Raw genomic sequence first — 144,179 nt, 5'->3', positions numbered from 1 at the left:
AACAATGCAAAGCTATCAGTAACATTAAAAAGCAAAGAAATATTCTGGCTATTGTAAATAGAGCTGCAATGAACATTGTGGTACATGACTCTATTTGAATTATGGGTGACCACCTAGAGGGGTGGGATAGGGAGGGTGGGAGGGAGGGAGACACAAGAGGGAACAGATATGGGGATATATGTATATGTATAGCTGATTCACTTTGTTATAAAGCAGAAACTAACACACCATTGGAAAGCAATTATACTCCAATAAAGATGTTAAAAAAAAAAGCAAAGAAATAGTACACCAATAAAAGAATTCTCCACTAACTGACCCCCAAAGAAATAGACTCCTGAGTTATCTGATATTTTAAGAAGGCTCAGTCAAAGTCAAGAGTCAAAACTCAGTGAACTCAGGAAAATAATACATGAACAAAATGAGAAATTCAACAAAGAGAAATCATAAAATAGAATGAAAAAAATACTGAGCTGAAGAATTTAATGAATGAGATGAAAAATACAACAGAAAACTTCAAGAGCTGGCCCAATCAGGCAGAAGAAAGAACCTGTGAATTTGAAGACAGATCTCTTGATATTATCCAGTTAGATAAGAAAGCTAGAATAAAAATAATGAAGAAGTCTATATGAATTATATGATACCATCAAGCAAAACAATATCATATTATTGATACAGCAGAAGGAGAAAAGAGGGAGAAAGAGACAGAAAACTTGTTCAAAGAAATAATAGCTGAAAACTTCCTAAACCTGGAGAGAAATATGGCATTCATATACATGAACTTCAAATATCCCTGAACAGATTTAACCTCATGAGATCTTCAATGAGATGCCTTACAATCAATCTCTCAAAAATCAAAGCCAAAGAGAATTTTGAGATCAGCAAGAGAAAAAAGACTCATTACATACAATAAAATTCCATTAAGGCTATCAGCAGATTTCTCAGTGGAAAACTTACAGGCCCAGAGAGTGTATAATGATATATTCAAAGTGCTAAAAGAAAAAAAAAAAAGGCCAACCAAGAACACTTTACTCAGCAACGTTGCCCTTCAGAAGTGATGACTAGATAGATTTTCCCAGATAAACAAAAGCTGAGGGAGTTAATCACATCATAATGCTACAACTGCTTTAAAAGAAATGGTAAAGGGAGTTCTTCAATCTGAAATGAAAGGACACTAAGTAATAACATGAAAAGATATGAAACTATAAAATTCACTGGTGAAGGTAAATACACAGTAAAATCAAAATAACACTGCAGTGTCACTGTGTAAATCCCTGAACTCTAGCATATAGGTTAAGAGACAAAAGTGTTGATAATAACTATAGCTACAATATTATATCAATGGATACACAATATAAAAAGGTGTAAATTAGGACATCAACATAAGTTGTGGGGGTGGCAAGTAAATAGGGAGAACTTCATATGCAATTGAAGCTAGGTTATGAGCTTCACACAGTTATAGCTTTAAGATTTACTATGAAAGCCACATGGTAACCACAAAGTGAAAACCTTAAATAGATAAATGACAAAGAGAAAAAAATTCAAAGTATACCAGCACAAAAGAAACCACAAATAAAGCAAGAGAGAAAGAACACAACAAAGGAACTACAAAACTATCAGAAAGCAATTCTTTAAAATAGTGATAGTAAGTCCTACCTCTCTATTCTAAATGTAAAGGGCTTAAATTCTCCAGTTAAAAAACATAATAGCTAAATGGATAAAAAAGCAAAATCCAACTATATGCTGCCGACAAATGACTCACTTAAGCTTTAAGGACACTCATAGGATGAAAGTGAAGGAATGGAAAAAGATACTCCATACAAATGGAAACCAAGAGGGTAGAGGTTGCTATACTTATGTGAGACAAACAGACTAAGTCAAAAACTATAATTAGAAAAAAAGAAGGTCATTACATAATGATAAAGGGCTCAAGTCATCAGGAAGACATAACAACTATAAACATATGAACACATAATATTGGAACACCTAAATATATTAAATAATTATTAACAGATCTGAAGGGAGAAACAGACAACAATACAATAAGAGAAAAGGACTTCAATATCTCACTTTCAACAGTGTATAGATCATCCAGCTGGCAAAATCAACAAGGAGATAAGAGACTAGAATTACACTATGGATAAAATGGACCTAACAGATACATACAGAATATTTCATCCACCAGCAGCAGAATACACACTCTTCAAGTACACACAAAACATTTTCCAGTTCAGATCACATGATAGGTCACAAAACAAATCTTAGCAAATTTAAGAAGATTAAAATCATGAGTATTTTTTGTGATCACAATGCTATAAAACTAGAAATTAATAACAGGAAGAAAGCTAGGAAGTTCACAAATATGTGAAAATTAAACAACATACTCCTAAATAATCATTGAGTCAAAGAAGAAAAAAGGAAGTAAAGAAGTATCTAGAAAAAAAAATAGAAGCGCACATGAAAACCTATGGCAGCAGTCCCCAACCTTTTTGGCAACAGGGACCGGTTTTGTGGAAGACAATTTTTCCACAGACCAGGGGGTGTGATGGTTCAGGCTGTAATGCAAGCAATGGGAGGGATGGTTCAAGGCTGTAATGCAAGCGATGGGGAGCAGCAGATGATGTTTTGCTCACCCGCCGCTCACCTCCTGCTATGCGGCCTGGTTCCTAACAGGTCACAGACCAGCAACAGTCTGCGGCCTAGGGGTTGGGGACCCCTGACCTAAGGGATGCTGTAAAAGCAGATCTAAGAGGGAAGTTTATAGCAATAAGTGCCTACATTAAAAAATAAGAATGTTCTCAAATAAACAACCTCACTTTACACCTCAATGAACAAGGAAAAGAAGAACAAACTAAGCCTAAAGTGAGCAGAAGAAATGAAATAACGAAAAACAGGAGAGAACTAAATAAAACAGAGACCAGTAAAACAGTAGAAAAGATCATTGAAACTAAGAGGTAATTTTTTTAAAAAACACAAATAAAATAATTTTAAAAATGAGGATTCAAATTCAGAAATGAAGAGGACATGTTACAACTCATCCCACAGAAATACAAAGGATTATGAAAGACTACTATGAAAAATTATATGCCAACAAACTGAATAACCTAGAAGAACTGGATAAATTCCTCAAAACATACAACCTATGAAGACTGAGTCAGGAAGAAATAGAAAATCTGAATAGACCAGTAATGAATAAAAGTATTGAATCAGTAATCAAAACCTCCCAACACAGAAAATCCCAGGACCAGATGGTTCCACTTTTGAATTCTACCAAATATTTAAAGAATAAGTAATGTTAATCATTTTCAAACACTCCAAAAAATTGAAACAGAAGGCATACTCTCAAACTGATTTTACAAGTCCAACATTACAATGATAACAAAGCCAGATAAGGACACTACAAGAAAAGAAAAGTACACACCAATATCACTGATGAATATAAATGCAAAAATCTTCAATATTAGCTAACTGAATTCACCAGTACATTAAAAGGATAATTCATCATAATCAAGTGGCACTTATCACTGGCATAAAAGCATGGTTCAACTTACCCAAATCAATAAATACGAATATCACATTTACAGTATGAAAGGTAAGAATTATATGATCAACTTAATACATGCAGAGAAAGCATTTGACAACATACAACATCCTTTCATAATAAAAAACACTCAACAAATTGGGTATAGAAGGATTGTTCCTTAGCATAATAAAGACCATATAAGACAAGCCCACAGGTAACATGATACTCAATGGTGAAAAGTTAGAAGCATTTCCTCTAAGATCCGGAATAAGGTAGGAATGTCCACTTTCACCATTTCTACTAAACATAGTACTGGAAGTCCTATCTGTAGCAATTAGGCAAGAAAAAGAAATACAATGTATGCATATTGGAAAGGAAGAAGTAAAATTATGTCTGTTTGCAGATGTCATAATCTTTATACAGAAACCCTGAAGACTGCACCAAAGAACTGTTAGAACTAATAAATGAATTCAGTGAAATTGCAGGATATAGCATCAACATACAGAAATAAGTTGTATTTGTATACACAACACATAATTAATGGATCAAAATCCATTATTATGCTCAACATAACTAATCAATGTAATGAAACCACAAGGAGATATTATCTCACGCCTGTGAAGATGGTTATGATAAGAAGAGATAACAGATGTTGGCAAAGATGTAGTGAAAAGGAAACCCTTATATGTTGTTGGTGGGAATGTTAAACAGTACAACCATTATGGAAAACAATATGGTGGTTCCTTAAAAAATTAAAAATAGCACTACCATATGATCTAGCAATCCTACCCCTGGGTATGTATGAAGGAAATGAAATCAGTATCTCTAAGAGATATCTGCACACCCATGTTCATTACAGCATTATTTACAATAGCCAAGATATGGAAACAATCTAAATGTCCTTTATCAGGCAAATGGACAAAAAAATGTGATTTTATATGTACGTATGTGTATACACACACATACACACACACAATGAAAAATTATTAAGCCATGAGAAAGAAGGAAATCCTGCCTGTGTGACAACATGGATGAATCTGCAGGGCATTAGGCTAAATGAAATAAGTAAAAAAGAGAAAGACAGGGGCTTCCCTGGTGGCGCAGTGGTTGAGAGTCCGCCTGCCGATGCACGGGACACGGGTTCGTGCCCCGGTCTGGGAAGATCCCACATACCGCGGAGAGGCTGGGCCCGTGAGCCATGGCCACCGAGCCTGCATGTCCGGAGCCTGTGCTCCGCAACGGGAGAGGCCACAACAGTGAGAGGTCCGCGTACCACACAAAAAAAAAAAAAAAAAGAGAAAGACAAATACTGTATGGTATTACATGTGGAAGCTAAAAAAAGAAAAAAAACAGATTTAATAGAGACAGAGAATAGAATAGTGGTTGTCAGGGGCTGAGGGTAGGGGAAATGGGGTGAGGTAGATCAAAGGATACAAATTTGAATTATAAAAAGAATAAGTTCTGAGGATCTGATGTATAGCATGGTAACAATGGTTAATAATATGGCATTGTATACTTAAAGGTTGTTGAGAGTAGATCTTAAGCATTCTCACCGTTAAGGAAGTTACCTATGTTAACAATGTGATATAATGGATATATTAATTTCTTGACCTTGGTAATCATTCTACAATGTGTGTGTGTGTGTGTGTGTGTGTCTATAAAATCACTCTGTAGTTTAAAATTATATAATTATATTTGTCAATTATCCCTCAATAAAGTTAAAAAATTAAAAAAAAACATTATGAATATCAACCAGAATTTCAAGCTAAGAAAGCCAACCTATGCAGATCATGGTAAATTACTGAGAATTAAAGACAAAGAGAAAAATCCTTAAAAATAGAAAGCAGATATTTTACCTGCAAAAGATCAATGATAAGATCAAGAGTTCATTCTCAAAGAAATAATGGAAGCCTTCAAATATCTACGAAGTACTTTATAAATTACCTGCCAATCTAGATTATATGCCCAGTAAAAATATTTAAAATTGAAAGTAAAATACAGATATTTTTTCTAGCAAATAAACACTAAGATCATCAGCTAACTTACATTAAAGGGAATTCCAAAAGCTGTTCTTTAGGCAGTTCTTTAGGCAGATGGAAAATAATTCCAAATGGAATCATGGAGATATATGAAGGAATGAAGAACAATGCAAGGGATTAATGTTTGGCTAGATATAAGTAACTATGAACTACATAAAACAATAAAAAAGAAATGCATTCTATACAATGATAATTTTAGTGTACAGTGGCCTCCAGACTGTTCCCACTCTAATCTATTCACAGAACTGTAAACCATGTTGGTTTATGTCACTTTGTTTAAGTTATTCCAGTGGACCCTGATGTCCACAAGTCTTAGTTGGCCACGAAGAAGAATCTGCCTTGTGCTTACCTCTCTGGTGTTTTCTCTTACTACTCCCTTCTCTCAAGTTATGAATTCTATTTCAAAGCACCCACCGTTCCTCAAAAGAGCGATGATATCTTAAGCCCTCTCTCATTTTCACAGGCTACAACTTTGCCTGTCTGTATAACTTCTCATTCTTTAAAACTCAGCTTTGATATTTATTCCAGTAAAACTGCCTTGGCCCAACTCCTGTCTATCGGTGATTTGTAAGTAGTTAGGGATAAGTGTGGGCCAGGCGAACATTCTATGCGTTTACAACATGACCCTCTATACTTAGCTCTATCCACTGACATCACATAATGAAGTGTTGTAATGTCTTCCTTCCTGTTATACTGTGAGAATTCTTGACTGCAAGGACTCAATGCTCTGTGGTGACCTAAATGGGAAGGAAATCCAAAAAAGTGGGGATATATGTATACATATAGCTGATTCACTTTGCTGTAGAGTAGAAACTAACACAACATGCAAAGCAATTATACTCCAATAAAAATTAATTTAAAAAAAGATTAACTGATTTCCTAAACTGTACCAACTAATGTGATTGGCATAAATCCTAACCTCTCAAGGGTAACAGTTTACAAAGGTGTCATTAAAAGGTACAAGTTAAATGCTATGTGTGCTTACAAGATAGAAAAGTCAAATTTTGGACAGGATAAGGGGCACGTCAATCTTGATCAGAAAAATATCACAAAAGAACATAATTAAAGATTTTTTTCCCTTAAAGAATAGATAGGATTTCATAAGGCAAGGTGTTTGAAGAAGTTATTCTAAACTGAAGAATTAATGAGTGCAAAGGAATGAAAGTGGAAAGCATGAAAGTTGTTTGGGAGCAATTGGTTGTGCTAAACAACTACAATATTACATATATGTGCAGCAGAAGTGGGTAACAGACTGGAAAGGTCTGTTGAGGCCATTTTGTGGAATTATTTGAAAATCAGGCACATGGATTTGTGTTTGACACTTGGATGTCAATTAAGGTGGTTGAACAGGATAAGGATTAAATCAGTATTTTGCTTAAGGAACATTGATCAACCATAGGATGAGTCAGAGTGTGGATGAGCCAGAGACAGGAACACCAATTAAGTAAAAGGCAACAGGCAGTAGGCTTGTGAGAGGATTAGGTCTCATTAAAATTGGAATGGAGTAATGAGGATGGAAAGGACAAGGTGGATTTGAGAGTTAGAGGATACTGGCAGAGACAAAATAGTTGATGTTGAAGCATATTCCATATTTACTCCAATACAGAAATTTAGATAAAACACAGAAAACGAAGAGGTGAAAATTAGAATTACCTAATGGGAATTCACAGTGATGATTTTACAACAGGTCCCCACCCCAATTTTATTGAGATATAATTAACATATACATTGTATTATTTTAAGGTACACAACAAGTATTTTTGAAGCAAAGTGGTTTTGTTTTGTTTTGTTTACAAATTTGCTGGGAGTTTTCTTTAACAAAGTATTACAGATTAAGTTGAATTCCCTTATGTTGCCCTCCCTTGTAATATTGCATTGTTATTATATAAATTAAGTATAAATTAAGTGTACATTCTGCTCACGATTTTTAAATTTTTCTACATATATATGAATATAGAAGATAAATATGTAATTTTTTAGCATTTTCTTAATTTAAATTAAATCTTTGTTGTTCTGTAATTGTTTCCCAAAACTATATGTCATGTGCTCTATCTATATTGACATATATAAATTTAGTTAATTTATTGTTAAATTTTGTATAGTCTAAGTATATAACCATGTATTTTTTACTTCCTTACAAATAAATGTTTAGATTGATTTTTCTTTTTGTATTATTTAAAGAAACTTTTTATTTTGGAATAAATTTAGATTTACAGTAAAGTTGTAAAGATAGTTCAGAGTGTCACTGAATATCCCTCACCCCTGAATACTCCTTATTCGTTTAAATTTCACCTAATGTTATTCTGTTATGTTACAGTGGTACATTTATTAAATCTTAGGAAACAACACTACTATTGTAAATTTAATTTTGAAAGCAAAATTATGTATATAGATATATAGAGAGAGATAGATTTATGACCCAACAATTCCATCTCTGATAGACAATCTATAGCCATCAAGCAGATGATAGCCGGTAGATAGGTGGGTAGCTAGGTATATGGAGGGATGGACAGATAAACAGATATATGTACACTTAACATTTTTTAAGACTGAATAATTGAAAATACAATGTACTAATATATCCCCTACAGAACCATTCCAATTGACTTTGGGAATAATGGGGAGTTTTGTTCTGTTCTTCAGAGAATATTCTTGTAAAATTACATATTAAAAGCCTATGAACCAGAGTGGTCATTTTCGCAAGGATATTGAAAATAATTTCTTTGTCTTTAACTGATATGGCCATGTCCTAGTCTAGGCATAATTAGATGTTTTTAATTGCATGACAATTGCCAGTTAAGATAAATATTGTTAATTGCTTTTAACAAAGAAAACAATGGATAGTGGGGATTTTGTTACACACACACACATACACACACACAAATGTTAGAAGAAACCCTAAAATTTTAAAAAGAGTTGGAAGAAACCTTGAGATCTACTCAATTCCACACTGTCTTTGCACAGAGAGGCAAACAAAGTACTAGTGATGGGAAGAGATTTTCCTCAGACCAAGCAGCTGATTAAGTGTATCAGCAGGGAGCTAAACCCACTTCCTCTGATTTTCAGTCCAAACCTTTTATTTCCACTGAAGGGTTTTGATTTGGGGTGGGTCATAGGGCTGAAATGAGGATGGAAATATAAAATAAATTAAGTTGAAATTAATTGAATTTCATTTATAAACAAAGATGTTGTTTTGACTTACTCTTATCAAAAAGGGACAGTTATTATCACTCTTAAAATTTAGGGAAAAAGATATAAAAGTTTGTCCATGAACTTAAAAAGAGCCTCATATTAAATTACAGAAATAGAACATCTGTGAAACTCCCACTCAAAATGAATAAAAATGCATATTTTAAAGTCCCTTGAAACTTGTGGTAGATTGAAAATATGACCTTAATTCTTCACTTTTTCCTACATCTATACCCTTTGTAATGTGACTTTGCAGCTACTCATGTCAGAGAGAACCTATTTCCTCTCACCTTGCATGTGCTTTATGACTTCTTTTAGTCACAGAACACAATGCAAGTAGTGTTACCAGTTCCAATTCTGTGCCACAAAAGAAGCTTTGTGTACTTCTTCCCTTTCTCTTGAAATCCTACCCAGAGACTGTTTTACAAGAGGTTGGGAGAGGATTCACCTCGGCTGAGACTATCCCAGACCAGCCAGTCCCCAGCTGACCCAGCAGGTGATCTGGCAACTGACCACATATGCAGGAGTGAGATTAGCAGAGGGTAACTACATTTGGACCAGATCACCAGAACCATCTTGATGACACACTGACTTATGAGATAAATATTGTTTGAAGCCATTGATCTTTGATTAGTATTTTTAAGACAACAGCTAAGTGATATTCCTTAATTGATAAAGTCAATGTTTACACAAAAGCATGGAAATTAGATTATGTGTTACTTATGAGATATGTGAAAGCTCTTTGAAAACAAGTAATATTTGATTCCACAATAAAATACATTACAAAATAACACTCCATCAGAAGGCATAAATCTGGGCTGGATCACTAGGTTAAAATATTCCTCATCAATTTTTCAAAAATGATATACCTTGCTCTGGTTATGATTACTTAATAATAGTATCATAATGTTTTTAAGATTGGATTTTATAGTCTCATCTAATTTGTGTTTATTTTGAGCTTTTAAAATATTTTAAGTTCTTTCATTATTTAAATTACGTTATGTATCAAAATCAGTGCCAAGAAAATAGAAACAAAAAGTCTCAATTTTAATAACTATGCTTGGTTTAAAAATGACTTCTGCCACAGTCAAACAGAAATAGAGAAGTAGAATCTTGGCTGTCAGAGACTGGAGGGAGGGAGAAATGGGGAGTCATTATTCAACAAGTATAAATTTTCAGTTAGATGATTAAACCCTAGAAATCAGCTATACTACAATATTGTACCTATAGTTAACAATACTGTATTGTGCACATAAAAATTATGTAGATCTCATGTTAAATGTTCTTATAACAATAAAAAAATTTGTAAAAGAATTGTAAAGCAAACAGTACCAATGAATAGGATGGGGTGACAATTCTGTAGCTTTAAATCATTTGGCATTCAGTTTACAAAAAATGAATTAGTAATAATTGCATATTAAAGCATGCTTCTTAAATTATATCTATTAGCTAAGTGTAATATTTGTATGTGGCCACTAGATAGAGCTAGTATAATATCCTGAGAGAATAACAGAAGTATATGAAACATTATCTTATACTTAGCATGTGAATAGACTGCTTTTCTTTATATCGCTTCCTATATGATCCCATGCAGCTCTGAATTTGTTAACTTTAAACTGATAAAACTCAATTCAGCTCTAATTTTCCCTAAAATACATTCAACCACCAATTTTATTAGTTTCACAATAGTGATCTGCGTATAATACATCATGAAATTTAATAGTGGTCATAGTTCTAAAACCATAACATAATATTTTAGGCTGTTTTAGTATGAAAATTGTCCTAACTCCACCAAAAATCATTTTTGATGAACTAATATGTTTTTTGATTTTTTGATACTTGCATACATTATTGTACTTATCATGTATGGGGAAAATCAGACTTTCTACTTTCAGATAACGATTAAATGTAAATTAAGGAATATACAAAAATAAAGGTTCACACTAATGATGAGATCCTTAATACAGAATAAATTAGACAAACTTATATAGAACATTTTTTCTCCTCTCTTTTTATTAGGAGAGAGAAGACTTCCATTATAGAGCCAGCAATAAACAATACAATTTATAAGAAGCTTGAAGGCAGAGATCATGGCTTAGCCTTCTTTTCTACCTCCTATAAACACCCATCATTATCATCATCATCATAAAATAAGAACATAATATGTCCTTGGAGACTCATTCTTAAAGATCACTTATTTATTTGTTAGCTATATTAGTATACTATTTATAAATATCCAGAAATTAATTTGACCATTATTCAGTGTAATATATGTAGCTTATTACAATTTCAAATTAATAACATTTTTAACACTTAATCTGTAAAATGATTTTAATGTTATGTGATTTCAGAATGAAGTTAAGAGTGATTGACTTTGCTAGTCAATAAAGCAAAGTTTTTCAGATTTTGCTGAAAAATCAGAATCCCCTAGGAACATGTTAAAATGAACATCCTAGACCCTATCACCAGAGAGCCTGGCTTAATTATGTGGTGGGTCCTAGAAATGTGTATTTTACCAGGTGCCCCTGCTAGTTCTAATGCAAGAGTTCATATACTGTAATTTCAGGTTGGCCCTAAACTGAACGTTGGCCCTAAACTAAAATCTAAACCACAGTTTCTAAGCTGCTAGAATTAAGCAATAATGCCTAACACAAGAAGTTGCAGGGATTAAATCAGCTAACACACGTAAAAGGGTAACAATGCCTGGCAGACGGTAGCAAGTCTATAAATGGCGCTCATTATATTACTTTCCTCACTTATGTCTAGTGTGATTATTCTCTGACAAGATAGTCAAGGTAGTAACTGATGATAGTGATGTGTATTTTTGTTATGGTTATGTGATTTTATTTTTCCTTGCTATTTATTATATTATGCAGCTCCTGTTAATCACATGCTCACCTGAGTAGCAATATCACTTTATCTATTGATAATTACTTAGAGCCTTGTTCATTTTTTTAAAAACTATGTTTAGCAGCAGATTACATTGCCACAAGGTATGTCCGCCTTGTTTAGCACAAATGTAAGTTGTCAAGAAAAATATACAACACGCCTTTTCTTACAAAGAGCTCTCAAGCAGGAACTTCAGTACTCCCCCCTGAAGAAAATAATTCAATTGAGTGTTGTCATCTAGTACTTTAATTTTTTTTCTTCTCATAGGGCTGTTCATAAAATTGTTAATGCATGACCCTTAGCATCATCCATTGAACTAAGCTGCTTTTATAGTCCTGAATTTACATAATCCTTCTTGCTGGCATTATTCTATTATCTGAAGAAAAATATGTGATGTGTATAAAATACACTGAACCCTCTCTTAACAGTTATCTTTTCTTTGTGAAGTGATCACTCTGAAAAGATGTACATTGATATAATGTATTTATATGGATTTTGAATAAAAGAGCTGCTCCTCACTCACATATTGAAAAATATTCTGAATTAAATAAACAATGATAATAAGATAGGCTACATGATAAGTCTACATGATAATGTACTTGTCCAAATACTGAGCTGTATATATTAAAAGATAAAAGCATTTCAAATGTTTTCATCATGCATTTTTCTATCCACACTCATAATTAAACTTAAGGGAGTTAGAAACAATATTAATTAACATTTATTGAGCACTTCTTAACTTCTGAGTATTCTCCTAAGTGCTCTGTATTTAATACCGCACTTAACCCTCATAAACTGATAAGGTAGATAGTGTTTTTTTTCCTGCCTTTATTGATGAAGAAACTGAGACACAGAAGAGTATAAGTAATGGGCCATGGAAGATTCAAGATTTAAATCTAAGCTGTCTAATTCCAGAGCCTCTGCACTGGAATCACTTCAGAACCTCCTCTCACTTTTCATTTTCACAGCCCCATCGCTAGTTGAGGCTCCTGTTACCTCAAGCAGGTCTGTAAGAGGGACATGGGGTGTCAGCAAACACCAACAGAAGTTTGGTTTTAATCTTCTTTTCCAATCTACTTTCTAGTAATTCAGTTTCCCATCGCTTCCTTTTCTGTTACAGCTGGTATTTTGAATTTGCCCACCTCTATTGTAACAGGCCAATATCATAGTCATCATTCTACATTCCAATCAAATCCTTCATACTTCGTAAATTTTTGTACAGGTCTCTCTGGTGCAAAGTAATTCTTTTTTTTTTTTTTTCTGATCCTGGTAGGAGAAACTTGAGAGCTTAATCTGACAAGATCTTAAAGATGACAAGATCTTTAGGTGACTAAACTCCAAAACCCTCTCTCCTCCAATATACATTTATTTCCCAGAAATAACCTCATGCTTTGGGATATTGAGTGAGATCCACTTCCTCATGTGCACTGAATTTACAGTATTTAGAGGTGACCTACATTATGATTCATAACTCTCAGTGTGACTATTGCAAAGGAGAATAAATCATTAGCTCTACTGGTCAAGTGACACACCTAATGAAGAGCCTCAATCCCACAGGAGAACTTATCTTGAAAAATCTCTAGATGTGAGGTTACAAATGAAGGTGCAGGGTACAATGCTTAGGTTTTCACTTTGAAACTCCCAATATATCTTTATTAAACATTGTCTTTATCAGTGGTCCCCACTTTTTCTTTGCTAATGTGAAAAACTGTTTATAGATCGAAACATGGTAATCATTATATATCCAATATTGTTTTAACACAACACACAAGTTGTTTTAACACAAAAGCATAACGGTCTCAGTAACACATTTAAAGTAATTTGAATTTTGTTCATTGCAGATGTATACGATCACAAAAACACATGAGATAAAATTTTTATTCACTCAGAAGATAATGTGTGGAAACTGAATTTGAGAATTTCCTATAGTAAATCTGTTGCCTGTCATGACCTGCGAACCACAAGTTGTAAACCTCTTATTAGGAGAGCTTACTTGGAATTTTTTCCATTTACTGCATTGTAATATAACTCTGCTTCCTCCTCTTTCTTCTCTCTCTTCCTCTTCTCCTTTTTCTCTTTCTTCCTCCACTTTCTCTTTTCTTCCTTGTCCTTTACCTCTTTGTCATGTTAGCATCTCTCTTTCTTCTCCTTATGATGATTATGCAGATACACATTTTGATCACCGAAATCTGACTGCATGGTTTGGACAAAATTTAGAGCCAGCCTCTGAAGTCTCACTCATGGGCAACCACCATTCTCCCCTGTATGCCGGCTAAGAATTCCAAGTATTATCCAGGTATGGGAGCCTGACCCGCCTCTCCCCAGCCACAGATCATCCCGTTATGCGTCATTTTAGTAATGCTACTTTCTCATTAGTTATGTTTCAAAGAAAAGTATGATGAAGGTCTATTCTAACTGTACTGATACTATATAAAACATTTTTTGTTACATTAAAGTAATCTGTAAGTTCTCTGAAGAATCCAGGAGACAGCACAATATGAATTTACCTTTTTGTTTCAAATAGCTTGTTAAAATCAACACAAGAGAAAATGAAAACTAATAATGATTAGGAAAGTTAATTTCTCTGAGATTTTTAACCTTCCATAATAATTTAGATAGTGTTATAGGACTGGCTGAGACATATACAAAATTATATTAATGCAACAAATGTGTTTTTATTACTTTGGGGAAGCACATAGATTTTTTTATGGGTTTTATAGTTTATTATTATCACTTAGCAACATTTTTCATAAATCTTTATTTTAAATTGAAGCTTCAATATATTCATTTATTTCTAATGTTTTATAAATCTGACTTTTACTAGATAGGTGATAATTATCTGGCCCTGGCTTTATTTTGGAAGAGTAAGGATTAATATCAGTATACATTTTAAAGTTTATAATATTTTTTACTGTGTAACATAATGGTTATAAAAGGAGTTATGTCATTATTAGGATTTATGTTTTATGTTTTTCATTTTATAATAGAGAAAACTAATTTCAGAGCCCTCACATCACTTACTCAGGACAATAGGGTAGACAAACATACTCTTATTCCCATTATATATAATTATTCTATGTGTGGGTTAGTACAAAATCTGTTAGGCACTCCATGGTTATTTGACTCAGTATAGTTACAAAGAAAAATTACAAGGAATAGTTAAGGAGGGAAGGATCACTGAGAGGTGTAACAAAGAAGCATAAACAAAAGCTACCAGAAGAGTTTATGTTTCTGAAATCAGGAACTTGGTCAATTTTTCTTAACAAGACTGGCAGAGTCAAGAAATAACATTCTGGAAACTTTAGGTAGTCCAGTATTACTAGAGTATCGGGTTGATCAAACACTATGAAACTACTAATATTTAACCATTTCTAACTATAAAAATGATAATTTCGTCTAGTTAGATATAAAAAAAAGGATGCACAGGAATTAAAAATGGAGAGATGAGTAACATTAGAAAGGTACCAGGTCATGGAAGGTATTGTGTGCTATGATAACAAGCTAAAGTTGATGTTCTAAATCATTCAGAAGCACTGAAAACGTTTTAAGCACAGGAATATCACAATCATATTTTCATTTAAAATAAACCCCTCTGGATGTTTAGAAAAAAACCTACTTAAGGGCAGGGTCAAGGAGATTGCATAACTACAGGACAAGAAATTAATTACAGTTAGTTGCAATTACTCAAGGAATAATGAGGACCCGGAGCTGGCATTTGTGAAAGGATTGGGTAGATCAGATAAATATTTATGTGATAAAACTGGTAATATTATTGAACTATTGACTGTAGTATTGATACAGACAAAATAGTAGATTACTCTCAAGTTTCTGGCTTGCATGACTAGGTGGACATACTTGAATTCAAGTGGCAAAACTGTAATCAGGTAGAAAATTATGGAGAAAAAAATATATACATATAGATAGGGCAGGAGCCTGTGTATAAATCAAACTCAAAGGACAAGCCAAGAAAGAAGGGGCAACAATTTAGGCTGATAAGGAATAGTCAAGGGTATTAGTAGGGTTCAGAAGAATGATTCAAATGACAAGAGAAAAGAGAGGGTAAAAAGAAATACCAACATTATTGTAACCAGAAGCAATATCAAGAAAATCAAAGCCTGTAAAACATGCGTTGTATTTAACAACTCATAAGTTATCCTCTAGGAGAGGAATAGAGTTCTCTGAAATCCTGACAGTCACAAAATTAAATATGAAAAATATAAATCTTTTGTGGGCTTGTTATAGTTCTTTTTTTTCACCCTTTTATTTTGAAAGATAATTATTTTTTGTGATTTTGTTGCTGCTGTTCTATTTGCTCTATAGACTGCTACCTCAATAAGTGAGGTCTTTGGAAACAGTCAGGCTAACATTCTAATATGGTGTGTACTCAAGATAGAACACCTAAGAGAGGTTGCTCCCACTACCCTACCCTTGTTATGCCATTGGTTACAGAAAGAAATTTGGGCTAACAGATTGGGGATTAACAGCATAATTATGTTTTGACGATTTTAAGTTTGAGATGCATTTTGGACATCCAAATGAAGTTTATGAGTAGGCAATTGGGCGTATACTCTAGCACTAAGGAGACATTCCTTTTGGAGATAATAATTTCTAAATTATAAGCTAACGGATAGTACGTGATATCAAGGGAGAGTGTAGTGCAGAAAGGAAAGCCAGTGACAGATCCCATAAACACAAATAGGCCTTGTAAACAAGAAGCAGCCAGCAAAAACAAAACAAAAAACTGTGAAGAGTGGTAACTGAGGTGAAAAATATAATTCAAACGGTGACTTGAAATTAAAAAAGATGTTAGGAAATTGCTTCAAGAAGGAGAGGATGGTTAATTGTGACAAATATTGCTGACACTTTGTTCAAGATGAAGTCAAAGAGTTGGTTATGGGCTTCCCTGGTGGCACAGTGGTTGAGAGTCCGCCTGCCGATTCAGGGGACACGGGTTCGTGCCCCGGTCCGGGAAGATCCCACATGCCGCGGAGCAGCTGGGCTCGTGAGCCATGGCGGCTGAGCCTGCGCGTCCGGAGCCTGTGCTCCGCAACGGGAGAGGTCACAACAGTGAGAGGCCCGCGTACCACACACACAAAAAAAGTGTTGGTCATTATCTTTGGCAGGGTGAAGTTAATTAATGTCTTTGATTAGCACAGCTTCTATTGAATGGTGAGAGAGGTAGACTGACTAGGTTGAGGAGAAAAAGGGAGACAGAGGGGTTGAGTGAGTAAAACACTTTTAAGCAATTTTGCTGTGTAGAGAAAGGTAAATAGCAGTAGTAGGATGTGATATCACAGTATTTTTAATAGGGGATACAAAAGTTTTGGTGTCAGTTGAGTCAAATTCCCAGTGAAACACTAATGTGTTTTCCTTTCTCTAGAGTAAATACTTTGAGGTGGAATGGCTGGATCAACTTAAAGGTATATGTTTACCTTTTTTTTTTTTTTTTTTTTGCGGTACGCAGGCCTCTCACTGTTGTGGCCTCTCCCGTTGTGGAGCACAGGCTCCGGACGCACAGGCTCAGCGGCCATGGCTCATGGGCCCAGCCGCTCCGCGGCATGTGGGATCCCCCCGGAGCAGGGCTCGAACCCGTGTCCCCTGCATTGGCAGGCGGACTCTCAACCACTGTGCCACCAGGGAAGCCCCCCCTTTTTTTTTTTAAATGACTAGTTTCCAAAGAGTTAAACCATGTTACATTTGCAACAGCAGTGTATGAGAGTTCTAGTTACAGCATTTCCATGCCCACAATTGATATTATCAGTCTTTCTAATTTAATTATTCCAATGTATGTATAGCAGGTTTATTTTATATTTCTCTGGTAACTAATGATGTTGGGTATCATTTTATATGCTCATTTGCTATTAGTAGCAACCTGGTCAGGTTCAAAGGTTACAATGGCAATAAATATTGATGTGAGTTTGAAACCCTAACGAGAATTAAGTAGTTGTTTTGAAATAGAACCACAATAATAGGGCATTAGCCATACTTGGTATATAGCTTGGTTCAGATATTGAAGATGAAGTAAAAGATAATTCAAGTATGATTTTTGAAATCTGTTTGTCCTAAACAACTGGAGAAAGTATCTTTCTAAAATTTTGATAATATATATAATACAAAAAATAACTAAAATGGAAAAATTTAAGCATAAACATCAATGCCTTTCATTAAATTTACAATGTTGTGCAGCCATCCCTACTATTTCCAAACTTTTTCATCGCCCTAAACAGAAATTCAGTAACCTTTAAGCAGTAATTTCTCATTCTCTATTCCCCTCAGCACCCAGTAACCTCTAACCTACTTTGTCTCTATGAATTTTCACATTCTAGATATTTTATATAAATCAAATCATACAATATTTGTCCTTTTTTGTCAGGCTTATTTCACTTAGCATAGTGTTATCAAGGTTAATCCATGCTGTAGCAGGTATGAGAACTTCATTTCTTTTTATGGCTAAATAATATTCTATTGTATTTAGATACCATGTTTGTTTATCCCATTCCTCTGCTGATGGATGCCGTGTTATTTCTACCTTATAGCTATTATAAATAATGCTGCAATGATCAGTGGTGTACAAGTATCTGTTTGAGTCCTTATTTTCAATTCTTTTGGCTATATAACTAAAAGTAAAACTGCTGGGTCACATAACTTTATGTTTAATTTTCTGAAGAGTCACCATACTATTTTCCACAACAGCTGCACCATTATACATTTGCATCATCGATATATGGGGGTTCCCATTTGTCTACATTTTCACTAACACTTATTATATTCCCCCCTTTGTTTTTTTGAATACTTCAATCCTAGTTGGTAGGAAGTGGCAGCTCACTATGGTTTTGATTCGCATTCCCCTAATGTCTAATGAAGTTGAGCATATTTTCATATATATATTGACTATTTGTATATCTTCTCTGGATAAATGCCTAGTCAAGTGATTTGCCCAGTTTTTATTCATGAGTTTTAGGATATATTATTTGCAAATATTTTCTCCCATTTTGCAGGGTATCTTTTCACTTTCTTGATAATGTCCTTTAATGCAAAAAAAAAATTAATTTGATGAAGTCCAATTTATCTGTTTTTTTTTCTTCACAAGCAACAAGCTTGTGTTTTCGGTGGCATGTAAAAGAATTTATTGCCAAACCCAAATTCATGAAAATTTACCTCTGAGTGTTATTCCTAAGTATTTTATGGTTTTAGCTAATATTTCTTTATCCATTTAATTTAATTTTTATATATGGTGTGAGGTAGGAGTCCACCTTTATTCTTTTGAATATGGAAATCCAGTTGTCTGTCCCAGCAACACTGGTTGAAAAGACTTTTTTCCCCATTGAGTAGACTTGACATTCCTGTCATAAATCAATTGTCCATAGATGTATATGTTTATGTCTGGACTCTCAATTCTATTCCATTGGTCTATATGTCTGTCTTTATACTAGTACCATGCTGCTTTGATTACTACAGTTTTGCAATAAGTTTTGAAAGTACAAGTCCTCCAACTTTGTTCTTTTTCAAAATTGTTTTGGCTATGTGAGAACACTTGCAATTCCATATAAATTTAAGGATCAACTTTTTCATTTATGAATAAAAGTCTGTTGGAATTTTGATAGGGATTGCATTCAATCCTTACATTATCTTGGGTAGTATATTTCTACATCTGTGTGTTGAGGCCTATATTAAATGACATTTTCTTTAAAAAAGAGTCATAGTTTATCTACTGGAGGAGCATGAAATGTTATGTTCCATTCCTTGGATCCAGACAGAAATTCTAATGTGCCAATAGTAACTAAAAATACATTGAACAAATCTATTTGTGGGAGAAAAAAACATTTTTTTGTTTTTTTGATTTATATTCTGTCATAGCTTAGCAATTTTAGATTTAAACTTTCAGTGGCCATTTTAAAAGCCATACATAGTTCTTTTATTCTCTCTGGAAATTCCATGCTTTATATAAAAGGGCCTCAATATTTGTTTTTGCGTGTGACTGCCAGAACCACTTCAAACTACTATAAAGGACATATATATCTTCAAACTACTATAAAGGACATGTATATCTACACAGGGAGAGAGTACTGGTGATTTTTATATACAAGGTAAATTCTTATTTTAACCAAACATTTGCATAGTATAAAGAGAGGGAGTATAACATAATGACGAAAGCATAGGCTCTTGAGTCAAACTTCCTGTATTTGAATCCCAGCTTCACCATTCATCAGCTATACATTAGGCAATTTAGTTAAGATCTCTCTACTTCAGTATTCTCGTCTACAAAATGGAATTATAATAGTTCCATCAAAGTGTTATCATAAAAGTTCAGTTATTTTATGTTTGCAATGCACATAGCAAGTGTTCAGTAAAGGTTACCTATTATTATTATAACTTACAAAGGATATTTTTAACATATTCTGTTATCTAATCCCCAGAGTAACATTGTGAAATAGAATATCATTAGCCCCATTTAACAGATAAAGGAACTAAAATTCACAGAGATTGTGACATGCCAAAAGCATATTGAAATCAAAACCTAGAAAGTTTTAGTTATGCAAGGTGAATAAGTTCTAGAGAATTTAAGAGGGTAGAGTTCATGTTATCTGTTCTTACATTTTTTTTTAAAAAAGCAAAACCTATAAAATCAGATGATATTAAAACCAAATAATTGATTCTCAGACCTACAGCCTTTCTACCAGAGTAAACTGCTTCTACTTGCTATTTAAATTGAACAATTTAATTGAACAATTGAATAATATAAAATGAAATTATGTAATATAACAGAAGAGAAAATGAAATAATGAATTTTCACAACAATTTACAGAAAGATAATTCCCTTTTCCTTTCATTTATATTTGTTTTTTTCTGGTTTCAGAAGAGAGAAAGTGAATAAGTGGTTGTGAAATTTATGTAGTGGTTAGCAATCTACCGAATGTGGAATCATATTTAAAATTTGTACTACTCTGATTTCATAATAAATAATCACATTTTATCCCAAGTCCCATAAATCTGGATGCAAACACAGCAACAGTGAGATATGCTTGCATATGGGCCTTTTATTTGAGTAATTCTTGATCATTGACTCATATTTTAAGACAATTTACCTTGTTCATTTTTGGAACCTCATAAACATAAGTAAAAATAAAAGACTGCACTGACCTTTTTTTCTTTTAAAGATTCAACTGTACAACTTAGAGCAATATAAAATATTTTAATAAACCTATTAATTTAATTTAATGAATCAATTATCTAGTTAGTTAATATATGTCTATGTATGAATTTTACTATTATCATCCACTACTATAATCAGAGGCAGTTAAAATATTTTGATTGTTGTCATGGCTTTGAATTAGATGTAGAAGAGATTATAGAGTTTGGGGGAGTGACTTCCATTGCCTTCATACAGATGTCAGTTGAAAGACAGCAGAACAAGTACCATGTAATCAGAATATTAAACATAGAGGCATACAACACATGCACATAGAACTCACAGCTTAATAAAAAGCTTCTTTTGTAATAACGGCATTATTACAAAATAATATAATCTTATGAATAATATGCAGAAGTGTATATGATATCTGAGATTATACCTACTCTGAAAGAAGAATTATTGGTTTTCCTGGACTCTAGTTAGTTAAGATAATGATGTTTAGATTTGTCAGTAGTCTCTTAAAAGGTAGTAAATGTAAATTATAATTTACATTTAAATTATAATTAAAAACTTCAGCAATTTAGTAAATAGTTATTGAATGTGCATTCTACTTGAGACAATATACTGAATATTAAAATGCAAATACTTAGAATAAGACTACAGAATAATATCCTGAGACTAAGGATATTACACTCAATAGGACAATCAAAAAAAGAAATAAAATTAGTTTAATGTAACGTGTTCTAGGAAAGTCATCCTAGGTACTATTGATCAATTCATTTTAGAAATTCAGCAGAATCATTGTCAAACATTTTTAATAGGCTTTATCTTTTAGAGCAGTTTTAGGTTCCAGAAACACTGAGCAGAAGGTAGAGAGAATTGTTAGACTTTTCGGTCTATGTTGTAAATTGTTTTATTTTCATGTTTTGAAAATCATTTATCTGCAGAATTTAATTATTTTCCTGTGCTACAAAATTATTCTTTAAACTGTAAGATAAATTAATTCATATTTAGTTTCAGTGAAGTTATATGATGGCTTATTATTTTAATAAGTAGTTAACACTAAAACCTCTAGATTTCTTTTTCAGTGAGTAAATGATACACAATTCAATAGACAACATTTGGACAACTGCATAACAATAAGGATGGGAAAATCAAGTCATAAGTATCATCAGCCCAAATAAATTTCCAGTTGACTGAAGATTTACAAATAAAGAGCAAAACTATAAAAACACTAGAAGGATGCTATACTACATTAGAAAAATAGTCTAGTGATAGGGAATTTATTTGTAGGCAAGATACAAAATGAAGAAGCTATGAAAGAAAAATAAATACATTTATTATGTAATATTTGAAAATTATATATGTCTAAAGATGCCATAAACAAAATTGTATATTTCAAGTACATACTACTAAAAACTAAATAGAAATTATTTGTAATTCTCTCTAGCAAGAAGACATGATATTTTAAAATAAGCCCAGAAAGAGGAAGATGAATAGAGACTATAGGCCAAACTATTTAAAAGATAATCCAGAAAATATACAAAATTCAAAGGAAATCAAGATGAACAGTTAAAATGCAATGACAGAATTGAGACACATAGGAGACAATAAAGAATATAAGTGATAAAGTATGAATTTACATAATGATATGAAAAATTCTCCTAGGATGAAAATGAAGAGAAAAAGGAATGAAAAATATAAGAGAATGAAACATGGAAAACAACTAACCTGCCTAAAAATTATGTGTTCCAAAAGATAAAAGAACTATCTGAAAGGAGGCACTGGCCAGACTGAACTGAAAACAGCTTAACCAAAAAAGGAGAAAAAAGCCTCAGTGTTCAGATAAAAGGGTTTCACCATGTTTAGCACAGGGATTCCAGGGAAAAGAGTATGACTGATGTCCACAGATTGGGTCATCTCCCCCCCCCCCCAGTCATTAAGGTCCTCCTCTGCTGTGGTTGCTTTTTGATGAGCATTCAGGTGAGATACAAATATCTTCACACACTGTGTTCATTCAGAAGTCTATCCATATACCTCTTCTCCCAATCTCTTTGTCATCAGTTTGTGAATTGTGGAAATAAAAAAGACCAACCAAGTGAGAGGAGCAAAAGCTATTTTTTCTGAGCTTGCTATAGCAAGGGAGTCAGCCATGATAACTTGCATTTTAGCAAAGACTAAAAGGCAGGCAAAAGCGTGGAAAAGGTTGACAGTGAGGAAAGAAGGCTTCAGGTATGTACTGATTGGAGGTGGTTGGTATAGGGAAGCTGTAGGTAGGCTAAATAGAAGGGGGGCATCTTATGTGATTGGTTAGGGGTGCATATTTGGTTTTATATGGTTGGTAGTAAGTTGGATGCAGGGACAAAAATTAGGGAAGCTGTCAATTATTAATCAAGTCCTGGGCATGTTGGGTCAATTGCTATCAAAAAAAATAACTTGCTGAATGGTTACCAAGGATAAGAATCTGGCTTCCTATAAGTCTGAATTGTAGCAGACTGTTTTCCCAGGCTATTTATTGTAGACAATGGGGCTGGTTTCTTGGGCAGTTTACTTCAGATTGTGGATCTGAGTTCTACTTTTATACATAGTCTGGCCATTGTCCATTTGTATATTTAGTCTCTTGGTATTGGGTTTGTCCTAAGTACTGGATCATTATGCCAAACCACTGACTACTATGACTGAATCAGTGCAGATCGTATCTCTGGCTACAACTACTCTCAAGCAAAATGTATACCAGGTGCACTACTCAAAGTTCTCTCCAGTGAGGAGAGACCCAATTTACTTATGTCCTTCAGACCCACCCTGGAATACAACTACAGTAGTACTGAATTCATCCAGTTGTGGGTATTGCCTGCATATTGTGTAGAACTATCTGTAAAAACACACCTATCTTTTTTGTTCCTCAGTCATTTGGTCATTAAGAACTTGCCATGAGGCCCTAAGTATGGTTATGAGAGAAAAAGCAATTTGTCAGGAATAGGCATTTAGGCCACTTGCTCATCCAACTTACTTGTGCTATCAAGGCTTCTTTGAGCCCAATCTTGAATGCACCACTCCCACTTGACATTAGAGTGCTGCTGTGTACACACAAATTTATGGCTTGGTGTGTCATAAAATACCCAGCTCATTATCATCAAGTTTCCATTGCTATTAGGCCCAGTAGGAAGCTAGAAGCTGTCTATCTCAAAAAACAGTAGTTGTCTGCAGAGTATGGCGTGGGCTTGCCTTGAAAACTCAAAGTACTGTGGTATGATTCACCTATAAGTGCTTGTCAAAAGTTCCACTTAGCATTCCTAACTGCTACAGACTCTCCAAGCACCAGTAGAGATGCTGATCATTTGACCCAGTGACAGAATTGCTTGTACGGGATCCTGTATCTGTTGCAGTCTTTTCTTACTCTGGATCTCACTCAAAATAGGCAACCTTTTATATTACTTGGTAAGTGGTTTGGAGTGTTATACTCAAATGAGGAAATACGTTGCTTCCAAAATTCAAAAAGATACATTAAGCACTGTGACCTCTTTCTTAGTGGTAGGGAAGCAGATGCAGCAAATTGTCCTTTCCCTGAAATGGATAATTCAACCTTCCCAAGATAGCTGGGCACCTAGAAATTTCACTGAGGTATCAGACCCCTAGATTTTTGTGGGATTTGTTTCCTACTCTCTGACACGTTTGTTTCTTACCAATGTATCTGAAGTAGTCCCAGCTTTCTACTCTCCAGATCCAAATAATACATTATCATCGATGTGATTGACTAGAATGATGTCTGGAAAAGATTCCTAAATACTACATTATGACTTAGAGCTGGTGCATTGGTACTGTCCTAAGGTGATACAGTGAATGTGTGTTTCTGGCCCTGCTGAAAGAAAACTGGTCTTCACTGTCTTTTTTAACAGGTATAAAGAAACTGTTCATGAAATTGATAACTGCATAACTCATACTAGGTATTAGGGGATGTATTGATTTGCTCCAGTGACAAAGCCATATCTGGAGCAGCAGCTGCAACTGGAGTCAACAGCTGGATACATTTATGATAATTTACTGTCATTCTCCACCTTTCTTCACCAAAGGTCAAATACGTGAGGTAAAGGGGAATATGGTGGGGGCTATCATTCTTTCATCGTTTTTGTCCTTGATGGTAATATTAATTTCCATAGTGCCTCCTGGAATGCAATATTCAGTTTATTTTATTATTTTGATAGGTAGAGGCAGTGCTGATAGTTTCCACTTGGTTTTTTTTTTTGTTATTATAACCCACACTCCATGGGTCAGGGAACCAATGTAAGGATTTTACCTACATTGTGTCTGAATGTGTTTATTTAAACTATATATTCTGGAATTGAGGAAATAACCAAAGGTTATGTGAAATAGACTTGAGCCAAATCTCTATTCATTTCCTATGCTTCATATTTATCATCTGAAAAATGAGGTATGACAATAACATTTACTTTATACTGTTGTGAGACATAAATAACCCTAAATGACATGCTTATAAAGGTTCTGGCGTCTAATAAGCCTCAAAAATATTAGTTTTTTTTTTAAATTAAGGTTCATGTAAAGTATTTTTACTCTGTTGACAATTCTATATCACAGTACAAACTTGATTAAATAGAAAAAAAATAAAGAAATCAAACTAAAGCAACTAAAGACATTGTAGCTAGATAGCTGCTGAGAATAACTGGTGGTCTGAATTCTCTCTACCACTGAGGCAGAAATAGCACCATCCTTTGCAGATGGGAAGTCAAGAGAATAGAAAGATTTCATCCATGAACATGAAAGAGATATAATGAACTTCACAACTGGCATTCTACCAACCCACAGGACAGAGTTTTGGCTCCTCCCATGCTTCATAAGACTGTCACCTGTTAAGGATCTCCAGGGCTGGACCAAAATTCCAAGAGTAGTATCTAAGTAGGCAAAGAAACATAATCTAAGAGGTCCCAGCAAACAAAAGGAAGGGGGGTTGGAAAAGAAAGCACTCACAGTATAGTGAGCTGGAACTGCTGTAAGAGAGAATAACTTAAAATAAATATGAGCACTTAGTATGATTTAATTATAGCACAAAATATTTTGTAGGATATGTAGGTAGGTAGATAGTAAGATAGTTATTTAAGTATCTGTGCAATACTTTAATTGGGTTTTTTAAATATCAGAAATATGGTTACTGAATTATGTTACTGAATAAGACCAGCTTAGGAATTCATTAAAATTAAAGAAAATTTTCAAAGCACACAGCAAATAAAATTACAGAAGGAGCAAAAACTAGCAGGAAGAAAAGGCAAGAGTTAAATAAATAGGAAAAAATATCCTTGAGCTGAAACAAGATCAGATTCTGTAGATTAAAAGGCTTCACTGAATTCCAAGAGGATCAACGAATAAAGGAAAACCCTTAGGTATATTCTGATATAATTCTTTAACTCTAGGAGTAAAGAAAAAAACCCTATATGCTTCTAGAATAAATAACTACTTAGTTACAAAGTAAAAAGAATCAAGAATAAATGGGATCTATTAATCCTGACACTACAAGTTAGAAAACAAAAGAATATAAACAGTCAACAAGTCACACACACTCAACACACACAGTATAAAAACATATTTGCAAACATGGGAGAATTTGAGGAATAGAAACCTTAGCATAAAGCAACATGAAAAGAGAAAGAAAACCACTTCAGCTATCTTCTACTAAGTAGAAAGCCAGTATTTCTTTCAATAAAATACCTAAAACTTTTTTTTTTCTTTCTGGGGTTCTAATAGTATTCTTGCCCATCTCTGAGTTCCACATGAAGATATGTAATATTATTAAGATTTGCTTACCCAATAAAGACATGTTTCTCACTCTCAAATTTTTAATGCTTACCCAAAATACATAGAGCAAATTGGGAGGGTGTGCTTTCCCCACAGCAATTTTTACTGTTAGAAAGGTGAAATAAAAATTAGGTCTATTTATGTTCATGGATAGGAAGACTCAATATTGTCAAGGTATCAGTTCATCCCAACTTAATATATATAAATATTTAATGCAATCCCAAAGAAAATCTTTTTTGTAAGATTGAACATATTTTTTAAATTATTTTTTTAGTTTGTGGGCTTAGTTTATTTTTTAGTCTTTAAAAAATTTCTATTTCATACTGGAGCATAGTTGATTAACAATGTCATGTTAGTTTCAGGTGTACGGCAAAGTGATTCAGTTATACATATACATGTATCTATTCGTTTTCAAGTTCTTTTCCCATTTAGGTTATTACAGAATATAGAGCAGTAAATCTTAGCAAGTTATTTTGTGTATATTGACATACCAATTCCAAACTTTATACTGAGGAACAAAATATGCAGAATAGTCATCATGATATGGAAGGAGAAGAAGAAAGTTGGAGGACTGACACTATCAAACTTTAAGACTTACTGTAAAGCTACAGTAATAATGACAGTTTAGAACTGGTGAAAGAATAGACAAATAGATCAATGGATCAGAATACAAAGCCAATAAATAGACCACATAGACATACTCAACTGATCTTTGACAAAGGAGAAAAGGCAATGTAAGTAGTGTTTGAACAACGGATCATCCACTTGCAAAAAAATGAATTGAGACACAGACCTTACACCCTTCAAAAAATTAACTCAGGTGGATCACATACCTAAATGTAAATTGTAAAACTATAAGTTTCTAGAAGATAACATAGGAGAAAACCTAGGTAGCCTTGGGTATGACACTGATTTCTTAGATAAAACACCAAAATCACGAACCATGAAAGAAATAATAAGCTGTACTTCATTAAAATAAAAACTGCTCTGTGCAAAACAATGCCAAGAGAATGAGAAGACAAGACAAAGATTGGAGAAAATATTTGCAAAAGATACTGCTGATAAAGAACTGTTATCCAAAATATACAAAGAACTCTTAAAACTCAATATGAAAACAGACAACTTGGTTAAAGGTAAGCCAAGACCTTAGCAGACACCTCATCAAAGATATACAGATGGCAAATATGCCTATAAAAAATGTTCCACAAGCTATATCATCAGGGAAATGCAAATTAATAGGAGGAGAAGTTCTGGTTCAAGACGGTGACACAGGAGCTTTCTGAACTCACCACTTCCCAAAGACACATCAAATCTACAGCTACATACAGAACAGTTCCCTTTGAAAGAAATCCAGAAACTAGCTGAACTCTTATATATCAGGCAAATTAAAAAAAAAAAATTCGACATTGGAATGGATAGGAGGCTGAGACACAAGATCACCACAAACCCCACCCCTAGCACAGTGTACACAACCAGGATGGAACTCCCAACTCCCAACTGCTTCTGAGGAGTCAGATATTTGGACCCTTCATCTAACACCCCACCTTGTAAGACTTCTACCTGAGTGTTGGGACTCCAAAATATCTAGCTTTAAAGCCAACTGGGATTGCATCCATGAGACTCACAAGGCTTTTGGGAACTTGGAGACAGTTCTTAAAGGGTTTACGATGGCTATCCCTCCAAGGCCCAGCATAGAGACAGCAGACAGAAATATGTGCACTATTTCTGTGAAAGAGGACAGAAAATTTGCTTATTTTAGAAGCTTTGACTTGAGGCTTCTAATTTAACACACATCTAGGGACTAACTGCAATAATCTCCAGAGGCTGGGGAGGCTGGCAGGCACTATCCATGTAGTCTCCCTCTGCCTTACTCCAGGTCACTGGTATCCTAGAAAGGAACTTGTACACACATCTAGTGCCCCAGTTTTTGCAACTGTGACCCAGAGAATACCCCTGATCATCAGGCTCCGGTGGCCAGTGGGACTTACATTCATACACACAGGACTATAATAAAAAGAGAAATAGTTCCTAGCCAGCTGTCCCCTCAGGACACAGTGTAGAGGCAGCAGACAGAAACCACAGTTTTTCCAGGAAAGCAAATTAATAAAATGGCAATAAGTCCATACCTAGCAATAATTACTTTAAATATAAATGGACTAAATTCTGCAACCAAAAGACATAGGAAAGTTGAATGGATAAAAAAATAGCACCTAATATTATTCTGCCTATAAGAGATTCACTTCAGCTTTGAGACACACAGCCTGAAAGTGAAGGGACTGAAAAAGATATTCCATGCAGATGGAAACCAAAGAAAGCTGGAATACCTGTACTTATATTAGATAAAATAGATTGTAAGATAGTAAAATAAGAGACAGAGAAGGTCATTATATAATGATAAAGTTACAAATCCAACAAAAGGATATTTATTCACCCAACATAGGATTACCTAAATATATAAAGTGAACATTAATAGACCTAAAGGGAGAAATACACAGCAATACAATAATAGTAGGGGATATTAACACCCCACTTTTATCAATGGAGAGATCATACAGAAAGAAAATCCGTAAGGAAACACTGAACTTAACACACTAGATCAGATGAAATTAATAGACATTTACAGACATTGCATCTAAAAGCAGAGGAATACACAATCTTCTCAAGCACACATAGAACATCCTCTGGTATGGGTTATGTTAGGCCATACAACAAGTCAATAAATTTAAGAAGATTGACATCATATTGAGTATCTTTTCTGACCATTATGGTATGAAACAATCAATCAATTATAGGAAGAACACAGGAAAATTCACAAAATGTAAAGATTAAACAAGTTGCAACTGAACAACCAATGAGTCAAAGAAGAAATCAAAAGAGAAATTTTTAATAAAATACCTGAGACAAATGAAAATGGATATACAACATACTAAAACTTATGGAATACAGCAAAAGCAGTTCTAAGAGTGAAGTTTATACTGATAAATGTGTGATTAAGAAAAGATATCAAATAACCCAACTTTATACCTTAAGGAACTAGAAAAAGAAGAACAAATGAAGCCAAGTGAAGACTAAAGTTAATAGAAGGAAGGAAATAACAAAGATCAGAATGGAAATCAATAAAAGAGAGACTTAAAAAAATCAATGAAATAAGAGCTGATTTTTTTAAAACATAAACAAAATAGACATGTTCGAGAATCACAAAGAAAACAAAAAGAGGATTCAAATAAATAAAACTAGAAATGAAAGAGAAGACATTACAACTGACCCCACAGAAATACAAAGGATCATAAGAGACTACTATTAACAATTATAAACCAAAAAATTGGACAAACTAGAAGAAATGGATAAATTACTAGGAACCTACAACCTACCAAGACTGAATCATGCAGAAATGGAAAATCTGAACAGATTGATTACTAGTAAGGAGATGGAATCAATAATCAAAAACCTCCCAACAAACAAAATTCCAGAACCAGATGGCTTCACTGGTGAATAATACTATTTGAAGAATCAATACTGGCCATTCTCAAATTCTTCCAAAAAATAGAAGAGGGGGATATACATCCTAATTCATTTTACAAGACCAGCAATACCCTGACACCAAAACAGAGAAGGACATTAAAGAAAAAGAAAATCACTGGCCAGTATCCCTGATGAACATAGATGCAAAAATTCTCAACAAAACATTAGCAAACAGAATTCAACAATACATTAAAAGGATCACACACCATGACCAAGTGGGATTTATCCAGGTATTCAAGGACAGTTCTGCATCCAAAAAATCAATCACTGAGATACACAACATTAACAAAATGAAGAATCAAAATCATATGACCCTCTCAATAGAAGCAGAAAAGCATTTGCAATAATTCAACATCCATTTTTGGAAAAAACTCTCAACAAAGCAGGTATAGAGGGAATATACTCCAACACAATAAAGGGCATAGATGACAAGCCCACAGTTAACATTATACTCAATGGTGAAAAGCTAAAAATTTTCCCTCTAAGACCTGGAACAAGACAAGAACACCTATTCTCATGACTTTTATTCAACATTGTCCTGGAAGTTCTCCAGAGTAATTATACAAGAAAAATAAATAAAAGACATCCAAATTGGAGAAGAAGCAAAATTATCTTTATTTGCAGATGGCATGATTTTATACATAGAAAATCCTAAAGACTCCACCAAAAAAAACTTAGAATAAACAAATTCAGTAAAACCGCAAGATATAAAATTAGTTGTGCTCCTACATACTAATAAAGATCAGAAAGAGAAATTAAGAAAACAATCCCATTTAAAATTGCATCATAAAGAATAAAATACCTAGTAATGAATTTAACCAAGGAGGTGAAAGACTTATCCACTGAAAACTATAAGACATTGATGAAAGAAATTGAAAAAAATGACTCAAATGGAAAGATCTTCCATGTTCATGGATTGAATGAATTAACATTGTTAAAATGTCCATAGTACTCAAGACAATCTACAGATTTAATGCAATCCCTATCAAAATTCCAATGGCATTTTTCACAGAAATAGAACAATTTTAAAATTTGTATGGAAGCACAAAAAATTCCAATTAACCAAAGCAATCTTGAGGAAGAAGATCAAAGCTGAAGGCATCGTGTTTCCTGATTTCAATATATATTACAAAGCTACAGCAATCACAACAGTACATAATTAGCATGAAAAAAACCCCACATAAATTAATGGAACAGAATAGAGCCCAGATAGAAACCTACACCTATGTGGTCAATTAATTTTTAACAAAGGAGCCAAGAACATACAATGGGGAAAGGACAGTCTCTTCAATAAATGGTGTTGGAAAAACTGGACAGCCACAAGAAAAAGAATGAAACTGGACCATTATATTACAACATACACAAAAATCAATTCAAAGTGAATGAAAGTCTTAAATGTAAGATCTAAATCCATAAAATTCCTAGAAGAAAATATACTGGGTAAGCTTCTAGACATTGATCTTGGCAATTATTTTTCCAATTTGACACCAAAAGCAAATATAAAGAAGTGTGACTACGTCAAACTAAAATGTTCTGCAAAGGATACTATCAATAAAATGAAAAGGCAACCTGCAGAATGGAGAAAATATTTTCAAATCATTTACCTGATAAGCGGTTTGTATCTAGAATGTGTAATGAACTCATGCAACTTAATAGAAAAAACAATCCAATTAAAAGATGAGCAGAGAATCTGAATAGACGTTTTTCCAAAGGAGACACACAAAAGGCCAGCAGGCACATGAAAAGGTGCTCAACATCAAAAATCATCAGGGAAATGCAAATCAAAACCACAGTGAGATATCAAGTTACAACTGTTAGAACGGCTGTCACTCAAAGACAAGAGATAAGAAGTGTTGGTGAGGATGTGGAGAAAAGAGAACTCTTGTGCGCTGTCAGTGGAAATGCAAATTGGTCCAGTCACTAGAAAACAGTATGGAGATTTCTAAAAAAAAATTGAAAATAGAACTACCATATGATTCAGCATGTCAGCTTATGGGTTTTTATTTGAAGGAAATGGAATCATTATCTTAAAAAGATATTTGCACCCCTGTGTTCTTTGCAGCATCATTTACAAAAACCAAGCCATGGAAACAATCCAAGAGTCCATCAAGAGAAAACTGGGTAAAGAAAATGTCACACACACATGCACACAAACACAATGGAATACTATTCAGTCATAAAAAGAAGGAAAACATGTCATTAGTTGTAACATGGAAGGGCCTTGAGGGCATATGTTAAGTGAAATAAATCATACAGAGAAAAACAAATACTGTCTGATCTTACTTGTATGTTAAATTTTAAAAATCTAAAAAACAAATTCATAGGTACAGAGAACAGATTGGTGATTTCCAGAGGCGGGGGCTAGGGGCTGGGCAAAATAGGTGAAGATGGTCAAAAGGTACAAACTCCAGTTATAAATAGTTCATGAAGATGTAATTTACAGCATGGTGAGCACTGTTAGCAATATTGAATTGTATATTTTAAAGGTGCTAAGGGTAGTCCTTATAAGTTCTCATCACAGGAAAAAAATCTGTAACTTTGTGTAGTGATGGATTTTAATGACTTTTTTTGTATATACACATCAGATCAGTGTGTTGTATACCTAAAACAAATGCAATTTTATATGTCAATTATATCTTAATTAAAATATTTTATATACATACACATATACATACTCATACATGTGTCTCATATATTTTATTATATATGAGTTTATATATGATACACACACACATACACATATGTATGCCAACAACAACAATGAGAAACCACTATACACCTATTAGAATGGCCAGAATGTGGAGAACACTGGCACCAAATGCTGGCAAGAATGTGGGCGTGATAGTCTCATTCATTGCTCTTGGGGATGCAAAATGTTACAGCCATTTTGGAAGACAGTTTAGCAGCCTCTTATAAAACTAAATGTCCTCTTACCATACAACCCAGAAGTCTTGCTCTTTGGTATTTACCCAAAGGAGTTTAAAGCATGCCCCCACATAAACTCTTACAGGGATGTTTACAGCAGCTTTATTTATAATTGTCAAAACTTAGAATCAACCAGGATGTCCTTTTTAAGTAAATGGATAAACAAACTGTGATACATCCAGGCAATGGAATATTATTCAGAACTAAAAAGACATGAGGTATCAAGCAATGGAAAACCACAGAGGAAACAAATGAATATTACTAAGTGAAAGAAGCCAATCTGAAAAGGCTATACACCATTGTACCATTCCAACTATATGACAGTTTTGCAAAGGCAAAACTACGGAGACAGAAAAACAATCAGTTATTGGGTAGGCAGGGATGGGGAGATAAATAGAGCATAGAAGATTTTGTAGGGAAGTGAAAATACTCTGTATGATACCATAATAATAGATGCACATAGTTATGTATTGAATATTTGTCCAAACCCAAAGAATGTATAATACCAAGAGTGAACCATAATGTAAAGTATCAATATGTACTTTCAGTAATTATGATGTGTCAATGTAGGTTCATCAGTTGTAACAAATGTATCACTCTGGAGGATGATGTTGACAATGGGAGAGGCTATACATGTGTAGAGGCAGGAGATGTATGAGAAATATGTTCCTTTGCTTCAAAATTTCTTTGAACTCAAAACTTCTCTAGAAAACAAATCTTACATAAAATTTTATTAAATAATTGGAAATTAGGTCTATTGCTTGTCAAGGCACTGTTAACAGAATAAAAGATGATTTCTAAGATTTAAAGATTCTTTTAATGGTGGGACATGACACACTAACAACTGGATATCTAGAAAGCAGAACTCTTTGTTACAGCTTCAAAAGGAAGCATGCTGCCACACAGGGCCGTACAGAGGTTTGCACCCTAGGAGAGGGTAACAGCAACTGGAGCTGCAGGGAACAATTTATGTATGCCAAGCAGGGTGAGATTAGCTGGGTTTTGCAGGGTCCCAATGGATTGTTCACTTTGAATAACTTCACAGATTCAGGGCTTAGGGGCTGTCTCTAGTTGCCTGGTATCTTGTATTGGAGTGATTAGAGAAGGTTCATAGTGTGTCTAACAACAGACTGTGAGAGCCCCATAAGGAAAGTATTTGCCACGTGTACCTACTTAGCCGCTCAAGTAGGAGAACTGACCTCTCTCTAGCAAGGGCCTTGAAAATGGATCAAGAGAGCATTTTTAAAAATATTAAACTAGGGCTTCCCTGGTGGCCCAGTGGTTGAGAGTCTGCCTGCTGATGCAGGGGACGCAGGTTCGTGCCGTGGTCCGGGAAGATCCCACATGCCGCGGAGCGGCTGGGCCCGTGAGCCATGGCCGCTGAGCCTGCGCGTCCAGAGCCTGTGTTCTGCAAAGGGAGAGGCCACAACAGTGAGAGGCCCGCGTACCGCAAAAAAAAAAAAAAAAAAAAAAAAAAAAAATATATATATATATATATATATATATATATAGAACTATCAAAAATCCTTAAATAAATAGTTCAAATCCATCCTCAAAATAAAAAAATAAAATATTAAACTACCTTAAAAAAATGCAAGCCAGACTTGCAGAATATGTTCACAAACATAACTGATAGAGGACTCCCATCCAGAATATAAAATACTTTAAAACTCAACAAGGAGAAGACTGAAACCTCAATTAAAAAGAAAAATCTGGAAAAATTTGAACAGACACTACACAGAGAAGATGTAAGATTGAGAAATAATCATATTAAAGGATGATCATTAGTCATTAAGGAAATAATTCAAAGTAAAGCCACAATGACATACCACTAAACATCCAGATGCTGGAAACAAACAACTTGTGAACTGATGAAGAAAATATGGTATAACCTTAGAGTAGAAATCTGCACAGCAGTAAAAGCAATAAACTCCTATTAAAACCAACAACACGAATGAAACTCAAAAGGAACATGCAAAGTGAAAGCAGCCCAACACAAGACTATAAACTCTATGATTAATTTATGTAATATCCTGGAAAAGGTAAACTTACAGTGTCAAGTGTCAGAAAGCAGAGTACTGACTCCAGAAGCCAGTAGTGGACCACAGAATGGGTTGACTGCAAATGGGCATGAGGGAACAGTGTACAGCGGTGGAAATATTTTATATCATGCTTTTCAAACTCATAGAATGGTATACTTCAAAACAGAACTTTTCATATGCAAGTTATACATTGAAAAATGCTGATTAAAAATAAAGGCTACTATGACTCGGTTATTTGAAATGACAGCACCCAATTCCTTTACAGAATAACAGAATTTACTATTTAATTTCTAGTCACAATTCACAGCTTTACTCAATTTTTCATCTTTAAACCGTTTAATAATTGTCAAGCCAAAATCACTGATCCTTCTCTTGTAAACCTTACAGTTGCCTTACACTTTTAAGAAAGTCAGTTTTACACATATATTCCTATACCTCTCACTAGATTTTAGTTTTTTTAAATAAAATAATAAATGTTTTATAGTTTATAAAACATTGTAGAAATAACAGTTACTATTATTCCTTATCTTTCATGTAGGAATTGTTCTTAGCTCATCTTTGAAGGGAAATTAGCAGTGCATACAATATGATTTTTGCTCAATAAATATGTGTTGAATGTAGTTCAACAGATGATTAAGTTCCTTATTTTCTTATTTGTGTGCTTCCAAGTTGCAACATTTAATTTAGGCACAACATGATAGCATTATCCTTGCTTATCAAAGCTGAATAGTGACTAACAGTGACTATCTTGTTTTTCTATCGGTTTTGCTCATCATCACATTTCTTCCAAGTGAACTATTGAGTTTCAGTAGCACTGAGTGCCAAAGGACAATTAAATTGATCTTCAACAAATTACTAAGAAACACTTCCTGGATTTTAATGTTTCCCCTTAACTGTGAAGCCATGACAGCTCCACAAACAAATGGGTTGCTTAACAGACGCCACTGCTAATAATGTGAAAAGCTCACGTTACCCAATACTGCTTACATCTCTATAACCACTCTGATGTAAGCAAAAATTGATTGATAAAGACACAGATAGTTGCTATATTTTTTACAAGCTACACTCAATCCTTTACAAACACACACACTAAAATATTAAATCCATGCTTTAAAAATGTTTTTCCCTTGTTCAATTGCTTTGACATGAACGATTTGGTCCTCATAAGCAGTTTATAAAGTTGACAAGACAGTTTCATTTTATAGATAAGAAAGCAAAGCCTCAAAGAGTAAAAACTATATCTATCTATCTATATATATATGTTTATTTGGGGGGAGGGGTTCCACAATTCCACTTTAATTTCAACACAAAATTGTTTAGTTACCTAGATGTAATTTACTCTGTTTTCAGAAATCTAAGTATGAGCTACATGGGAGAAGCTCCACGTATAAATTTTAACAGGATTTCATCAACAGTGCTTACCACATTGCTTAATTCATAACACCTGAAATAGAAAATAAACAATAACTACCACTTCTGAAAGTTCCAGAAACTGTAAGTGGTTTATATATTCAATTTCATTAATCCACACAGCAGCTTTGTGAAATGGGTACCACTGTTCCCATGTTACTTTCTGCTACTCATGCCCCTCTGTTCCCCTATGTATAAGTTTTCTGTCGCTGCCATGACCAAGTACCTCAAACTTAGCAGCTTAAAACAATACAAATTTATTATCTTACAGTTCTGAAGGTCAGAAGTCATAAAATCAAGGTGCTGGCAGGCGTCACTCCTTCCTAGAAACTCTAGGGGTGAGTCCATTTCTTCACGTTTTCTAACTTTTAGAGGCCACCCCCAGCTCACAGCTCCCTTCCTCCATTTTAAAAACCAGCAGAGTTGAATTTCTCTCTGACCCTTCTGTAGTCACATCTCCCTCTGACCACAACTGTGAAAGGTTTTCTGCTTTTAAGGACTCGTATAATTAGATGGGGCCCACCTGGATAACCCAGGATACTCTCCCCATCTCCAGGTCTTTAATCTTAATCACGTCTTCAAAGTCCCTTTTGCTATGTAAGGAAACATAATTACAGGTTCCGAGGGTTAAGTTGATTAAGTCGTGGACATCCTTCCAGGGCCATTATTCTGCCTGCCACACCTACATCATCAGTTTTTCAATGACCATTCCCTTATGCTTCTGGCTAAACTGAAACCTAGCTTCTTTCTGAAGGTATTACTTTTCTCACTACCTTCACAAATAAAAGTTACCCTTCCACTTCCCATGCTCCAAAAGCACCAGAAGTGGGACCTTAGTTCCATACTGCTAATTCCCAATCATTATTTCAAAATAACTATTCTTATGAGTTTCTTACCATACAGACAAAAAATTTCCACCCCACTTTGTAATCTTCGCCCTCAGTTATTAGGCTTAGCGGTCCACAATAAATTTCTCCCTGTGTGCCACTTATTCCCATGGTCTTATCCTGAACTTTGCACGTCAATCTAAGTTGGACTACCAACATACTGACCACTTATTTTTCTTTCTTCCTTGTTTGTTTTTGCCTTTTTACCTGAATTAAAGAGAGAGGAATGAGTTTCATCTTTATGTGCATCAGTGAGCAGAAAGAATTTGAACATTTTCCCCAATTATTATTCTGTCTCTTCAGATTCACCAAGACTACAGCCAGGAAAGAATTTATTCAATTACCAACTGGCACATTTTAAAAGGCAAGTACGACAAAAGAGAAAAAAGGATAAACTTTGACAAAAAATTTCTGCCAGAGGTCAAGGAAAACATCTTTGAAGTTAATCTCCTCTAGGTGTTCCCATGGTCAGTGCCACCACTATTCCATCCAGGATCTAACTTGGTTCTTTGTTCTGAGGCTGTGTTCCTATTTCCTGAAGGAAACTTTTATTATTCAATAAACCTTGCCATAGAGATATCCAGCCACCTTACAGGTGAAGAAAAACCTACTCACATATGTAGGAGTGGATCTTATTTCCTGAATCCATTTTTTCCTCTCCCATTTATTTACCACAATTTGAGTGTGAATATCTTGGCCTTACCTTCCCAATTAGTTACTAAATTTGTTACTAAAGTCATTTCAGTTAGTGTCAGGTGGAGTGAGGGGCTTGAAGTGTTAGTGGAGGAGAAGATCATAGTAGTGGTGAAATGAATTCTGGGACTTTACCATTGAAAATAGCCATGAATCCATCTGTATTGTTATCCTCACCTGTAAGAGCTTAACACATGATAATTTCTCTAATTAGTGAACCTATTAGCTCAAGCACACATATATAATCCAAGGACAGAAACTCAGGTGGAAATATGGTCCAGTGAAAATCCATGTGGAAAAAGGAAAAATTTCCTAGTTCAGCAAGTTGCCTACCACTTCTTACAAAGAGAGTAATTCTCATTTCTATGCAAGATATTGTTTGGTTTGTTTTCATGCTTTATCAAAATACAAATGTAATAAATTACCTTCTGTTAGGTTTCTCCTTGGTTATCACAGGAGAGGGCCCTTGCTTGTTCATTCTACAAGGAAAAGAAGAAATTATGTTATTATACTCAGTTTTCTTTTGGATGTGGAGGAAAGGAAGAAGAAAGGATAGTCACATTTTCCATGTATACTTTAGAATCTAATTTTTCTACCTAATATTTGCATCCCATAATATTGTAAATTCTTAGGGTTCTTCAATTCTTTAGTGCTTCTTTCACCTGTAACTTTAACATCTTCACTAATGCTTTCTACTGGCATGTAAGCAGTATTTGTTTATATAAAAATAATTATAAGAAAATGAGTAAGAATCATGGATAATCTTCCCTTACTTCACTTCCCCCACCAGCAACTTTTTTCAGCTTCTTACCTACATTTAGAGCCAAAATCATCGATAAACTTGCCTAAACTTTTGAGTCTGATTTACTCATTGATCATTTACTTCTTATCACACTGAAATTGGGCTTCAGTCCCCATTATGCACCAAAATATTCTTCCCCAGGTCACCATTCTTCTCCATGTTATAAAAACAGTAGACATCTCAGCAGCTTTTAACCTCCTTTAAAAAATATTCTTTTCTTAGCATCTCTCATCCTTTTCCTTACTGACTTTTCCCCTAGTGATTCCTGTTCAGTATCTTATTAAGATTTAAGTAAGATTTAAGATTTACTCTTCCTCCAACAGTCCTTTAAATGTCAGTGTTCTTCAACTTCAGGCAATTTCTCTTCTCAGTCTACCACTCTTGCAGTATGACACTATCATGAAGGTGGCTTCAGTTGGCACCACCATTCTGTTGAATTCTAATTCAATATCTTCTATTCAGTCTTTTCTGAACTTCAGATTCATATAGCTAACTCCCTCTGGCTAACATTTACATCAGACTCTCTTAAGAATCTCACTCATAGCAAGTCAAACACAGAAATTTTTATTCCTGCTTCACACTTAAAGTCTACTTAAAAAAAAACAAAACAAACAAAAAACAGTGTATCCTAGGTAAAAAGTGACCCAAAGTAACAGTAGGCTTTAAGATATTTTTGGACATATTTAAAATTTTTAAAGTTGCTGATTGTTTTGTTCTTCCTACAAACGTATCCTTGAAATTATTCTGTTTGTTGGGGACAATTACAACAATATGTATATTTGTAATGCAAATATAATTCAAGAAAACAAATTTCTGGGAGAAAACTGAACAAAATGAAAAATCCCAAATGCAAATATTTCCATGAAGACACTGAGTGTAACCTAGTTGTATAAATTAGGTGTATTATGCATTACCAAAACAATTACTCTGTAGGGTTTGTGGCTTCCTTGGGAAAATGTTTATTTTTCTGTACATGAATTTATTCCACTTTATGCATTTTATTTTACTCCATCTGAAATTGCTGAGGTGTTTGGGGAAAATGTCCTCATTTTTGGAAATACATAGCAGTAAGTTCAATTTTTTGTTTTTTTTTTTTGCGGTACACAGGCCTCTCACTGTTGTGGCCTCTCCCTTTGCAGAGCACAGGCTCCAGACGCACAGGCTCAGCGGCCATGGCTCACAGGCCCAGCCGCTCTGCGGCATGTGGGATCTTCCCAGACCGGGGCACGAACCTGTGTCCCCTGCATCGGCAGGCGGACTCTCAACCACTGCGCCACCAGGGAAGCCCCTAAGTTCAAATTTTATCTCTATTACCTGCTAGACTATAATAATAATTTACTTAATCCCTCTTAGCCAGTTTCCTCATCCATAAAATGAGGGCACTGATATTTGACCTACAGCTTTGATGTAAAGATCATGTCACCTTACTAATCCTGCATGTATACATGTTAGTGCATATAACTGGGACTCAAAAAGAGGGAAACTGTTAATAATAATATTATTAACAACTTTGTTTTCTTTGGTTTCTTATGTACATATTGCTATAAGGAAAGAATGAATAAGCAGTAAATATAAATACCTGATTCCTAAGTTTTGTTTTTTATAGTTTTAATTCTATGCAAATTATTTGCAATTATTTGTTTTACTTAATATCTTTTGAGTTTCTGTAGTGTCTGTAAATGCTCTCAGACTACTCAACACAGGGTATACTGAACAAATCAAGTACATATAGGAACTTACAGAAATGAATCCCAGACCAAAGCAGTATATTATCCTTGAGGAATTTAGAGTGACCATATCAAATTATTATTACTAAGTACCATGAACTTTTCCTATGATGGTACTTCCTCCTCTTCCTTAAGTTATAACTACCCTTTGTGAGAGTTATACTGAGCATGGTATGACCTTCACACAATGATTTCCTAGAACAAATTGTCACAAACATTTTAAGTCAATTTTATTCCTTTTATTTTTTAATATTTGTTTTGTTTTTATTTTCTTAATTAAGAACTAGTAAAAAATTTTGATATTTATCTAAAATAAAATGGAGCAAGCTGTATAAACAATAAGAATCAGACTTTTAAAATAGCATTTTAAAGCTTATTATAATGTTTAATCTTCATTTAATTACTATCAAAATATTATTTTAGAGATCTATCTTTGAATATATTTATCAATGTAACACTATGCCATAGAGGTGATTTCTCAGAGGGATTTTTATATAACTAAATTATACCAAATAGAGTATGTATTAAACATTTAGAATCATCTAAAAAATAATTCTTAATGATTATTAATTTCAAAACCCTTACCAGACAAATAATTTGGAGTCTTTCATGCTTACAAAATACAATTTTCAGGCATCAATTCACTTTAAGTAATAATTAAGCTAATTATTTTAAGAAGATATGTTGACCATATTTTCAGTTTTATTGGAATTCATTTATAGATTATTTTAACTTCACATTATTCTGCCTGGAGATAACTTTCTATAGTTGTTAGTAATCAACTATGTTAAAATATCATATGCCATTCATTTTATGCAACTTAAAAATTGTGAGAACATATCCAATTCTCTGGATGGTATCATCATAACAGTTACATTAATTCACATTTTATATTCAGCTTTTCTATACTGAAAGCTAATTTAAATCATTCTCATTTGTCTCAGTTTCTTTGCTTATCTAAAATGAAGCTGATTAAGTCATGTTAGCATTTATAGGATTAGAAATTGTTTAACAGAGTAATTTATCATTTTGCTCTCCTCTATTTTTTTAAAACTGGTTGTCAGGATAATTTTATTAGTACTGACAACTATAACATTGCAGAATTTTTCCATTAAATGTGAGAAGTTACACTAAAAGAATAAAATCAACATAATTTTTTATTTAGTACAGTGGTGTAGAAATTGTATTCAAAGCATTTTCAATAATAAAAATAATTGAACTAAATGTTTTAAAATATAAAATTCTAATGAAAGGCAACTATTTTGAATAGTTTAATTACAAAACATCATTTTATGCTTTCACCAATGTATTCAACAAATACTTTAAATTCTATTTCTCAGGCATTTTGCTAGACTCCGATATCCTGAGTGACTGTGAAAGTCATGTGACCTCCGTCAAGGAGCTCACAACTTCTTTTATTACCAAAGATACACTTCTCATCAGAGAGATTGCTGATTAAATTTTATATAAGTCAATTTTATTTTCTATTTTGATATTCATGGTATCTTTTATAAATATTTACATAATTATTATCCCAAATTTTAATGTGAACTATCCATGATAAAATATAAATAGTCAAAAAGTGTTTAGTTTATCAATATTGTCTACTAGCTCAACCAAACATTCAGAACAAATCCAAAATAAGATTGTTAAATAATAAGTGATAACTGACTTTGATCATACATTGTAGTCAAACAAATTATTTTGACCTAGCTGAATTTTTTAATACCTACATACAACAAAGTACTCTGGAGATTAAGCCAAAAATAAAACTGTCAGAGTTTCAGCCTCAAAGACTGACCCACTATTGCTTATGGTTGCAGGACTTGTGCCTAAACTTTCCACTTCCAGTCTGAGATTCAAGTTTGTACAGAGAGAAGGGGCACATCTTCAAACTGAGACACTGAATGTTCTTTGAATTCTGAAGACTATTCCATCACCTTAAATGGGTGTGTACATATACGCTTGTTTATAAATCTTGAATGCCCTTTCTCTTATATATTTTCCAGCTGAGAAAGAAGCTTGGAAAGGCTGATAATCCTTTGAAACAGCATTCCCTATATGATTCCTCATTTATTAATATGCATTAATTTATTTGAGCTCTAGGTCAAATATCCGGATTATTTTGTTTCTCTATGTCAAAAGTGCTCTTTTAAAACTTTATACTATCCCTACATGGTAATGCATCTTATTCAGGCCCACATCTCTCATTTTCTGATTATTCTTTTCTCTAGTTTCTGACTGCATAGATACTCCACCCTGTCTGTCATGATCTAACTTTATCACTCTGAGAACTGAGCAGAAACTGAAAACTAGAATTGCTTCAACTGACTTCTCACCACACTTGCAATGCTCTTGAGTCATGATCATGCTGTGTCTGCTTAGATGTCAACTAATGGGGATACAACTACTCCATGAGGGGCAGTTTTAAGATGAGGAACATCTTTCTTACGCACAAAGCCTGCTTCCTTATGATGCCAATGATTCATTCATTCATCCAGTGCCTAGTGAGCACCTTGTTATGTGCTAGACTCTGAATAAAACAAAACAAGATACAATATCTGCCTTGAAAGCAATTTATAGTCTAATGAGAAAAAGACTACAATGGAATAAGGATCTTGTTCTAATGAGACAGTTGGGTAACCACACCTTCCTCTCTTTCGGGAAAGTTCTTTCCAACTAATCCTTTCAATCTCTCATTAAACATCACTACAGGACCCTTGAACCTAGGAAGAGTCCTTCGCTATGTGTAGTGAGAGAATCATACTCTATTACTTTAGAGCTCATATCTCAGTTTTTATAATTGTGACTGTATAACCCATCACTCTCCTCTGTTACACTCTAAGCCTCATGAGAGTAGGGTCTGAACTGTATACTTTTTGCTCACCTTATTTCTAAAACAATGCCTGTTACATAATAGTAACTACTAAATGAGTAAATAAATGAGTTAATGAATGAATCAGCAATTTTAGTATTGGTCCTACTTTTCCCCCACACTATAGCTATATTAGTTATCTGTTGCTACATAAGAAATTACCACAAAATTAGAGGCTTAAAACACCTATACTCACTCACAGTTTCCATGGATCAGGAGTTCAGGCAGTGCTTAGCTAGGTACAATTATCCTGTACCTTGGTGCGCAATCAGGGTGTTAACGGATGCTCAGATCTCATCTGAGGCTTGAGTCCTCTTCCAAGGTCACTGATTTTTGGCAGAATCTAGTTCCTTGGACTTTGTAGTTTCTAGAGGCTGCCCACCATTTTCTGCCATCTGACTCTATCTACTGCATAGCAGTTAGCCTCTTGAAGGCCAAAAGGAAAATGTCACCTCCAGATATCTTTTAATTTTTTTAACATCTTTATTGGAGTATAATTGCTTTACAATGTTGTGCTAGTTTCTGCTGTATAACAAAGTGAATCAGTAACGTGTATATACATACCCATATCCCCTCGCTCTTGCATCTCCCTCCCACCTTCTCTATCCCACCCCTCTAGGTAGTCACGAAGCACCGAGCTGATCTCCCCGTGCTATGCAGCTGTTTCCCACTAGCTATTTTACACTTGGTAGTGTATACATGTCAATGCTACTCCTTCACTTCGACCCAGCTTACCCTTCCCCCTTCCCGTGTCCTCATATCCATTCTCAATACCTCTGTGTCTTTACTCCTGTCCTGCTCTTAGGCTCAACAGAACCCTTTTTCCTTTTTAGATTCCATATACATGTGTTAGCATACGGTATTAGTTTTTCTCTTTCTGACTTACTTCAATCTGTATGATAGACTCTAGGTCCATCCACCTCACTACAAACAGATCAATTTCATTTCTTTTTATGGCTGAGTAATATTCCATTTATATATGTACCACATCTTCTTTATCCATTCATCTGTTGATGGACATTTAGATTGCTTCCATGTCCTGGCTATTGTAAATAGTGGTGCAATGAACATTGTGGTACATGTCTCTTTTTGAATTATGGTTTTCTCAGGGTATATGCCTAGTAGTGGGATTGCTGGGTCATATGGTAGCTTTATTTTTAGTTTTTAATGAAAATCCACACTGTTCTCCATAGAGGCTGTATCAATTTACATTCCCATCAACAGTGCAAGAGGGTTCCCTTTTCTCCACACCCTCTCCAGCATTTCTTGCTGTAGAGTTTTTGATGATGGCCATTCTGACCAGTGTGAGGTGATACCTCGTTGTGGTTTTGATTTGCATTTCTCTAATGACTGATGATGTCGAGTGTACTTTCATGTGTTTGTTGGTAATCTGCATATCTTCTTTGGAGAAATGCCTATTTAGGTCTTCTACCCATTTTTGGATTGGGCTGTTTGTTTTTTTCATATTGAGTTGCATGAGCTCTTCGTATATTTTGGAGATTAATCTTTTGTCAGTTGCTTCGTTGGCAAATATTTCCTCCCATTCTGAGGGTTGTCTTATCGTCTTGCTTATGGCTTCCCTTGCTGTGCAAAAGCTTTCAAGTTTCATTAGGCACCATTTCTTTATTTTTGTTTTTATTTCCGTTTCTCTAGGAGGTGGGTCAAAAAGGATTTTGCTGTGATACATGTCATAGAGTGTTCTGCCTATGTTTTCCTCTAAGAGTCTTATAGTGCCTGGCCTTACATTTAGGTCTTTAATTGATTTTATTTTTGTATATCGTGTTAGAAAGTGTCCAAATTTCATTCTTTTATGTGTAGCTGTCCAGTTTTCCCAGCACCACTTATTGAAGAAGTTTTCTTTTCCCCATTGTATATTCTTGCCTCCTTTGTCAAAGATAAGGTGACCATATGTGTGTGAGTTCATCTCTGTGTTCTCTATCCTGTTCCATTGACCTATATTTCTGTTTTTGTGCCAGTACCATACTGTCTTGATTACTGTAGCTTTGTAGTATAGTCTGAAGTCAGGGAGCCTGATTCCTTCAGCTCCGTTTTTCTTTCTCAAGATTGCTTTGGCTATTTGGGGTCTTTTGTGTTTCCATACAAACTATGAAATTTTTTATTCTAGTACTGTGAAAAATGCCTTTGGTAGTTTGATAGGAATTGTATTGAATCTGTAGATTGCTTTGGACAGTATAGTCATTTTCACAATGTTGATTCTTCCGATCCAAGAACATAGTATATCTCTCCATCTGTTTGTATTGTCTTTAATTTCTTTCATCAGTGTCTTATAGTTTTCTGCATAAACCTAGGAAGGTTTATCCCTAGGAATTTTACTCTTTTTGTTGCAATGGTAAAAGGGAGTGTTTCCATAATTTCCTTTACAGATTTTTCATCATTAGTGTATAGAAATGCAAGAGATTTCTGTGCATTAATTTTGTATCCTGCTACTTTACCAAATTCATCGATTAGCTCTAGGAGTTTTCTGGTAGCATCTTTAGGATTCTCTATGTATAGTATCATGTCATCTGCAAACAGTGACAGCTTTACTTCTTCTTTTCCGATTTGGATTCCTTTTATTTCTTTTTCCTCTCTGATTGCTGTGGCTAAAACTTCCAAAACTATATTGAATAATAGTGGTGAGAGTGGGCAACCTTGTCTTGTTCATGATCTTAGAGAAAATGGTTTCAGTTTTTCACCATTGAGAATGATGTTGGCTGTGGGTTTGTCATATATGGCCTTTCTGAGGTTGAGGTAACTTCCCTCTATGACTACTTTCTGAAGAGTTTTTATCATAAATAGGTGTTGAATTTTGTTGAAAGGTATTTCTGCATCTATTGAGATTATCATATGGTTTTTATCTATCAATTTGTTAATATGGTATATCACATTGACTGACTTGCATATATTGAAGAATCCTTGCATTCCTGGGATAAATCCCACTTGATCATGGTGTATGATCATTTTAATGTGCTGTTGGATTCTGTTTGCTAGTATTTTGTTGAGGATTTTGGATCTATGTTCATCAGTGATATTGTTCTGTAGTTTTCTTTTTTTGTGGCATCTTTGTCTGGTTTTGGTATCAAGGTGATGGTGGTCTCGTAGAAAGACTTTGGGAGTGCTCGTCCCTCTGCTTTATTTTGGAAGAGTTTGAGAAGGATAGGAGTTAGCTCTTCTCTAAAAGTTTGATAGAATTCACCTGCAAAGCCATCTGGTCCTGGGCTTTTGTTTGTTGGAAGGTTTTTAACCACAGTTTCGATTTCAGTGCTTGTGATTGTTCTGTCCATATTTGCTATTTCTTCCTGGTTCAGTCTCAGAAGGTTGTGCTTTTCTAAGAATTCATCCATTTCTTCCAGGTTGTCCATTTTATTGGCATAGAGTTGCTTGTAGTAATCACTCATGATCCTTTGTATTTCTGCAATGTCAGTTGTTGCTTCTCCTTTTTCATTTCTAATTCTGTTGATTTGAGTCTTCTCCCTTTTTTTCTTGATGAGTCTGGCTAATGGTTGATCGATTTTGTTTATCTTCTCAAAGAACCAGCTTTTAGCTTTATTGATCTTTGTTATTTTTTCCATCATTTCTTTTTCATTTATTTCTGATCTGATCTTTATGATTTCTTTCCTTCTGCTACCTTTGGGGTTTTTCTTTTTGTTGTTGTTCTTCTTTTTCTAATTGCTTTACGTGTAAGGTTAAGTTGTTTATTTGAGATGTTTCTTGTTTCTTGAGGTAGGATTGTATTGCTATAAACTTCCCTCTTAGAACTGTGTTTACTGAATCCCATAGGTTTTGGGTCTTTGTGATTTCATTGTCATTTGTTTCTAGGTATTTTTTGATTTCCTCTTTGATTTCTTCAGTGATCTCTTGGTTTTTAGTAGCATATTGTTTAGCCTCCATGTGTTTGTATTTTTTTACAGTTTTTTTCCTGTAATTGATATCTAGTCTCATAACATTGTGGTCGGAAAATATGCTTGATACGATTTCAATTTTCTTAAATTTACTGAGGCTTAATTTGTGAGCCAAAATATGATCTATCCTGGAGAATGTTCCATGAGCACTTGAGAAGAAAGTATATTCTCTTGTTTTTGGATGGAAGGTCCTATAAATATAAATTAAGTCCATCATGTTTAATGTGTCTTTTAAAGCTTGTGTTTCCTTATTTATTTCCATTTTCAATGATCTCTATTGGTGAAAACGGGGTGATAAAGTCCCCTACTATTATTGTGTTACTGTTGATTTCCTCTATTATGGCTGTTAGCCTTTGCCTTATGTATTGAGGTGCTCCTATGTTGGGTGCAAATATATTTACAATTGTTATATCTTCTTCTTGGGTTGATCCCTTGATCATTATGAAGTGTCCTTCTTTGTCTCTTGTAATAGTCTTTATTTTAAAGTCTCTTTTGTCTGATATGATTGCTACTCCAGCTTTCTTTTGATTTCCATTTGCATGGTATATCCTATTCCATCCCCTCACTTTCAGTCTGTATGTGTCTTTAGATCTGAAGTGGGTCTCTTGCAGACAGCATATACAGGCCTTCTTTTTTTTTCCTTTTTTTGCGGTACGTGGGCCTCTCACTGTTGTGGCCTCTCCTATTGTGGAGCACAGGCTCCGGACGCGCAGGCTCAGCAGCCATGGCTCGTGGGCCCAGCTGCTCTGCAGCGTGTGGGATCTTCCCAGGCCCAGGCACAAACCCACGTCCCCTGCATTGGCAGGCAGACTCTGAACCACTGCGCCACCAGGGAAGCCCCCAGGTCTTCTTTTTATATCCATTCAGCCAGTCTGTGTCTCTTGGTTGAAGCACTTAATCCATTTATATTTAAGGTAATTATCGATATGTATGTTCCTATCACCATTTTCTTAATTGTATTGGATTTGTTTTTGTAGGTCTTTTCCTTGCCTTGTGTTTCCTGCCTAGAGAAGTTCCTTTAGCATTTGTTGTAAATCTGGTTTGGTGGTGCTGAATTATCTTAATTTTTGCTTGTCTGTAAAGTTTTAATTTCTCTGTTGAATCTGAATGAGATCTTTTCTGGGTAGAGTATTCTTAGTTGTAGGTGTTTTTCCTTTTATCACTTTAAATATATCCTGCCACTCCCTTCTGGCTTGCAGAGTTCCTGCTGAAAGATCAGCTGTTCACCTGATGGGGTTTCCCTTGTATGTTATTTGTTGGTTTTCCGTTGCTGCTTTTAACATTGTTTTCTTTGAATTTAATTTTTGATAGTTTGATTAATATGTGTCTTGGCATGTTTCTCCTTGGATTTATCCTGTTTGGGACTCTCTGTGCTTCTTGGACTTGATTGACTATTTCCTTTCTCATGTTAGGGAAATTTTCAACTATAATCTCTTCAAATATATTCTCAGACCCTTTCTTTTTCTCTTCTTCTCCTGGGACTCCTATAATTCAAATATTGGTGCATTTAATGTTGTCACAGAGGTCGCTGAGACTGTCCTCAATTCTTTTCATTCCTTTTTCTTTACCCTGCTCTGTGGCAGTTATTTCCCCTATTTTATCTTCCAGGTCACTTAACCACTCTTCTGCCTCAGTTATTCTGCTATTGATTCCTTCTAGAGTATTTTTAATTTCATTTTTTGTGTTGTTCATCATTGTTTCTTTGCTCTTTAGTTCTTCTAGGTCCTTGTTAAATGTTTCTATTTCCATTCTATTTCCAAGATTTTGGATCATCTTTACTATCATTACTCTGAATTCTTTTTCAGGTAGATTGCCTATTTCCTCTTCATTTGTTTCATCTGGTGGGTTTTTACTTTGCTCCTTCATCTGCTGTGTGTTTCTCTGTCTTCTCATTTTGCTTAACTTACTGTGTTTGGGGTCTCCTTTTCACAGGCTGCAGGTTCATAGTTCCCGTTATTTTTGGTGTCTGCCCCCAGTGGAGGAGGTTGGGTCAGTGGCTTTTGTAGGCTTTCTGGTGGAGGGGACTGGTGCCTGTGTTCTGGTGGGTGGGGTTGTATGTTGTCTTTCTGGTGAGCAGGGTGATGTCCAGTGGTGTGTTTTGGGGTATCTGTGAACTGAGTATGATTTTAGGCAGCCTCTCTGCTAATGGGTGGGGTTGTGTTCCTGTCTTACTAGTTGTTTAGCATGGGACATCCAGCACTGCAGCTTGCTGGCCATTCAGTGGAGCTGGGTCTTAGTGTTGAGACAAAGTTCTCTGGGAGAGCTCTAGCCGATTGACATTATGTGGGGCCAGGAGGTTTCTGGTGGTCCTGTGTCCTGGACTCAGCCCTCCCACCTTGGAGGCTCAGGCCTGACACCCAGCCGGAGCACCAAGACACTGTCAGCCACAGAGCTCCGAAGAAAAGGAGGAGAGAGAGAAGAAAAAAATAAAGTAAAAAAAACAAAATAAAGTAAAAAAAACCGAACAGACAAAACTCTAGGACAAATGGTAAAAGCAAACCTATACAGACAAAATCACACAAAGCATACACCTACACCCTCACAGAAAGAGAAAAAAAAAAAAAAATATATATATATATATATATAAATGAAGAGAGCAACCAAACCAATAAACAAATCTGCCAATGATAATAAGCACTAAATACTAAACTAAGACGTAAAACCAGCAACAAATTTGATGCAGAAAGCAAACGCCAAGTCTACAGTTGCTCCCAAAGTCTGCTGCCTCAATTTTGGTACATTCTTTTTCCATTCAGGTACTCTTTAGATGCAGCGTTTTATCAAGTTGATTGTGGGGGTTTAATCTGCTGCTACTGAGGCTGCTGGGAGAAATTTCCCTTTCTCTTCTTTATTCACACTGCTCCTGGGGTTCAGCTTTGGTTTTGGCTCCGCTTCTGTGTGTAGGCTCTCCTGCCCCGACAGGAGGCGGTTAAAGTAGCAGCTGATTAAGGCTTTGTTGTTCACTCAGGCTGTGGGGAAGGGGGAATATGGTAATCGTAATTGGAATGCAGGGTGAGCCTTGCCGTGACGTTTCAACAGCCTGAGGCACGCTGTGTGTTCTTCCGGGGCACTTGTCCCTGGATCACAGGACCATGGCAGTGGCATGCTGCACAGGCTTCCAGTGGGGTGTGGATAGTGACTTGCACTTGCACACAGGATTCTTGGTGGCAGTGCAAGCAACGTTAGCAGTTCATGCCCATCTCTGGGGTCTGAGCTGATAGTCACAGCTCCCGCCCGTCTCTGGAGTTCGTTTAGGCGGTGCTCTGAACGCCCTCTCCTCGCACACCCTGAAACAATAATCTCTTGCCTCTTCGGCAGCTCCAGACTTTTTCGTGGACTCCCTCCCGACTAGCTGTGGCGCACTAGCCCCCTTCAGGTTGTGTTCATGCAGCCAACCCCAGTCTTCTCCCTGGGATCTGACCTCTGAAGCCTGAGCCTCAGCTCCCAGCCCCCACCCCCCTCCCGGAGGGTGGGTAGAGAAGCCTCTCAATCCAGTGAGTGCTGGTTAGCACTGATCCTCTGTGCAGGAATCTCTCTGCTTTGCCCTCTGCACCCCTGTTGCTGCGCTATCCTCCGTGGCTCCAAAGCTTCCCCGACCTCCATCCCCACCAGTGAAGGGGCTTCTTAGTGTGTGGAAACTTTTCCTCCTTCACAGCTGCCTCCCAGAGGTGCAGGTCCCATCCCTATTCTTTTGTCTCTGTTTTTTCATTTTTCTTTTGCCCTCCCCAGGTATGTGGGGATTTTCTTGCCTTTTGGAAGTCTGAGGTCTTCTGCCAGTGTTCAGTAGGCGTTCTGTAAGAGTTGTTCCACATGTACATGTATTTTTGATGTATTTGTGGGGATGAAGGTGATCTCCACGTCTTACTCTTCCGCCATCTTGAAGGTCTCCCCCAGACTCTTTTAAACAGTTGTCAAGAGTTTAGCTAAGCACTCCATGGTATTACTGCTTTGGCATCCATTTTGTTTGGCCAAGTAGCATGCAGTGACCTCAAAAACTAGTCTCCTCATGCCAGCACATGCCTGAGATAGCAGCCTGTAGAGTCACAAACAAGCATATGTTCCTGAAATAACGTCCCCACCAGTCCTTGAGACAAACAGTCTCTTCTGCCTCCCAATGCCTTCCCCTTATGTGCCCCTAGATAAGACCCTTGTGTGGCTTACCAAAACTCCACTCTTTTGTTTGAATTAATTAATCTGGCCTTAGCCTGGGATCCCCAAGGCACTCTCCCCGTGAACCCTAATAAAGGCATGTTCCCCTTTCTCTGTGCATTCTGCCTTGACATCTCCATGTGGCCTCTATACAAGGTACTTCATTCAGGACCTGTGAGTATTAAACTTCGTGATTTCAATTCCTCTGGTAGTCTGGTTTTGAATCAAAGCTCACCATCTGGCACCCTGTGCACAACTGAATAAGTGTTAATTTGACAGATTCATAACAAGGGCTCACCTCATTAAGCCAGGCCCATCCAATCTCCCTTTTGATTAACTTAAAGTCAACTGATTAGGAACTTAATTATATCTTTAAAAACTCTTCACCTTTGTGGTTAATCCCTTACCACAATACAAAAACTGTATTTCTGCATATGGAGCCAAAGTTTATATTTTTAGAAGTTATACATAACATGGGTTTAGGATAAAATATACCCTTAAATCCCATTCCCAGAAATTCTCTCAAGCTAGGTTTTCACATTGTATTTGAATAATTGGTATCTGGAAACTACATGCAAGAAACTTTATCATTTGCTAAAACATCTTTGTGTATGTTTTTTGTCTGTATGCTAACTCTTTAAAATATTTTATCTGTTAAAATAGACTTCAATATTTCATCAAAGCTTGCATGTTTTTTATATGCTTCTGTATTTGTTTATTTTGGCAGTTGTGAAGTACATAAGCTTAAGTTCAATTTATTCTGTAAGGTATCTATGTTAAAAAGGTATCATAAGAAATGGTTGAGGAAACAGTATTATGTTAAGCCCTTAGAAACTTCCCTCTGTGTGAACAAGGAATAATAACACTGCATGCTGTTGTTATACCACAAATGGAAAACAAATTTTACTACCTCTTCTTAAGTGCAACATGACAAATATTGCCAAATTATTTGTTGGAGACATATATATTTCTAAGGTATTCTCTAGATCTAAAAGCTTTCATCAGAACTTTCATGAAATTCGTTTGGCATGATTTTTCCTGAGTAGCGTTGCATAAATTATTACTCACAATAAGAAACAGACTACACAGAAAGACCACTGAGCATATTTCTAGGATACCTATCCAATAAAACTGTGCTGTCATTGATTATTTCAACCATGATAGATAGAATTCTTGTGATTCCATAGTTTCCAGAGGATTGAGAGAATGAGGTAGTGGGAAAAGGAAGTAAATAAAATTGCTAAGTAAATAAATAATATTTGAAAAAAAACCCTTCTATTGTTTCATTTTCACCATGTGCCCTCTTCTTTTGTTTGTAGTTTGTTTTGCATTTGAGCAAGTGATATAAAGTCCAAATAAAAGTGATCTATATAAAGAGAGTTTGTCTCACATAACAAGTTGTCTAACAGAGGATAGACCCAATGTTGGCTTAGCAACATCATAATCCCCTTGAGGTTTCAGACTGTCTCTTCACTCTACTCTCCTTAGGATTACTCCTCAGACATAGTGCAAGATGGAGTACTCAGCCTTTCCTTTGACATTGATAAATGTAGTTAATATTTTAGTCTAGTCTTTCCAACACACTATGTTTATCATATAACTGGAATTATACCATGTATCAAAGCTTGCAAGTTAATTTTTTCTACTGGATTTGAATCCATCACATCATACTATCAATATTTTAATAATTCATTTTTAGACATAGAAGCTATTCCCAACTTTCAATTATTAGTATACTATTATTATATTACTTACACTCTCAACTCATTGTGCATTGTTTATCTGATAATACTAGTGACATTAAATAGAGTCCTATATTTAGGTGCTTTGATACTTTAAAATTGTTGATATTTTAAGCATCTTTCCAGTTCTTATTTTATTTATATATAAAACAACTTTCTTATTTTTCTTTTATATACAAAACTTTAGTAAATTTTTAAAAGCACTACACACTTCTTTGAGTGAGCTTTTTAAAAAACAACTTTGAGATCTCTTTGACATCTGAAAATTATATATATACATATTTAAGGTGTACAACTTGATGTTTTGATATATGTACACATTGTGGCAAGATCACCGAATGTAAGCTAAATAACTTATACATCACCTCTACATAGTTATCATTGTGCGTTTGTATATATGTTGAAAGATTTAATTCAAGATTTATCTTAGAGAATTTCAACTATACAACATAATAAACCATTGTTAACTAGCGTCACCATAGTGTATATTAGACCTCCAGAACTCATCTATCTTGTATAACTGAAACTGTACTCTTTGGCCAACATCTCATTTCCCCCTTCCCCCTGCCCCTGGCAATCACCATTCTACTCTCTGATTCTATGAGTTGGAATATTTTAGATTCCATATGCAACTGAGACCATGCAGTATTTGTCTTTCTGTGTCTGGCTTATTTTACTTAGCATAATGTCCTCCAGGTTCATCCATGTTGTTGCAAATGGCAGAATTTCCTTCTTTTTAAAATCTGAAAAATATTCTATTATATATTCACATTTTCTTCATTCATTTGTCTATCAATAGACACTTAGGTTGTTTCCATATCTTGGCTATTGTGAATAATGCTGCAATGAACATGGAAGTGCATATATCTCTTTGAGATTCAGATTTTATTTCCTTTGGATATATACCCAGAAGTAGGATTGCTGGATCATATGGTAGTTATATTTTTAATTTCTTGTGGAACTGCCATACTGTTTTCCATAAAGGCGGTAGCAGTTTTCATTTTCACCAACAAGGTATAAGGGTTCTTTTTTCTCCATATCCTTGCCAGCATTTATTATCTCTTGTCTTTTGATAATAGCCCTCCTAACAGGTGTGAGATGATATTTCATTGTGGTTTTAATTTGCATTTCTCTGAGGATTAGTGATGTTGAGCACCTATTCATGTACTTGTTGGCCATTTGCAAGGTTGCTTTTTTTTTTTTTTTTTTTTGAGAAATGCCTATCCAGAACCTTTGCTCACTTTTTAATCAGGTTACTTGTTTTTGTCTATTGAGTTGTATAAATTTGTTAAATATTTTGGATATTAATCCCTTATCAGATATATGGTTTGAAAATATGTTCTCCCATTCTGTAATCAAGTTGCATACGACGTATACATAATGTACATATCTTCATGTAAAAAGTTAAATATACAAGGATGTAGAACATATAAAACTCAATTCAGTGCTGGTGGGAGTAATGAAAAACAGTACAGACACTTTGGAAAACCATTCAGCCAGTGTCTAGTTAAGTTAAATATAAATTTACCATATGACACAGGAATCCCACTCTTAGATATTCATACAAGAGAAATGGTCATAAAAAGAACTGTAAGTGAATGTGTGTAGCAGTCTTGTTTACAATCATTCAAAACTACAAAGATCTCAAATGTCCATTATCTGGTGAATAAATAAATTGTGGTATATTCATACAATAAGATACTATAGAGCAACAAAAAGGAACAAACTGCTGATAAATGCAAGAACATGTATGAATATTCTAAGCATTGGTCTAAAGGAAGGAAGCTAGACACCAAATGTTACCTACTCTATGATTTCATTTATATAATGTTCTAGAAAAGGCAAATCAGATGAACAAAAATCAGACCAGCAGTTGCCAGGAAGTAGGGGTAGGCATGATGGAAGTATTTTATATTTTGATTGTGTTAGTGGTTATATGGTGATATATGTTTGTAGACCTCTTAGAACTATATACCTAATATTGGTGAATTTCACTATGTATGAACTATAACTCAGTAAATCTAAACTTAAATTTAAAAGGTATTTACTTAAATTATTAAGTCAATGTAATCTAAATAATCTAATCATATTATTATGCACAAAACTATCTTAAAACTGTGAAGAGTGACCATGGGTATAAAGCTAACAATTCATTTTTTCCAATTTCTTTACAAAGAAAAGACAGAGAATGATGATAGAGTATTCTTTTCTCTGACTTAATATTATAAAAATTTATTAACATAATTATATTACCTTGATTCATACAAAAGTGAGGTATAAATACAAAAAGCATTATTGTAGTCATGAGAAAAGATAATTTAATATTAGAATATATATACCTAAAAGTTTAGATGAGACTTAAAAAATATAACTAAATGTTCTTTTTGAAAGCAGATGAAGATACAAAGAAGGATTGAAGTTTATTTAAAATATTTTCCAAAATTTATAATTTAAGATTCATCTATCAAAAAACAGAATACATATTTTAATAATTTTAATTTATTCTTTTGCTTTCAATCCAAAAATTTAACTTTAATGACCTTGCAGTTAAGGAATCTGATAAAACCTCCAAATAATGATTTTTTTCTTGAACAATAAATTAACTTGTTAGAGAAAATATAAAACTTGTTTTTAACATGACATTATAATTTGAAGAAGCAATTGAAAATATTAACAGATGACTAAACAAGTTAATGTTACTGTAGTATTTTGGGATATATATATATATATATATATATATATACACACACACAAAACTTCATATATATGAGCGATATTTTGAAGAAAAACAAGATAAAGATGCCAGGTTCATTCATGGAAAGCAGAAGAGTGAATAATATTATAAAGAGAGGAGGATTTGGGAAAGAAATGATAGGACACTGAAATGTCCCTGAGGGCAGAATTTGGCTCAATGCTGAGCTAGATTTCTACTCAACTTAAGGACTAACTTTTTATCTAACTAAAAGTACATGGATCATTCTATCAGCTGAAAATCTCCAGCAGGGAATGGATGATAATAATATGCATATAATAATGAAATGTCCTGCACTTGCTGAGAGGTTAAACTAAGATGACTCCCTTAATTATAAAGGTTTCTTTATTCCATTCTAGTACGGTATGCATACATGATGCAATGTAAACAATACAGATTTTTTCCACTGTAGGAAAACAAGGTAGAGAACAATTCTATTAAAAATGATAGATACTTCAAAGATTTGGTTACATTGGTATTTAAATCATATTCCCTAATTTCATGTGAGTACAAGTTAGTCAAGTCCTGCTCATGTTTATTCAGTTAAAGTAATAAGTAGGGACTTATTTTCTCTAGCTCAAAGCCAAATTTTACTTTTATTATTTCGAGGAAAGTGCAGAGATTCTTACTATATTATGGACTTCCTCTTGAGTTTCAATAATAGTGAAGAGCACTTATTTGATTAAAAAGTAATGGTCAGCTGCTGGAGGATTCTGTTGACAATTTATAAAGAAAGACCAAATTCATCCAGGAAAAAATTTTCCCGGAGTCTTTTCCAAATGAATATAACACACGAATGTGGCAGAACTCCTGGTGAATAATATTAAACAAAGGAAGCTTACATCAGCTCTTATTTCTCAGTTGAACTGGGATGTCAAGTCCACACCAAGTAAAGTAAATGTATAACAAAAAAAATCAGCACATTAAGCAGAGAAGAATCCACTCCTCATAAAAGATATCTTGAAGTTCACATGCATCATTGTAGAAAAGAAGAAAAGAAACTCATTTTTGATGATACAGAGAAAAAGAATACAGAAGAACAAAGGAGTAAATGAATACTGTCATATTTTGCAAAGTCATGTTATTAAAATAATACTTCTGGGATCCCAAGAGCCATGATTCAAGATCCTAAATTATGATTCAAAAATCACCCCCACCCCAAATGCTTTTAGCACTTATTTTTAAAGGATGGAGCTTGATATACTTTTTTTAATTTTTCCACCTACAACTTGTATCCCAGTCTGTCTCTTCTTACACGTTTCATCCAGTTCTATTAAAAATCCCTTCTCACTTTACCATGTGTGATTGAAAGGGATTCTAGGATTCAGTCTTTTCAATACAATGTTGTCACTACTTCATGGTCCCTAGCAAGGACATATTTTCCTTTACTGTTTGTATCAATCAGAGTTCTGGCTAGAAACAGAGCATATTTGGGGTAACATGAGAAAAGTTTAACATTAGATTATTTACTAAGCAATAGGGTATTATAGTGTGGTTCCTACATTAGTAGCAGTGGTTACAGGAATAAGTACCCCTAGGTCTGAAGAGGCCAGGGAAGAGAGTAGCTTCCGGACACTGAAGAAGAAAGCCACATGCAAAAGGCTACCTGGGCAGGAGCTTAGATTGAGGGATTTAGCCAACCCAAGGCAGTTTCACAGAGAAGGAACTAGGTGAATAAACATTTTAACCTTACTCTTCCCTGTTTCACCATTCTGCTGTTGGGCTTCCCCATCAGCAAATCCAACCTGAAGGCAGAGGACAAGGGAATCTCTTGGTTTATCTCCCACAAGGCAGATCCATGGGTACCTAGAACATGGTGAAGAAGGGCAGAGACTAGATCCAAAGGGATAAATGGAAGATATACTTTAGATGTTTAGGGGTAATAATATGATAGATGCCAGTTCTTATTGATGAGCTTGAGTAATTAACAGTGTTATAATATAGACTAGGAAAGTGAAGTTTTATGTAAATATGATTGTTTCCAAGCCCTCTGTGAAAGCCTTAGATAAACCCCTTCAAAAGGGTTCCCTTTTGTCAATGTCCTCAACTTTTTAAAAAATTGTTTATCTATATAATAATTTCATCATATGAAACAATATAACTTTTTCAAACCACACTTCTTGGACACACAGAATTTGTTCTTATCACAAGATTCATTCCCTGTTCCCATATGTATATTTCTCAAAGTCAGAATTAATATTCCCGACATAACAAAGAGAAGGCTGCATCAGAAATGTGCATGGGGCATGCAGGCACTCCAAGCAGAGACAACCTGGAGGTCTTCCCGCCAGACACACTTCCATATTCACCCACTTGGTCATAGGTAGCTGTAGCATACATCACACATACATAAGCACAGGCATGCACATTCACCCACAGTCACACACACCACCGCCCCCCATCCCCCCCGCACTGCACACACACACACACAGAAAATCGTTATTTCTCTAAGACAGTACAGTCTAAACTGCAAGGAGGAAAATAAGCATTTTCCCAACTGGGACATATTCAGACCCCATAATTATCAAAGTCAGCTCTCTCACAATGTTATTTCTTTTGTTTATCTCCAACTGCCCTCTGTATTCAAATCATGCCCTCTTGGGCCTAGAGAGAATAAGAAATACACCCATCATTGAATCATATACAGCAGAAGATCATTTATCTAGGAGTCAGAACACCAGACTCACCCAAATAACATAATCAAGGATGACTTTCTCTGATCCTCCATTCAAAACAACAAATAACAACAAAAAAGTCAAAATAATTGAAGAATTGTATGCTCTACAGCACAGTGTATGGTAATGCCATCTTCTGCTTAGCTGTGAATGACCACTTAGGTATATCACAGTGGCCCAATTTTTTTTTTTTTTTCTTACTATGTTTTACTATTTACTGTGGGAGCTGAGAAGTACAGACCACGCAAATGGAGGGAAGTGGTTACTTTGGAGTCAAATTGAAAATACTTCTGGCATAGTGGTCATAAGTAATAAACAAAATACTAATTAGGTCATATTACATTTGTATAAATGATGTTACCACATTCTTATAAATCAACAATTCTTATGAATCAAATTCTTACAATCAACAAGAATTTTCCATAAGTGCAATTAACATATATTTGCTATTATCGAGGGTTGTTATATATCAGTTTAATGCTGTATGTTTGTATTAAAATTCAAATTATCCGAGTAAGAAATAAAAAGTAAAATAATTATGTCTAGGTCACTAAATACTTTATATAATATTTGAGATTTTTATTTAACATTTTAGGAAATGATTTTTTTTATTCCATGGGAAATATGGCAATATTTAATACATTCTTCAGTTGATTTGTAGAACATGTATATTTCTATTTAACATGATTATTTATTACATATATATTTTTTCAAAGACGTTTGTTTCTTATTACATCTCATATCCCATGTTATGGATTGCTTTATGTAATAAACCTCTCCTTCTTGTTTTGTTTTGTTTTTTCTATTACTGTATGTTTTGGAATTAAGAAAGATAGGTTTGACAGAGTAAAAGATTTTATAAATTTCAGGTGAACTATTTTAATGTGCTTTTTTTTTTTAATGACTGCTTCTGAAAAGTCAGACCTATCTCAAACTTGGAAATAATTGCTCTGTACTTAGATTAAGTACTTAGACAAGGTGTTGAGCTCTTTCCTGGTCTCTGTGAAGAGGGAAAGGCATTCCATTTTTTTTTTTAATATGAGAAATATATACAGGGAATATAACACAAGCCATTTATGAAGATTCATTTATATATTGTTGGAGAGTCTTCATCTACCTACAATGAAGTCTAGAACTTACCACTCACAAAAAAACCCACCTACTTTGTAGAGCCAGCAGATGAGCTTAACATTAATTATTGCTCTTTCTTCCTCAGGTGATCAAAAGCAGTAATGGTTCAGAAGGAAAAACACACAAACATGAGCACTGCATGCTGACTCTGTCAAATGATTGTCGTATTCTTTTGGAAAATGAATTAATTTCTCTGAATCTCAGTTTCAATCATTCATTCATTCTAAAATCATTGATTGAGAAGCTACTAGGTGTAGGAGCTACAGCAATGTTATTGAGGGTTTACTTTTGTCGGGGAAGGACACATTATGCAATAAATTATACTTTAGTCTCTAAATCACATGCTGCAAAAAGCAGGTATTGGGAACTAAGAGAGCATATAACACATGTATCATATTTAGGGAAGTCAGGGAAGGTGTCTATTTATTCTTTATTTAGATTTTGGAAGATATAAATTTCACTGTACTATTCTTCTGAGACAGTCTGTCGTCACCACTTTTGTAAACAACATAGAAAGTCAGTGTTAGCATTTTCAGTGTACCTTGTATTCCACAGTCTAAACCAGTCTATTAAACAAGTGCAGGGGGCATGATACTCAGTTCAAAGTCATTCGTCAACAAATGGAATTTTTCATTTGTATATAACACAAAATGAATACTTCTGTGCTCTCATTCTTCAGGTCAAACAGAATAATAATTTAAAAATCACAACAAATAACTTTAAGTAGTTTCTGGACATTCCTATCCACTCCCTTTTAGAGTCATGCCACAAATATACACATTGCTAGGAAATGGCAGTGAGGGGATGGCAGAGTTCTAATGCTGTCCCCAATCTTTCACTGGAAAAATGGCCCTGAGGCCTTTATTATATCTATCATAACACCCCTTCAAGTCTTCTGGGTTTCTCCTATTTCCTTGACACTTAATGAATTGATGCAGGAATCTTTTGAGAAACTATATAAGAATCTTTCTTTCTAGAAAACAGGTTACCAGTGCCCTGTGACTTCTGAGCCAGCAGACTTCTTTCTCTCCCTCTCCTGTCAGCCTAGGGTCTTAGTTCCACAACCAGGGATCGAACCCGCGCCCCCTGCAGTGGAAGCATGGAGTCGTAACTACTGGACCACCAGGGAAATCCCTCACTATTCTTAATTCACATCTTCCTTCATGTGTTTTCACCTTGAGGGACACAATAGCAGTGCTTTAAGCCTTACCACATTCGCCTCTGACATGAACACATAAAAATGTGGTTGAATAACTCAGTACAACTTGAATTTGGGAAAGGAGAGGAAAATGTAAAATTTTGAGTTCTGAACCCTCTAACCTACCCATAATATTTTCACACTAATTTTTAACATATCTTGAGGATATAAAATTATTAATTCATGATACTTGATGTCAAGAGAATTACAGTCTTTTAGAGTCGTATATTTGAAGAAATGAATAAAGTAAACTGTTACTCCAACAAAATTGTATATGGTCTTGGTCTGTAATGGGGGGTTCTAATAAAGAAGTCATTATCTTATTAGACAGTAGCACTTCACCTTAGGAAGTAAAATGCGAATAATGCAAAGGAATCATAAGCTCCATACACATAACTATTGACTTACTGGGACATCTTAGAATGCCTAATACACTTCAGATCTTAAGAATAAGAGGATTTGAGTTAAAGGGAGTTTGGGTTCAGTCTATAACTATCCAGATAATAAATATCTAAGAAATATAAGAAAGGAATTTGGTACAGAGTTGATGTTTTAATTAATCTGCTATTTTTCTCTCCATGGTATTCCAAATATGAAGAAGTGTGTCTAACCTCATAAAACTTACTTTCCTCTATACACATTGTATCAAAAGTTTATGCCCACTGTTACTGAAAGAGTCTGTTGTTTCTAAGCTGTTTTACAATGTTTTCTTGTTTGAGGTGTTCCCCTTGCCACAAGATTTACAAAGTTTATAGTCTGACACCAAGTGTTTGATGAAAACAAACAAACAGAAAACACCTCTCAGAATTATGAGCTGAATGTTTTGTACATAAATTGATTAATAAATGCTATACAAAGATTTCTATTAGACAAGGAAAGTTTTTTAGTTTTTTTGTTTTTATGTTTGTTTGTTTGTTTTACAATCTCTATGTAGCTAGAAATTGGGCTCAGAAAGAGACATGTTTCTCCAAGTGTAGGCAGAGAAACTTGAGGTAGGAGATTCATAACTCAAACTGTTATGAATACAGTTCACTCATCACAAGGGAAACCAAATAGGAAGCTGCTGATGACGTATAACCTCATGGAAAATATGAGGGAAACAGCCAAGAGTTTGTGCCAACTTTGAGAAGCTTCTGATCTTTGAGAAGATCAGAATTGTCAATTTGTCAATGATTACACTGCTATATTCTTATTCCAATCACTATGTTCAAAGTCTTATCTTCAAATAAATTTTATTCAACTAAAAGAAAAAAACAAACATGTAGTGTTGAAAGAACCTTCTCCTTTCTTTCCTTCCTCATGCCTTTTTTTCTTCTTTTAATTTCTTTATTCATACATCTATTCAGTGCTTATTTAATAGAGAATCAGATGTTATTTCTGTTGTCCTATCCAAAGTCAAAATACGATTGCTTTTTCCTATACATCTTTAAAAATTATGAAGAATAGGCACTTTGTGAGAGGAAAAAACAAAATATTTTTGTTTCTATTTTTCTAATTCATTTTAAAGGGAAAATATAGTAATTAGCTCTATAGGAGTGAAAATTTTTCATAGTTTTAAACATTTTAAAGCTAGAGGCTGAAGGAAAAGTACTAGATCTCTCATGAGATAATGCATTCTTACATGTTTTCTAGCCTTATTTCTTCATCAAAGAAAGTTCAGATGAGGAAAAGGAACTCAACTTCCCAAAGCTTTGTGATTCACCTATCACTAATTTAAAAGAGCATTACTCATTCTGTTTCATAGGCTACACCAAGGAGATGTTTTACTGCATGTCTTTTAATCAGTGAATGTGAGGTGAGGTCCTCTCAAGAGGTTAAAAGTGAGTACAGAGAAAAAGAATATATGATTTTCAGATTCATGATTCCTCAGATTTGTTAGAGATGCTTAACTACTCATTACAATGGATTGGTCCAGATTTAATTTCCTGTGGTTTTTTATTGGTTAATGTAACTCTTTGCAAATCCTAGACATATATTTTATTACTACTCCTATAAGCAAGTTGTTTTTCATGCATGTGATTTATTAAATTGCAATATTTGAAGATAGATTTTTTCTAAATATTCTGTCTTAATTTAGTTTAAGAAAAGTTTTTCATTATTTGGAAAAACATGAAAAAAATGAGGGAACCCTCTTGGATGAAGAGAGTCCAGGCTAAGGTGAGAATTAGTACAGTCTTTGAAGTAAGGGTGAGAATGAAGTATAGATTTATGGAAGGGACATCTTGTCTACTTCTGGCTTATGCCACTTGCACTATATTAATTTGGAATCTAAGTAAATTAAATACAATGATGAATGCAACCCAAACCCATAAACTTTAAAACATTTTTCATACTTATATATTTTAATTAATTTTTTAGTAGCTCACTATTAGGTTATCTTAGTCTTCCAACTGGCTTTACTATCTTAGATTCTCTATAATGACAATGAGTCAAAAATCCTTGCAGTGTAATTTTTTGACCGATACTTAGCCTCTTATTCTGCCTTAGCTGTTTATTCTCTTCCTTTGGTTTGTTTTAAATCTCTTCACCTATGTCTATTTGTCTAACTCATCCTTTACTTCTATTCACCTAGAATGAGTGCAGCTGTTGTTTTACTGCATTTTACCTCTTAACTGCAGAGTAAAGCCCAAAGGCTCAAGTCACACTAACCTCAATTCAAATATACAAGTGAACAAGGTCATTAACCTTGATGAAATTTAGTTTCCACTTTAGGAAAAGGCAGGTATGAATATCCACCTCAAACGTTGGACGGCTGAAAAGAAAAATAAATATTTAATAGGGTGTTCCATATGGATCTTTCACTTTGGCATGGGTTTACATGACACATATTACTTACAATGAGGGAACTGAGGTTCAAATAGACTGATTATAGTTGTGAAGATGGAATAAAGCCTAGATCTTTGACCTCAAGTTTAATTTCCTTTCTATTATATCACCACGATGATACATCTCAAGTGATAACATTTTTTGTTTTTGCAAAATTGATTTATAATATAGAAATATTTGAATGTACAAAAAACTCCACAAATCCCATTTGCCCTAAACCCACATGCCCAGAAACTACATATAAAATATTTTGATGTTATCCTTGGAAAATCCTTTGTATACAGTACTTACTTTTGAAAAATAAAACTCTATGAAATTAAATAGCTTGCCTTTAATATTTTCATAATATATGTTTAACATTTGTCTTTTCATGACATATTAGATACATTCCTGCAAAATCAATTTTATTACAATAATAGCAATCTATAATATAGATAAAACATTTTCCAAGTTCCATAAGACTTTCAAAATTTTTTTAAAATGGTGCTTTGGTAAACATTTTGTAACTACCAATCACAAATTCTTTAAGATAAGTTCTAGATAAAAATTCACTGGTAAACATATAGAGCACAGCTGTTTGTTTGTTTGCTTTTTTTTTGGCCACGCCATGCAGCATGTGGGATCTTAGTTCCCTGACCAGGGATCGAACCCACATTCCCTGTATTGGAATCATGGAATCTTAACTACTGGACCACCAGGGAAGTCCAAAGCACAGCTGTTTTTAAGGTTTATTCTTTAAATTATACTTGAGACAGATAGATCATAAAAATATCTTTTAAAACCTTTCCCTACAGTTTGATTAAAGTATTTTAACTTTAAAATTGTATTAATAGATAAATTCTGGATTTTTTTTCTTGGAAAGCAACATGCACACAGTGGAATAAAAATGCCACTGTTTTTCATTTCATTTTATTTTTGGCATGGTAAAATGTAATTCTCCCAGATCTTATTCCCCTGCTTAAGAGGTTATCCGGAGAAATATATGTTTAGGTAACTGTTTCCTTAATGTAAGAGCAAATGAATGAACCTTTGATCCTTTTTAATTTTCTGCAGCTTTAAACTATACAGATTTTTCGTGTTTTGCAAGTGAGAGTTGCCCATGTTTTTATTTTTTAATAAAGACATACTGTACCATAATTTCAATTATTCCCTAGCATAATTTCCTTTCTCTCATTTCTGTCATAATACTAAAAAATAAAGGTAATAGTAGAAACTGTCTTGTAGGGAAAACAATTTTTGACCACCAGTAGCAAAACATTTTTTACATGTTTTAACTAACCAATTCTGTTTTATAAGCAGCCTGCATAGCAGGCTATTTAGCATAAAAGAAATGTTTAGCTTTATTAGATATTTATCTGAATATCAACGTGTCTACAAGTAATCTCTTGTATTTTTCCCCAGACTTTCTCATCATCAGTGTTCATCCTCTCGGTAACTCCATTTATCTAATTATCGAGGCAAAAAATCTTGTGACATCCTTAAATCATATTTCTTTTGCAGCACTTATTCAACTCATCAGGAAATTCTGATAGAATTGTCTTTGAAATATATCCTGAATTTGATTCTTACCCCCAGTCCAAATCATCTCCTACCTGGACTGCAGCCGTCCTCTCCTATCCAGCCTCCCTGTGGTGACTTTTCTCTAGGTCAGTTCACCCAAGTGATACTTTTTGAACTTAAAACAGATTGTGTCAACTACCTTGATCAAACCTTCAATGGCCTCTCATCCAACTTAGCATGAAATCCAGATTCCTTCTCTGGCAACAAGTCTCCACATGATCCTTGGTTTCATCATTCTTAAAATGTAGAAAATAGTAGTATTTACTCCCTAACTTTACTATTAGGACTGACTGAGATAATGCATATAAAGGGCTCAGCACATGACAAGTCCCACGTAATTATGAGATAACACTTTTACCTCTTCTTCATAAAACACACACATAAATGGTGATTTTTTTTTTTAATCCAGAAATGTATAGAGAATATAGATGTCCTCCACTGACTGAAAGATCATGGACATAAGATCAAGAGACCAAGTTTCAAATTCTGACTCCAATTCTTACTAGCTAAGTGGCCCTGAGCAGTTTACCTAATTTTCTTGGCATTTTCAATACTTTTACTTCATTCCCATCTCTAAAATCCCAAAATATTACCTGGGTTTACTTTAAAGATTAAATGCAATACTATACTATATGTAACTATTCAGCTATAGTTTTCAAAAAATATTTAGACACATGTATAAACTACATACAGATATAAGTTTTTTACTATAATGGGAGATATATATATATACATACAATTTTTTCCTATGCCTTAAGTATACCGTTTTCAGTATTATTCTGGATTCTTGTAATAGTAACTAATCTCTACTCATATCTCAAGTAAAAGCATAATTTCTCTTAGTTTTTGTCACATTACCTTTTTAATAACTTAATGGAAGTAATTCAGAATGCAGAACACTTCAGATCATCTACGTGGCCCTAAAAACAAAAGTCTGCATTCTAAAATACTTCTTTATCTGGGTCTGTATTTTTATATTATTTTATATTGTATATTGTCTGTCATAGAAGAAGAATGTCCTTTGAAAATGAAATTACTAGATAGTAAATAGTAGGTGAGAAAAACATAAAACATTTGTGGCTGTATCCATGTAAAAATATGGGGCAGAAGAAAAATACTGAGATAACTTTATTTTATATATAATATGATTCAAAAACATTTGAAATGTAAAATCATATCAGAGTAATGAAAAACATTATTATTTGCATAAATTGTATGAGCAGCTGACCAGTACCCTTTTTCAATATAAAAAGGAAATACTCTCTATTATGCAGAACATAAAGGATTTGTTTTAAAATTTTATTTGTTATTCTGATCTCTATAAAATATATGTATGAAAGCAGAGTCTCAAACTGATATTGAGTATAGGTTATCTAAACTACAGAATGATTATACAACAGCAATTTAAAAAAAAGAAATAGCATCATGAACTTAATGCTGAATAATAAGTCTTGATATTAAAAACTTAAATTTGTATACTACTTAAGACTATCCAAGCATTTGTATCTATAATCACACTTTGATCTCTTGACAATCCTATAATGTTAATAATTAATTTTCTGTTCAGGACAATATTATATATTTTTAAAGTAATCTACTGCTATAGAATCCATTCATGTATTATTTTATTAATACAATTCTCATGTGATAAATGCAGAAACTGGGGGTCAAAATATTCTAATTGACTTGACCAAGGATTCATAACTTTAATCTTCTGATATCAACTGTAAGGTTCATTTCAATATGTTCAGCTTCCTCTGTAGTACCAAAGTTTATTTGATATGAAACAATGTTAAAATCAAACTTATTCTCTTTGGTTTTGGGTTGTAGCCTCAAAGACCAAAGAGCATAAAGTAAGTACCACGTATTTCATATTTCAGAGATAGCTGCCAGATCATCTATGGAAGGCTTGCTAGCTAAGGGAGTATCCCAAAACCAAGACTGTGAGATTTAATCCAGTACCAACCTATCTTAAGGAGGATGAAGAGTTAAGTAGGAGTTGTTTGAAAAGTGTTCTAGGAGTGCTGGGGAACTCCTAAGCTTCAAAGTTTAATAACTATATTAGTCACTAAAATTGCTGTCAAACCCAAGTTCATTTGCCAAACACACAGTGAGGCCAAAAAAACTGAAAAGTTGGAGTTTGGAGCAGAGAAAGATTTACTGTAAAGGCCAGGCAAGGAGAAAGGGTGGCTTGTGCTCAAAAGACCCAAACTCCCCAATGGTTTTCAGGAAAGAGTTTTTAAAGGCAAAATTTGGTGTAAGGGCTGCAGGGTATGTGACTTTCTTCTAATTGGTTGGTGGTGAGGTAACAGGGTGATGTCTCTGGAATCTCAGTCTTCTGGTTCCAGTCTAGGTTCTGCTGCTTGCAGTCAGTATGTAGTCACCATCCTCTGCCTGGGTGGAATCTTAGTTTCTTCAGAACAACTCAAAGATACATACACATCAGGTTGTTACTGATATCTCTTCAGGAGGAACTGGGAGTCCTGTTACTCTATTGTCCTATTAACTGCTTGAGCCTACTCTTTGTAACTTGGGGAAGGCCTAGGAGATTAAAGCCTTCTTTTTTTCCCCTACAAACAGAAACAGGGGACATGGAGGGGCTTTTTATACCCAGGAGGGCCCCTCAGGGTCCTGCTCCATTTCAATATACATCTATCCCTGTGAATTAAAGAAAACAGAATAATTTTATTAACTAAGAGTAATTAGGAAAGTTTAGGTTTGCCTAAGGCTTCATCCTAGGCCAGGAAATGAAATAAGCCACAAAACAAATGTGAAGGGACAGTGTTCTTCTGGAACCCAGTTTCATCCCAATATTTACTGTAATAGTTGAAGTACAAAGATATCCAAAACAGAGTCTGAATCCCAGATGTGTTTGTCTCAACTATATAAAATGTTTCTGTATCCCCTTTTCACATTATGCAGGCTTTTTTCAGGCAATGAACACTAATATTTAATGTCAAATTTTTAAAAGGACACTAGCATAGTTGCATCAGTATAATTGATTATTTTCTTCTAAGAAATATAAATAACTTTTGATTTGTGCATTATTTATTTCAATTTACTATTTAATTTAATTTCATTGGCATAAGGTTGAAACTCAGCAGGACCCTCTGGGGCTCCTGGGCACAAAGGCCTTTCTGTGTCCTCCATTTCTTGTTTGTAGAACATAAGCTTTATTCAGCCTCCACAACATTCCCTGCGTTCCAAAGGGCAGGTTCAAACAGTTGCTAATCAGGGAAGGGAGAGGATGCGGAGACAAGGGAGGAGCAGTCAAGAAATAACAGTGCAGCATTGTGACAGGGTCCTGGTTTCCCCTCAAGGGATATTCATAACAATATCTTTGAGCTGTTGTGCTGATACTAAAACCCCCACCAGGTGAAAGAAGCCAACTGTATGCTACTCACAAGCACATAGATCATGGACCAGACTGATTGGAACTAGAAGGTTGGTGATGCTGACTCCCAATTACCTCACCACCAACCAATCAGGAGAATGTCCACAAGCTGATCAGGCCTTCCTCTTTGAACTAGTATGATAAAATTCCTCACTACGCCCTCCAGGTCAGGACACACAGTTTTGAAGGCTTTATAGCCCACTGTGGCCCCCTTTGCCTGGCAAAACAATAAAGTTATTCTTTTCTACTTCACTCAAAACTGTCTCCAAGATTCAATTTGGTGCCAATGCACAGAGGCCAGGTTTCAGCATCAAGGTTAATGGTAAAATGAACTACTTTTGTAGTTTTACCTTTATGTATGAATCAACACCAAGAAAAGAGTCATGGGCATAGTAATAATTTAGGAACAATTTGACATTGAAATAAGCCAGTGGTGACCAAGAGAGAATGCTTACGGGAATAGCATTGTGAAAGGCATTTTAAGTCTTTCTGAGTGCTTACATGAAAAGGAGCTCACTTATGGGAACATTATTTCTGTGATGTACATTTTCTTAAGGTAGGGTGAATAGTAGGAGAGGGGATAGGAAGTAAAATAGCAATGTAAATTTCTTCTCTATATAGGGCTTCTCAAAATCCCTTGGGAAGATTTGGTATTTGTTTATTTTTATCGTGATATAATTGACATACAACGTTGTATAAGTTTAAGGAATGCAATGTGTTGGTTTGATACATTTATATGTTGTAATATGATTACCACCATAGCATTAGTTAACATATCTATCAAGAGACACAATTATCATTTCTTTTTTTGTGGTAATGAAATGGAGCAGGACCCTGTGGGGATCCCAAGTACAAATCCTTTGTGTGCTCTCGCTTGTAGGAAATAGGTTTCATTCAGCCTCCTTGATCTTCCCTGACTTCCAAAGGGCAGATTCAAACAGTGGCTTATTGTGCTCGCTTTGGCAGCACATATACAAACAGTGGCTTGTCAAGGAAGGGAGGGGATGCAGAAATAAAGAAGCAGTTAAGAATCAATAGTGTAGCCATGGGCAAGGTCCTGGTTCCTCCTCAAGGAATATACATAAAAAAATACCTTTGAGTTCTTCTGTAGGAACTATGGCCCCCACCCAGGTGGAGGTTGGTAACTTCAGGCTGAGTCCAAGATTCCTGGAACAGCACCCTGGTACCTCACCATCAACCAATCAGAAGAAATTCTGCACAGAGTAGAAGATAATGAAGACTCTGAGACCCTCACCAAATGATTCTCCCTTTAAAAACTTACATGATTGAAAAGGAGGCAAGAATATAAAATGGGAAAAAGACAGTCACTTCAGCAAGTGGTTCTGGGAAGGTTGGACAGCTGCATGCAAATCAATGAAGTTAGAACACACCCTCACGCCATGCACAAAAATAAACTCAAAATGGCTTAAAGACTTAAACATAAGACATGACACCATAAAACTCCTAGAAGAGAGCATAGGCAAAACCTCCTCTGACATAAATCATACCAATGTTTTCTTAAGTCAGTCTCCCAAGGCAACAGAAATAAAAACAAAAATAAACAAATGGGACCTAATCAAACTTACAAGCTTTTGCACAGCAAAGGAAACCATAAAAAAGAAAGACAACCTACGGAATTGGAGAAGATATTTGCAAATGATGTGACCGACAAAGGCTTAATCTCTGAAATATACAAACAGCTCATACAACTCAACAACAAGAAAACAAACAATACAATCCAAAAGTGGGCAGAAGACTTTAATAGACATTTCTCCAAAGAAGACATACAGATGGCCAGTAGGCACATGAAAAGATGCTCAACATCAGTAATTATTAGAGAAATGCAAGTCAAAACTACAATGAGGTATCACCTCACACCAGTCAGAATGGCCATCATTAAAAAGTACAAATAACAGACGCTGAAGAGGGTGTGGAGAAAAGGGAACCCTCCTACACTGTTGGTGGGAATATAAGTTGGTGCAGCCACTGTGGAAACAGTGTGGAGATTCCTCAGAAAACTAAAATTCCTTCCTTCCTGTCAATGTTGTCCTCCAAAAGAAAAGAAATTTGTCATTGACAATGTCCACTGCAAATAAATGAAATAAAAGCAGCCAGAACACTTCTGCTCTTTTATTGCAGGTAGCAGATAAGCTATATCATTCCTTGCAAAGTCTGAGTGAGCTGGGCTTTTTCTGACCACAGCATCACTATGATAATCAATAATTCCCATCATTAGAAGGCAGAGTGTTTTGGGTAGTGTCCAGGCATCCCTTGTGATTGAACTATATTGTGAAACTGTGCAGAACCCTGTGGGGCTCCTGGGCACAGAAGACTTTCTGTGTCTCCCGTTTCTTGTTTGTAGGTCAAGGGATACACATAATATCTTTGAGCTCTTCTGCAGAACTAAAACCCCCAACAAATAGAAGATGCTAACTACTTGATGATGCATTCTTCAGAGATCAGGAGACCAACTGAGGCCAGATTAAAGGAATGCAGGCCCTGCACACACCCTGATCCTTATCAGCAACCCAGCCCTTGAACCAGCCACTGCTATAAAACTCCTCACTAAATTCCCCCCAGTAGGGACACACAGTTTTTCAGGGCAGGAGCCTGCTGTACCCCTCTGTGCCTGGCAAAGCAATACAGCTATTCTTTTCTACTTCATCCAAAATGCTGTCTCCAAGATTTGATTCAGCACCGGTGCACAGAGGCTGAGTTTTTGGCATCAATAGGAACTAAAGAAATAAGAAAACACATTTGATTTTCTTTTTTTCTCTCGAATCTTCACAACAGTGCCCAATACATATTAGAAACTCAGCAAATATTTGTTGAAGTAATTAATGAATTCAAGAAGGAGGTATAAAACAAAGAATGTTGCCTACCATCCAGTTCTACAAGAATCAAGTCATTAGCCACTGAAGTTGGTGACTGACAGTACACCCTGAAAGGAGTTCAGGCCTAAAAACAGGATAAAGCACTCTGTGCTTTGGAAAAACAGGCTTATTAGATAGTTAGCATTATCTCAGAAAAAGAAATTTTAACGAACCCAGATTCTTATATCTTCTCATACATAGAAAAGTGCTAAAACCATTAACTGAGATATCTGATACTCATGAATAGCAGTAAACTTTCACTGAGATGTAAGCACGACTGAAGGCATTCCCTAGCTAAAATCATGTAGGTACTGGCTTCTCCCCCTACCTCTTTGGACCAGTCCCCTCAGAGCTACTGAGAAGCTGCTTCCCAGGCTATATTCCTCAGTAAGACCCTGACGAAAACTCGACTGACAGCCCTTACATTGTGCATTTTTTCTTCAGTCCACAGAAGAAAGGAGAATGATTAGTCTCTGACAGTTATTGTCCTAAAATTCTTGTTCACTACAATAACAAAAACAAAGGAATGATCTAGTCCAGAGAAAAGTGACATCCTTAATCTGGACAGATTTCAAAATGGGTTATTATTACAATTCTCATTTGCTTATTTCAAAACTCATCAAGTACTTTCCTGCAAAAAATATACTCATTGTTGAGCATATTTCCCTGAAGGCTGTCCCATATTTATGTTTATAAAATCCAGGTGTGTCTGCCTCCTATTTTAACATAGGTGAGTAGGAAGTTTAAACCCACTTATTTATTTCTTGGGACATGATATGAACCAAATGAGGGAATTATCCCATTTCAAAACAATTTTAACAGCTTAAATTTCAATGATAGATTTATACTAGATTAGGACCCAAATGTTAATCACATCTGCTGTTAAAAGACCCTCTCTAATTATATGTTTTTATATGTAGGCTTCTTGATATTATCTGGAATATATACTTGCAGATTCATATAGCCATAAACAAAAACTTTAAAATGGATTTGTCCTGTATGCAAATAATGCCATAAATTTTCATACTTCTTTCAACTTTATACTTTGATAAGCAGTCTATAATTTATTCATAATGATTCTGTGTTCACAATAATCCTGTGAAATAATTAAGGAAAGTACTATATTACCCACTTTTTAGGTGTTAAACTGAGATCCAAAGTTGTTAGGTTTTTACTAGAGGTCACATAGTCAGGAATAAAGACATTGGCATTTCAACCCAATTCCTGATCCAGATCTTGTTTATTATAGTGCAGTTGTCCTCAAACACTGATGTACATAAAAATCACCTATGAAGCTTATTAAAATGGAGATTAGCCTGGTTACTCAGGAGTTCTAACTCATAGTCTGGGCAGGGGACATAAATATTGATTCTCAATAAGAATTGAACCATGTTTTGAGAAATGCTGTATTATACCATGTGACCATCAATAGGCATGCCATGTCATTTATGTTTTGTTATATATGTTTTTGTTATATCTCTTATTATGTGTTTTTGTTATATCTCTTGAAACTGAGCCAAATATAATAAAGTTTGAGATTGCAAATTTCATGAAGGCATGTGCCAGGAAAAATTTGCCTCATTATTTTTCCTAGGCATCTAGGCATCTGGCAAATAGTATGACCTTCACAGTTTATAGAGTGAATGAATATATAGAGAGTTATATATAGTATTCATAACTTTAATTCTAAATGGTTGCTCTTATTTCACATAAATTAATCTGCATTTTCTCTTCTTATTAATCATATTAAATGTAAATTACTTTCAAGCAATTCAGTACATGGCTTCAAAAATGTCAGTGTGTGTCTCCTATGTTTATATGTTCACACTTCAGCTTTAGGGACTTCTAGTTCTGTTCTATGTGAATGCCTTTTTTTTTTTTTTTTTTTTTTCAAATAGTCACTTGACATGGCTCTCCATTCATTCCATTCATTTAGCTCTCTTTTTCTGCCAACATTTTATTCTGAAAATTTTGAAAACTAAAGAATGGTTAATTGAGTTGTAGAGTGAAAACCTATATACCCACTACCTAGAATCAAAAATTAACATTTTATTTTTCTTGCTTTAACATATATCTGCCCATTCTCCATCCATCTATCCATTCATTAATCCATATTATTTTTGATGCATTTGAAGTTAAGTTGCAAACGTCAGTGCACTTCCTCCTAAATATTTTAAGAGGCATAAAATTAGAGCTCGATATTATTTTATGTTTTTTTTTTCTTTTGAGATAAACTTTCATACGATGAAATGTGCAAATGCTGAGTGGATCATTCCAAGTCTGACAATTACCTACAACTCCTGTGTAAAGCAAGTATCTATCAGGTATATTACCCTCACCCCAGAAAGTTTCCGCATAAATCTTCTTAGTCAATACTGCCTGTACAAGTCCCTCTGAACCAAACAGCGCACTGATTTTATTCTGCCACAGATTCGTTTTTCTAGTTTAGAGCTTCATATCATTGAAATTATAGCATAATTTACTTTGCATATTGCTATTTTTTTCACTCAGCAAAATATTTCTGAGACCTATATATGTAGTTGCATATAGCAGTAGTTTGTTTTCTATTGTTGAATAGTATTCCCTTGTATACCTCAGTTTTCTCTATTCTCCTATTGATGAACACCTGGAATATTTCTTGTTTTAGCTATAGTGAAATAAGTTGCAATGAACTTTTTTTGTATGAACAAATCTTTTTATGGATATTATCAATTCTCATCAGTTGTAGTACCATTTCAATTGTATAATTTACTGTGAGAATCAACAATTATAAGCTCTAATTGCTTCATATTCTCAAAATATTCGGTGTGTTCAGTCTTGTTAATTTTAGTCATTCTGTGAGTGTAATTTGATAACTCATTTAGGTAATAATTTGTATTTCCATGATAACTAATCATGTTAGTCTCTTTTTCATGTCTTTATTGGTCATTTGTATATCTTCATTTCTGAAGTGGCTGTTCAAATCTCATGATATTCCAAATACTTGTACACTAGAACTTTTGTTATTGTTGCACAGATACCTGAGGCTCTTCAATTAAACAAAAATCTATTATTTTTTTTAACTGAATAATTTTTAGGGTTATAATCACATTCACTTTTCTTTCTTCGTTTGTCAACATTCTCCTCTTAAGCTCATCAAGTGAATTTTGTATGTCTATTATTGTTTTATAGTTCCTGAATTTTTAATGGTTCATTTTATAGTTTTTATTTCTTAGCTGAAAGTTTTCTATTTGTTCATTAATTACAAGTATATTTTCACTTATGTCTTGGAACATTGTTTTGATACATCTTTTAAATCCTGGTCTGCTAATCCCAAAATCCAGTTCATTCATCACAGACTTCTGTCTGTTGATTATATTTTCTTTTATAAATGAATAATTTTCCTGTTTCTTCACATAATGAGTAATTTTGAGTTGTGATCTGGACATTGTAAGTGATATGTCTTAGAGACTCTGAGTTTTGTTATATCCCTTTGAAGAGAACAGATTCTTTTTAGTAGTTATTCATTTAGCAGGAACATAACTAAATCAAACTATAAACCCTCCTCTGTAGTGTATGGCAGCTCAATTTCCATTCACTTATTTTAGCCTTAGCTGCTCTCCTTGGGTTCTGTTCCCAACTTCTTTGGAAACAACGTCTTTGGAAAACAACTTAGAATGAATATAAATATTGAGTATGTAAATAAGAGTGATATCTTTAATAGCTGCAGTAAAGTTTGGATTAAATAGAAGGTCTTCTTTGCAACTTGCCCAGATATACTTATCATTAGATATTTTTATGTTCCCTTATGACTTCCTATATTTACGAAACTGGCAAAATATGTACATCTAAGCAAAGTATATTTATATAAAACTATAAGCTTTTATGGGATTACATTTTAAAATAGCAGTACTCATGAGGGCACAGTGCAAATTTAACTTAAAATGTTATCTTCTGAAAAAACAAGAGGCTCAGTTAAAATTATGACATATAACTTTTTTTAAAACTTGTTGACAAATATCCTGTTTAAAGTGGCAGACTATGATCCAGTCTATTTAGATTTAGTAAGTTTGCTAAACACATCTTTATGATACCTGGTTAATGTGTTTCATTACACATATAGTCAATAACATTTGGGTTGGAAACCCTAAAGAAAATGGGTTAGGATGAGAATACTTATTACAACCTCTCAGTGAATCTACCCTTATTCCAAAAAATGGATATTGTAGCTATCTTAAATTATAACTTTTCCTGATGTCTTTAATGATGGAAAATAACACAAAAACATTTCAAACATTTCCATGTAACTATTGCAAAATCTGAGGATGTTTTGGGGAGCATAATGGGAAAAGCCTATTCAAGTACACAGTCTCTGTGAAAGTTAAAACTAGCATGTCAGGTATTTTCTTCTTCACATAAGTAAAGATCTACATTCTGAGAATAACTAACTTGGAGGCATAATTGTTCTCAGTTTACCAACCTAAATGAAAAGATACACTTAGAATCTATTATATGAAAAAAGAAGTTCATCAAGCTCCTCTTAGAGTATAGGAACATGCCAAATAGAATAAAGTCATAGTTAATTCACCAATCACAGTGACCTGCAGGTAGCTTATAGAGTCCCAAAAGAAAAAATATATGACAACTTTCTTTATATATAAGATTAAAGCTGATATTTAAGGCATGTTACAGGTACAGTTGTTTTCAACCTTTACTCTGCATAGCATTATTGATTGTATACCCAAGAACCATTTCTTCATATTGCTGCTTGCCAGGAGAACCCCAGTTTGAGTGCATGGTAATGTGTCCAAAGAGCAATTAAATCAAGACTAAGTCAGTCACAGAAGTTACATTTCTCTTTCAGGTAATCGGTCTACATGTGGCCATTTACCTCTATTCTTGGCAGTAAAATATAAAGGAGCTGCTGGGAGCTTCTAAGAAAACTTTTCTGCTTGATAACAGTGGCCTTTTGCCCCATGGCTTCTTTCTTTCTTGGGACACTTCTGTGTAAGGATGTAGTGTTTGGATCTTGTGAAAGTTAATTTTATGTGTCAACTTCACCAGGTTAAGGGATGCGCAGAGAGCTGGTAAACATTATTTCTTGGTTTTGACTGTGAGGGTGTTTCTAGAAGATATCAGCATTTAAATCACTAGACTGAGTAAAGAAGATCACCCTTACCAATATTGGTGGGCATCATCCAATCCACTGAAGGCCTGAATAGAACAAAAAGGCAAAGGAAGTGTGAATTCACTCCCTGTGCTTAAGCTGAAACATCCATTTTCTCCTGTCCTTGGACACCAGCACTCAGACAGGGACTTACTTACACCATTGACCACCCGTACTCCCCACCAATTCTCAGGCCTTTGGACTCAGATTGAATTATATCACTGGCTTTCCTTATTCTCTAGCTTGACCATGGAACTTCTCAGCCTCCATCACCATGTGAACAAATTTGTATAATTAATAAACAAACAAACAAATAAATTCATCCTATTGTTTCTGCTTCTTTGGAGAACATTGATTAATACAGAACTCTAGCAGTTACCTTGTAGAGATGACATTGCCAAAACTCTTCAGATATTGGAGCAGAAGAAAAGGAAGAGCCTAGGTCTTTAATAACATTGTTAGCCACACCCCCAATAATGACACTTGCTAGATGAAATAAGTTAATGTCTTTATTGGTAAAACCATGTTTATAAATGATTCTTAAAACTCTCAATTGAATGAATATTTCATTTTAAGACAGTTAATGTTCATTTTGGACTTTTTGCATGTCTGCAAAAGTAAGTTAGAAAAGATGGCTGATTCTGTTGATGGCTTTAATTCTTCAATTTTTAAATTCATTTCAATTATTCCATTCCTCATTTGAAGAATTCTACAATTCTTTTCCACTCTCTTCCCTGTATCATGCCTTTTCTCAAATGACTTGCAATTTCTTTCAATTAAAAAGCAGTTGAATATGGACATAGCAGTGTCAACTGCTTTGGTTAGTAGAAGAATGCAGAAGTGATAGTATCTGTATCTTATGTTAATCTCTCTTAGACTGAAAAACTATAGAAAAGTTTGGATGATTTTTTTTTTTACTTCCTCACCTAAGTAGCAGGAGTCATGTCCCATTTCATAATTTAATATGGCACCAGGAACTTCTAAGATCGCCTTCTCTAACCACCTACACACCTTAAACACTATTGCTTAGATGAAATGGGATTTCAGAGCTTACAAAGCAATGCTTTAACAACTACTTTAGTAACAAATATAGAAGTGCATGCATTCCTTTGGATTGCAAGACCCTGAATAAGATCAGTGATAAACGGAGCAATCTGTATTTACTGGAGGATTGGGAACTGAAGTGTTAAACTGATGCACACTTCTAGAGTTTTTCTTTATTAATGATATTGCAGTTTCCTTTGATGTAAGAGACTCTCAGTTCAGGTTACTGGGCAGAATACGTGTACCTCTGGAGACCTCTTTCAAATTTAGGATTTTCTCACTCTCAATATGTGAGAAATAGAGGCAAGCTTTTAAATTACTGATTCATTACTTTTGGACCTGCCCTACCATGCCACTATTCCACCTGCAAATATCTGTAGTTATTTCCTTTTGAAAGGTGTTAATGCAAAATTTTATAAGAGCATCATGTATCATATTGTAGAACATGTAGAGATTTTACATAACTGATAATATAATAAAGCTCTCCAATAGTAAGCACAATTTAAGTCATATTAAAAGTATTGAGATCTTTTAAGGTATAAATGGTCTAGAATACTTCACTATTTAGTACAATTCTTTAATACCTGCCTTAAGTATATATTATTTTTATTTTTGTCATACCTCTAATTTTGTATTTTAGAAACAAATATATTCTTTACTCCCAAATAGAGGATGGATCATCTCCCAGAATTTTGATTATTCTTTTAAAAATTCTCTCCCATAGACACACCAAAAATATAAATTAAAAAAATATATATTTGTTTCTAGTGGTCCTCATTTTGCCTATCAAAACTTGTTTTAAAATTCAAGAATCTTAAATTTGGAAATGACAATATATGTCCTTGTTGATCTCTCTTGCTCAGGAGCAGCTGAAAGTTTTTAACCAGAACCTACACACCCACACACACACACACAAAATGGTGCTTGCCCAATTCCAGGGTATACCTCTCCTACTGTAGTTATAATAGATTTGTGTAGTTAGCATGGAAATCATCCTGCAGATGACAGTAAAATGTTTGAGGAAAGGATGCTTTATCCGTATATGCACAGATTTTGGGGGGCTAGTAGAGGGATGTTTTTAACCTGCAATTTGGTAGAAAAATAACGCCATTGCCTCTCTTTCATTTTACTTTTATACAAAGGCACAAAGACTAATGATAATAATAACAAAAGTGATAATAATAGTAATAATTTACATATAAACTGATTTATATCCATATGATAATTCATAATTTTATTTAGCATTCCTTACTTTCATTCATTCAGTCAATAAAAATTTACCACTCCAGACCTTGTACTAAGTGCTGGGAATATAATGCTAAATAAAACAGAAAAGACCTTGCTCTCATGGACTTTAGGATTTTCATTATCGAGGGGAAAGAAAAGTGAACAATTAAAATCATATATCAAAAATTATCAAGTGCTACGAAGAAAAATAAATCAAGGTAAATAAATATGACCAGTTGTGTTTGGTTTTGGGAGGGGTGTGGAATACCCTTGAGGTAAGGCCTTGCCAATAAGGTGACATAGAACAGGGACTGAAGAGAGTGAGGAAACAGGCATAAGGCTATCTGGAGAAGGAACACTGGATGCAGATGCAAATTCCCTGGGTCAGAAGTGAGTTTCATGGGTCCAGGACCTTCGAGAGGGCCAATGATAGAAGTGAAGCCAGTGAGAGTAAGAGTGGTAGGAAATGAAGTCAAAAAGACAGTGGGTGTCAGATTTTATAGAAGTTGAAAGTCATTGTAAAGACTGTCCCTTAAAAATACATACAATAAAGACAGTGAGTGGGTATGGTTTCAGAGACTGACCTTTCAGAAAGAATGCTCTCTAAGCTCCCAGAGCAAAGGTACAAGTTGGGTTGATGAATTCTGTCCAAAATTTTTCAAACTGATTTCCGAAAAGGTGCCACTCTCCCTATCCAAATTTTCTCTTCCTCAAAAACTTCATTATTCTTGAATATTAATCAGAAATAATTTATTAAAATTAATCAGAAAGTAATGTTCTTGTGTGAAACAGAGAACTGAGAAACAGAGAAAGTGAGTAGTGTATGGAAGATAGGAAATGACTTGGAGCTGAGACCATTATTAATCTCCTTTATTTTATCATGAACGCTATGGTATGTAGCAAACTGAGACAAGTCAAAAGCTTGTGTATATATCTTTGCAGCAGATACTCACAGACGCTTTCTCTATTAGCAACAAACATAAATGGTCACCTCAAATAAAGCCCATGTCTTAAACTAGGATAGAGAAGAGACATCCACTTTTCTGAGTTAGCACATAATACTGCTGGCCTCTAGAAGGCATTCTTAGTCTATCATATTTCATCTCAGATATGAATCACAGGTTGCTAATAAAATTCTATAACTTCTAACCATCTCCTTCAATGGCAATATAGAGGCTCAAAGATTAACTTTCATACAACAGTTATGTGGTAAATTCTACCATTTCTCCTATGACTGGGAGTGATCCAGTATGTGGCAAATGAAGTCACCATGGTGGAATGCTATCATTTATCTTCCTTAGATTCTCCTACCAACTGAGGACCTCACTTGTGAGCAGGTGACCTTTTAGCCCTTCACGTGCTCCATTCATGGCTACACTGCAGAGGGGTAAATGTGGTCGGGTGGGTGAGGAACCATGTGTTACTGCCCATTCTCAAAGGTGAAGGCACAGAAGTATTTGGTTTCCTCAGCAATCCACAGAAATAATCCTTTCCTTATTTTATCTCACCTATACATTTATAAATCCTCCTCTGCATCCTTTTTGGTTGATTATGAAGGACTGTTCATTTTTTAATAGAAGGCCTAGTTTTTCTCTCTTCATTCTATCCATCTTGTTTTCACTGAAACTTGACTCTGTCAATGATTCTCCACTGTTCTTTTTATCATTTCCTATCTCTTTTGTATCATCTTCTGCTCAATTTATAAATATGCTCAAACTCCCTGGCCAAAAGATTAAAAAAATTAAAAGATAAAGAATCTGCTCTATTGGCATAGGATCACTCTTTCACAACTACTATATTTTTTCTTTACTTTTTAGTTTAAAAGAGTAGACATTCTCTGTCTCGACTTCCCCTTTTGCCCCCGGTTATCAGGTAAAATTTCTCTGGCAATGTACTCCACAATGCAAAATTCAGTGGACAATTTTATTCTTATTTTTCTTGTTCTTCAAACATTTGAACGGCATGTAAGTTTCTGCTACATATAGGATTTAAATGAATCTATTGTGTTTAAAAACTAGCCACTTATTCCTGACATTTCTCACATCTTTGGATCTCATAAAAGCTTTTCCTTGAGTTGCCTTCTGTCTTTCTGAACATCCTCAAACCTGTTAGTAGAAATTTCTTCTCTCATCCCTTAAACATTAGCATTATTCATGGCTCTGTAATACGTCACTTCTCTTCTGACTTTCCAGATATGCTATCCATATAATCTCATCCACTTTCACAATTTTAACAGTCACTTTACGATGATGTCTCCCTGATTTATCGCTAAAGCTGACTTACCCCATGGGTTTTAGACACAAAAATCCAGCAGGCCCCTTTATTTCAGTAAAGAGGAAGATGAAGAGAAGATTGAATAGAAAGAAGAGTAAAGAAAAATAGCTGAACTTTATTAACATTTGTAGCTTTATTTAATGTTTCATCTAACATGCATTACTATATTTAATCCTCACAAAACACTAAATTCAATTACAAATATTAGTATAATAAATCTTGCCTATGAGGAAACTAAGGCTTAGAGAGGTTAAACAATACTCCTACTGTCTTACAGCCAACAAAGAACACAGAAAAGAATTAGAATTCATGTGTGTAAAACTTAAACCACTGTTCTAGTCTCCATTAAACAGTCACTTCTACAAGTATGTCATACTCAACATGTCCAAACTATTTCTACCTTCTATTCCTGTATTGTCTCTTCCTCTATATGTTAATTATATTTATGACACTTGTATCTACTCAAGACATAAAACTTGTCATTCTTACAGGCCTACAATGACCAGGCTGTCAATCTCCTCCATTTTAACTCCCGCTGCTGCCTAAAGTGTGTTTCAAGCTGCAATACTATGGGACAGCTTGTATCTTCTCAGTGTTGCTATGGTAATTCATTTCTCTGTGACCTTATTCATTTTGTGTCCTCTGCTACCCTTGTTTATCTGACTAATTCCCACCTATCCCTTATGACTCAGTTCAAGCATTCTACACTCCATACATCGTTTCCCGAAACCAAAGCCACAACACCAAGAGGTATCAATCACTTGTAGTTAGAGTAGTTTTATTTGGCTATTACAACAGACTGCCAGCAGGTGGTCATAAAGCATAATTAGGTATCACTAAGAAAAATGATTTTTTTTTCCTAATTTCCACAAAGTCTTACGAACTGGACTACCTAAACTCTAAAATTTGAATAAATGTCCCTCTTATACGCTCTGAGTCCTCTAATTCACATCAATGGTCAGTTGCTTACCCAACCACAATTTCTAGCCTTTCTTCCTTTCTGCCAAAAAAAGCTCTATATTACTTTCTATGTACTTAAATTCCAAACATTTACATATGGAGCCTTTTCTTCCACACCTAGGCAGTGTGCATGTGGCCCAGTTTTAACCACTGGGGTCTAAGAGAAAAGTCTGCTGAGAGTAACTGAGAAAGATTTTACTCCTCAGTAAAATGAGAGAGAAACATAAGGACGCCAACTCTCTCCAAATGCTCCCCATATTAATTTGCTAGGACAGCTGCAACAAAATATCACTGAATGGGAGGCTTACACAACAGAAATTAATTTTCTCATTATTCTGGATCCTGGAAGTCAAGATCAAAGTGCTGGAAGAGTTGGTTTCCTCTGAGGCTTCTCTTCTTGCCTTCAGCTGGCTACCCTCTTACTGCCTTTTCACTTGATTGTCTCTCTGTGTACGTGTCCCCTGATGCCTCTTTGTAGGTCTAAATTTGGTCTTCTTATAAGACGAGTCAGATGGGGATAGAGCCCATTCTAATGGCCTCATTTTAACTTAGCCATCTCTTTGAAGGTCCTATCGCTGAATGGTCACATTCTAAAGTACTGGGGTTAGGGCTTCAACACATGAATTTGGGGGAGAGAGGAACACAATTCAGCCCATTATTTTCCTCAACCATTTATTATCTTGGACATTGTCACATAATGTGATATTTTATACAGTAATAGGCACCTGAGGGAAAAGACAAAAGAATCCCAGAGAAGGTAACCCAGAGCCCTGATATCACTGATCTTCTCTATTAACCAGCCTTGGAGCCCTCTGTCCTCCAAACTTTTTCAGATTAATAAGTGTACTTATATTTTTAAATTATTTTAGGTTATTTTATTGTAACTTGTGCCCTTAAACGTTTAATTGATACACTAATATAGCACTTATATAATATTACAATAATTAATGGAATTGAGTCTAACTCAAGAGTAATATTGCATTTATCATCATCTCTCTGTTACCCACTACAGTGCCTAATGCTAAATAAAAATTTATTGAACTGAATGAATTCTACGCTTCTTCTCCCACATTTACTCCCAAATAACCATAACTACAATGAGACACTAAATTCCCTTTCCTGAATCTTCTACCAATCTGGAAAAGTCTTCACTGAGTCACTTTTCCTGGTAGCCACTAGAAAAATTCCTCTTTTATATTTCTTCTCCAAACCTATCTGGATCTAAGTCTCTCTACATTTTGAGTTTACTTTGTTTCCTAATTGTTTACATCTCCCCGCAGTCATGAATCAATAGTGATTTTATATTTTGAGAAATAATATATACTAGCTGTGACTTTATTATACAAAATACATGATCCAGTTGATAATTCCACGGTTGCTATATTTTTTGTTCATTCAGAAGTTTGAAGTTGAAAAAAAAAATTTCCTGGACTTAGTAAGCACCTCTGTGTTCAAACTCATTCCTCTGTGTTCAGACATACACTCAGTTCTTAGGTTCTTCTTGATTAACTAAATTTGACATGTTCAATAATTTTTTTAACGTCATTATTGGAGTATAGTTGCTTTACAATGTTGTTTTAGTTTCTGCTGTGGAAAAAAATGAATCAGCTATACGTATACATATATCCCCAAATCCCTTCCCTCTTGGGTCTCCCTCCCAACCTCCCTATCCCACCCCTCTAGGTGGTCACAAAGCACTGAGCTGACCTCTCTGTGCTTTGTGGCTGCTTCCCACTACCTATTTTACATTTGGTAGTGTACATATGTCAATGTTACTCTCTCACTTCGTCCCAGCTTAAGATTCCCCCTCCCCATGTACTCAAGTCCATTCTCTATGTCTGCATTTTTACTCCTGTCCTGCCCCTAAGTTCATCAGAACCTTTTTTTTTTTTTTTAGATTCCATATATATGTGTTAGCATATGGTATTTTTTTTTCTCTTTTTGACTTACTTCACACTGTATAAAAGTCTCTAGGTCCACCAGACTCACTACAAATAACTCAATTTCGTTTCTTCTTATGGTTGAGTAATATTCCATTGTATAAATGTACCACATCTTCTTTATCCATTCATCTGTCGATGGACATTTAGGTTGCTTCCATGTCCTGACTATTGTAAATAGTGTTGCAATAAACACTGTGGTACATGACTCTTTTTGAACGATGGTTTTCCCAGGGTATATGCCCAGTAGTGGAATCGCTAGGTCATATGGTAGTCCTATTTTTAGTTTTTTAAGGAAGCTCCATACTGTTCTCCATAGTGGCTGTATCAACTTACATTCCCACCAGCAGGGCAAGAGGGTTCCCTTTTCTCCACACCCTCTCCAGCATTTATTATTTGCAGATTTTTTGATGATGGCCATTCTGACGAGTGTGAGGTGATACCACATTGTAGTTTTGATTTGCATTACTCTAATGATTAGTGATGTTGAGCATCCTTTCATGTGTTTGTTGGCAATCTGTATATCTTCTTTGAAGAAATGTCTATTAAGGTCTTCTGCCCATTTTTGAATTGGGCTGTTTGTTTTTTTGATATTGAGCTACATGACCTGCTTGTATATTTTGGAGATTAATCCTTTGTCAGTTGCTTCATTGGGAAATATTTTCTCCCATTCTGAGGGTTGTCTTTTCATCTTGTTTATGGTTTCCTTTGCTGTGCAAAAGCTTTAAAGTTTAATTAGGTGTCATTTGTTTACTTTTGTTTTTATTTCGATTTCTCTAGGAGGTGGGTCAAAAAGGATGTTGCTGTGATTTATGTCATACAGTGTTCTGCCTATGTTTTCCTCTAAGAGTTTTATAATGCTTGGCTTACATTTGGGTCTTTAATCCATTTTGAGTTTATTTTTGTGTATTGTGTTAGGAAGTGTCCTAATTTCATTCTTTTACATGTAGCTGTCCAGTTCTCCCAGCACCACTTATTGAAAAGGCTGTCTTTTCCCCATTGTATATTCTTGCCTCCTTTGTCAAAGATAAGGTGACCATATGTGTGTGGGTTTATCTCTGGGCTTTCTATCTTGTTCCATTGATCTATGTTTCTGTTTTTGTGCCAGTACCATACTGTCTTGAATACTGTAGCTTTGTAATATAGTCTGAAGTCAGGGAGTCTGATTCCTCCAGCTCCGTTTTTTTCCCTCAAGACTGCTTTGGCTATTCGGGGTCTTTTGTGTCTCCATACAAATTTTAAGATTTTTTTCTTCTAGTTCCGTACAAAATGCCATTGGTAATTTGATAGGGATTGCATTGAATCCATAGATTGCTTTGGGTAGTATTGTCATTTTCACAATATTGATTCTTCCAGTCCAAGAACATGGTATATCTCTCCATCTATTTGTATCATCTTTAATTTCTTTCATCAGTCTCTTATAGTTTTCTGCATACAGGTCTTTTGTCTCCTTAGGAAGGCTTATCCCTAGGAATTTTATTCTTCTTGTTGCAATGGTAAATGGGAGTGTTTCCTTAATTTCTCTTGCATATTTTTCATCATTAGTGTATAGGAATGCAAGAGATTTCTGTGCATTAATTTTATATCCTACTACTTTACCAAATTCATTGATTGGCTCTAGCAGTTTTCTGGTAGCATCTTTAGGATTCTTTATGTATAGTATCATGTCATCTGCAAACAGTGACAGTTTTACTTCTTCTTTTCTGATTTGGATTCCTTTTATTTCCTTTTTTTCTATGATTGTTGTGGCTAAAACTTCCAAAACTATGTTGAATAATAGTGGTGAGAGTGTGCAACCTTGTCTTGTTCCTGATTTTAGAGGAAATGGTTTCAGTTTTTCACCATTAGGAATGATGCTGGCTGTGGGTTTGTCATATATGGCCTTTATTATGTTGAGGTAACTTCCCTCTATGCCTACTTTCTGGAGAGCTTTTATCATAAATGGATGTTGAATTTTGTTGAAAGATTTTTCTGCATCTATTATCCTACAGTATTTATCCTTCAATTAGTTAATATGGTGTATCACATTGATTTGTGTATATTTAAGAATCCTTGCATTCCTGGGAAAAACTCCACTTGATCATGGTGTATGATCCTTTTAATGTGCTGTTGGATTCTGTTTGCTAGTACCCTGTTGAGGATTTTTGCATCTATATTCATCAGTAATATTCGCCTTTAATTTTCTTTTTTGGGGACCTCTTTGTCTGGTTTTGGTATCAGGGTGATAATGGCCTCGCAGAATGAGTTTGGGAGTGTTCCTCTCCCTGCCTTATTTTGGAAGAGTTTGAGAAGGATAGGTGTTCTCTAAAAGTTTGATAGAATTCACCTGCGAAGCCATCTGGTCCTGGGCTTTTGTTTGTTGGAAGGTTTTTAATCACAGTTTCCATTTCAGTGCTTGTGATTGGTCTGTTTATATTTTCTATTTACTCCTGGTTCAGTCTCGGAAGGTTGTGCTTTTCTAAGAATGTGTCCATTTCTTCCAGGTTGCCCATTTTATTGGCATATTGTCGCTTGTAGTAATCTCTCATGATCCTTTGTATTTCTGCAGTGTCAGTTGTTACCTCTCCTTTTTCATTTCTATTTCTATTGATTGGAGTCTTCTCCCTTGTTTTCTTGATGAGTCTGGCTAATGGTTTATCAATTTTGTTTATCTTCTCAAAGAACCAGCTTTTAGCTTTATTGATCTTTGCTATTGTTTCCTTCATTTCTTTTTCATTTATTTCTGATCTGATCTTTATGATTTCTTTCCTTCTGCCACCTTTGAGGTTTTCTTGGTCTTCTTTCTCTACTTGCTTTCGGTGTAATATTAGGTTGTTTATTTGAGATGTTTCTTTTTTCTTGAGGTAGGCTTGTATAGCTATAAACTTCCCTCTTAGAACTGCTTTTGCTGCATCCCATAGGTTTTGGGTCTTCGTGATTTCATTGTCATTTGTTTCTAGGTATTTTTTGATTTCCTCTTTGATTTTTTCAGTGATCTCTTCGTTATTTAGTAGCATATTGTTTAGCCTCCATGTGTGTGTGTTTTTTTACAGTTTTTTTTCCTGTAATTGATATCTAGTCTCATAGCGTTGTGGTTGGAAAAGATGCTTGATATGATTTCAATTTTCTTAAATTTACTGAGGCTTGATTTGTGACCCAAGATATGATCTATCCTGGAGAATGTTCCATGAACACTTGAGAAGAAAGTGTATTCTGTTGTTTTTGGATGGAATGTCCTATAAATATCAGTTAAGTCTATCTTGCTTAATGTGTCTTTTAAAGCTTGTGTTTCCTTGGCTTATCTTCATTTTGGATGATCTCCATTGGAGAAAGTGGGGTGTTAAAATCCCTCACTATTATTGTGTTACTGTCAATTTCCCTTATTTTGGCTGTTAGCATTTGCCTTATGTATTGAGGTCCTCCTATGTTGGATGCATAAATATTTACACAATTGTTATATCTTCTTCTTGGATTGATCCCTTGATCGTTATGTAGTGTCCTTCTTTGTCTCTGGTAATAGTCTTTATTTTAAAGTGTACTTTGTCTGATATGAAAATTACTACTCCAGCTTTCTTTTGATTTCCATTTGCATGGATTCCCTCACTTTGTCTGTATGTGTCCCTAGGTCTGAAGTGGGTCTCTTGTAGACAGCACACATACAGGTCTTGTTTTTGTATCCATTCAGCCAGTCTGTGCTTTTGGTTGAAGCATTGAATCCATTTACATTTAAGGTAATTATCAATATTTATCTTCCTATTGCCATTTTCTTAATTGTTTTGAGTTTGTTATTGTAGGTCTTTTCCTTCTCTTGTGTTTCCTGCCTAGAGAAGCTCCTTTAGCATTTGTTGTAAAGCTGGTTTGGTGGTGCTGAATTCTCTTAGTTTTTGCTTGTCTGTAAATGTTTAATTTCTCCATTGAATATGGATGAAATCTTTGCTGGGTAGAGCAATCTTTGTTGTAGGTTTTTTTTTTCCTTTCATCAGTTTAAATATGTCCTGTCACTCCCTTCTGGCTTGCAGATTTCCTGCTGAAAGATTATCTCTTAACCTGAAAGTTCCTGCTGAAAGATTAGCTGTTAACCACTGCACTCCCTCCCAGTGGTTCAGGTCCTGTCCCTGTTCTTTTGTCTCTGTTTTCTCTTTTTTCTTTTGGCCTACGCAGGTATGTGGGAGTTTCTTGCCTTTTGGGAAGTCTGAGGTCTTCTGCCAGCATTCAGGAGGTGTTCTGTAGGAGTTCTTCCACATATAGATGTATTTTTGGGGAGGAAGGTGATCTCCACATCTTAACTCCTCTGCCATCTTGAAGGTCTCCCTGTTCAATAATTCTTAATCAGATGCAATGTTATGTTCACTTTAATATTAAGTTTTATGGCTTTCAAATTAGAGTTAGAGCTACATTGACTCTTGCAGACATGTAATGCCCTATAACTTATGACAATAATCTTTAATTTGAGCCTTCATTTTTTAAATATTCTTGAATTTTAAAAAAGACATATAGAAACATGGGTAGATTTATAACATGAATACTAATACTGCTAACTCCTTCATTTAGCTTCACAGGGAAAAAATCTTTGAGTTTGACATATATTTCATGCTTCTCTAATCCATTACTCTGGGACTTCAAACTTCCTGAGTATCCATAGAAGCTCTGAATTGATGTATTTTTCTGGTGAAACTATGTCTTTTGCTACTTTCTCTTGACAGGTGTGGTAATGACTCTTCTCAGTTTTACACAACCAAAGAGAAACAGACCTAAAGCCATTCCCTGATATTTTAGATAAATAAGATTGTTTACTCTCAGTCCTGCTTTGTCCAATTATTTGAAAACTCCAACTTCCCAATTCATTGGGAAGCCTTGAGGGTTGGATTAAGTGGAAGTAAAAGAATTTGTCAGGATGGCTCTATGTAAAATACAAGAAGCCATTTGCTGCTATAGTGAAATAAGACTATCTACTTTTGTTTCTATATCTACATTTGTTGCTATAGTGAAATAAGACTATCAGCATTAAAATCCTTCATGGGTTGCCAACTTGCACTGGTGCTACATTAGTTAAAACACAAGCTATGATCCCTACCTTCTAGAAATATAAGAATCCAAGATAAGAACAGTAAGAGAAATATTAAGACTACATGAATAATCAAATAAATAAGGAGCTATAGGAGTTGTTGTTGGAAAGGAATGGACATCTTTCTTCTAATTGGTCATTATCTTAACTAGGAAATGTAAAAATGAGTGTGTTAAAATCATACCTTCAGAACACTTTCAATGGTATTTTTTTAACAGAGTTCCTAATATGCTGTTGATGATAGGTGATTTTTCTGTTGGGTAATGACAGCTTTTTTTTCCCCAAAAAGTTATATCTTGTAAGATTCTCCATAAGATCATGTTTTTGGATTCTGTATTACATGTTTGTGCAAATGGACCTGTTCTTTATTGTATTTGTTTATGTCCATATTGCTTATTATATATGAGCAGTAGGATAAGATTGTTTTTTCATAAATAAAGACAAGTATAATATCATCCTTAAGGTGGAGTTTTTTCAACTTATTTCACTGAGTTAAACTCACAGAGATAACATGTATGATATTCTCCATGAAAAAATTTATATACTTTTAGTTATATTCTAAGGCTATACTTTGTTGGCAGACCTACTAAATAGAAGGAAAAATCCTCAGCTTAAAGGTGAAAACTTTCACACAATTCATCTTTACACAACAACCATTTCGAAGAAAAAGAATAAAAGGTTTTGGCTCTAAATGCAGGGAAGTGAACAATCGTTCCAATACCTTTCCCCAAAGCTGGGTCTATTTATTTTCAGAAGTCAAGAATAAATAAATGCCTGAGATTACTGCCAGTGGGATCCAGAGAATGATATAGGGTACTGTTGACAATAAAAGCCTCTATAAAGTAGTTTTCGTGGAGTGACACCATAGTTTTATAAAGCCACCAGGCATTGTGAAGTACCTTACACAGACCTTAAGGTGGTAAAAATATATATATAATTTGAAATAAAAATCCAGAAATGATATGTTTTCAAAAATGTTTCTCACTTGTGAAAATACCGGTCAATGTTTAATCCTGGAGGCCATTCAGTTCTTAGTTCCTGGAGTTTAAAGATTATAAAGATAGCTGCTGACCCTACTTGTTTGCTTTGACAAAGCAATCTACAGTATAGAAACTAACAGCTTGATATTGGTTTGGTATTTTATAAAAGCATAATAAGTGAATAACAGGTATGAAGAATGTATCATTTGAAAAAAGAGGGATGATTTAGGACAGGGAGGATGACCGGCATGATAACATAGTAGTTACATTTTCCATACTGAGTTTCTATGAAACTGAAAAAAAATGAAGGAGAAAGGAGAGAAAGAAAGTGAATTCTGAGCATCTTTCATTTACTGTAGGTAGTAATAAATATAGACAATCAAGCAGACATATGGCTATATAAAATGGAAGTTAATAGGTCCTGTTCAGAAGGTTTACTAAATCCAAACAATCTATTTTCCCCACATGCATTTCCCTTCAATATCATATCTACCCAGACCCCCAAAATATCTTTAGGGAAAGCTACCAGATTTTGTGAAACTTTAAAACTGCTGATGTTTTTCTATTTCATTTCAATATGGAAGCAGAAAATCTGCTCATTTTTGTTCTCAAGAGACTTTTGAAATATAGACATAATATTAAAATGCCTAACAGTTAAATTATGTGTCTAAATAAAAATTTAGGATGCAGTTTTTGATCAAACAACTAATAATAATTATACAGACTATGTATACTTAGAGTGAAAGGGGACTCACTGATCCTTTTAGGCAGGTAAATATGATGCTTTCTTCAATGAAGTACATGTCTTCAGGAGACACAACCATGAGGATATGTGGAAGGAGGGCACTAAGAAATCTATCTGCAATTAGCAGGATCTACCATTGAAGTTAGTGGCCAAATAGATACCACATCTAGATCTTTGTCAGACCCAAGGTGTTGTTATACACTATTTCTCAGTATTTTACAATGAAAATGATCACTTATACAATTTTCTTCTTTCTCTCTTAAATCATCAATTTCTCTTCTGGGAGTCTTGAATCCATAAAAATACATACATGCAATTATATTTTTCAGTTTTTAAAAGTTATTTCTTTTCCATATCCCCTTCTAGCTACCATCTCATTTCTCTTTTTACAGCAAAAGTCTGGAAAAATTATCTGCATGCACTCTTTCCATTTCCTCTCCTAATTTTCTCTCTTTTCATACATAATCACTTGTTCTCACCAGAATTCAAGACTGCTCCTGTTAAGGTCAACAGTTATCTCTACCATCTAAAGCTTGATGTGAGTTCTCGGTCCTTATCTTGTTTGAACTCTCAGCCATATTTGACACCACTGCTTACTCCTGCTTCACTAAAATAGTATCTTCCACTGGCTTCTAAGTTATCACATATCACTTCTTGTTCTCTTAATTACTCTCTGGTTACTCTGCCTTAGTCTCTTTTGCTGGTGATTTCTCATATCCAACAAATAAATGTTGGAATTCCCCAAGACTCAGCCCTTTGAGCTATTCTGTTCTTTCTCTGCATTCACTCTTTTGCACTCATCCGATTCCTTGGACTCAAATGACATCCATTTATTGACCACTCCCCAATTTTTATCTGCTTCCTAGGCTTATCTCAACTCCAGTCTCATATATTCAAGTGCCTATTCAATATCTCCACTTGGATAACAAATGCATTTCAAACTTAAAATGCCAAAAATCAAACACCTACTCTTCTTTCCAAAATTCATTTTCCCCCCCAATCTTCCCCAGTTTAGTCAATAACAGCCACATCCTCCAGGTACTTGCCTCAGTCAGTCATTCCAGACTCCTCTCCTCCTCACACTATCATACCTAACAGAAAAGACTCCATGAGTATACATTTAAAATACATCTGGTATCCCATCATTTTTCACCATCCCCACTGCTACCACACTGTTCTAAGGTACCATCAAATACCCTGAATTATTGCAATAATTTCCCTACATTCCTGAAATCTTCTCTCATCACAGCAGCCAGAGTGATCTTTTTATGATGTAATTCAAATCTTGACACTCTTCTCTTGGAAACGCTCCACTGGCTTTCTCTTTCACTTAGTAAATGCCAAACTCATTCTATTGCATGGAAGGCTGTAAGATCTGGACCTGTTACCTCACTAACCTCTTTTACTATTCTCCCTATACTCGCTACATTGTAGCCACACTGGCTAGCTTTTCCTTGAATGCATAAGTCGTGATCGAGACCTTTGCTCTGGCTGTTCTTCCTCCATTATAAGCTCTTCTATCAATGTCCACATGCCTTGCATCTTTACCTATTTCATCTCCAGTTGTCTTCCTTGACCACATTATGTAAAATAGCACCTCCTCCCATTTCTAGCACTTCTCAAAGTCCTCTTCACTGCCTAATTTTTCTCCATTATACTTATTACCATAATATAACCTATAGGCCATTTCCCCCTCAATTATTTGTCTCCTCCACTAGAATGAGCATAAGGGTTTAAAACTCTTGTTCATTGTTGTATTCTCAGCCCATGGAACACTCTCTGACACATAGTAGATACTCAATAAAAAATAATGAAGTGATGTTGCTGAATTTGAATATTTTTGTTCAGAGTGAACATTTTATTAATAATTGTGAATGGACAGAAAAAAGAAAAAAAAGGGATGTATATGTGAAAATTCTGAGAAAGCCAATGGAAATTTTTCAGTTGATTGGCATTCCTTGTCAGAACTGTTTTACCTATATAGTGATCTATTCAAAATCTTAGAACATTGAATCTCACATATTGGTAATTTCACATTCTGAGTGGTTGATTGTATTATTTCAATGTTTGGTTGTTAATTGATAGTAGCATGATTATGTTTATATTTACCGTCCATAGCATATCTGCCATGTGTCAGGAACTGCAGTACACATTTCACATGCACCACTTCAAAATCCTGTCATCCCAAACTCTGACTCCAGCCGTGGCTTTAGCAGCTGTTTCCAGGCGCAGGAACTGGTTTTTCATCGGATGCCCTCAGGAAATTATGTTCATTCACGCATGTACAACCTTGTGTTGTGAGGGAGTGAACACTGGAGGGACAGCCCATGAGCAACAGGGAATTAGAACTGAGGGATATAGGTTTCATTCTTTTGTCATCTGTTTAATCAGTTCTAAAATGCATTGAATAAGGCTTTTCATAATATACTGCTGTGATCAGACATCCATGACCCATAGTAGTAGTGAACTCAGAAGTGCATTCTTATACTGGTTGTCTTCCTTGTTTCACATCCCTGTCTTATATTTCTGCTTCATGCATGCAAGTGCATTTCAGTTTCTGCCTTTGAGGGAGCCCCAGTCTGGAACTGTATTAAACACTTTAAAATACTTTTAGTTTATTCCTTTGGAAACTTATTACTAGGTATTATTACAATCTCCATTTTTTGAAAGAAGAAAATGAAATTTTCATCCAATTAACATATCTTGCAAAGATAAAGAGTCAGAATTGAAGTCAGTTTTGTCTGACTCCAGCTGTATGTTCTTTCTATGGGGTAGAAAGACCTAAACTAGTGAGCTAATAGGTTTTCTGAACTCATGGTGCTTTTTGATTTAAAAATAAAATGTACAGGTTATGGAGTTGATAATGCACAAAAATTAAGATTACAGGACAATTAATTAATCAGGAAAAAAAACTTTAAGAGAAAATATAAATGGGCCTGTAAATCATTATAATGTGCCATAACAAAAATGTGAGGTCTTTCTCATGTTAATTCATGGATGCGTGATAGACATTTTTTGTTCGCTTCATCCTTCTCTGCTTTGCAATGTATTTCATCTTTATGAACTGGAAAAGCAAGCTCCTTTGCCTTCTGGTTACAGTTAGTTTCAGCTGGTGGGAGGCACTGGCAGAACGTAGGGTGGGCTAGAGTATGGCCAGGGTATCTTTTGCTTAGGTTCATTCACTGCCTCTAGGAAATATCACAACTCCTCTATGTAGTTCTCTTTGACTTGTGGGAAACCCTCCTATCCCTGCTGATTCAAGTTCACTAGCCTTGGGATACTGCACCTTTCTTTAATGGTTCTCTTAACTTCACCCACAACTTTATAATTAGCTTCTTTATTAAACTCTTCTTAATTATTCCATTTTTGAGTACGCCATCTGTTTCCTCTTGGGATTTTGGATCATAAAAGAGACAACCAAATAATCTTAAAAATATATAATATTCTTAAACAAGAAATAGTTGAAAGTAACTAGGGACAGATTGTCCACTGAGGAGGGAGGAGGGATACAGTAATTATTAAGGGAGATTAATAGTTATATATTAAAGAGGAAGAAAGAAAGAAAATTAATGAGTTATTTATGGGCCCAAGTGGACACTTACAGTATAATGTGAGAAATGCAAAGATTGATAAACTTATTAACTAACTATCTAACTGAAAGCCTTTGCTATGTATATTTGGTAAGATAAATACATGATTCAACTTTCAGTGGAGTTGGTCATCAATAGACAGAATGTTCACTATTGTGGCTACCATACTTAACAAAATGTCAACCATGACCTATAGATTATATCGATTATATTCTTGATGTACACTAGCATAGGCATTGACCTCAGAGATGTTCACTGTGAGCTGCATGGTTTGGAATTTGAAATCGTTTTTATAGAAAAAACACTCTTATTACATATAGGTTTGCATTAAATGGATTTCATTCTACACAGGCTTCCTATAAAATGGGATCTAAAATTATGTTTTATGGATATGAAACCATTAAATCTAATCTTAATAAAGAAAATTTCAAAGACTGCTACAGAACTAGAGATTTATATAGTTGTAGAATAAAAGATTAATGAAGTAGAAATTCTGAAGTACAGTTTCCTGCATTTCCTTCTCTTTTTAGACTTGGTACACAGCCTATTACCTGACAATTTTGTAATATATCTCTTCACATTTCTCTCCTTTTTATATGACTTTCACTTTAAAACTGGTAACTGTTTAAGCATTTATTTTTCTTTAGTAATAAATAACCCTCTCAATAACTTTTAAAAGTGGTGTAAGTTTCAAAGTATGAGACTTCCTGAGTGTGTCCTCTGCCAGTTCCTATTAGAAAAAGCTGTTGCTCACAGGAAGATAAGGAAGTTTTGACTCTGACATTTTAGATAGGCATTTTTCACATTATTTTACTTCACTATGGGCCCAGCATGTATTCCTGTAAGCATAACTAGAGCGACACAATAGATTGAACAGTAGGTCTACTGCTCATGTTATCTGACTATACTTAACATTTTTTCACTGCCTTGATGAACTCTCCTTTTTTGCACCATCCTTCTTCATTTTTATACTTTGGAAAGAAAACTTAAATACAGAATTTACCTCTAGATATTAGAGCTTTACAAAAATGTTTCTTTATTGAAAATCATAACACACCTAAAGAAAAATCCACAGAATGATTTCTCTCAAAGTGAATAGCCATATTACTTCCCCCAGGGGCAAGAAACAAAAATTTCCAGTATCATCCCAAATCCTTTTTCTCTTTATACTTGCTATTTCCTCTTTACCCTACTAAAATGTTACAGTTATTCTGATTTTTGTACCAATCACTCCTCCCTTTTCTTTTAAATTTTACTCTTTAAACTTGCATTGCTGACCCCATAGTTAAGTTTTATATGTTTTTATTTTGGGGGTACATGTATAGATGGAATCATACTGGAAGTATTTTTAGTGCATGGCTATTTTGCTCAAAAGTATTTTGTTAGATTCACATATGGCATTGAACATGGAAATAGTGTGTTCATTTCCACAGTTGCCTGACATTTCAAATTTGAATATATACTGTTTATTAGTACACAATGCTAACATTTTTTTCCAAAGTGGTAGATTTACTCTCACCAGCAGTATGGGAAAGCATCCCCTTCATAGTTTGGTCCTGGGACAGAGTTTGCAGATGAGCTGAACTTGTGTATAATTTAGCAGGTGAAAGTAAGGCAGAAACCACTACTTTTGGAAAATCATGGCAGTTCTAATTATCCAGCCATAGCCTTGCAATTCTGCAGTATACAGCTCCTCTAACTAATATAATTCTTATATTAGTTACCTAAATATTTTATAAAGGTAATTTAGTATTGATACCAAACCTGAATAATGAGATAATATGTTCCATACACTGACAAGGATGGTCGATGTGAAAAGGGAAAGAAAAGAACAGTTGTAAGAGAGAGAGCAAGGAGAAAACACAGGAGCCAGTGAACAAAATGATGAACCAAAGAAAGAGAATGTTTGTTAACAATGATTCTGGTTCATCAGGTCTAAGTAAATGAGAATATGATGCTGTATTTTATTAATCATATAGAGAAGTCAGGAGGGAGGGTCTGCTGTGTGGGATAACATGTTTAGATGGAATATTTTGCAGAATGTTTAAGGACAACAGAAGATTAGGAGAAAATGAACAATAAACACTGAAAATATGGAACTTGGTTGACATCACAAATGAATAAATGATTTTGGGGATCACTTTGAAGGCAGTAGTGCTTCTCACAGGGATCACTACCTTATGATTAAGTAAAAATGGTGAAAAATAAACCTTTCTATCAAGATTATATACACATACTTGCATAAGCCAACGTCAAATGTTGTAGCCGTTGGCATTTTTTTTTTGCAATCTTATAGAGAGGCAACTTCATAAGTAATTTGTTGTGCTCTATGACATTAGTTAGTATGTATCACATATCTGTGGTGTCTCAAATCTTAGATTACCAATTTCTTGAATGCGGACATGATACCCTATACAGCACTGGCTTCTTAACAGTACGTAACACATAGTTAATATTTATCAAACGTTTGTTTAATTAAAGAAGGAAACAGTAGAGGAATAAGTGAGAGATGGACAGATAAGTTTGGTGGCATCATTATTCTGTGTGTAACTGAATACATAAATCTTTCCAATTTATATAGAAATTAAAGCAAATGAGGAGTCAAGGAAGATTGCCTTGCCTTGTAGAGCTTAAGATCAAATGAAAAGTACCATCCATGTAGGGAGCCTGGTCAACTGAAATGTCCTGGGGATCTGGAGATGAAAGTCATCAGAGACTCCTGGTGTGAGGTGGAGCAAATACTCTTACACAAAACCAGACAATCTTTTCTTAAACAAAGTCCTGTAATACTGGCAATAAAGTCAAGAACTTTATTCCTTCTGTCTTCTCCTTAACTTTTTGCCATCTCCTGCCTGAATCTAGATCCAATCAAATAGTGCTTAGCACTTTAATTTCTTAATTTACAATCAGTCCTGATGTGGACTATTTGAATTCCCAAAGCATTGTCATATTCTGGGGTCAACTAATATTACCATCAAAGTAGTTAAATTTTTCCTTTTTATAGTACATTATAATTCACAAATATTGATGTGTTATCTTTCAGTTTTTAAAAACAATCTTATAACATAGGATTATTATCTGCCTTTGACATATAAGAATTTGAAGAAGACAAAAATGATAGCTAATAAATTACAGAATGGGGACTCAATGCCAGACTTGAATTCTAGACATACCGCTCTTTTCACTGGGGAATGACACTGGGAAGGGATGCAGCTGGGTGTCAGAAACAGAAACAAACACACACAGGGTTTGCTGGAGGGCAGGCTGATCATTTTTTTCTCATACATGTCTGTTCCTTGAGTATCTACCTTTTTTCTTGAACAGTCTTTTCTGTTCTTCAGTTCATTGACAGAACACAACCACCACCAGTCTCTAAGCCTTACTTTTATGACAGAGATCACTACTTACTGACAAAATACCAGTTTTTTCAACTTCATTCATAATAGAACTATGATTCATAGATGATCACCCTGCCTCACAGAATAAAGATAATATTTCCTAGCCTCTTTTCTTATAGTGGTGGCCAAAGAGGTAAAAGCAAAATTTGTTTGGGAAGAAACCATAAGTTAGCGTTTGATATTTTCCTTCATCCCTCCTTCCTATCGACTGAAATGCAAATATGACAGCTAGAGTGCTGGCAGCCACCTTGGATGATGAGATCAACAAAAAGATGGAAATTACTGTTCAGGAAGGCAGAGTAGAAATACAGAAGGAACCCTGTTCCCTGTTGATATGGTATCACTAAACCAACAAAGGAGTACCTTCCTCAAGATTTCTTTAATGTGAAAGATAAATAAGCTTCTACTCACTTAAGTCACCATAGTCATTCTTTTATTAATAATCTAACTTAACACTAACTGACACTATAGTATTTATATCCAAATGTCCAAAAAGTCATCAGTTTTTCAAGTTCTAAAATTCCAAGAGACTGAGTTATAGAACCTAGATCAGATTCCTGCCACTTAACATCAACTTTATTTATAAAGGGAAGATCATATTTTGAAAGTTATTCTTTCCATGATAATTATGCGGATGGAGATAGCTGTAATTCTCAGAAAATTGAAGGACCAGACAGGCAACACAATAGGTGACCAAAGCAACTTTTCCAAAATCTTTCATTTCTGTGAGTGACCATTGGTTTTTTTAATCTAAAATTCTATTTTCTTGTATTATTTTTAAAAGTGAGTCATGGTTAATATAAATAAATGAAAATTATGAAAAAAATATCTTATGACCTTAAGCAGTAAAATTTACTATCACTAGCTCAGATAAAATTGCTAAGAGTTACAAGCAGCTCATGCAGCTCAATAACAAAAAAACAAACAACCCAATCCAAAAATGGGCAGAAGACCTAAATAGACATTTCTCCAAAGAAGATATACAGACTGCCAACAAACACATGAAAGAATGCTCAACATCACTAATCATTAGAGAAATGCAAATCAAAACTACAATGAGATATCATCTCACACCAGTCAGAATGGCCATCATCAAAAAATCTAGAAACAATAAATGCTGGAGAGGGTGTGGAGAAAAGGGAACACTCTTGCACTGCTGGTGGGAATGTGAATTCGTTCAGCCACTATGGAGAAAAGTATGGAGGTTCCTTAATAAACTACAAATAGAACTACCATATGACCCAGCAATCCCACTACTGGGCATATACCCTGAGAAAACCAAAATTCACAAAGAGTCATGTGCCAAAATGTTCATTGCAGCTCTATTTACAATAGCCCGGAGATGGAAACAACCTAAGTGCCCATCATCAGATGAATGGATAAAGAAGATGTGGCACATATATACAATGGAATATTACTCAGCCATAAAAAGAAACGAAATTGAGCTATTTGTAATGAGGTGGATAGACCTAGAGTCTGTCATACAGAGTGAAGTAAGTCAGAAAGAAAAAGTCAAATACTGTATGCTAACACATATATATGGAATTTAAGAAAAAAAAATGTCATGAAGAACCTAGGGGTAAGACAGGAATAAAGACGCAGACCTACTGGAGAACGGACTTGAGGTTATGGGGAGGGGGAAGGGTGAGCTGTGACAGGGCGAGAGAGAGTCATGGACATATACACACTAACAAACTTAGTAAGGTAGATAGCTAGTGGGAAGCAGCCGCATGGCACAGGGATATTGGCTCGATGCTTTGTGACAGCTTGGAGGGGTGGGATAGGGAGGGTGGGAGGGAGGGAGACGCAAGAGGGAAGACATATGGGAACATATGTATATGTATAACTGATTCACTTTGTTATAAAGCAGAAACTAACACACCATTGTAAAGCAATTATACCCCAATAAAGATGTTATAAAAAAAAAGATTTAAACTATATTTCTCTAATTATTAAAATTGAGAGATAAGGCTTTAAAAATTCTCTTCTACTTAAGATGATGAATTTATCATGCTTTTACTAATCCTTCCTAGACAACTTCTCTCAACTTTTTAATCTGAGAGTTAGCAACCCTCTCATTATTATGGAATTATTATTTTGTTGCATACTTTTATTCTTTCCAGAATCTACTTTTTCTTTGACATTAAAATTTCATTTTACATGTAGCTATGACCTTGGGCAAGTCACTCAGTCTTAGTATACATCAGTTGTCTCATGTATAAAAGGAAGTTAATTTCATCTGACATCATGTGAATAGTGTGAAGACAAAAATATGCTAATGGGCAGTGTATTAAGGAAATATTAAAATTTCCAAGGATGGAGATAATCCAATACATAGAAAGTAACCACAATTTGTCAGACTTAACCATGCAATATTTCAAATAATTTCAGTGCAATTCAGAGCATCTGACACAAAGGAAAGAGGATGCATTGTTACTGAAATTTGAGAAATATATATTTTAAAATTTTTGTATACCATTCTAATTTAATCAACACATTGTATGAGGCAATATAAGACCGCATTATCTTTCTGGCAAATATACCACACTTTTGGCCCAATAGAAAAGAGGCAAATGAAGACCCCAAGTCTATGATCACATATAATTATTAATAAATTGATCTCTCCACTCTTGCTTTCTGCAGTTTACTTTTCAAAACTTTTCAGGCAGAGGTAGGTGCTGGTGTGAGTGTGCATGTGTGTGTGTCAAAAATAAATTCTAGTCACATAAATTAATACATAAAAAATAAATGTACAAATAAAATCCCCATTAAATCTCCATCTGATTACTTTCACCGTGTTGGGTTTTTGTAGTTTTGAAATACAAATTTTGTCAATAAACACATTAGTTCTCTCTTAAGGTTAATGTGTCCTAAAAACGTCTGAAGCATACACCTATTTTCTCATTCAAGCTCATTGATAAATAATTCAAATATAGAGAAACAAGCAGAGTTCTATTTCACTCCAGGCACCCTAAAGGGGTTGCTTGTATCAATTTACTTATTAAAACCAATGGAAGTAGAAAATACTGTCATTTTCTTCACTGTGCACAAGAATATATTGGCTTAGGGAATAAATAATAACAGATTTAGGAAACCTCTTATAAAATCTATCTGCACATTATTTCTATCAGCATAGAAATATCCTTCTGCTAATGAGAAATATTTTGAAAAGCCTTGTTGAAATATAGATACATCGTGTCTATACGATGCTTCAGATCAATCTTATTTCCTTATCAAGAAATGGGGGAAAATAGCAGAATTATGTTAGTTATTCTCTAATTGTCTCCCCAAGTCTATTTTCAACTCTTCTGCCCTCTTTGTGCCTCAAGAGGATACCCTATATAAATCACATCACCCTGAGATCCTGCTCTTAACTAGGTTAAATTGCCCTCAGAAGCAAGATACAAGGTAAGTTCGGAGAACTAGAGTAGAAATTCAGAAGAAAGCAAAAAGTTTGATTTGATGCTGTTCTCAAATCTCCTAAAATTCTCCTAAGGGACAGAAGATACTTCACTGTTGGAAACAGGGTCAAACCTGTATCTGGAAGCAAAGTGATCCATTGATGAAAAGATGAAAAGCACAGAAGCAAGAAGCAAAGGACATAACTACAAAAGCATTTAAAAGTAATGACCTCAATGATTGCAAATATTCAGCTATTTTCAAATATTAGTTATCATTTCAGTATTTCCCTGTATTTCAGCATACAAATAATAGGAGCTATGATGTATTTAACTTCTGCACTATCGTGATTTTAATATAAATATCACCTGTAGGCTCATTATGGCCTTAGAAGTTCTATATTACCGAATTCAATTTTCAGAGAATGAAAGAAAAAGTTGGAATGGCAAGAAACTGTCCAGAGCACATGGCTATCATTATATAATAAAATTTTCTTTTCTCCACAGCAATTAAAGCAAAAGAATGCCTAAAAATTTTCATGAAGCTTCCAAATAAGACCTCTTTAGTAACAACTATTAGTAATAGATATCATTAGTTATTCCTTGATGCAGGGAATACTAACAAAGACTAACAAAGCGTATTTTGACTAATCCGTTTTCTGAAATGTTCTTGGTAATAAGTGTTAGAAGGAGGTGAAAGTCACTTCCCTTATTTGAAATGAAAAGGTAATTCTACTCCTTAGAAAAGAAAGCTTTTCCAATTTTCCAGGAATTTTCATTTCCAATTTTCCAGGAATTTTCATTTCTAAGCTGAAAATCTTTTAGCACTTATATCTGATAATAGCTATTACAATGCACACATCAGTCTACTATCAGTCATTGGCTCTTCCACAAGTCAAAAGTGAAATATGGGTAATAGTAATGTGAAAAATGAGATGCAACTCTGAGCTTTGATCAAATTTTAATGTTATCAAATCATGTTAAATTGACATGTTGATGGCAATGTTACATATTTCCACATCTGATAGCATCCTGCTCAAAAGCTATTTCCCTCTGAAAAAGAAATAGGAGATGAAGTGGTTTAATTTAATTGAATAGCTGATAAAAATAATCAATGGTGGTCCAGTTTTTGGTATGGAAAAAGAGGAGGAAATGCTTTCCTATCTCTAGAGAAATTGCAGTAAAAAAGGTGATAGGAATGGAATATGAAATACAGTTTGTGGATCCCTTTATGTTACTAAGTCACTAAAACTCATCTCACTTACAAAACCAGGCAAAAGCAATGGAACAAAGGTCACAGGTAGGGAAAATCACTACATAAATGTTTGAAAGCTGTTTGATATATTTGGTTGTGTTCAATATCAGTTCACCAAAATCATGGCCTGTTTCGAGAATTCAAAAATAGGGAAAAAAGGGAATTAGCAGATATGATAGTGAAGCAGAAACAATTTTAAATGGTCTGTGATATTTAAGATATTGGGATAAAGAGGGTAGGAGCTCAAACAGAAATACCAGAAAGCAATCACAGTGAGCAGGTATGAGGGATCCATCATCTTACATGATATTTTAGAGTCTTACAACAGCGTCGCCTGCTCGGTTGCAAAGCTGAAAGTTTTAAATCAAAAAAAGCCCCAGAAGTAAGGGAGAGAGACACTGATGAGCTAGAATTGCTGTTTCTCTGCCCATAAGGCACAGAAAGATCCTCCTGGAACACTGGTCTTGTTAGCAGAAGTGAGACTTGGGACACCTTACTTAGAGAGTGTGAAGGGTTACCCACTCTGAAGTCATAAGTTAGGAATGGCTTTCAATTCTAGGAAGTGATACAAGACAGAACTTTAAAACTCAGAAGTGAATCCAGTTCTGCATCATTGGTAACAAGTTGAAGTAACTGAAGTTCAAACTCTTCCACAGTCTAGAAATACAATCTAAATGCGTCTGACTACACATTATTTCACCACCAGCCTGTATCTCTGAATGTTTTGTGTATGAACGCCATGCCACTCACCAACAGACCTGCAACACTCTCCAGCGTTTCATTCCTTGTGCCTTGAACATGTTTTTACCTCTCTGCATGGCAGGCACTACCCTCAGTCATTTGCTGGAAAGATTTACAATTATCTGTTGACATTTAGATCCAAGAAGACTGCCCTGATTTCTTTCCATTACAAAAATAAAAACTCAATTGAGAATTAATTGGCCTCTCAATTGTCCAAGACTTTGTCTTACAGAACTTCTTATATTCTGTTTCAGTCATCTAGGTCTCCTATCAGGCTGTGAGATACCTGTGAAAAATGTCCATGACCTGAATAGGTCTTTAAATCCAGTGCTTAGCACACTCATGTTTAACATAAGTGATTTATTAATAACTAAATAACTTACCGTCTTGAAATCTTGTTCTGGGTACAGTCATATCTCAAAGATATGGCATATTTGTTTTCAGATCACCACAATAAAACGATTATTGCAATAAAGTGAGTCTCACAAATTCTTTGGTTACTTAGTGCATATAATATAGTGTTAACATAACTTTTAAGTGTGCAATAGCATTATGTCTAAAAGAACAATGTACCTACCTTAATTTGAATATAATGCTGTTGGAAAAATGGTGCCAATAGACTTGCTCTATGCAGAGTTGCCACAAACCTTCGACTTTTAAAAAGTGCAATATCTGTGAAGCACAATAAAGAGCAAAAGAAGGCATGCCTGTATGTGGTCTTTAAATTTTAGCTTTATATATTAGGAAACTTATAATTAAAATTAATTTTACATTATTATAATTTCAGTGGAAGTCAAACTGTGGTCATGAAAGCACGTAGTTTTGATTTTTAACTTATAAGTTTTTTCCATTGTATCACTGTTATGGTTTAATACGTCCCTCTGTCTTCTCTACTAACTATAATTTGGTGTTTGGATCAGATATACGTTAGATATTATTGGCAAGACTAATTTACAAATAGTGATGTGATCTTCCACTAGGTCATTAATAATGTCAGGCTGTCTTTTATTCCTTTAAAAGCTATTTATGCTCTTAAGACTTTTTGGGGGGAGGAGTGGTTGATTTTGATTTTGCAAAGATGTGTCATAATGTGTTTTTCTGAGTGTGTGTCATTTATCATGGTAAGGCTTGTTGGCCTCACAAATATGAGGTTTGATGTCTTTATCAGTTCTACAATATTATTTTTTAATGTTTATTTATTTTTGGCTGCTTTGGGTCTTAGTTGCGGCATGCAGGATCTTCTGTTGTGGCACGCAGGCTCTTCGTTGCACCACGCGAGCTCCTCTCTAGTTGTGGCATGCAGGCATCTCTCTAGTTGCAGCATGTAGGCTCCAGAGCACATGGGCTCTGTAGTTGTGGCACAAGGGCTCAGTAGTTGCAGCACACAGGCTCAGTATTTGCAGCGCACTGGCTTAGCTGCTCCGCGGCATGCGGGATCTTAGTTCCCCGACCAGGGATCGAACCCACGTCTCCTGCATTGGAAGGTGAATTCTTAACCACTGGACCATCAGGGAAGTCCCAGTTCTACAATATTCTTAATCATTATACCATCAACCTGGTCTTTCTTCCTTCTCTTAACAATCTTCTAATGTTATAAAAGTTGATGTTTTAAAAGCCTCTCCTTCCTATCTCTTAATCTCTTATATAATGTCTTATTTCTTTATCTCTCCGCTCCATTCTGTGTCTTTTCTTTCTCAATTTTCTAATTGGCTGGCCCATTTATTAAATTTTTATATTTATTTTTTACTTTAGTTAGTATTTTTATAAATGGTCAATTGTGGTCAGTTTTTTATAGTGTCTTGCCTCTGATCCAAATATTCAATTCCTTCTTTTGCTTGTATACATGTATTAAACACATTCCTTTTATATTCTCTGTGTAATGCATACAAATTCAACATTCTTTGCTGTGGCTTTAAAAAAAATTCTTATTCATGTTGATCTGTATCTCCATTTTTTAAAAAGTGAGTCCATATCTCTTGTAACTGTATTATGGGAATTATTTGACGTCATATTTAAAAATAGTTCACCCAAGAGCTTTTCTCTGCCCTTTCACCAGGTGGTGAGGGGTACTAAAATTCCTGGAACACTTTAGCTTAAATTTTTAAACTGAGTCTTTTTGAACCACATAGATGGTAATTCAGCCTCTCCTCTATGGAAGGCAGCATTGTGGTAAGAATTCTCAGGCAGAGTTTTCATGACCCCCTCCCACACACACTTCTGCTTCAAGGCTGTAGCAGGCAAGAATCTAAATATCTTCTCTAAGTGTGTTTTATTCTAGATTTTTTCTAAAGAATGTGTTGCCTTCCATAAACTCCAGCTTCATCAAATAGCTTCTTGCAAAGCACATTAATAAAATCACAAACTCCAAGCCACCAGGGGTTGACAGATGCCCTCTGGCCACATCTAGAGGCATTCTAGCTCTCTGGATTCATGTTTTTCCATTGTTTCTAGTTTGTAAAGATTTATCTTAGTCTCCTGTTAGCTCAACCATGCATTTTAACCTGTGGGAATTATATCAAGTTTTACCTTTTTCCCTGATTTTTCTTTTACTTTTTGGTATTTTCCCTATATCAAATCTGCAGTTTTGTGGAGAAAATGAACAATTTTTAACTAATTTACCTAAAAAATGTTTGATTCCAAAAATTCAAATATGTGTCATCTTTTACATATAATATAATCAAAGACAACATGTTGTTTGGCACCAGTTTGAGATATTCTCTGTAGAACTGAAATTGTTCTGTCTCTCAGGCAACATCTCACATTGAAACTGATTAGTTCTTCCCATTCATTCATTTATTTACTTACATTTATTTGACATCACCACAAACTCCTAATTTTGTAAACTAATTAATTTATAGCATTAATCAATCTGATTATGTACTTTCAATGAGCAAATGAGGATATTTATCATTATTAATTTAATGAATGAAACTTACTTTTCATCTGTTGTAAACATGCCTCCTATTAAGAAACAATTTTCTAAAAAGACATCTATATCAAATTCTAGTAAAAATGACTATATCGCTGAATAGATTCTTTCTCCAAAATTTGTGTATATCAATAATACACAATAATTTTTTTAAATAAATCTTTGTTTCTTCATGTTTCATTGATAGTAAGGGTTTTGACACAAAGTTCAGTGACGTTCATTTTTTCGAAGTGATACAAAGGTCTAATATTAAATGCTGATCTAATCAAAATGGATTTTTTTTTTCCTTCTAAGTGAGCTTATGTCATTTGGAAATAACATATGCTTAACAGTATATGGGATAATGGGTTCTGAATGATATCTCTTCTACTCCAGAGTCTATCAACACTTTAAATGGTTCAATAACAGATGTAAAATGCAGAGTGAATATAAAAAGTTTATATTAATTAAATCATGATGCATAGTTAAGCTGAGATTAAAATATTAACTTCCTTTATATCTATAGATTACATATTAGTTCAACCTTCTCTTTTTCACATACCTCTTTTGCCCATCAGTATAACGCATCACTGTCACTTAGAAGGAAAAATTAAATAATACTGACTTACTTGATCATAGTTCTAAATAATACAAATCATATTTTCCATAAAACAGCAGTTTTAGCATGCTTATTGGGAACTTGCTATAAAAAAGTGGGGTACTCTTTTCTAACAATAGGGTACCTCTCATATTTCTGATGGACTATTATTCTTCAAGCTCAACAATAAGAAAAAGGTATGTTCCTATAACTTTTGGGATCAGAATGTCAATCAACATATTTGCCAATAATGTTTCATTTTATGTGTCTATAACAAGGCAAGTTTTTGATCCAACTTTGGCTGGCTCCTCCAGATACCTTCTACTGTGAAGAGGTAAGGAAAATTTATATCAATTTTTAATTACAAAATTTGGAATCAGGTAGATACCTGAGAGAGAACTAGATTGAGGCTCATAACCCTTTTCCTATAGCTCTTGGAACATTTATTATAATGCCTGAGATGATCATGGTTGAGATCAGTGAGCAGGAAGACAGACTTAAAGTCTACATGAGGAAGGAAATCACACACCTGAGCTTACCACTGGGTCCTAAATAGTTGTGGTCCTATACTCTTTGGGACTCAACATGTCACTAGGTTAAAAAACTTGTCTCCCTATCCCATGTGCTTGCTTTCCATATAATAACAGTACTTCTGAGTGACCTTTATGGGGTATAACAGTGAGATACATGACCCACAGAAGTAAACATATATTTACTCTACACACACATATAATTTAGTTTAACATTGCACTGCATGTGATTTTTCTCTATTATTTATAGTGTTGCAGTAATAAGCTTCACATATCTTGGCATATATGCATTTTAATGTCTATATAATTGATTTCCAGAAATGGAACTGCTGAAAATGAAAGAGAGCTTAATCCAATTTACTTTTCCTTTCTAACATTTATGCTTATTTAATATTTTTCTTTCACTTATTTAGAAATGGACACATTAAATTCATATTCTGATTTGGAATATGATCTGACAAAATCTCTTGATCTATTTTCACTACCAGAATATACAAGTTCTGCATTGTGATATTTCAGATTATTTTCACCACATTTCAAATGAAAACAGTTCGGATTTTTGTTTCCAGGAAACACATATTGGATATGACTTGTTTAGCACTCAAATGAGTGACTCATGTTCTATGGCACTATTTCTACATATAACTACAGAAATATGCAGGTGGCTTGTCAGAAGTAAAAAACATGATAGAGCTTCTCATGCAGATTTCACAAAAGTGTTTCACAGAAGGCATGGTCAATTTTTTGCTTGGTTTTCATAAAAAGAGAAAAAGTAAATGATTTTTATGTAAATACACTGCTGAAATTGTTCTAGCTTTGAATGGGGGAGTCTTTATTTCAAGTATGTGTATAGTTTAACACTCCTTTTGGCCAGCTCCTGCCTGGAATGCTGATAAATATTATATGTACTGCACAGTCTTGGATTCTGACTCCAGGTGCTTGATCCACGGATGTGTCCCCTTAACTACTCATAGTTCTCTTGCATGCTTGTTTCCCTTGTTTGAAATGACCTCCCTGAATTTGACCACACAATTCACTTTCAGAATCAGTTGTCCTTCTATCTGGTCAGTTCTCTAGTTGAGAATATTGTCTATTCCATCCCCACAGGAGTTACTGATCTTGCTAATCATCAATCTTCATAGAATTTGCTTTTTAAAAATATTATATAGAATAAACAGGATATTAATTGTTTGAATAATTAACAAAAATGATAATATTTTCCATTATCTAGTAATTTCTAAGTTTATAGAAACCATGAACCAGTGGGAAAAGTACTGGACAATGACAAATCCTAGGTTCCAGTTTGTGTTCCACGTCATAAACACTATATAATACTAAGCAAGACAAATAAGCTTTCTAGTCTTAGACCTGTAAAATGGTGAACACATATTGATCTGCCTACATCCTAAGCTAATTGTGAGAAATAAATATGAACAATTTCCTTTGTATTAGGTAAATGCTATACAAGCACTTTCCTAAACACCTTATGGATGTTTATTAAGTAGGAAGAACTTTTTATCCCATTTTTAAGAAATAAGAAATTAAGCCTCAAGGAGGTTGAATAATTGGTATGAGATACTGAATCAGAAAAACACTCCAAGATTTATGATTTCTACTCTAATTTGGATTTCCTTGGGCAAAAAGTAGGAAATATGTATGGCTTTTTTTTTTTTGGCTGCGTTAGGTCTTCATTGCTGTGCATGGGCGTTCTTAACCTTTGTGCCACGAGGGAAGCCCCTGTCTGGCTTCTGAACTGAGGACAACATTACAATTAGATTATATTTGATAGTGACCATGATGATAGCTAACTTCACAGTATCTAGAAATTTGCTTTATTGTTATGAAAGGATTTTAACTTCTCATCTCCTTAAACACACACACACGCACACTATGGACTAAAACAAATATTGAGGGCTTTAAAAAATACCATTAGGGCTTCGCTGGTGGCGCAGTGGTTGAGAATCTGCCTGCCAATGCAGGGGACACGGGTTCGAGCCCTGGTCTGGGAAGATCCCACATGCCGCAGAGCAACTAGGCCCGTGAGTCACAACTACTGAACCTGCGCGTCTGGAGCTTGTGCTCCGCAACAAGAGAGGCCGTGACAGTGAGAGGCCCGCGCACCTCGATGAAGAGTGGCCCCCGCTTGCCACAACTAGAGAAAGCCCTCGCACAGAAACTAAGACCCAACACAGCCAAAAATAAATAAATAAATAATACCATTAATAAAAATATTTTAATTAATTGAGTTTTCATCTATAGAAATATTCTGAAGCACTGACATCATTTTATTAGTACCTCTCCTCACAGGGATGGCAACCAGCCTTTTAAAATATCATCTTTTAAAAGTGATTGTGCAGTGATGGAAAGGTGCCATTTGCCCTACCACATTAAAATCCTCATTTTCCCGTTCATAAGGCAAACACTGACCCAGATGCCAAGCTGTGAACCTCAGTTCCCCACAGCAGCAGCTGGTCCCTTGGCAGCCTCATTAAGTGGCTACACTGGCCCCTTTAATATTGTCTGTAGGTCTCACACATCATTATGCTGCTGATGGCTGCTCTGGGTTCCTGTGTCCTTCTGCTTAACTTGTCCCCTTGACTGATATGTTTCTACATATTTTCTGAATTTTACAATTTATTAATTAGGCAAATGTCATATGGTTCTTGTACCCATGAAAAACCATCCATGGACAAAATGAAATCTATAATTACTTTCCATCTCAATTCATTTTGAGATGAGTGCTTACTTAAATCTCAATGTGGAAAAGGTTTTTTTCCCAGTTCTGAAACTAAAAAGGAATGTAATTTATGTGATTTATGTAATAACAACAATCAGATCAATCCTTTCTTTGAGAAGGGAACTCATAATTCTTAACCACAGGAAAAGAGGAACTACCAAATTTATCTGTTGGCATTTTTCTTCCTGTCAAGTCAATCACTAAAGTGTCTGTGACTTCATAATACTTAGGATAAAAATGAAAAACAGGTAAACCTATCAATACATTAATCATATGGCTCTACACTATCAACTAAACAAACTGACAAATGTACCCTTCCAATGGCTATCTACTAGATGCGGAAGGGAAAATGTCCTGAGTTTAAATTATATATGGAATCCTGTGCAGTAGCGAATGGCTTGGCAGGTGGTCAGGGACCTAGAAAGAAAAGTTCAGAAGATCAAAAGGAAGAGGTTTGGAGTAAAGACATGAAATTGGACATAGGGAAAGACCAGAAATTTGTTCTCTAGGAGATAGTATGAGTTTGCCTTTTTTTGTCTACAAAGCCTCAGCCAGCCCACTCTCTACAAACTTAAGAAATGTTTGCTCAGTGGTATGGAATATCACATATCATGTACCTCACATCCAACCAAGGGACCCATAATAGGAGTATGAAGGAGGTATGAATGAGCCAATGAGCATAGGATACTCTGTCATTTCACCCAAAACCTGCCGTCCTAATAAAGCACTGAAACAGCCTATTGAAGATAAAGTTGAAGCACCAGCTCAGATGGGATATCATCCCCAGGAAGCAATATACACATTGAGCCAAAGAACCTTCTATGGTACTATATTCCAATAGGAAAAATACATGGGGCTGCAAACCAAGGGGGAGAAGTAAAGGTGACCCTACAAATCTTGGCTCTTCAGAGTTCCATGTCCTGAATGCCAAAGGAGGAATACTTACATCAAGGGCTGCTGCAAAAGTCCCATTCATTATAATCTATAGCTCTTGCCTAAATCTAGTAATTTTTAAATGGTATATGGAATACTGTGGACTGCACATTATAGAGACCTTGGAGTATAGTATCATTCATTACTAGTGTTGACTCGACATAACAAACAGCTAAATTATTGGCTGATCACTTAGATCCTGTGGAGGTTTGAGTATAAAATAGGTAACTAATGAGAGCTTGACTTTTGAGCCAAATAAGTTATATGGACTTGGTAAACAACCCAGCATTACACGAACACACTCTAAGAAAGCGTAAAATCAAAACTACTATGTATAAAACAGATAACTAATGAGAACCTACTGCTTAGCACAGGGGACCCTACTCAGTGCTCTGTGGTGACCTAAATGGGAAGGGAATCTAAAAAAGAGTGGATGTATGTATACATACAACCGATTCACTTTGCTGTACAACGGAAACTAACACAATATTGTAAAGCAACTATACTCCAATAAAAATTAAAAAAAAAAAGTCAAGGTCTATTTCACCTTCACATTCAACAGCTGAAATCTCTGCTCTGTCCTCTCAGCTTTCCATCTGTCCCTTTCTTCTGGGTGCATTGGTGTCTGCCTGACACATATGCAACTCAGTGTTCAACCAAGGGTTTGAAAGGAGTATAAACAAAGATTTTTTGGGGGAACGAGGGGTCCCCCTCCTGGAAATCCTTTGCAGGATTTCCTTCCTTAATTTCCAGCTGATTCCACAGCCCTAAACTCTCACACTTCAAGCCAAAGGACTGTGGCTCTCTCTTTGAGTACTGCCTGACCCATGTTGTTCAGACTCTGAGGTGCACTCAGGAAAAAGCCATACAGAGGTAAACCTTACCTTGTGAGCTTTCATTCTTTCAAAGGTAAAATGTCCTTCAGTCTCTGCCTAGTTTTAGACACTCTACCATACCATTATATAGTTTTTCTGTTAAGCATTTTATCTAGAATTTACAGAATTATATAGAATTTTTAACTATATAAATTATATTAGATAGAACTATTTATCAAATATTGGACTGAAATGCCAATTATTTTTTTTATCATTCTGTCTTAACTCTGTAGGTTTGAATTCAACTTGGATATAGAAATCAATCTTTGTATTTTCCTAAAGGTAAAATTAAGTTAGAAAATTGGTTACCCAAATGATGGCCAAAGTGTGGCAAGTATGGCAAACCAGAATTTGGCACATCTAGGATACGAATGCAAACATTGAAGGCAGTGTTGCTGGAGCCCAGGTGCTAGCGTTATCCAGCAGAAGCAGGAACCATGTTGGGTCACTCAGATAAGATTTGACAGCATGGAGGAGACTCAGCTGTTTCCAAATATATTGCCTGGGTCAGAGAGACAGATAAATACCAAGGCTTCCCTCATCTTCCTGTCCTTAAGCTCCTGTTAGTACCTTCCAGTGGCTGAACCCAGCAGAAATTAGCTGATGAGGGAATCTGGAAAAGGGAAAAGGAATCTAAAGATGTCATCTGTCCTGTCCTGCGATACTGAACAGAAAAAAAAAATGTTTCTGAGATTATCCAAGAAATTATAATTTGCATTTTTAATTTATATGAATTTAAAGTTATGAAATAGTTTTTTCTTCTTCCTACATAATACAAGTGATTGAGAATATATAACATTATATATACATTTATGAATTGTCAGGCTTATACATTATTGTGATTTTAACGTTGCCTCATTTATTTCAACCCAACTCTATATGATTATTATAATTAATATTTTATGAAGTCAGTATTTACTTACATAAATCTCATATTTACAACTTTTTTTGCTCTTCTTTCCTTCTGGCATCTCACAGCTAAATGGATGGCTTTATATCACAAGCATGAGCTTTAGAATTTCTTTAGTGAGATTCTGCTTGTGGCAAATGATTTCATTCTGAAAATATTTTTGTTTAACCCTAATTTTAGAAAAGTTGTGGAAAAGGTATTCTTCACTGTTGGTTATTTTCTTTCAGCACACTAAAAATAGCATTCCACTGTTTTCTGGCTTCCATTGTTAATACTGAAAGGCAGGTTGTCAGTCTATCTTTTGCTCCTTTGAAGCAAATAAATATGAAAATATGTCAGTAAGTACAATTCACAAAATATATATAATTTTTGGATTCTACTCATGGACCAGTATAAGGAGGCTATGCTCACAGATTATTTTATTTCACATAATATGGAAAGAAATGATTTCTCTGAGGCAAGAGATTTAAAAAGCTGCACATCTTTTATTTGGAAGGTAGTTTAATATATATAGTTCTTCCCACTGGGTTTTTCAACTGCTATACTGGTCAAATAAAATAGGAACCAATATGAGAGCTGTTATCGTACACTAAAAGTAATTTATTTTTTCCCTTGAGTATTTTTATACATTTTATGTTTATTCATATAAATGCAGAATGAGCATGGTAATGCTATAATTTGCTGAGAAAACAGCAATGCTGTAGAATTAGCTTTTCATTTTCCTGTACTTCAGCTAAAGATTTTCTCCTCTCCTCCTCTCCATTCATTTTAAGAATTCATTTTACCAAAATAAGAGTGAGGTATATAAAATAAAATCAGATAGTGATATTTTAGAACTTACTTCTAGTTATCTGCTCATTTTTATTTAAATCAGGATGGTTTTCAGCAGAGTACGGCAGGAAAAAAAGCTATCCTAATATAAATATCTTAAAATACACTATTAAACAAAAAAGCAATATCAGCATCAGCTATGAGGGGACATTAATCCAAAAATCATTTGTCAAGAAATTGGTAAGAAATGTCTTTAGTCCCACAGGTAGGTAGGACTGACACTTTCTTGCCCATATTAGAATTCTCTACCTCATGGAATTGTAGGCATGAGCTAATTTTTCACATAAACCAAACAATATGATTATAAATATGCACAGCAGTGATGTATTATGAAGAATGTAAACTAAAAAATACTTTACTCTTGATATCTGATATATATATATATTTTTTAATTATTTTATCTTGATAACCACAGGCGAAAAACTGGACAAGGCTTGGCATAATGCAATGAATTTTATGTGTAATTTGCGATAAAAATTTCTAAACCAAAAGTTCTGTAAAATCACAGCCAGTTACGTTGGTTTTCTAGTCGCTGGGGCATGAAAACACTATGAACCAGAGATGTCAAACAGGTTTTTTTAAATTAAAAAAAAATTTTTTTAAACAACAGGTTCTTATTAGTTATCCGTTTTATACATATTAGTGTATATATGTCAATCCCAATCTCCCAATTCATCCCACCACCACCATCCTCCCCCATCACTTTCCCCCCCTTGGTGTTCATATGTTTGTTCTCTACATCTGTGTTTCTATTTCTGCCTTGCAAACCAGTTCATCTGTACCATTTTTCTAGATTCCACATATATGCGTTAATATACGATATTTGTTTTTCTCTTTCTGGCTTACTTCACTTTGTATGACAGTCTCTAGGTCCATCCACATCTCTACAAATGACCCAGTTTCATTCCTTTTTTATGGCTGAGTAATATTCCATTGTGTATATGTACCACATCTTCTTTATCCATTTGCCTGTCAGAGGACAGTTAGGTTGCTTCCATGTCCTGGCTATTGCAAATACTGCTACAATGAACACTGGGGTGCATATGCCTTTTTGAATTATGGTTTTCTCTGGGAATATGTCCAGGAGTGGCATTGCTGGGTCATATGGTAATTCTATTTTTAGTTTTTTAAGGAACCTCCATACATTCCCACCAACAATGCAAGAGGGTTCCCTTTTCTCCACACCCTCTCCAGCATTTCTTGCTTGTAGATTTTCTGATGATGCCCATTCTAACTGGTGTGAGGTGATACCTCATTGTAGTTTTGATTTGCATTTCTCTAATAATCAGTGATGTTGAGCAGCTTTTCATGTGCTTCTTGCCTTCCTACTCGGAAAGACTGTTGCTGATGAGAGTTCCGTATTGGGGAGGAATGTGAGGTAAAATAACAATGAGCTAGTTTTTCAAAAGACCACCAGTTAATTTTTCATTTGCCATGAAAATTAATAACGAATAATTCAAATTTTCTTGCAGTTCTTACATACAACTGAAATTTTAATAATAATATTTGTTGTGTACTTTGTTTTCTTAGATGTTTTGTAAGAATTACTAATCAATGTGATGGCCATTTTTTTGGAAACAATTTTGTTAATTCTTAACATCCAAACCACCATAGATGATTAATTTAAACCAACTGTGGTAATTTCATTCACTTTACCAGAGATGTTTAGCAAACATCATGTTACCAAATACTGGGCAACAAGACTTAAATCAGGGTCTGCTAGGATGCTTTTCGAAATGGGTAAAGGAGGGAGAGAAGATAGGTAGATAGATAGATAGATAGATATTGAAAGTGACAGTCTCTTTTTTCCTTTGGATATTGTCTGGTCATATGCCCTGAAGTAACTATAGCCAACTTGAACCAAGAATTGTTTTAAAAACAAAGTCAAAACTTCAGAGATAGCAAAGCAGAAGAATTTGAACAATGTGGATAATAGAATATGTCTTTGAGCCACTGAGTTTACCAATTCTGGAGCCATCACAACTTGGAATTTTTTTTTTAATGTGAGGTTATGAATTTTGTTATTGCCTAAATAACTTTGAGTTGGATTTTCCACTAACTGCAAATGTATGCTAATTTCCTCACCTTACTAAAGAAATGAGGAAGCAGTGAACCATAAAGAATAGGAACTAAGTAATATCTCCCCAGTTACTTGGGATGAATCCAAGACATAAACCTAAATATGCCTATATCTAAATCACTGCCTCATTTCAATACACCATGGGAACTAAGTCACATACTGCCATAGTGGACGTTATTGAGGTACACCAAGAAAATAGACATACATTAAAATACTTCCTTCTCAGACTATTTAAAAGCAAGTGATAAAATTGGCATCTTAATTTGTATGGAATAATTCTTAATGCAATTATAAGTATAACTCAGTGAGTCTGGATTACAATCCTAACTGCCACAAAAAGATACACAATGCCTCAAATACCACACACTGGTTTTATCATTAGCTTTAAATTTTAACACAAATTAATTGGTTTTCAGTATATTTTATCTTGGAAAGTGAGGTTTATTTGTTAAAAAAGCTCAGTTTGCTTTTAGAGATTCACAAATGTTTCAGTGAAGCATATGTTATAAATTTTTAAACTTGCTTTAAGGCAGAACAATCATTTCTTCATAGCATCCTTTCCTTTATTTGCCTTATCATCACTCTTAAATAAAGCTTCTGTATGTTTAAAGTCAGAGGCTTTTTCAGATAATGAATATAATGGCAAGGGTTTTTTTTGGTTTGTTGTTTGTTTCTTTTTAACCATTGGAAGTAAAATGTAAAGCATGGTGACAAAATCATTTAATGAAGTATTTTCTCCAAATTCACTGTTTTATCATTTTCTCCTGCTGTAATTTAAACAATTGCCTTCAGTACATTGCAAAATTGTTCCTTTACATTTAAATGTTACTACTAAAATTTGGGGATCAGGATTCAATTATTTTTAATAGTTTATTTACTGGATCAGACTACTAATTTCCCCTTTGTTCTGCTAATATTTTATCCTTTGTTTCCCATCAAGTTTCTTATAGAAAATAAAAATATTATTATATTACTTTAATAAAGAGAGTGGAAAGTTGAGGAAAAAATGTTAGCAGAACATCTAAAGAATTTGGTCTGTAAATAAGAAAAATGGTTTTGAGTCTGCAGGCTGAGATCTTCCAGTACTACATTTCTCCCATTGGCTTTTCCTGGAGTCAAAATAAATAAACTTTGTGTTTCACAGACTTTGGTCTCTCCTGCTCTGTTAGCTGGTATTACCTGTCTTGGAAGAGGGTGGGGGCTTATTTCTGGGTGAGATAGTCAGGGGTCATAAATATTTGGGCAGGCTTCTTCTTCTAGATCACCCTGGTCTTCAATACTGACAAAAATGCCAAGGATTTCCCAAGAAATTGAAAGATTAACAATTAACACATTTTAAAATCCATGAAAAACTAGTTCAGTGAACATTTCTGAGCCAACCGTCATAAGGATCTATCATTATCCATGACTGTAGTTGGCTGAATAATGGCCACCCTAAGACATCAGCTCCTAATCACTAGAACTTGTAAATTTTACCTTAAAGGGAAAAAGGGTCTTTGCCAATATCATTAAATTAAGGATCTTGAAATTGGGAGATTACTCTGGATTATCTGGGTGGGTCCTGATAATAAGGGTGTCTTTATAAGAGGGAAGCAGAAGGAGATTTGACACAGACAGAAGGAAATATGATCACAGGGGCAGAGATTGGAATTATGTGCCTCCAAGCCAAGCAATGGCAGTGGCCACCAGAGCTGGAGAGGACAAGGAAGAAATTTTCCCCTAGAACCTCCAGAGGGAGCACAGCCCAACTGTTGTCCTGATTACAGGCTGTGTGATACAGATTTTGGACTTCTGTCTTCCATTAACAGTGAGAGAATGAATTTCTGTTCTTTTAAGTCATCAGGTCTGTAGTAAATTGTTACAGTAGCCACAGGAAATAAATACTATATCTGTAATAAAGAAATATACTCTGAGTTCTTTTACAAATTCACATACTCCACTACATTTACAACTATTTTTAAGAAAATGCAACTCTGTGTCAATCATCCTTTAGGTGTTCTAAATTTGGACACCGTGGAGTTGCCTACACAGAGTGGTGATGGATGGTCCCATCCTATTCCTTGTACTCAAGTACAAGCAATTTGAAAATTAAATTATGAATTTAATTCTGTTTCCAGGATTACTTTCACTGTAAATTATCTTACCTTTCTTGTGCAAGTTCGGTAAATACATTCCATTAGGGATTCATGACATTACTTTTTTGTTGTGATTTTTATGTCCACACAAATTTTCAAAATTTTAAAGTGCAAAAATTTTGAATCAGGGAGGTTGTAAATATGCACACACTATCCATATGGAAATAAGTTTATAATGACAATGACCTAGCTGTTTACAAAATTTGTTTCAATTCTGACTGACAAGAGAGGTAAAAATTACATCAATTTAGGGGGCATGATCCTATAAATCCTCACAGAGATAAACCCCTGCTTATACTGAAAAGAAAGTTTTGTTTGCTTAAAGAGTAAGAATTAGGTTGAGATTTGTGGCTTGTATGTGACCTTTGTAGTTCCAATTGTGAGGTATTTCAAAAGATGTTCAATTATTTTGCTTAATATGGAATTATTTTCATATTGCATCAAAATGTTCTATGAATTTTATATTTCTTTTTTTATGGTCATGAATGATTTTTGACAAAATAACTACTTCACAAAGTTTAACCCTCAAAGGACAATCTCCTTTAAATGATTTGGACATAAATTTTGTCTCGTACTGTGACTTACATTCACTGAATGATTACTAGGGGAAAAAATCTATGAAACTCAAAATGAAATAAAGTATCTTTCAGATGTGAGGTAGTACAACTACATTCTTGCATAGAAAGGACTTCAGAAGATTAAGTACAAGGCTTCAACCTAAATTATGTAAAAGCAAAACTAAGGAAAATTATAGGATGCGATCATAGAGTATGTGAAAACTACACATTTGAAAATTCCACTAAGTACAAATTACTGTACACAAAGTTTCTTTTTCTGGCCATTTCATCACATTCAGACTTTTGAAAAGCAGTGAAAACTGCTATAGCTTTTTGTTTTGTTTGTTATTTTGTCTTTTGCATGCATGCACCTCTTGAGGAGTAATGAGAGTCCACCAATATGTATCATTTTACAAAAAATCAAATCACATTTTCAGCTGATATAATTAGCATGGTCAGGTACTAGATTATTCACTAAAGCCTCAAAGTTTAATTATGAAAGATTTTCAAACTAGAAATGCTATGTGTTCTATGGGAAGATCATTACCTTAGGAACAAAAACTTGTACATGAGTCAAATAGAAATCACTCTTGAAAGTCTAACTAAAATAAGAGTTACAGAAAGCTGCCAGGATTATGTGTTAGAAGATTAGAGGGTCTGGCTGCAAATTTCAGACGATCTAATTCTGTTCGACACTAAGGAAAATAATGTAAATTCCTTTGTGTTCTATATTGGCTAATTCAGATGTCTCACAAAAAGAATTCAATTGGAGTAAGAGAGAAATTTAAATTCTATCACATTAGTACTTGATATCCTTACAGTATGAATTCATCTCTGGCATATAATGATTTATTAAATAGAGAGTTTTCAAATACACAATGACATTTTACTTCAAGTATAACTTATGAGAGCTAATGACATTTTTGCAAGCCCTATGAGTTCAACAGTCTATAAATTTAGATAACAATCATTATGTGTTTCCTACATTTTTATCAGCTATTTTATGAAGCTTGTGGATCTTACTGAAAGGTAAGGTTATATATTCATAACTTATAAATTATAAACAAGTGTTAATTTACTTCAAACCTAGAAATGCAGATGGACATAATATTTTTAAGTTACAGTTGCCAGAAGAGTCCTAGCATCAGAAAAAAAATTTATTTGAAATTCAAGTACCACTCAGGGAAAATTTTCCATAAAAACCTATACTGGAAGAAAAAAACTATAAATAGTTCACTTTACAGTAAAAACTGGAATATACTAAGATGTAGCAGGAGAATATCTTATTTTTCAAAAAGAAAGCTTAAACTTGCAACATGCTTCAGAAGAAAAAAAAATGGAAAAAGTCCCACCCCTTTGTTCCATGCTCTAGACACTTTTTTTTTTTTTTTTAGGTCCTTGGAAAAATTCTCTAAGAACTTTATACACTGTTCTTCTTTTGCTTAGATCTCTATTCTTTCCAGTCTTTACCTGGTCATGTCTCACTTCTTCTTCAGATGTCAGTTTGCAGGTTTTGACTGCTACCTTGTCACTGGAGATGTAATTAAGGGCCAATCTGTGTTCTCACTGTATGCTTCCCATAATCAAAATATAGCAATTGTTGCATTAGTATAAATGCTATTTACACTACCTTCCCACAAGACCATTAAGGCCCTAAGTTCAGGGGCTGTATCTGTCTTGATCACCTCGCTCTATATAAATAATCAGCAAATAAGAGGAGCTCAATAACTATTATCTTATCAAGTAAGTGAATGAATGAGGAAGTGTGTGAACAGAAAGGACACTGGGATTGAATGCATATGTTGCTGACTTTTCAAATAAGAGGTGTGAGAGTTTGTCATTTTTAAACACTGCAAGTTTAATAGGGAAGAACAAATCTGACTCCATATTGGATCTGTTTCTTTTACTTTAACCTTTGTATTCTCTTGCTTTTACTACAAGTTAAGAATGTTGCCTATAGCCTGAAATATACAGTAGAGCTCATTCTCAAGGCTCTGACCTTCAAAAGTATAACATTTTCCCATTCATATAGAGATAAAAATTTTTAGAACAGAGAATAACATTCATCTTGTTGGAGGTCACATAAACGTCGTGAGTTAACCTACAGGGACAGCTGCAAGAACAAAGGATTCTGACAGGAAGAAGTCTGCAACAACTAACCACACCCCCTCCCCCTTTTAGTATAAAAGAACCCTGAATTGTAACTCCGGTAAGATGGCTCTTTGGGACACTAGTCCACCATCTTCTCAGTCTGCTGGTTTTCCAAATAAAGTCAATATTCCTTGCCCCAACAACTGGTCTCCTGAGTTATTGGCCTATTGTGTGGTGAGCAGTATTAGATTGAACTCAGTAACACAAGAAGATGTGATAGCCCCCAATTAGCAAAACTTGGAATTAGTTTTCCCATTTACTAAATCACATTAAAGAAAATAAACTTTATACTAAGTAATAAAGAATTCAAATGTTGAATTTTAGAGATTGTCTTGACTTTCTGACAAGGACCCAATTTTATAAATCTAAGTTTAATATAGCCCCTAATCCTTCCACACCATTGGCTTCAAACTTTTGGAGTAGAACTTGTCCAAAACTCACCAAAATGCAAAACTCAAGTACACTTTGATCTAGCAATTCTAAAACCATGCAAAAAATACATATATAAGAACATTCAATTGTGCATATTAATGAATAATTATAGACAACCCAAAACTCCATCTTTTGGAGACAGGCTCAATACATTAAGGTACAATTAGATTCCAGGTAGCTATTTAGATCAAGGAAGATGGTTTAATATATTAATAAGAAGATTCCAACATACCAAACATACTGTTTGATGATAGCAAGCCCATTACATTAAAATATATAAACTATGATTGTATTTTTTCTCTGTATACACCCACATCTATCTGTCTATCTACCTACCTACCTACACACACACACACACACACACACACACACACACACATATTCATTTTTAACTCAATAAACACTTCTTGAGGAATTACTATGGGCTAAGCAGTGCTCTGTGCAGGGATTATAAATTGGCAAATAAGAAAAACAAGGTCCTTGGTTTTTTATTATACATTTTAATAAAAAATAATGCAATGTTCATAAGTGAATATGAGATGGTCTGGAAGGAGGCACAGGAAAGTTTTAACAGTGCATAGTTAATTTAAGACTTAATTTAAGAGATGAGTAATTTAGCAAAAGCTAAGAACAGCTTTTATAAACTGCTCTTTATATTTTTGTATGAAGTGTTTAAATTTGTTAACAATCAGCATGAATTCATTTTGTATTAGAAAAAAAAAAGAATTAAAACTTTTACTTGAAAACTTCAACTAGCCCACACAATTTAATTCCTCCAAAAGTGTCCTCAATTATCTCACATTATAACATACGAATTTCATTTTGGAACTTAACATGTTTTTCTTTTGTTTTTTTAAATAGACTTTTTTTTTTAGAGCCGTTTTTGGTTTATAGAAAAATTGAGCAGAAGGTGCAGAGAGTTCTCATATACCTCTGTCCCACCGATACATAGTCTCCCCCCATTATCAACATCCCCCACCAGAGTGGTACCTTTGTTACAACTCATGAACCTACATTGATATGTCATTATCACCCAAAATCCATAGTTTACTTCACTTTGGGTTCACTTATGGTATTGTACAATACTTTCTATGGGTTTGGACAAATGTATAACGATGTGTATCCACCATATAGTATCATACAGAAAAGTTTCACATCCTAAATATCCTCTGTGCTTTATCTATTCATCTCTCCCTACCCCCAACCCTTGGCAACCACTGATTTTTTTTACTGTCTCCATAGTTTTGCCTTTTCCAGGATGCCATATATTGGGAATCAAACAGTTTGTAGCCTTTTCAAACTGCCTTCTTTCACTTAGTAATATGTATTTAAGCTTCCTCCATGATTTTTCATGGCTTGATAGCTCATTTCTTTTTAGTGCCAAATAATATTTCAATGTCTGGATGTATCACAGTGTGTTTATCCATTCATCTACTGAGGGACATCTTGGTTACTTCCAGATGGTTTTGGCAATTATGATGAAAGCTGCTATAAACATTCACCTGTAGGTTTTCATATGGACATAAGTTTTCAGCTCTTATGAGTAAATAACAAGGAGCATAACTGCTAGATTGTATGTAGGAGTAGGTGTAGTTTTTAAAGAAACTGTCAAACTTTCAAAGTGTTTGTACCATTTTGCCTTTCCACAAGCAATATATCAGTTCCTGTTGCTCCACATCCTTGCCAGAATTTGTCAGTGTTCGGGATTTGGGCCTTTCTAGTAGGCTTGTAATAGAATCCTACTGTTGTTTTAATTTGTATTTTCCTGATAACATATGAGATGGAGCATATTTTTATGTGTTTATTGCTTATTGTACATCCCCTTTGGTGAGAATCTATGCAGACTTTTTGGTTCATTTTTTAATCCAATTGTTTTCTTATTTTTGAGTTTTAATAGTTTTATGTGTATTTCAGATAATAGTCCGTTATCAGATATAGCTTTTGCAAATATTTTCTTCCAGTCTGTGGCCTCTCTTTTTATTCTCTTTCACTTAGCATAATACCCTCTAGAAACATCCATGTTGTCACAAATGGCAAGATTTCTTTTTTTTATGGCAGAGTAATATTTCATTTCATATATATACCACACCTTCTTTATCTAATTGTCTATTGATGGACACCTAGGTCACTTCCATATCTTGGTTATTATAAATAATGCTACAATAAACTTTGATCTGCATATATCTTTTCAAATTAGTGTTTTTGTTTTCTTTGGGTTAATTCCCAGAAGTGAAATTGCTGGATCCTATGACAGTTCTATTTTTAATTTTTGGAAGAAACTTCATACTGTTTTCCATCATAGCTGCACCAGTTTACATTTTCACCAACAATGCATGAAGATTCCCTTTTCTCCACATCCTTGCCCACACTTGTTATTTGTTGTCTTTTGACGATAACAATTTTGACAGGTGTGAGGTAGTATCTCATTGTAATCTTTACATTTATATTTCCCTGATAATTAGTGATGTTAGGCATTTTTCATGTGTCTGTTAGTCACCTGTATGTCTTCTTGGGAAAAATGTCTATTCAGGTCCTCTCCCCATTTTCAGTTGGGTTGTTTGTGTTTTCATGTTGAGTTGTTTGAGTTCTTTATATATTTTGGATCTTAACCTCTTATAGAATATATTGTTTGCAAATATCTTCTCCCTTTTAGTAAGTTGCCTTTTCATTTTTTTGATGGTTTCCTTCACTGCATAAAAGTTTTTTAGTTGGATATAGTCCCATTTGTTTATTTTTGCTTTTGTTGCTCTTGCCTGAGGACACAGATACAAAAAAAAAGTATTGCTAAGACCACTGTCAAAGAGCATATTACCTAGGAACTTTATGTTTTCAGGTCTTACATTTAAGTCTTTAATCCATTTTGAATTTATTTTTGCTCATGGTGTAAGAGAGTAGTCCACATTGATTCTTTTGCATGTAGCAGTCCAGTTTTCCCAACACCACTTATTGAAAAGGCTGTCTTTTCCCCATTGTATAATTTTGCCTCCCTTGTTGTAGATCAATTGCCCATGTAAGTTTGGGTTCATTTCTGTGCTCTCTATTCTGCTTCATTGATCTATGGTCTGTTTTTGTGCCAGTACCACAGTGTTTAAATTACTGTAGCTTTGTAGTATAGTTTGAAATCAGAGAGTATGACACCTCCAGCTTTGTTCTTCTTTTTCAAGATTGCTTTGGCTGTTCAGAGTCTTTCTGTTTCCATCCAAATTTTTAAATTATTTGTTCTGGTCTGTGAAAAATGTCTTTGGTATTTTGATAGGGATTGCACAGAATCACAAATTTTTATTTTTAATGAAATTCAGCTTATTAGTTCTTTCTTTCATGGATGATACCTTTTGGTAAGTTATATCTAAAAAGTCATCACCAAACCCTAGGTCATATAGTTTTTTTCCTGTTATCTTCTAGGATTTTTACAGTTTTACATTTTATATATATGTATATGACCCATTTTGGGGTTAATTTTTGTGAGGACTGCAAGGCCTGTGTCTCGATTCACTTTTTTACATGTAGATGTTCTGCTGCTGAGCACCATTTTATTGAAAAGACTATCTTTGTTCCATTGTACTACTTTTGCTTCTTTGTCAAAAATCAGGTGACTTTATTCATGTGGGTCTATTTCTGGTCTCTCTCCTCTGCTTCACTGATTTACTTATGTATTCTTTCACCAATTCCACAGTTTTAAGTGTTCCACACTGTAGCTTTATAGTAAGACTTGAAGTCAAGTAGAGTCAGTCCTCCAACTTTGTTCTTCGTTAATACTGTGTTGGCTATTCTGTGTCTTTTGTCTCTTATATGAAATTTAGAATAAATTTGTTGATGCAGACTAAATAACTTGATGGGATTTTGACTGAGATTGCATTGAATCAATTGAACAAGTTGTGAAGAACTGTTATCTTAAAGATATTGTCTTCCTATTCATAAACATGGACTCTTTCTCCACTTATTTAGTTCTTTGATATATTTTTTGAGAGCTTTGTAGATTTCCTTATATAGAATTTGACATATTTTGTTAGATTTATACCTAAGTATTTCATTTTGGGGGTGTTAATGTGTAAAGGTATTTTGTTTTTAATTTCAAATTCCACTGGTTCAGGAGCTCCTTTCTATTTGCTAGATGAGATGCTGCCTGACTTATGAATCACTGAATAAAGCCAAGCAGATATTTGAAATTTACTTACTTGAATTTTGTTTTTTAACAGATTTGGTGGCAGTGAAAAGATCCAAAGGAAATTTCTGATGACTCTGGGGACAAGAAACACAGGTGCTGTTTCTGAGGGCCACAGGTAAGTTTCTTTTAGTTCTGAGCTCCACTATTTTTATAGCTAGTTCCCAATCAAATTGACTATCCTGTCCAAGGCTTACCAGGTCAGTTTGAGCTGACAGATGGTTCCATCTGGAACCTGAGTCCCTAGACCTTGGTTCAGTTTGTAGTTCCCCATTTAACTGTGATCCCTAGCCTTTGGTTCAGTTCTCAGATTTCACATTGGGAACTGCTGGTGGTTCAGTTCACTGTTCTCCATTTCATTGAAACCCTGTTCCACAGTCCTCACTGTTGAGGTCTGCTAGATCAGTCCTTTCTCTAGTCCCCAGTTCCACATTGGGAATTGCTGATGGTACACACAAGCCCTTCCCTTGGCCAGTTTTCTGTAACATCTCTTTGGTTACTGCTGATGTGTTAATGTAATGAAGCAGGACGCTATGGGGGCCTTCCCGGGACAGCCCCCCTCTCCCATATCTTCTGCTTTAGCTTCTTTCTGAAGAACCTAGATCATAGTATCTGATGCACATTTCCTGAGTTGTTTTACAGATGCTAAAACCACCAGCAAATGGAAGAAATTAACTCCTAGATGATCATAAGCATGTAGCCCCAAGACCTACTGGAGCCTAAGGATTGAGGATGTTAACCTCTGTGATACTGCCCTGTTACCTCACCATCAACCAATCAGATAACTGTGCATGAGCTGATCACAAACTCTGGGATGCCCCTCCTTTACCTTGCCTTTAAAAATGCTTCACTAGGGCTTCCCTAGCGGCGCAGTTGTTGAGAGTCCACCTGCCGATGCAGGGGACGCGGGTTCGTGCCCCGGTCTAGGAGGATCCCACGTGCCATGGGGCGGCTGGCCCCGTGGGCCATGGCCGCTGGGCCTGCACGTCTGGAGCCTGTGCTCCATGGCGGGAGGGGCCGCGGCGGTGAGAGGACCGCGTACCGCAAAAAAAAAAAAAAAAAAAAAAATGCTTCACTAAAAACCATCTGGGAGTTGGGGTGTTCTGAGCACTAGCTTCCCCATACTCCTTGCTTGGTCTCCTGAAGTAAATGCTGCACTTTCCTTCACCGCAACCTGGTTTCAGCAAATTGGTTTTACTACACATGGGCGAGCAGACCCAAGTTTGGTTTGGTAACATTAATGTACACGTGAGGTAAAGGCTATTGCTGATGAGAATCTCAGAAGCCAAAAGCTCAAAACTGATGGGCATATGGATCAAGAACTTAAAAACTGTTAGAGCACTTACCATCTAACTCTAAAATTCCTGTATTAAGATACGTTGGTCACAGAACATGTTAGATTGACACTAGGTCACCTGCTAACCTCAAGAAAATTTCCATGCAATGAGATATACTGTAAATATCACCCAATCCCCCACCAAGAGGCACAATCCTCTTAAGTATTAATTTGACTCTGAGAAACCCAAGGCTTTGCTTAAAAAAAAAAAAAAAAAAAAGGAAATCTTAAGTTCCAAGGAATCGAGCACAACAAATTCTGACACACCTACTTATTTTATGTCTAAGAACTGTGGTCCCAGAAGTTATAGATATCTACAAAAATGGAAAAATGTTACTAAAATCTGTGTCCTGAGAACTTGGCTTGGTAACTGTCAGGTTGAGGGCCCAAAATATGGACAGACAGAAATGTGGGTTGCACCCCATTTGCAGCTAGATTTGGGTGGACACAAATGTGGGTTAAACACCATTTGAGGCTAAGGTCCTACCAAACTGCTGCCAGCCCTCAGGGGAATTATAATCTAGAATTACAATGGTCATTATGAGGAGCATTCCAATTAAACAAGATCATTTACGAAATACATTCAAAAGCAAGGGTTCCCCAATCAAACTGAATTGGATACATATTTTAACTGTCATGCAGAAGCCTCCAAAAGTCCTCAAAATTCCAAAATAGCTTCATTGAAAGATTCATTGCAAGAAGCTAATAAAAAATTAAATATATAAAAGGTAATTAAAATTAAAGACTGTAAGACTGATTTAACTCTTACTGCTGCCCTCTATGCTCCTTTATTTGAATACTCATTCTTATATGACGTTTTGTTTGAAACATTACTGTTTCCTTAATGTTTTATTTCTCGAGATTTAAGGAAACCTTTTCTCTACAGCTATCTGTGACTTACAGCAACTTGGTAAAGTATACCTTTGTAAACAAAGATGAAACATTTACTTTTCTCCCTATCTGATTCCTCCAGAATTCAGAAAGTCTCGAGAATTATTTTTGTGGCAATATAATTACTGATTTGCAGAAGTTCGATAAGAATTTGTTCTCCTTATAACAACACACAATTGGAATATTGGCTAAATAACCAAGGCTTTGTTTGGAATATCATATTTGAGAGACATGTACATAGGCTCAGACACCAGACAGATTTAAGGAACTGCCTGGAAAAATTGGCCTGGAACCTTGCTTCCATGGTTCCTGGCAGCATGACCAGGTGAGTAAGGAAGGCCACTTCCTGTCAGGCTCAGGAACCTCAGGATAGTTTGGGGGGACATTGAGAAAAGAGGAATTTACCCTAACTATAGGTATTGAATGTAAAATTTGATGGTAAGTCCTTGGCTTGGTTTCCTGACCTCAGATTCTTTTAAGAGTTCAATCTGAGATTCTTTATGAAAAATTCCAGCAAAGCAGTCTTGAAAGAGCTTACATTATCAATCACTATCCTTGCTGTAAATAATCAGGACAAGATTAATAAAAACAAACTAGTTTTACTATAATTACCTTTGGTTTAAAAAAATGGGGGTAACTGTAGAGAGAAGAAAATATGTTTGCACCTTTGTATATGTGGATTCTAGATCTGTTAATTGTCTTTGAGATTTTGTTATATACCTATAACTGGATTGGATCCTGAATTCTTCCAGTTTCCTTAAATATCTGGCTACAACCCTGCAAACTAACATTTCTAATTTTCTTCCACCTTTATGATTTGGAATCACTAAGAACATAGACTGCCCTTGCATTTTCTTGGAAGGGACTAAACCAGGTCCTCCTTACTACCTAGATGGCAGCCAAACATCAGAGACTTTAATCTTGGATCCACATCTCCTACTTAGAATGGTCTCCTTTAGACTCTATGAACTGCATACCAACTGGAGAACTGAAAATCAGATTGACTTGGAAGACAAGAAGTGGGCATCAAGGTAGACTGCTTCCTCCCAAGATGTCAGATCAAGAATGTTTCTTTTCATTCTTCTTTCCCTCTCTAACAGTCCTTTTCTTAATTCTTATACCACAAAGATCCTTATTATACTTTTGTACTTCTTTTGCCTGGATCTGGCCTGGAAAGATAATGATATCTCAGACCATTACAAACAGGGGTAATGCAATCTCCAAATAACTGCTAGACTTGACACAAAGTTGGTAGTTTTGCCCATCACAAACTTCCCACTGATTTCCAGTGCCTCAGTTTCTCTGGAAAAACTCAGCCACCTCTATTGTGTCAGACTCCCTAACCCTGGGGCCCCATTTCCCTGTCTCTTGTTAACAACTCCAAACCCAGGAAACACTGTGTTCAGACTCTGCACAAAGAAAAGGACACAAGAGTAACCAGAATAAAAACCACCTGTGTGCTCTACAGACTCTTAAATTTTACTGGCCTCCATGGCTGACACCTTTCTAATTCTGGGCCACAAACTCAATAAGAATTACCAAGAGGGATTCATGATTCAAAATTTAATTTCTTTAACCAACAAGGTGAAAGGCCTGTACTCTGAAAACTATAAGACATTGATAGAAGAAATTGAAAATGACAAAAATAAATGGAAAGATATATCATGGATTGGAAGAATTAATATTGTTAAAATGTCCATACTACGCAAAGCCATCTACAGATTCAATGCAACCCCTATCAAAATAACAATGGCCTTTTGCAAGGATCTGGAACAAATCATCCTACAATTTGTATAGAAACACAAAAGACCCTGAATAGCCAAGGTAATCTTAATAAAGAAGGACAAAGCCAGAGGTGTCATGCTCCCTGACTTCAAACTATACCAAAAGAATGAAATTAGAACACTCCCTAACACCATACACAAAAATAAATTCAAAATGGATAAAAGGCCTAAATGTAAGACCAGAAACTATAAAACTCTTAGAGGAAAACATAGGAAGAACATCTTTGACATAAATCACAGCAAGTTCTTTTTTGACCCACCTCCTAGAATAATGAAAATAAAAATAAACAAATGATACCTAATTAAACTTAAAATCTTTTGCACAGCAAAGGAAACCATAAATAAGATGAAAAGACAACCCTCAGAATGGGAGAAAATATTTGCAAATGAAACAACTGACAAGGGATTAATCTCCAAAATATACACACAGCTCAATATCAAAAAAACAAACAACCCAATCCAAAAATGGGCAGAAGACCTAGATAGACATTTCTCCAAAGAAGACATACAGATAGCCAGTAGGCACATGGAAAGATGCTCAACATCACTAATTATTAGAAAAAGGCAGATCAAAACTACAATGAGGTATCACCTCACACCAGTTAGAATGGGCATCATCAAAAAATCTACAGACAAGAAATGCTGGAGAGGGTGTGGAGAAAAGGGAACCCTCTTGCATTGTTGGTGGGAATGTAAATTGATACCGTCACTATTGAGAACAGTATAGAGGTTCCTTAAAAAACTAAAAATAGAATTACCATATGACCCAGCAATCCCACTCCTGGGAGAGAAATTATGGTTTTCCCAGAGAAAACCATAATTCAAAAAGACACATGCACCCCAGTGTTCACTGTAGCACTATTTTCAATAGCCAGGACATGGAAGCAACCTAAATGTCCACTGACAGACGAATGGATAAAGAAGATGTGGTACATATATACAATGGAATATTACTCAGCCATAAAAAAGAACAAAATTAGGTCATTTGTAAAGACATAGATGGACCTAGAGTCTGTCATACAGAGTGAAGTAAGCTAGAAAGAGAAAAACAAATATCATATATTAACACATATATGTGGAATCTAGAAAAATGGTACAGATGAACCTATATGCAGAGCAGGAATAGAGACATAGACGTAGAGAACAGACGTGTGGACATGGCAGGGAGGGGGGAAAGGGGGGTGAGGTGAATTGGGATTGACATATATACGCTACCATGTGTAAAACAGATAGCTGGTGGGAACCTGCTGTATAGCGCAGGGAGCTCAGCTTGGTGCTCTGTGGTGACCTAGATGGGTGGGAGGGGGGCAGGGGAGGGAGGCCCCAGAGGCAGGGAATATATTTATATGTATAGCTGATTCACTTCATTGTACAGCAGAAGCTAACTCAACATTGTAAAGCAACGATCTCCCAATTTAAAAAAAAATTCAACTGTGGTAAGAGAGTAGCTGTAAGATATAAGGAAACTCTACAAGATATCTAGACATGATGAAGAGTATCTAAGGAAGGACAAATTGTTAAGCAGGGCCCCTCCCCCAGGCTGGAGTTCAGACCTCCTTGGAGAAGGTGTAGTTCAGCCAACTAGATAGCAGAGAAGTTGGCTTGTTTGCCCAAGCCAGGAGTGGGCCATATTTATTGGGCCAGCAGGCAGCAACTCTCTAAAGTGCAGATGGGAAAAAGGAGATTGGCAACAACAGGTAGCATGCAAAGAGGCTCAGTACTCTCCCGCAGTTTCGGTGGTGCTAGGGATGAGGCTGCAATGTCACTGAGGGGCCATGCGTTCTCTGAGTGTGACTGGGCCAGAACTCCACAAGACGTCCTTATGCCCATTGTCCTGACCCAAGCACAGCAGCCAGAAACTGCAGAAAAAGCCCTTCCTCCTGTGAAATACCTCCAGTGCTCTCTAATGAGAAAATGTAATATCATGCTCACGTTTAGCAGAAATGCTTAAAGGGATTCCATTTATTATCAGAAAGTGTATACTGAAGGGTGAATTTGGAGCTAAAGAAAGAAACGGAAGAAAGAAATTGACAATTGGCCCTATAACACATAGCCTTTGCCTTGAAAAAGCATAATTTGAAATATGTAGAATTTGTGAGCAGATTAAATAAAAATCAGCATTACAGAGGACCATCAAGGGAAGACATTCTTGTGAGATGGATAGAACACAACAGTGGGAAATATAGGTCCAATTTTATATTTGACTACAAAAATAGAGAGTTGACAAGAGGGACATGTCTCTCTTTTTTTGTTGTTGTTTTTTGGTGAGGGGGGGGCATGCCATGCAGCTTGTGGGATATTAGTTCCCTGACCAGGGATTGAACCCAGGGCCATGGCAGTGAAAGCACTAAGTCCTAACCACTGGACCACCAGGGAACTCCCAAGGGACATATCTCTTTAGAGAGCAGACTCTAGCTATAGAGCAGATACAAAAGAACAAGTTACCCATAGTCTCTATTCCTTCATATTTGCAGTTTGGAATAACCTCATGAAGACCTCTTCAAGCCTGGCTCAATCTCATGGCATACTGCTTCAATTCCCTTTTATAATGTGGTCCTTAGATGTTCTCAGTTTCCTATTCCTGGGTCAGGTGGGTAAGATTCCCACTTGATAGGGAGTTTTTATGGACCATCCATCTTCCCTCAAAGGGGACTTTAAAATGAGTAGGCTGGTCATAATTTCTTATAAAATAATTCAGAATCTCAGTGGATAACTAAACTTAATATACTAACTTGTTTTCATAATTGTCTTTAGGAGCACTTAGGGTAAATCATAAATCCCTGGCTATGGGAACTTAACTGGCTGGGAGCATATGAAATATAAATCATTAATTTAAATAGACAAGATGATTCATAGTATAAATTAGCCATAAAATACTTTACCCAGACATATTATTTTTGTTCTTTCTTGATGTCTTTTTATTAGCCATTATTATTACTTTGTCTCAAAAATACAAGTGAGCTGAATAGTACTGGCAAAATATTATTCAATATATTTTCACTCCATGGAATGACTTTTGTTGGTGCAATACGTTTAAAGGTCTTGTGCTAGACAAATATAATGAAAGCCCAGGGATCTTTATCAGGTGAACAGTATAAGAAGAGCAAAGACATTATAAAGATTGTGTGCTCAACAAAATTATAGGTTGACAAACTCTTGTGTAAAAAAGCTGCCTTGAGGATGAGCATGAGGAATAATGAGGGGATCTACTAAAACCACATGAAGAACCAAGTATCTATCAAAAATGTCAATGAGTTTTAATTTGATGATGGAACTCATCAATGGCAATAACTACTGTGTTTCCTGCAGTCATTCTGAGCAGGGAGATGATCAATTATTTGTTTAATACATAGTTACACTGTACCTATTGCATGATAGGCAATGTTATAAGAATTGAGGATTTAGCACTGAACAAGTCAGGCTAGGTCTGTGCTCCCACGGGGCTTGTACATTACTGATGAGAGACAGGTAGGGGAGGAAGAAGCGGAAAAAGAATGAAGGAATTTAAGAAGGATTATAACGTAATGATTGTGGTAAGTGCTACAGATTTTAGTGGTGGCATTGGAAGTGGGAAAAAAAGGTCAGATTTACAGATTTAAGACGTATTTCAGATAAGAGCCAATAGAACTCACTAGCATAATTAATGAAGGTATGGGGGAAAATAGGTAGGATTATATTTGGTTTTCAGTTATGGGTGTGAGTGTATGTGTGTGTGCACCAGCGTTATGAAACTCCTGATGAGTTGCAGCAGTCCTGGAAGTCATGGAAATTCGTATGTACTCAGGTGAAGACACAATATAAAAGATAGGCAAAGAATGGAGTGAGTAGTTTCTCTCATTCCTCACCCCTACTTACCAAGCCCCAAAGGATGGCAGGGGCCAGAAACTATCCTTGACCGTGAGACTGCTATTGACTCTGTAGATATATTTTTGCTTCGTATACTTGAAAGCTAAGTAAACTGATGGTGTGAACATACTGTGGACATTCTTGCCATTTCCAAATCTGGAACCAGCTGCTATGGCCCAAAAAACAGTTTGAAAGTTGATTAGACATTGATTCAGAAATATCACCTTGGGAATTGGTAATAGAAGTCTGGAGTTCTGGGATGCAGTCGTGGATTGATATCTAGATTATGCAGTCTTAAGCTTGCAAATGGTACTTAGAAATACTGAACACAGTAGGAGAAATGAGAATTGAATATTGTTTTTGTCATAGTTAAAATCATTGGTAACAATTACAAAAATGGTTTCAGTTGGATGATAGGGATGAAACTTGATGGAATTGAACAAAAATTGCATGGTTAAAAAAAAAAATGGAGACAGCCAGATTAAATACGTTTCTCAAGGATTCTTGCCATAAATGAGAGAGAAGTGGGATGTTGTCTAGAGAGGAGTAAGAGACCACCAGACGGTTGTATTTGTGGTAGGAGACATTACAGCATGTTTGCTGGTTAGGATGGTGCAAGTGAGTGAGGGCAGGGCATGAGGGGCAATTAAACAGTGTTTCTGAAGGATGAGATCATCTCACGAGAACAGGGTTGGACCTGGATATGGGAGGGAGTCCATCCATAGTAAATAGAGGCAGAGCTGGCATACAAAAACAAATAAGATGAAAGATTTTGTGGTAAGAAGATACTGTAGTTTCCTTACTAATGCTCCTGGTTTCTCAGAAAAATAAGAAGCAAAGTCATAAAATAAGAGAAAAGGAAAGAAATGTTAGGTGTTTGTGGATAGAAGGATAGGAGTGAAAAGGCTGTCTGAGAGAGTGGGGAAGGAAATTTTCTACAGAAATGTGGTAGGTTTGTTGTAACAGTGGCTTTGTCGCTACTACAGATAGGAAGGGTGGTGTATGCTCCTGTGAGACAGGGGCATTTAACAAAAGCACTAAACAAAAGGAGCAGCCATGCAAATATCAGGGGAAAGATTCCAGGAAGAAGGAATAACAAACAAAACATCTTAAGGTAAGAACAACCTTTTGTTTAAGGCTCTGACATAAAGCCAGCGCTGTTTGAGCATGGGTGTGAGGGAGAGGGTACTGTAAGATGTGGTAGGAGAATTAGATAAAAGCCAAATCTCATCAAGCTATGTGAACAAGGGAAAAAGACCAGACTGATAAAACACATAGTCACCCATTACGGAGATGATTTCTGATGTGTGTGTGTGTGTGTGTGTGTGTGTGTGTGTGTGTGATTTTATGTTTCCTAAAAAACTGGGACCTATAGGAGGCAAGTACCACAAGATACCAAATGATGTGCTTGACCAAAAATAAAGTTGACAAAGGGGTGGATAAAAACCCATTTTGAAACTCTTACCTCATCACCAACCTCTAGATCATCTCAAAGCAGTGGAAGAATTTGTCAGGAAGCAGACACTCTGATAAATAATGAGTTTTTCTTAAGTCTTTTGGCTTCAACATGGTATGGGAGGTATGTGATGGGACCTCACCAAAGAGGCCTGCCTATCAGTGTAATGTGATGGTATCAGAAACAATTTACATGGGAAATAGTGTCAGAGGGAAGCACTGAGAGTGAAGTTACAAGGGGCCAAATGTTGGAATATGATCCATACCAGAAAAAGACATAGTTGGAGATCTCAATAGAATGATGGATCTCAAAACAAAACAAACAAAAACCCAAACACAGAAACACGCTTTTAGGCTTCTAAATTATAAAAAGATATGACAACAGATATAACAGCATGAGTCATGTAAGACTTTGCCATTTCTTCTAAATTCTTCTTTCCTCTATATCAGATTCTGGAGGATCAAGGAATAGAAATTATAGAGCCAGGGAGTTGATGGAGAAAGAAAAAGAGAAGCTACGGAGCATGTTTCTCTTTCCTACAATAATCTCAAAAATCTGGATCCAGCCTAAGCTGTAGAGGGAGATACTTTAAATTGTTTGATAGATTGTAGAATTTTGATATTTCACTGATCTGGTATTTCTAATACCAGAGATTAAGGCTGCTAATCACTACGTAAATGTAACAAGAAAAATCAATAGAATTAGCTCATAAAAACAGCCAGAAATGGAGAGTAAAATTCCAAGAGTGATTTTGAATGGCATGGTAAAACGGTACAGAAATGTGTCTTTCTTATTCACTCTGAGTCCAGCTCTGTTAATAAGTAGTGAGTCATCTGTGTGTGGTGACAGAAGGCTTTTGAAGGGTTTTAGTCAGGAAATAACATTTACTAATTAACAGATTGAACAGATCACTTTACTGGCTGCGTGGGAAGATTTTAGGAGACAGTGAGGGGACAACTTGTGAATATATGACAATAGCCCAGACAAAAGATGACGGTGACTTGGGAAAAAGTGGTTATTAGTGAAGATGGAGAAAAAGAGATCTGAGATATGTTTTAAAAGGAGATTCAACAAGACTGGATGGTGTGGGAGTAAGGAGTAAAAAGAAATGAAGACTAAGTGTTAGATTTCAGGCTCTAACAACTGAGCACAAACACTTACGGAGATGCAGAAGACTGGACAAGCAGCAGGGTTCACTTAAAGAGAGCAATTCCTAGTTCTTTTCTGACCATATTGAATCTGAGGTGCCAACTAGTCATCCATCTGGAGACGTTGACATTTGGAATAGGTGGAAGAGAGCCTGGAGCTGTGGAGGAAGGCAGGAATGGGTGTGCAGTTTCGAGTCCTCACTACGCGGTATTTAAAATCCTGAGTTTAAAACAAATCATGTAGGAAGAATTAATATAAATAAAAGAGAAGTGGTGCCAAGTTAGAAAGCGTGACACTATAACATTTGGAGTTGAAAGGGAAGAAACAAATGAAAAGGAAATGGAGGAGCCACAATGATCAAGGAGCTAGAAAGAAAAACAAGAAAGTGTTGTATCTCAAAGCTATGCGAAGAAAGTTTCAAGAAGTAACTGGATGACAGTGTCAGATGCTGCTGAGAACTCAATTAGAAAAGAAGAAAGGGCAATTACCTTTTTATTTAGTAAAAAGTAAGTCCTTGATGAACTTGGCAATTAATCTCCGCGCATTGATTGATAAGGAATACAGAGTTTGGAGAGCTGAGGAGAGAATGTGAGATGAGCAAATCCACACACCAACTACAGATAAAACACTCTACTAAGAAGTGAGTGGAAGACAAGAAGCTCAGAAGAAGGTAAGGATACATGGTTAAGAGCCATTAAAAAATAAAAACAAATAAACAAACATATTGAACATCAAGAACATGTTTGAGCACTGATAACAATGATTCAGTGGAGATGAATCATTTAACAGTGCAGGGTGGAGGGTGGGTTTAAAACAGCAGCATTCTCGAGAATTGACCGATGATGAAATACAGTCCAAAATTTGAAGGTGTGGCCTTGACAGGAGCAAAGATGCTTCTGTTGTTAGAGGAACAAAGCCGGAGAGGACAGAGACACAGGAAGGTATGCTATTTTTATGATGGCAAATGAGAACATCTCTCTATGATGGCTTTTATTTATCTTCTCAATAAACTGTTTCAGACAAGAAATTTCTTTCACCTCTGGGTTTGAGAAACTGATTCTCAAAGGTATCAATTTTCTTTGCCAGTTCAGCTGGCAAAGTCACTGTAATGGGCATTGCTCCCCTTTCTGAGCGACAATAGCAGATCTAACCTCACACTTTTTTTTCACTTTTCTTGAGAGACTGGGGAAACTGCAAATAACCTACTACAAAGGACTAATTTGGAAAACCACACTTACAATCACATATGTTATTTCTGTTTTCAGCCCACAGAACAACAGCTTTTTAAAGAAAATATATCCTACCCTTCAAGTGAAGGGTATGAAAGATAATGGGAAGTTATGTTATCTTGTTTAACTATAAACAATCACCCTCCCCCAAATAAACTTGCATTTTAAAAGCCCAGATATTTCTTATATTTAATTTTGCTCATTTTTAGAATGAATTAAAATGAGCTTTTCCAATTTATAAAGAATTAAGTCCATGAGAGCCATGGTTAATGCTATTAAGAGACTAGAGATGTGGGAACTTAAGTCCAACGGAAAGAAAGCCAGTAGCCGTTGGGTCAGGGATGCAGCATACATCCCCAGGGGTACCATTTGTATGAATTACAATGTGGATATGTCCTGGAGTAGTTAACTGAAGTGGTAAACTCAGTGGTTTACAACTAGGGTAAGGGTTTGTCACAAGGACTATTTCTTGGCTGAAGAGCCCCAAGAAAATCTAATCTAGTGTATTATCAGCTTGATTACAGTCACTCAGAAGATGACCTATCCCACAATAATCCTTAATTACATCTCATTCCCTCTAAGGTGGAAATTCCTTCTATTCCCCAAACCCCTTTTAGGTACTAATAAAATGTGTCATACTTAATAAATGAGAGAATTCTATTGACGTGTCCTACTAGAAAGAACTTTAAATACCCAAGCTACTAACTCAGCTTACGTGTGTATGCACAGATTCAGGGGCAGATTTCAGCATTTCTATTTTATACCTCCCTTGTAAAGAAGCCAAAGTGAACATTATGAAAATAGGCATCCTCATGGGATATTCTACTTTAAAAGGTCATAGTTTGGCAGACAAAATATGTTTTTTTCTTAGCCTCAAAAAGGTTTGGAACCAAAACAGAATTTCATAACTAAGAAATGGAAATGGATGTCTTCTGATAGAATAAACAAATATTGCCAGAGTCGTGACTAGTTGTCTTCATAATACTGCATGTACCCTATATTCTGTATAACATGTCTTCTCTAGTCTCCATTTTTGTTGCTGACCATAGGGTCTAAGTTGAAAATTATAGTTTCTTGCTTCCAACCATTATTTTGTATTCCCCTTCCCATTACCCACTGCTAGACTCAGCCTGTTGAGCATTTTTAACTAGCAGGTAACCCCAATTATAATACTCACTCGTTCCAAGTTATCTTGTATTTGTTGGGTTCTCACAGTTTCCCACTGATTTCTGTTATTGGTCATGGGATACTAAGAGCTGCCCCAATGAATCCTCAGATTTCTGGACGTAGCCTTTGTATTAGTTTCCTATTGCTGTTGTAACCAATTATCACAAACTTAGTGACTTAAAACAATACACATTTATTATATTATAGTTCTGGAGGTCACAAGTCTAAAATGGGTTCCCAGGGTATTCCTTCTTTAAGCTTCAGGGGAAATTCTGTTTTCTTGCCCTTTCCAGCTTCCAGAAGCTACCTACATCTTTGGCTCATCACCCCTTTCCTCCTCTTCAAAGGTAGCAGTGTAGCACCCTCAAATCTCTTTCACTCTGTCCCTCTGTTTCCACCTTCTGTCTTTGTAAGGATCCTTGTGATTACATCATTGGGCCCAACTACGTAATTTCAACATAATCTCCCCATCTCAATACCTTAACTTTAATCACAACTGCAAAGTTCCTTTTGCCATATACGGTAACATAGCTCACACATTCCAGAGATAAGGAACATCTTTGGGGAACAATTTTTCAACCTACCACAACCCTCCTTTTTTTCACTGTGTAGCATCCATCCAATTTTTTCTTGGTAATTTGAATCAAATACCCCAGACAGTAGAGCAAACCTCTTTTCTGCCTGTTGGCTTACTGGTGTGAGTCATCAAAAACTGTTGGTCAACAGTCTTAGCTTAATATTGTCTTGGGCACTATGACCTACAAGCTATGAGTTGAAAGCTATGGACAAGAGAAGGAAAAAAATCTCAAGATTCTTAAGTATGATACAAAAGAGGTCTCATTCATTTAGACCCCCTTAGTTCCTAGACTCATATTTTGTCAGTGGAGGAAGTAACCCTACACATCAGCCTCTGATTTAAGAAATAAATGGTACCCTATAGAACAATAACCCAATATCACAAGGTGTGTCCCTCAGACGGAGTTCTGAATGAATCTATAGGAAGCCATTTCACCATGCATAAGCCTGTGATAATATGAAGGAATTCCACAGGTGAGAGCCTATTCCTGCATATCTTTTGCCTTAAAGTGAATTCTCTGTCTAGTAGAAATTTACATGTATAGCATGTTGATGAATAGTGCACCAGGGTCTTGGACTGATCATACTGACTCCTGAGAGAAAATTGGTATAATTTTAACAAATTTGTGAAGTTGCTTAAAACTTCACAAATTGGTTAAGTACAGCCATTATTAAAAATTATTTAAACTTACTCTGGGAAAAGAAAACTTCCCTGTTTCTTAGTGCTTCTGTAAAAAGATCATGCTCATACCTTGAGAATTATGTTTGTGGCTATCTGTCTAAATTTCTCTGGTCCAAAGGGTAATAAAACTTCTCTTATCTCCCTAAGAGAATCAAATAGTTACATCCCAGACAAGGTTCTTAGGTTAAGCTCCCAAGATGCCAGAAACCCTGGGTGCTATCTCCCAAAGTTGAAGCCAAAACTTTGGAGAAATATCTAGGTCATAAAAGACATTACCTGGGATTTATCTGGCCCTTGGAAAGATGCATTTACCTTCCAAGGTTAGAGTACAGTAACAGAATAGGAGAACCTTGGATTCTTTCCAACTGCCCCAAAGAAACAAAAGTGGGTTTGTGTGTGTGTGTGTTTATTTTGCTTTGTGTTTTCATTCTCTTTTTCATTTGAGAGAGAAGGAGCATGACTGTCTCTCTCCTACAGAAAATGGAGAAAATCCATTGTTCTCCATCTTTTGTCTATGTTGTGTTTAGCTCCTCAGGTAGGATATGTGACCTGGTTTTTATCATGTCACCCCAGGGTTAAAGCCCAGGGCAAAGATGGGACATCTGTGAGCTTTACTATTTACTTTAAGTAATAAGACATTTGTCTCTGATTTATAACACTTCATGTGTGAGCATTCAAGGTGAAATTAATAGAGATGAATATCAAAAGTCCAACACTTACGGTTAAATAAAATGTATTAAAAGCAAAGGTAATACCTACACAGATTTTATCATTTCTTAATTATTTTATTACATTTTACTATTTTCTGTGGTCTTGAATTATGTCCACCTATTTTGTCTATATGATGGAAATACTATAATATTAAGCTATTGAATTAGTCCAAGTTTAGTGGATGACACATTGGCCATAGTGGTAGTATTTACAGCATGAAAACTGGAAAACACTACACTCATAAATGTATTGCTTTGTTGATTGTCTAGACTTAAGAAAGTGATAGAGAAAATGTTAATAATAGATACTCAACTTTAAAGTATGTCATGTCTGCAGCTATCACATTGTGAATAATAAAAAGAGACACAGAGAGAAAATTTCCTTCCAGTATTCAAGAACTATTATCCAATGTAAAAAAAAAAAGAATTACATACATCAGAACCAATGAGTGAAATTCCTACATATCTCTTTGTTATTTAACTTGTGTCTTATCAGTGTAAAGGAAAATAACAATCATCTTTCATGTTTGAATGTCATTAATTCGTTAGATGCAACCACAGTTGGTCATGGATAGAAGTCAGCATAAATCATCACACTCATTTTGTAAGAATAAACTGGTTCCATGGAACTTACAATAAACAGTTCCGTACATTATAATGTTACTTATACATGTATCATACATATCTTATATCACTATATAATTCATATTAAGTATATGTATGAATATACATGTGCACTTTTTTTCTTGGAAAACTGGTTGTTAAATATTTACCAGCACGACACCGTTAAAGCATTCTAAAAGTCCACTAATGATGACACTGGAAGAAAAGTTGTTAGCATGGAGGCAAACCCATATGCAAAATACAGATGTATTCCAGTGTCCCCTGCTTGATGGAAGAGGTCAAATGAAATCCATCTGAGCCCCCAGGAAATGGCACTACACAAGGATCTCAGCATAGGGCTTTAAGGTTGGCAAGAGGAGAAGTCAGCAAGGCTCAGCATTGCAGTAACTTTGGTAAGAGGAAGTCCAAATTGTTAAGGTCATACATAACTTTTCTCTACCCCTGCCCCCTAAATAGCTCATCTGCCAGAATTAGGGGTACAGAAAACTAGATCATCCATTTAAAGATTGCTTATCTTCTCAGACAGTTGAAAAAAATAGGCCTCTTTTTTAAAATATTCAGCACTGAAGAATCATCTACCTAGCAACATTAACCAAGACTATACTTAAGACATTAATCCAGGGATTTTCTTGCATATTTCACACCGAGTAGGATTAGACATTATAAGAAAAATGAATACAATTAAAAAAATTTAAGTGGGAAATTGACTGTCATTATCTTAGCCAATGGTATTATCATCTTATATAAAGAACTGAAATGATAATTTGCTGACTGACTGTTGAAAATGTGTGGAGACGTTTTCGGGAAAGAATTATTTTTATCTGGAAAGATGATTTTCTTAGCTGAAGTGAAGATGCACAAGGCATTGATGAACTCCCTCAACACCTCTATTTATGGACCTGCAAATTGTTCAGGTTTGTCAGGATTATATATGAATTTCAACTTCTCTGTTAATGCTGAGGCTGTTAAGGAGAAAAGGCAAAGCATACTCTTAAACCTGATCTTTATTTCATAAAAACTGCCTTAAAAATCCATTAGGGAGATATTGGTTCAAGATGGAGGAGTAGAAGGACAGGCTCTCATTCCCTCTTGTGAGAACACCAGAATCAGAACTAACTGCTGAACAATCATCAAAAGGAAGACACTGGAACTCACCATAAAAGATACCCCACATCCAAAGACAAAGGAGAAGCCACAGTGAGACGGTAAGAGGGGCACAATCACAATAAAATCAAATCCCATAACTGCTGGGTGGGTGACTCACAAACTGGAGAACACTTATACCACAGAAGTCCACCCACTGGAGTGAAGGTTCTGAGCTCCACATCAGGCTTCTGAACCTGGGGGTCTGGCAACGGGAGGAGGAATTCCTAGAGAATCGGACTTTGAAGCCTGGTGGGATTTGATTGCAGGACTTCGAAAGGACTGGGAGGAACAGAGACTCCACTCTTGGAGGGCACACACAAAGTAGTGTGTGCATCAGGACCCAGGGGAAGGAGCAGTGACCCCAGGGGAGACTGACCCAGACCTGCCTGCTAGTGTTGGAGGGTCTCCTGCAGAGGCGGGGGGTGACTCTGTCTCACCGTGAGGACAAGGACACTGGCAGCAGAAGTTCTGGGAAGTACTCCTTGGCATGAGCCCTCCCAGAGTCTGCCACTAGCCCTACCAAAAAGCCCAGGTAGGCTCCAGTGTTGGGTTCCTCAGGCCAAACAACCAAGAGGGAGGGAATCCAGCCCCACCCATCAGCAGTCAAGCAGATTAAAGTTTTACTGAGCTCTGCCCACTAGAGCAACAGCCAGCTCTACCCACCATCAGTCCCTCCCATCAGGAAACTTGCACAAGCCTCTTGAATAGCCTCATCCACCAGAGGGCAGACAGCAGAAGCAAGAAGAACTACAATCCTACAGCCTGTGGAACAAAACCCACATTCACAGAAAAATAGACAAGATGAAAAGGCAGAGGGCTTTGTACCAGATGAAGGAACAAGATAAAACCCCAGAAAAAGAATTAAATGAAGTGGAGATAGACAAACTTCCAGAAAAAGAATTCAGAATAATGATAGTGAATATGATCCAGGACCTTGGAAAAAGAATGGAGGCAAAGCTCGAGAAGATTCAAGAAATGTTTAACAAAGACCTAGAAGAATTAAAGAACAAACAAACAGAGATGAACAATACAATAACTAAAATGAAAACTACACTAGAAGGAATCAATAGCAGAATAACTGAGGCAGAAGAACGGATAAATGACCTGGAAGACAGAATGGTGGAATTCACTGCTGTGGAACAGAATAAAGAAAAAAGAATGAAAAGAAATGAAGACAGCCTAATAGACCTCTGGAACAACATTAAAAGCAACAACATTCAAATTACAGGGGTCCCAGAATGAGAAGAGAGAGAGAAAGGACCAGAGAAAATATTTGAAGAGACTGTAGTCGAAAACTTCCCTAACATGGGAAAGGAAATAGCCACCCAAGTCCAGAAAGTGCAGAGAGTCCCATACAGGATAAACCCAAAGAGAAACACGCTGAGACACACAGTAATCAAACTGGCAAAAATTAACGACAAAGGAAAATTATTGAAAGCAGCAAGGGAAAAATGACAAATAACATACAAAGGAATTCCCATAAGGTTAACAGCTGATTTCCCAGCAGAAACTCTACAAGCCAGAAGGGAGTGGCATGAGATACTTAAAGTGATGAAAGGGAAGAACTTACAACCAGGATTACTCTACCAGGCAAGGATCTCAGGCAGATTCCATGTAAAATCAAAAGCTTTACAGAGAAGCAAAAGCTGAGAGAATTCAGCACCACCAAACCAGCTCTACAACAAATGCTAAAGGAACTTCTCTAAGTGGGAAACACAAGAAAAGAAAAGAAAAAGAAAAACACAAAACAATTAAGAAAATGGTCATAGGAACATACATATCAATAATTACCTTAAATTTGAATGGATTAAATGCTCCAAGCAAAACACTCAGACTGGCTGAATGGATACAAAAACAAGACCCATATATATGCTGTCTACAAGAGACTCACTTCAGACCAAGGGACACATACAGACTGAAAGTGAGGGGATGGAAAAAGATTTTCCATGCAAATGGAAAGCAAAAGAAAGCTGGAGTAGCAATACTCATATCACATAAAATAGACTTTAAAATAAAGAATGTTACAAGAGACAAGGAAGGACACTACATAATGATCAAGGGATCAATCCAAGAAGAAAATATAACAATTATAAATATATATGCACCCAACATAGGAGCACCTGAATACATAAGGCAACTGCTAACAGCTATAAAAGAGGAAATGGACAGTAACACAATAATAGTGGGGGACTTTAACACCTCACTTACACCAATGGACAGATCAACCAACCAGAAAATTAATAAGAAAATACAAGCTTTAAATGACACAATACACCAGATAGATTTAATTGAGATTTATAGGACATTCCATCCAAAAACAGCAGATTACACTTCTCAAGTGC

The sequence above is a fragment of the Delphinapterus leucas genome, chromosome 17, assembly GCF_059928025.1.
Source record: "Delphinapterus leucas isolate spDelLeu-1000000601 "Yukka" chromosome 17, BTC_Dleu_Yukka2, whole genome shotgun sequence".
NCBI lineage: Eukaryota > Metazoa > Chordata > Mammalia > Artiodactyla > Monodontidae > Delphinapterus > Delphinapterus leucas.
Note: the sequence above shows the minus strand (reverse complement) of the source record.